At 40.2% G+C, this 105075-nt stretch overlaps 4 protein-coding genes across 4 annotated transcripts; 1 reads left to right on the forward strand and 3 right to left on the reverse strand.

Moving 5' to 3' along the window:
* The first annotated feature begins 3322 nt into the window (after positions 1–3322).
* LOC124273732 (glutathionyl-hydroquinone reductase YqjG-like) lies at positions 3323–7417 on the forward strand. Its single transcript, XM_046709034.1, has 6 exons — positions 3323–3354; positions 3444–3537; positions 5161–5277; positions 5564–5680; positions 6278–6409; positions 6963–7417. Exons 1-5 carry the CDS (start codon positions 3323–3325, stop codon positions 6371–6373), a joined length of 456 nt encoding a protein of 151 aa, XP_046564990.1. The 3' UTR covers positions 6374–6409; positions 6963–7417.
* Positions 7418–9853: 2436 nt separating this feature from the next.
* LOC124273733 (protein DGCR6-like) lies at positions 9854–13151 on the reverse strand. Its single transcript, XM_046709035.1, is given in 6 exon segments — positions 9854–11201; positions 11203–11229; positions 11362–11468; positions 11805–11965; positions 12171–12320; positions 12765–13151. Coding segments are annotated over 5 exon segments (597 nt in total). The 5' UTR covers positions 12284–12320; positions 12765–13151; the 3' UTR covers positions 9854–11012.
* Positions 13152–22048: 8897 nt separating this feature from the next.
* LOC124273736 (glutathionyl-hydroquinone reductase YqjG-like) lies at positions 22049–56102 on the reverse strand. The gene is made up of 8 exons (XM_046709037.1): positions 55925–56102; positions 46363–46541; positions 45414–45486; positions 38316–38514; positions 28170–28263; positions 27077–27193; positions 24716–24832; positions 22049–22207 (listed from the first exon to the last, which is right to left on the reverse strand). The coding sequence occupies exons 1-8, from the start codon at positions 56040–56042 to the stop codon at positions 22049–22051; spliced, it is 1056 nt and encodes a 351-aa protein (XP_046564993.1). The 5' UTR covers positions 56043–56102.
* A 10794-nt stretch (positions 56103–66896) lies between these two features.
* On the reverse strand, positions 66897–98395 carry LOC124273735 (glutathionyl-hydroquinone reductase YqjG-like; the record flags this gene model as incomplete). Its single annotated transcript, XM_046709036.1, is given in 7 exon segments — positions 66897–67374; positions 77868–77984; positions 80308–80382; positions 80384–80425; positions 81403–81496; positions 91108–91306; positions 98350–98395. Coding segments are annotated over 7 exon segments (666 nt in total), but the record flags the coding sequence as incomplete, so codon positions are not given.
* Between the last annotated feature and the right edge of the window lie 6680 nt (positions 98396–105075).

Raw genomic sequence — 105075 nt, forward strand, 5'->3', positions numbered from 1 at the left:
AAGCCACCGATTGCCTTCGACAGCTTTCGTTCATCATTAACGTATATGAGACCCGTCAATAACCGTGACTCCACTTCCGTGATACAGACTGAATGCCCGTACAATTAAACCCGCCGTTATCATGGTGGTATGGGCGTAGCCATCACCGTTTGAGACGAGGTTAGTAACTTCGTTGCCGAAGCGAACATTATTAAAGCCAGTAATTTCAGCCAGCCGAAGCGAAGTCGAATTAGCGATGCATTTGTCATGCCAAAGACAGCATCGGGGATTCGTCATATGTCTCGGCAAAGTATACGACGAACAAAGTACAAAGTCAAGCAATTGCCGAGTTCGGTCCCCGATACATTCGTTGTCCTATATATCCGCCCCGTCAAAATCATTATTCGCTCTTTGGTCTCGATATGTTTATTGATTAATTCTATTATGGTTTTCACGGTCCAACAGTTAAAATTACCCTTTACTACATTGCAGTCCGATATTTTCCTTCTCCTTACGGACAAGTATCGTCTTCGAAGCTCACATCGCTTAAATATTGCGCAAGCGCATGAATCGAAAGGGAGATAAACCGTAAACTGACCGGGTTAATTGAGTTGAAGCTGCGCTCACTTCTGCTTCGTTTATTTAATAAGCGATCGGGTAACGAAGCGAATTAGAAGTACCGTTAATTAAACACCACGATAACGATAAGAGCGTACAGCGGAAATTCGATAAGTAAAATTGACTACTTCATTTTCATTCAAACTTCAGTGAAAACCTGCAATGACAATCATAGCGCACGTATATTTGCGTTAATACGTAACAACGAACAACTTATTGTCAACTGTTTTCGACGCCAGCCGGAAAGCTGTGGGTAGATGTTTGTCGACTGGAGATCGATGACTGCACCATGTCGCATATGCGGTGACCAGCACGTCTGTCTTGTTAAGTATTTCAGACCGGAGAAGATATTAAGCGGTATTGTTTACTATCCGAAGTTTGTTAATCGACAGTGACTACACGAGCTGTGAAGAGAAGCACTGTATAAATCAAGGATCCAGTGACCGTGGGACGATTCCCAGAATCTCCCGGATAATGATACATTCGAGCTCCATTGTCTCGATATTCATGGGACCAAGAAAAAATATCGAATTATTCGAACTTTGAGACATCCGACCAGGGCATATCATCACATATCACTGAAAGAAAACAAAAAGTAGAAAGTAGCTTTCATGTATATTTATTTGTATATACCTTTTTACTCACAGGGATCGCGATCACACACAATACAGGTCATGTTACAGTTGCACAAAACCCTCATTGGATTCTCAGTATGTTTTGATTCAAAACTACAGTGGAAACCGCCTAAGTAAAGACCGCGTAACTAAACAGACCTGGGCCCTTATTCTCGAAACATTCGTAGCCCTAAGAATTCTTAACTTTGATCGTAGCCAATGTGTTAAGAATGGGCTTAAGAAGTTCGTAGGACTTACGAAGTTTCGAGAATAGCTAGCCTGATAAGTAAACACTTTTCTTTAGTCCCGGAAAATTTCTTCATTAATAATCACTATTAGAGTCCGGTTAACTAAACTCGGATAAGTAAACAATACCGCTTAACTAAACGTCTTCTCACGGTCCCTGGAAGTAAATTACTTAACAAAAGAGACTGGATAACTAAATTAGCAATCACCACATAATGCGACATGAGGGGCAGTCATGTCAGTCTCCAGTCAAACAAACATCCTACTTACAGCTCGCTGGCGTCAAGCAGTTGACAATACACTGACAACTGGAGGCCAGCCCTGATAAGTTGTTCATTGTTACATGTGTATAAATATACATGCATATGGTTGTCATTTGCAGGTTTTATAAGTTTGGATAAGTAAAATACCTGATAAGTAAACAATTTTGGCGAGTCCCTTGAAATTTTACTTATCAGGTTTCCACTGTACATGTATTATCCGTTATCAGTAGTGTTTAGTCGTAACAGTGAGTACTTCCTAATTAATTCCTTGTTACTTGATCCTTATTAAATAACAAGCAAGTGACACCTTCAACTCAATTAGCCCTAATTAGTTTACAATTTATCGCATCCCTTTGATTCATGCCGCACCATGTGTAAACGTGTGGAAACAACCTCAATTCAGAGGTACTGATACTTGTCCATGAAAGGAAGGAAAATATCGAGTTTCTTTGCAAATATCAAGTTAAAAGGGTAATTTTGCTTGTTGGGACCATGAAATTATATCGAGATATCCAAAATATCGAGACCTCCGTATCAAGTTAAAAGAGCTTGAATAATGATAAATTATGAAGGATTTTGACAGGACCGAGATGTTATATCGAGACAACCGAGATATCAAGTTATCAGAGTTCGACTCAACAGTGCTTGACTGTACTTTGTTTGTCAGCCATTATCCTTTACCAGAGACCATATGATAATTCACTATTTGGTCTCTGTCTTTACTCATGGGTTTCAACAACATGATAAATACCTGTATCACTTAAGGTATTCCTTCAACAGCAAGTTACCTGGGTTTCAACAACGTGATAAATACCTGTATCACTTAAGGTATTCCTTCAACAGCAAGTTACCTGCCACACTGTCATATAACCGATCCTCTTAAAACAGTATTAAACACACCCACTCTGTACACCATGACTGATACGTAGGTTTAATTACATGTACAGACATTCAGTCTGCCTGTATCACAGGAGAGTTATAAGATGGAAGTCACAGTTGTGTAGGTCTCATATACTTTCCATTGTAGTGAAACCTGCAAGCTAATCTGGAAACTTAATCAGTCAGAAAATACATACTATATTAAAGTTGGTTTTCTTGCTCACAATGTGTCAGGGTTAAACGTTGGCATTTCCACCTGTCGTACTTATAGGATAATCACCAAGTATTGACCTTGGGTCCACTCAGTGAGATAAGCATGATGTCTGACAAGAAAAGCCATGTTCAATGTTTCAAACTGTACAGGCCATGGGCTAAACCCAAGTATATTCCACAATGAATCTTGTATTGACCAGTTAATGGAAGACAGTGTCCAGGCAAACAATACTAGAGCTTGTATAGCAGGCAGGAGGTTTACTAAGTCAGTGGTAGCCTTCCTTCTGAAATTGGGGCAGTGGGGTAGCCTAGTGGTTAAGCATTAAGCTCGTCAAGCTGAAGACCGGGTTCGATTCCACACATGGGTACAATGTGTGAAGCCCATTCTGGTGTTCCCTGCCATGATTTCTGGAATATTGCTTAAAGCGGTAAAACTAAACTTCGCTCACTCACTCCTTTTGAAATTACATTGAAACCAGTCATGTAAATGAAATGTGTGTGAGCTTCGAAATGATTCTTACAGGTGTCAGTATTCGGAAGTGGTGAGTACTAAAGAAACATGGCTGCAAGTTTCTAAGTGGGTCAGATACCAATTTCACTGTTATGACCTCTGACCTATTCTATGTTGCAGCCAGATCAACAATGGCGTCTACCGCTGTGGGTTTGCCCAGAGCCAAGAGGCATACGACAGCGCCATCATAGGACTGTTCCAGGGACTTGACCACGTAAGATAAACCCACAAGTACATAGTGGAAAGAGCCCCAGATTGTCTAACATGGATGATCATAAGACTGATTCTCTAACATGGATGATGTAAGACTGATAAGACTGATTCTCTAACATGGATGATCATAAGACTGATTCTCTAACATGGATGATCGTAAGACTGATTCTCTAACATGGATGATCATAAGACTGATTCTCTAACATGGATGATCATAAGATTGATTCTCTAACATGGATGATCGTAAGACTGATTCTCTAACATGGATGATTGTAAGATTGATTCTCTAACATGGATGATCGTAAGACTGATTCTCAAACATGGATGATCGTAAGACTGATTCTCTAACATGTATGATCGTAAGACTGATTCTCTAACATCGATGATCGTAAGACTGATTCTCTAACATGGATGATCGTAAGACTGATTCTCTAACATGGATGATCGTAAGACTGATTCTCTAACATGGATGATCTTAAGCCTGATTCTCTAACATCGATGATTGTAAGATTGATTCTCTAACATGGATGATCGTAAGACTGATTCTCAAACATGGATGATCGTAAGACTGATTCTCTAACATGGATGATCGTAAGACTGATTCTCTAACATGGATGATTGTAAGATTGATTCTCTAACATGGATGATCGTAAGACTGATTCTCAAACATGGATGATCGTAAGACTGATTCTCTAACATGGATGATCGTAAGACTGATTCTCAAACATGGATGATCGTAAGACTGATTCTCTAACATGGATGATCTTAAGCCTGATTCTCTAACATGGATGATTGTAAGATTGATTCTCTAACATGGATGATCGTAAGACTGATTCTCAAACATGGATGATCGTAAGACTGATTCTCTAACATGGATGATTGTAAGACTGATTCTCTAACATGGATGATCGTAAGACTGATTCTCTAACATGGATGATCTTAAGCCTGATTCTCTAACATGGATGATTTCTAAGATTGATTCTCTAACATGGATGATCGTAAGACTGATTCTCTAACATGGATGATCGTTCGACTGATTCTCTAACATGGATGATCGTTAGACTGATTCTCTAACATGGATGATCTTAAGCCTGATTCTCTAACATGGATGATTGTAAGATTGATTCTCTAACATGGATGATAACATGGATAGACTGATTCTCTAAGACTGATTCTCAAACATGGATGATCGTAAGACTGATTCTCTAACATGGATGGTAAGAAGACTTGATTCGTCTGATTCTCTAACATGGATGATTGTAAGATAAGACTGATTCTCTAACATGGATGATCGTAAGACTGATTCTCTAACATGGATGATCATAAGACTGATTCTCTAACATGGATGATCATAAGACTGATTCTCTAACATGGATGATTGTAAGACTGATTCTCTAACATGGATGATCGTTAGACTGATTCTCTAACATGGATGATCGTTAGACTGATTCTCTAACATGGATGATCTTAAGCCTGATTCTCTAACATCGATGATCGTTAGACTGATTCTCTAACATGGATGATCGTTAGACTGATTCTCTAACATGTATGATCGTAAGACTGATTCTCTAACATGGATGATCGTAAGACTGATTCTCTAACATGGATTTACTTTGTGTGTCAGGCTGAAGAGATTCTCAGCAAACAGCGCTACTTGACAGGGAGTCAGGTCACGGAGGCAGACATCAGACTGTTCACAACCCTTGTCAGGTTTGACAATGTCTACCACACGCATTTCAAGGTAAAGATTTACCTGTCAATATGAATAAGTTCAAAACCAACTTAATGTTTGTTCATTTACTTAAGAGACACGCAATACTGAAACAAATGAAAATTCATCTCATAATACGCATAAAAACTTCTAGTTTCAGGAATGAAAGTGTTTTTTGACAAGTCAAACGATTTTGAATCTGAAACTGAAATTAGTAACCAGTAACTGACATAAAAAGCAAGAATTGGGGGGAAAAAACTCATTTGTGCAGATCTGTACACCTGTAAGTGAAACAAAACTGTTGACTGTGTTTCAGTGTAACCGACGTCAGATTATGAACTACCCCAACCTGTGGGGATACACCCGTGACATGTATCAGCTCCCTGGGGTGGCAGCCACTGTTGACATGGAGCACATCATGAAGCACTACTACGTAAGTACACCTGTATTCCCATAGATTACCTGCACAGTACGCCTTTAAGATATACCCATAAGATGCCTGTAGAATACACCTGTACAGCACATAGGTACAGTTTACTCATAGCAGTACACCTGTATAACCATGGGATACCTCTACCTGTACAGCACACCTGTAAGATATATCCACATGATCTGGAGAAAACAACAGTAAGGTATACCCATAAGATATACCGTGTAACCGGTAGGGTAAAGTTAGAGTCAGGTCGAAAACTGCTTTAGTGAATGGTATGACAAGTGTTCTGTAAACTATAACATCCCTGTGTTGCTACATCATTGGGTGATCTAGGCGACCACTTGACATCAGTGGAAGGACCCTGCATATAGGAAGTTGTAACATGTAAGGGTATGAACAACTTGCTTTAAACTTTTTTTCATTGTCTGATTGAATAGTATGTGATTGTTCTTTATAGTAAAGGTTGAATATGCCATGGAAGTAAATAATTGCACCCACCACAATACAATTTACGAGTTGACATTCTTAACACGGTGTCACTGTAACCATAACAACAACAAGTAGAAAAAACTTCTATCTGATATATTTTGTTTTCAGAAAAGCCACAAGACTATCAATCCCTTTGGCATTGTTCCTGTTGGTCCAAGCCCAGACTTCACAGCGCCCCACGGCAGAGCCAAACTATCAGCGTAGGATGTCAGATGTTCCATAAAGGGAACACAACACAATCCAGGCCCCGATTTCTCGAAACAAACTTAAGTCTGAGTTTTGACTTAAGTTAGAGTTTTTACTCAAATTTGAGAAAATGCATTTCCCAGAATGAGCTGAAATCGATATTTAATTCAAACATAGTAGATAATTTAAGTTTGGTGAATAGAATACTGAAGTTGTTTGGGCTTTTTGCATTTTAAAAATGCAGCTGAGTTAAAATTCAGCTGTTTCAAATAGTCAAACTCAGTTTGAGTAAAAACTTAAGTTTGTTTCGAGAAATCGGGGCCTGGCCCCGATTTCTCGAAACAAACTTAAGGCTGAGTTTTGACTTAAGTCTGAGTTTTTACTCAAATTTGAGAAAACGCAGGAAAATGCATTTCCCAGAATAAACTGAAATCAATATTAAACTCAAACTTAGTAGACAATTTGAGTTTGGTGGATAGATTTCTTAAGTTGTTTGGGCTCTTTTTTATTTAAAAAATGCAGTTGAGTTAAAAATTCAGCCGTTTGAAATTTTTAAACTCAGTTTGAAATTTGAGTAAAAACTTAAGTTTGTTTCTAGAAATCGGGGCCTGATGTTTGACAGACACTACACTCAGACTGATTTGACACAATCAGCCTAGCATTCTCACAAAGGGATAACAGCACTGAATTTGTTCTCATTCACAATACTCCATTCAGTTCATATATACTGATATACTAATATACTCTGTGAAGGAGCAAACTTACTTCACACATAATGGAGATTATATTTTGCATATTAGTTAGTTTTATATATTTTTTACATACAAATCAAGCAATTGTATGGACACATTTATATATTCAACACTCTGATACTAGGATGCTACAAATGAAACACTTTGTTTTTGTAGCTTTTTTCGTTGTTTTAAATTTATATATATTTGTTGTTTGTTTTGTGTTGTTTTAAATTACATATATATGGTTCTTCTTAACAGATTAACTGTAAGAAGCCAAGTGGTTACAAAAAACATCAACTGCCTTTCAAAATAAACACATTTCAACATACTGTGAATCCATGTCTTATTTTACACTAAATATTTTTAGTATCTGTGCATTTGTAAGCTATCTTGATTACATTAAGATAAGGTCGATCAACAAGACAAGCGAACCACAGAAGTCTTCACAGGAATATACTGATCTAATGTTGTTATAGAAAAGCTTCAACCCAATTGTTCAACAGTCAAGAGTTGAATAAAGATGATAGAGTCTGAGAGAAACTTCACTATCATCTGCATCAGGTTCAGCTCAAACAGTTATTCTTATAAAACATGTTTTCTGTGTGGATCTGAATCTCAGTATCAGGATACATATGAGAGCATGGGGTGAAACATTTTCTTCCGTGACCAGGTCCGACTGCCACTCTCCTACCCCGAGTTCCACGCGGCAAGCCAGCATAGTACCTCTGCCACAGGCCAGAAAAATGTGACGATTCGTCACATCTTGCACTGTCCATTCAATATAATGTACAGAATTCTTTTACTCTTTTATTTTTGACGAGTCTACACATCTAACTAAAATTCTTTAATAGAATGAATTAGTTTCACTGAGAAAATATCCAAAAACTTGTAACAATATTTTGATTTGCGTAGCGATCCTTTGTTTACATAAGTTGTCTACATCGAAGCCGACTGAGAGCAAATGATGCAGCCAGTTTGATATCTAAATATGTACTGTCATAGACCTAACTGTCGCAGTTGTGGAAGAATATATATGTAACAATGTAAAACATTATGAAGAGAGCGCCGAAAAGATTTCGGGAATCCAGTCTCTTCTTATTACAAACAAGAGAAAAGTCCGGTCACGTGATATGCAAATTAGCCTGTGGCAGTGATGTTATGTTAAGTCACCGCTGTGCCGGAGTGTGGTCCAACTGCATGACTAGCTGTCCACTTCTCTGATTGACATCATGTTCAAATAAACATTTATACTCAAAGGCCAAAGTTACTGTAACACGCAATCACAAGCAACTAACAGAAATTGTGTAAACTTTCACTGTCGCAAAAACAAATATTTCAAGGGATGGGAATGATCAAAAGTACATAAGAACAGCACAGCTGGCATGAGCAAATGAGCCATCACACAAGAAGGGTTCACAAGTATGTTCACATGGTCGGTACCGAGTGTGTCCACCGTGTGCATTGATGCAGACCTGGCACCTTCACCTCATTGAGTACCGAACATGGAAAAAAGTCCTGGAGAAAATCCTTTCATATGTGAGGAAGGATTTGGCGGAGTTCCTGCAGTGTTGTGGGGTTGTTACCATTGGTTGGCCACCAAGGGAACGGTCAAAGACTGGATTGTTTGTTGAAAGCCATAAACTCTCCATCTGTCATGTTACTCTAATGGGTGGCATGTTTAACTTGTTCCAGACTAATGAATCGAGGTGTTTTCTCTTATTTTTTCAAATTTGTCTTGCTTCTTGCAAATTTGGCCAATTCAAACAGCTGCGTGGCTGCATTTCTTTGACCATTTTACCACACTCTTTTCTCTGGTTATAATCCCAAAATTCATTCACCAATGAAAAAACACAATGTCACAGTAATCTTTGCCTTTAAATTTAGTTTTTCTAATTTTACAAATCAAATTGTGAAAATCCTTTGTGACTTATATACAAAGATGAACCCTTTGACAGCACAATCTGAATGATGGTATGTTGTTAAAAGTTAGTTGGCTTCATTTGTTTACTATCTCAATTCAGAATTGTCAATCTTAACCAAAGGAAACTCAAACACAACAGTTATTTCCTTTGAATTAAACAATGGCAGGATGTATAAAATATGCACAACTGTATAATGGGGCTGCTAAGAAAGGCTCTTTTTTGAGAATGTCGTTTCGTTACCTTTGTTCTGAGAGTTGCCTCCCTTTCATAACTTGTTTTTGATTTCTGTGAAGGTTGTATAAAACTGTTGGTAACTGTTTAAAAAGGAGTTTCCAATTATTTCAGCACAATGGCTTCTGACTGGCACCAATGTTTGTCTTTTAAGACAGATCAACAAGCACATTGACTGAGATGTGTGAAATTGATTGAGATCAATATTTATTGCTTACACATGAACATAGTGGAAGGCAAGGAAATTGTTCAGTAGCTGCCATCATACAGCTGGAACATTCCTGAAGCCCAGACTTAAGCGGTCACTGGGGATCGAAACCCCACTCAGACACATTATTGACTCGAGCCAACCAGTCCTTGTACCCATTAATGCTGAGCCTTAGGGACCACCACACCACGGAGCCGCAGGTCCGGGAACATTGAGGCCTGAACAGAACAGCGAACTTACATGGTGACTAAAAGTAGTCTTGAAACACAAGAAGGCAAAGCATCTTTAGTCACTCTCTTGTGCAGTCGCCTGAATAGTAGTTTCCATCTGGTGTCCAATGTACTTGGGTCTAAATCTCAGAAAAGAACAACCTGCAATATATGCATCAAATTCAACAAATACATCAAGTATGGAAAACTTTTATTCCTTCCACAGAAGTGAGTATAGATACTGGTTTGATCATAATGTTGTGGCATCTATGATGTGTCAGACCCACTCATTCCTCTTAGTAAGTTCTTAAAACACTTAACAGAAGTATATCAAGCAAAGGCCACAGTACTGTAGCTCACTTGTTGCATGTTCACATATTTGAATATTTTCGTCACCTCCACACAGATAGTGTTATGTTTGACAACACTGCCTCTACACCAACACAGCACTGAACTATTTTCATCACATGGCAAGTACCGGTAGTACAGGCCCTGATATACATTATAAGTGTGATCATTGCCAGAACAGAATTCCCATCATAGTCTCACTCAACTCAACACAAATCCAGACATATTCATTCATTCAATCAGGCAGTCAGTGAGTTGAGTTTTATGCCGCTTTTAGCAATATTCCAATATATAACGGCGGGGCATATTCATTCAGAGCATCAACATCTGATCACAATACACAAGGATATGGCTTACTACAAATGTGCTGTATCATTTTATTACAGACTTCAATAACATCTCTTTACTGGGTTTCTTATAACATCTTTTGATTGTGGTGTTAACAAAAACAAAGAGATACTGTTCATAATACACCAACATCTGTCATCAGTACGTCCCTTTGATTGTCAGTAATTCTTTTCCCCAATACCTATTCATACAGGCTTTGATGAATTATTGGTTTTGAAGAACTGACAGTATGAGTAAGACTCTCATTTATTCTGATATGGCTTTTTCATGGTATTGTCATCTGCAAACTGTCCAGAGACGTAAATGCTTTTGTGGTTAACCTCAGTCAGGCCTCAACACAGGAAATGGCTGTCGAAGCGAGTCAAAGGATGAATACTGCAGAGAGATGTGCATATACATCTTCTTCCATTCAGTTCCAAACACAACCAGTGAATGGATTTCTGTACCATGACAGTCTGCAATATTCCAGCATAATACTGGTTGCCTGTAAATAACAGTCTCTTAGCAAGACAAATCCATGGTTGACACCACAGGCAACAATCCACAGTTTTGCTGCACAGTCTTGCTACACCTTGACACGAGTCAGGTCACTCAATATATCGATCTGATCATTACTGGTCAGATCCAGTTAAATAACAAGAATGGGATATCAGTGTCTCAACACAGAGGAATATTCATCCGACTGAGTCTGAGGATGAACTCAAGCAGGTACATCTGAAGTCGGATCTCCTGACGGTTGTTGGTCACGAAGAATCCTGGGACTCCAGCCTTCTCCAACATAACCTGTTGGTCCATAACCTTCTGGTCAAGGTCAAGGATGACCTTCATGTCCTTCTTCTTCAACTCCTATAAAACCACAGCGTTTGGTCATTGTCTGAATAGAAACAATACAAGGATTGAGAAACTAAAACCTACTATGTATTTTGCCACGGAGAGTAATATTTTGCTAAGTACTGTCCTTCCTTTCTACCTCCAGGCTACCACCGAAAAGTCTAGAAGTACTGACCTCCAGCTCCCTCTGGATCTGCGACTGGACCAGTGGAAGGTTGTGGGGCTTGGTCTGACAAGACTGCAGCATTTCTTTGTGTTTCTTCTGCATCTCGTGACGCTGAGCTTCAAACACCAGTCACAATCAGAATTAACTGGGGTTCTTGAATTTTTCTGGTACACAACAAGTATTACTGTCTTAGGACACCCATAACAATGCCTTTTAATGGGAGGGTAAGCAAAAGGACATGAAATGTGTACATGAATATCAATAAAATCACATAAATATCATGCTCATGGCTCTTGGTGAAGGTCTGAAAAGTAAGGTTCAACACAAATTTTGAAAAAAACAAATCCAGTGAAAAGTCGATTGAACAATGGTTATCAGTCAGTCAAATTGTGGCACACACCTCTCTCCCATTGGTTTTACAAGGTACAATGACGCTATGAACAGTCGCCTACCCTTGTGTTCACTGTTGAGCTTTGACCTCTGGTTGAAGAGACTCTTCTCTTCGAGATGCTGCACTTCCTCCAGACTCCGGACAATCTCAAACACTGTCCCATCCAGCAGGGCATTGGCCAGGCCAGACAGCAGGTCATAGGGCAGACGCTGTTGGAACTTCCTACAACAACTCTCAAACTATAATGTGCTTCTTACAACACAGTTATACGCATGTAGTTTTCTGGCTATCATATCCCATAAATTAAACTAGCTACTACAAGAAAGAAACTAGATAATATCTGGTCTAAATATTGATTAAAGTTAAAATTCAAGAAAAGGTTCATCAATGTTACAATACATATTCCTGTAATTGAAGCATGTCTCACATGGGCAGTTCTCTAGCCATGCTCTGCAGTTCACTGTTGAGGAGGTAGTGATTCTTCTGACGCTGCTCTTTGAGGGACTGATCATCACTGGATTGAGCATCCCCTGCATTCATTGTGCGGCATTCAAGTATATTCACCAGTGTAGAAAAGCTGCAAATGTAACATGGAAGATGGTCTCTTTGAATAGCATTTAGAATGGCTCTCTCCTTAATATGGAAGATGTGATCATACATGTATAAAATGTCAGTAAACATGTTTGCAGATGAAAATACAGTTATAAACATGCATATGCACTTTGAGAGATAATAATATGACATAGGTAAGATTGAAATAATATAAAACATCAAAACAAAAGCACATGTTATACACACTATGCAGTTATTGATGAGGAAAAACAAAATGTCAATTATAGATCAGGTTTGTTTACACATCTCTATTAGACCAAACATCCTACATTCATCACTGCAGGTCGGATGTTCCAAAACTTCACACAACCAAAAACACATATGTTGTGTAAACGTTAAGATATGTAAAATATTGATTTTGAACATAGTTGTGACATCAGTAATTAAAGCTTATAATCAAACATCATACAATCATACAATACTGGCAACACTGTCAACAGGATACATGTCAGCAATTCCAACCGTGTTCTCCAACTCCTGTCCTGTGGGTGAGAGAAGTTATGTTTCAGGCTGATTCTCCGAAATATTCTAGCTTCACATGTACTGAATAACGCTAATGACGTCCTGTCACCAATCACTTATTGGCGAAACCGATGGTCCACAACTGTCGATCGAAAACTGAACAATCGTAACTTTACATCACTTCGCATAAATCCATAGGCATTTTGGCATTGGTATGTGCTCAGGTTAAGAACAGATATACTACAAGTAAGTGAATGTAGCTGGAGCGCCGGTATTAAGTTTGTTTTATATATTATCAATTATGTTTTCCTGTGAGAAAGCGTTCAAAGAAAAGACTCACAAAGGGAAGCAACTCTGCTTTACGCGAAACTCCTGACAGTAACATACTACTCAAACGCAGTTGGAAGCTTTGCAAAACCTAGACTAAAGCTTAGTCTCTGAATATATATAATATTCATAGTAACAAACAAGCCCATTTAAATTGAAAAGGAGCCCCAGGGAGACCAGGAAATCTAGACTTGCTTTATTTAGGGCTTTGGCACTGCAGAGAGGCTTGGCAGTAGGGAAAATAATGTGGTTCAGGGACTGTGAGACAGACTAGTGCACACCCATCTTACTGTCGTGACTACAAGTGGACTTTGGTTATATTATAAATGATACCCCGATTTCATATTCTTGTTTGATACTGCATTGAAAGAATTAAACAATTAAGATAAACAATCACGGTATATAAATACATAAAAGAGGAAATATCCCCTTGCAAAAACAATTCACAGACATTTTTGATAAAATTGCGCCACAGCCGAGTGAAAATGGTCAGGTTTTTTTTAAAATAAATAGTGCACCCGAAGATGGACCAGAAGAAAACTAACCTACACTTGGGAGTATATACTGTCGGTACATTGCGTCAGGCTTGACTAACACAGCTCTTAGACAGAATACCCGTGGAGGTCCGTGTTAGAATATAGTGATCTTCGGCAACCCATGCTTGCCGTAAGATTCGACTAACAGGATCGGGGGTCAGGCTCGCTGACTTGGTTGACACATCGGTTCCCAATTGCGCAGATCGATGTTCATGCTGTTGATCACTGGATTGTCTGGTCCAGACTCGATTATTTACAGACCGCCGCCATATAGCTGGAATATTGTCGAGTGCGGCGTAGAACTCAACTCACTCACTCACTCACTTTGACAGAATCTCACAATAGACCAGTACCGATGACAAGGAAGTTTTTTAAAAGTCGATTCTCTCGACTATTCGCAGCACACATACCCCAATGCAAGAAAGAACTGTCGTCGATACTCGTTACCATACTGACGAAATTCGTGCCTCAAAACGCTTGATGAAAATTGGCGTAAGATAGGTTTCGTGATTGAACACAAAATGTTCAAGAGTGATAATGACTAACTATATGTCACCTTAGTTACCACTCGAAAGAAACATTTTCACTCTAACTCCATCAAGAATGTTTACATAATCTGTTGAGAGAAGAAAATGAAGTTTTTCCGGAGCATGATTATGCTAACACTTTTTGAGCCAGACCTTACGATTAAATAAATAAATTTTTCACTAGAGATAATACAACTTTTACTCTCAAAATGGTATACTTGGAATTACACTTTCGCAGTAGATCTAAAGTACAGTTTCTAGTAATTTCGATGGGTTGAGTCCCATCCAGGATTCGAACCCACACCTTCAGAGTCAAGTCCCATGTATACACCTAACATCAAGTCAAACCTGAGTATTGCAGTCGTAGACGAATATCTATTTAAAAATGTAAAACAATATGATAAGCGCACAGAAAAGCTTGCATTAATATATACCGGTATATGGTCTCTGCATTAGGTGAGTATTTTCTGATTTACAAATATGCGTGTTTGTTTCCAAACAAGTCCGGTCACGTGCTATGCAAATCAGCCTTTGAATTTGTTTATTCTGGTACCACGCGCGTTTTAGAACGGTTGCACGTTAAGCGGCACGTTTCGTAGTTATCTCCCCTTCAATAGATGGCGCAGAAGAAAATGTCGTCTGGAGGACGTCTGGCGTGCACAAGTGAACGTCAGGCCACAAACTACAATATCAGTAGTGTGAAAATATATAAAGGGCCAGCAGGGCTTGTATGATGTTGTGAGTCTTCCGTGAATATATTTTTCTTATATTCATTATTTGCCTTTTTAGTTCACTTCGAAATTTGCCTCTGGTGGTGTCCGATCCCGTACGTCACGCTTTAGATACCAGAAGCAAGAGTTGCAAAGTCTAACCTGGCGTTATGTTTTTGAAGTGAATCTTGCATACTTTGCAGGCAGGTCACATGCTTACTAAAGTGACAGGACTCTCAAAAGTCAACAGTTTAACATGTCTGATTTATTTTAATTCATATGCGAAGTTTCACCCATAAGATTGAACAGGTTAGTGACAAATGGCATGCAGTCTAAAAAGTAAACTTAGTCTCAGTACTATTCGTTACACTCCTCACTCAGTATAGTAGGGTAACGAATAATACTGAGGCTAAGTTTACTTAGACTGAAATGGCATGCATTTATCTTTCATCTTTTGATGAAACACCCGTCCACATCGTTAGCATATCTGAAAAGAAACAAATTTTAAGGCAATCGATGAACTACAAAATGAGCCTGTCTACATTCCTGGCTTATGACTATGCCTCCAGAAATAGACCATATGCCTTCAAATATGTACCAGGTGTTGGCTTGAAAACCCAACGCTAGTAGTTATGTTCTTGTCTCGTATGTACTAAATTTCTTAATGATTATTGAACAGCTGATTTAAGATATGCTTCGTAAATAAACCCAGCCAGCATTTACACATATGTGATTTGTTTTTATTTGATACAAAATTTGAAGACAAAATTGATGCAACTTTATTCACTGTGACTACCACACACAGATTGAACAACAAATATTCCAGCAAAGTCAACAGAACCATAATTGCTTCAATAGTCACAGAAGCATATGTAATTCTTCTTGCAAGAAGTGTCTTTGTTGAAAAATGACTGAGCTTTGTTGCAAAATGTCTTTTTGAAATGTTTGAATTCATTCTTTTACAATTATATTCATAAATACTCAATAGAAAAGGAAAGCATTAAATTATGACACAGTAGCAATCTGTAATCGCCAACGACCACTTCAGTATACATATAGAGAGAGAGTGAGAGAGAAATAGATACATGTAGATATGTTATGTAGCAGATGTCATAGAGACAATGTTACATCACCATATAGCTGGAATATTGCTGTGTGTGGTGTTCAAACAATAAAGAAACAAAATGTTGCATCAATGTCATGTTCGAAATTGCACTCTTTATTCAGTCAATGGATTGGACAACACTCTTCAAACTCAACAACTGTATAAGTGAAATTCAGATTCAGGTTATATATAAGCTTACATGAAACAAACAACTGACATGAAGCGATTTCTAATTCTTTGGTTTACTGATTTGTTAGGAATGTATTGGCTATATGCCTTTGTGCTAAGCTTTCACTAACTTTTAAGTGTACATTTGGCTCTATTGAAAGGTACTTAATTATTGTTGAACTCATTGATATATTGTTCCACTTTTCAGGATGGATTTGAATGCTATCAAATGAGAGATAGAGGACAAAATGCACAAGTCCTAGACTACCCAAGTCCCTGCACCTCACACACTGTGCTGCTCCAGACAGACCGACTTGACAGCTCACAGAAGAATTGGAGTTCTGCCATATACAGAAATATCTGCATCTGGCAGATTTGGCGACACCAGATATTGTCATAGACCATCTCCTGTAAGACGGTTGTTGAGACAAGCTGCTTGTCATCAACAGAAGGTAGCATGATGAAACAGTGTCCCATGATGTTATGAGAACCACTGCACTGGCAACAGTGGCAATGAATGTGGCACTGTATGCCAGAGTGTTTTGATCAGAAATTTAAGTCAACTCACAAATCTACACTGACCTGTAGGAAGTTGTGAGTGGTGATATACTGATAAAACAGTTATGCCTTGAACCCTGTCAGTGACAACTTCCCATCAATGTCAGTGGTGCCTACAAATCCTTGGCATGGCTGTCAACAACAATCCTGCCACCAGCAGGGTTCTGCAGCAAGGTCGAGCTTCTGCCAACAAGGGTAATAATGGCATCCTGGCAGTCCTGGACGTTGAAAACCCTCTCCATGGCATCCCCGAACATTCTGTCATCTAAAAAATAATATCACTGGTACTTAAAAGGACACAATGAAGAGTAAATAGATTTTTCACCTTTAGTATTTAATATTGAAAGCCTGTATTTAATATCATGATATTATCTTTCATATTAGCTTATACTTGTTCTTATAGCCTTAAATACCCTCTTCACGACATCCCACAAATGGAAAGAGAATATGACACGTACTAACAGATATGATAAAGAGATATTTTCTCATCTTCACACGAAAAAACCCTTTATATAATACCATGATGTCATCTTTCATATCTACTTATATTTGTTCTGATAAGGCATATTTTGCCTCTTGGCATAAAAAAGTTAGCAAGGTACGAAAACATTTTCCTGACGATTCTTGCACCTTGCAAATCTTGCCTTCCACGCCTATTGAGGCAAGCTTCTTCCCCTGTTCAGAGGGTGGTGCCTTTGAGACAGTCCTCAATTATATCATAAGGACATCACCAACCGGAACAACTGCACTTGCAACTATGGCGATGAGTGTGGCACTGGGTGCCAGAGTGTTTTGATTGGAAAGCAGTCACAAATCTACTCTCTGGTTAACTGCGGAAACATTTACTTGATTGAGCCACTGGTGACATCGACTTGAACTTCAATCCTGTTGGTGACTACTGGTTAGGTCTAACTGCCATGCCACTGTAATAGGCCAGCATGTGACTTTAGGGAAGAAGACCCAATTTTCCCTCAATGTCAGTGGTGCCTATAACATCCTGGGCATGGCTGTCAACTACTATTCAGTCTCCAGCAGAGTTCTGCAGCAAGGCCAAGCTTCTGCCATCAAGGGTAATAATGGCACCCTGACAGTCCGGGACATTGAAAACCCTCCCCATGGCATCCTCGAACAATCTTTGATCATAAAAGAGAATATAACTAGTACTTACAGACAATAGGAGATACTATACCTTCTCATCTTGCGTGAAAAAAACCCCTTTATATATAATAACATGAATTCATCTTCTATATTGATTCATGTTTGCTCTGATAAGTTTTATATAGCCTATTGGCATAAAAAAAATATTAGCAGGGTACAAAAACATTTTCCCTGACTATGCTTGTACCTTGCAAATCTTGCCTTCCACAGCAATTGAGGCAAACTTCTTCCCCCTAGGGTGATGCCTTTGAGACAGTCCTCCTTTACATCACAAGGACATTACCAACAGGAACAACTGCACTTGCAACTATGGCGATGAATGTGGCACTGGGTGCCAGAGTGTTTTGATAGCAAATCACAAATCTAGTCTCTTGTTAACTTCCAGAAACATTTACTTGATTAAGCCACCGGTGACATTGACTTGAACATGTTAGTGTCTACTGGGTGGATCTAACTGCCATGTCACTGTAATAGGCGAACATGTGACTTAGGGAAGGAAGCCTTAGAAGACTCGACTTCCCATGAATGTCAGTGACACCTAAAACATCCTGGGCATGGCTGTCAACAGTCATCCTGCCACCAGCAGGGTTCTGCAGCAAGGCCAAGCTTCTGCCATCAAGGGTAATAACAGCATCCTGGATGTTGAAAACCCTCTCCATGGCATCCCCGAACATTCTTGTACCTTGCAAATCTTGCCTTCAACAGCTGTTGAGGCAAGCTGCTCCCATCTTCCTCCATTACATCACAATGACATCACCCGCATGGGCGTAATGACTCACAGGAACAACGGCACTGGCAACAATGGTGATAAATGTCAATGTGGTACACTGTGTACCAGAGTCGTTTCATTGGAAAGCAAAGCCACAAATCTACTCAAGGGTATTAATGGCACCCAGGCAGTTGTGAGTGCTGAAAACCCTCCCTACAGCATCCCAAACATTGACTAAAGAAGACAGAATATGTTTCACTTACGATGTTTACACCATGGAAATCTTGCCTTCCACAGCCTTTCCTCTGCTGTCAGTTGTTTGATTCCGTCTTATTTTCATTCTTCATCATTCTGCTTGATAGAAGCAGTAATTCTCAGGTGACGTCAAGTACACAGATGAGCGACTTTGCTAATGTCCTTTTAAATTTAGAATCATGTAAAACTAGATGTAACATAGATATAAGTATATTACCAAGGGCATGTCAAATTATGAGAGTGCGTTGCAGTATACAGATATCTTTAAATCTGTCTCCTTTGACAGCGGCACCAGACTCAACAGGCCGCATCTTTTTTGTACTCTTCAGCAGTAGAACCGTTCACAGAAAAGGCCCAACAGTGATGTAGCATAATGTAATGTCCAGGTTATATATTATCGAAGACATTTACACTATAAAAGTGTCTTTGATTCCAGTAGGAGTAGGTCATTATCACAAATGGTCCCAAAGCACTTCTTGATCTGATAACCGATTTCACAAGCGTGATTTAATGCAGCTCTATGTACACTGATTATACTCTTAATTAAGAACATATTGTGGCAACAGCTCACTATTTTTGCTTTTTGTGATGAGTTTTTGTTTCTTTCATAGATTCTAATTTATGCACTCTGTTAAAATTTAATAAAGGTACATTATCTTATTATCTGCATGATTCTCTTGTTAATGGTGTCCACTATCTTGGTGAAAGGACCATTAACATTATAGTTTGTGAATATGTCCATCATATTGAATGCAGAGAATGTGTATGCATAATATAATGATTAGATGTTTATAGGTGCAGAGGTGTAAAATAGAGGGCAATTATTTTTCATCAACTTCAATTTAGTGTTCTTATTCAGTGAAATTGAAATATAGTTACTCGTCTCTGTTGTAGTAACCAGAATGTTCTGGAACAGATGGCTGGAGAAACGTCCGCTGTTAGCTTTCTTGTCTGACCATTACATTTTTCAACATAACCTCCAATGTTTTGGATGTTTATTGTTTTATATCCATACAAGTTTGTTTGTTGCCACACTTGGCAATTTTCCAGCTATATGATGGCAGTCGGTAAATAATCAAGTCTGGTACAATCCAGTTATCGTTATCATGAGCATTGACCTACACAATTGGGATACCATGACATTTTCTCTAGAAATTATTTTTTATGAAATTACAAGTACTGATATAGTCAATACCAGTTGTTGAGTGTTGTTTTGTATAATTCATGTCACTCTCATAGAAATAAATGTATTAATTGTTATTTATAGTTTGTTCAGTTAATGCTGATAAGTTATACTCAATATGTGTCTTAAAAGAAAAAACAATTTATCAAGTTAATCTGTAGGAAACATGATTTTTACAGATGATTCGGATGAGGGAGGGAATAGGGTTGCTTTAAGAATATTGCAATTAAATACCAACACGTATGATCATTTGTGTGTACTTGTACAGGTCTGAGGTAATATGCTACAGTTTAACATGGATATATTCAAACACTGTATACTGAGGCCTAGCCATCTAGTTCTCGTTTTATACCCCTTATGCCAATTGCTAGCCATCTTTTAACATCATTTGGTATGACCCAACCACGTTTGGTCTGCCCACTAGACCACACAGGCGGTCAACTATGTTAAGTAAGTATACAAACAGTCCAATGGGAAATGTTCTTTAATGGAATGGAGTTATTTGCATATATTATATTTTAGTCAGTCACAAGGGATAGAAATGCAAGCATTCTTAGGTGCAAAATATAGTTTCTATTACTATGACACTTAGAGTGACCACGTAGCTTGTCTGTGTGTATGAAAAAACCCCTGAAATATGCAACAAAACAGTATTTTCTTACAGAGCACAAGGGGAGGCAATCTGTCTGGTGAACTCACTTTGACAGTACTAAAAGTGCATAACAAATTATTATTATTATTATTATTGGCTATTTAATATTTATATAGCGCACATATCCACACACTAGTGCATGCTCAAGGCGCTGGTATTTTTCCCCTCAATAATTAGATGTCAATCGCAACGGAACATCTTATTATTAATCACAGCTCCCTGGGGACCATACAACTCTTGCTGCCACAAGGCACCAAGTTACTGTGGCTTTCCCATCCTTACAAGGTACATTCACAGCTGGGTGAATTGGGACACACAGTCACAGTACTTTGTCCAAGTTTACTGCACGCTTGCTTTACCATATACCAACTAGGTGTTTGCACATTTGTATGTGACCACCCGTTCTGGTCATATACCAACGGATTCAGTGGGTTCTTATAAGTGCACAGGGTTGTGTACTGTACACTAGGGGTTGTGACAACACTGAAAGTTGACACTGACAGGAAATGTCCCAACAGTTAAGATTTTAGAACGTTCTATTTATTGACATTTGATCTGTTGAACAACAACAAAGGTCTGCTTGGTGGAAGTAAGAGAAATCTTTCTAAGAAAGATATGGCATAAAACCTATCTGGAAGCTTTAAATTCAAGGATTTAGAAAAGCATTTTGATATCTGTATCATGAAAACAAACGAACTACAACTTTCAAATCTAACTCTATACAGTCTGTGCCCTTATATTGTGGTTATTCGTACATCCATGATCGTGTCTTCTCTGAGTGTCGTGGCATCTACACCTGAAAGGGAGCACAATCACCCATCCTATATTTAGACTTTCCAGTCATAGTTCAGTCAGGATATACTGGACCAGTGCAAAGGATATACACTCTGAAAGATTTTATATTTTGAAAATCTTTTTATTAAAACTTGAATCAACAAGTCACCATCCCATTTGGTTGATACATATTATTGTCACAGATTGATGGACCAAGTAGTTTGTTAGAAGAATCACAAATAATTTTACAATTGGATTTGTAAAATTCTTTTATTCAGGATACCAATTTCCTTTTTTTAACAAAGCATTTACAATTTCAACAACATGAACAAAATCTCCCTTGAAGGAATTCAATTTACACCTCGTTTCCGTTTGTCCATGGCTATAACCAATCAGTGCCAATTAATTACCAGTTTCCCTTGGGTATATGTATCCATCCAACTTTTGTTGTTCTCACATATAAATATATGCTGCATCCTAGCTTTCATTCAGTATGAATATACTCCAAACATTGTGTTCCTTATCATGAAAAAGAAGTGTCTGTCAGTACTAAATGCCATTCAATGGCTTCAAAATATGTTCCTGGGTTGAGACATAATACAGTGCTGTGCTCTCTTTATGGACCATCTGACATCCCACGCTGATAGTTTGGCTCTGTCGTGGGGCGCTGTGAAGTCTGGACGTGGACAAACAGGAACGATGCCGAAGGGGTTGATAGTCTTCATTTCCTGAAAATACAGATGTCACTGGGGTTTTTGTTTTGTGTCATGTCATAATAACAGGGGTATGTTACCCATGAAAGATTGAGGGAAATAAAATTTGGATATTTGCACATTTTTGCAATTCTCAAATCTGAACGTAATGATGACACTTACAGGTGTGCACTACAGGTATCCTACAGGTGCATCCCATGTTGTAACTTACAGGTGTGCACTACAGGTATCCTACAGGTGCATCCCATGTTGTAACTTACAGGTGTGCACTACAGGTGCATCCCATGTTGTAACTTACAGGTATCCTACAGGTGCATCCCATGTTGTAACTTACAGGTGTGCACTACAGGTATCCTACAGGTGCATCCCATGTTGTATCTTACAGGTGTGCACTACAGGTAACCTACAGGTGCATCCCATGTTGTACTTACAGGTGTGCACTACAGGTGCAGGTGCATCCCATGTTGTAATCCCACAGGTGCATCCCATGTTGTAACTTACAGGTGTGCACTACAGGTAACAGGTGCATCCCATGTTGTAACTTACAGGTGTGCACTACAGGTATCCTACAGGTGCATCCCATGTTGTAACTTACAGGTGTGCACTACAGGTATCCTACAGGTGCATCCCATGTTGTAACTTACAGGTGTGCACTACAGGTGCATCCCATGTTGTAACTTACAGGTGTGCACCACAGGTATCCTACAGGTGCATCCCATGTTGTAACTTACAGGTGTGCACTACAGGTATCCTACAGGTGCATCCCATGTTGTAACTTACAGGTGTGCACCACAGGTATCCCTACAGGTGCATCCCATGTTGTAACAGGTGTGCACTACAGGTATCCTACAGGTGCATCCCATGTTGTAACTTCAGGTGTACAGTAAGGTGCATCCCATGTTGTAACTTACAGGTGTGCACTACAGGTATCCTACAGGTGCATCCCATGTTGTAACTTACACTACAGGTGTGCACCACAGGTATCCTACAGGTGCACCCCATGTTGTAACTTACAGGTGTGCACTACAGGTATCCTACAGGTGCATCCCATGTTGTAACTTACAGGTGTGCACTACAGGTGGTATCCTACAGGTGCATCCCATGTTGTAACTTACAGGTGTGCACTACAGGTATCCTACAGGTGCATCCCATGTTGCAACTTACAGGTGTAACTTACAGGTATGCACTACAGGTATCCCATGGTACATCACTACAGGTGCATCCCATGTTGTAACTTACAGGTGTGCACTACAGGTATCCTGCATCCCATGTTGTAACTTACAGGTGTGCACCACAGGTATCCTACAGGTGCATCCCATGTTGTAACTTACAGGTGTGCACTACAGGTATCCTACAGGTGCATCCCATGTTGTCCCAGGTGTACACTACAGGTGCATCCCATGTTGTAACTTACAGGTGTGCACTACAGGTATCCTATCCATGTTGTATCCAGGTGTGCATACAGGTGCATCCCATGTTGTAACAGGTGTTACAGGTACATCCTACAGGTGCATCCCATGTTGTAACTTACAGGTGTGCACTACCTACAGGTGCATCCCATGTTGTAACTTTGTATCCTACAGGTGCATCCCATGTTGTAACTTACAGGTGTGTACAGGTGCATCCCATGTTGTAAAATTACAGGTGTGCACTACAGGTGCATCCCATGTTGTAACTTACATCCTACAGGTGCATCCCATGTTGTAACTTACAGGTGTGCACAGGTATACAGGTATCCCATGTTGTAACTTACAGTATCCTACAGGTGCATCCCATGTTGTAAACTTACAGGTGTGCACTACAGGTATCCTACAGGTGCATCCCATGTTGTAACAGGTGTTACAGGTGCATCCCATGTGCACTACAGGTGTGCACTACAGGTGCATGCCCATGTTGTAACTTACAGGTGTACACAGGTATCCTACATGTGCACAGGTATAACTTACAGGTGTGCACTACAGGTATCCTACAGGTGCATCCCATGTTGTAACTTACAGGTGTGCACTACAGGTGCATCCCATGTTGTAACTTACACAGGTGCACTACAGGTATCCTACAGGTGCATCCCAGGTGCATCCCATGTTGTAACTTACAGGTGTGCACTACAGGTAACTTAACTTACAGGTGTGCACTACAGGTATCCTGCATCCCATGTTAACTACAGGTCCCATGTTGTAACTTACAGGTGTGCACTACAGGTGCATCCCATGTTGTAACTTACAGGTATCCTACAGGCACATACAGGTATCCTACAGGTGCATCCCATGTAACTTACAGGTGTACACTACAGGTATCCTACAGGTGCATCCCATGTTGTAACTTACAGGTGTGCACTACAGGTGCATCCCATGTTGTAACTTACAGGTGTGCACTACAGGTATCCTACAGGTGCATTCCATGTTGTAACTTACAGGTGTGCACTACAGGTATCCTACGGGTGCATCCCATGTTGTAACTTTACATGTATGCACCACAGGTATCCTATAAGTGTATCTTACTTGTGCACACTACAGGTGTACTTACGTAGTAGTGTTTCAAGATGTGCTCCATGTCAACAGTGGCTGACACCCCAGGGAGCTGATACATGTCACGGGTGTATCCCCACAGATTTGGGTAGTTGATAATCTGACGTCGGTTACACTGAAACAAAGTGTTTGTTTTTTGGGTTTAACTTATTTACAGATCTACACACATGAGGAACGAAACATCTCATCTCAAATTTTCTGGGTTTCAAAATTCCAACAATGCTTGGAAGAGATCAAAATCTGTTTTCTTCTTAAACCTGCCCTCATGCTGGTGCCATGATAAGACAGTGATGTGTATGGCCTGTCACCTTTTGGAAACAGGGATGGCAATTTTCCGCGGATCCATAGAGATCCGCCAATTTTTTCAAATTGATCAATTCTGCGAATCGTCTAAATCTGTTGAATCCCTTTAACCCCCCAATTTGAAGACATAATATTAAGTTTTCAGCTGCAAATTTATTTTCCTGTTGCCATCCCTGTGGACAGCTGAGTTAGTGAAATAGTATTTCTGTCACACATTTACTGATATTTATTGAAATCTTTCTTGACCATGTGAGTGTGCAGTTATGAAATATAATGAAATCTAGGCGAGTGAGTGAAAGGACTGCAATGGCATCTCATCAGGTGGGCCCTATGCTTGTTAACTTAAGTTACAAAGGTCATCAGAACCTTTCCTCCCACTTTTTTTGATGTTATGTGATCTAACTGACCATGTCAATACGAACAGATTTTACATCTTGCAAGAGAAACTTCCAGTGAAGATGATCGTCACGATATGGCTGAAATATTGCCGATGTGACGTTAAATAATAACTCACTCACTCCAGTGAAGATGATGAAGAAGAATCAAGCAAAACGGAAGCACCACTCGATGTCAAAATAATTTTAAAAATAGATGATATAATTTATCAGCAGTTTCATTTGTCAGCAAAAATGTGATGTCAGCACACCCACCCCTTTAATAAACCAGTCACTAAGAATTTTTTTTGTTGAAATGTGATTGCAGTTCCTATTGTGTGGTGACTGTAGGGAGTCCAGGATTTGTTTAAAAATAAAAAAACAACAACCCCAAATTGATTGTCCCAAAAATGTTTTAAAAAATAATTATGCTTCAGATGGGGAAAATATAAATTTTCTGCTACAAAAATTACACTGTAACAAGGAATTGTTTTGTTGAAAAAATTAGGATGCTACTTCTTATTAACAAATTATCTTGTCTCTATACAAGATCCCAGCCTGGTCGAGCAGAGATAATATAAGCAATGCAGACAATTTATGTCCCGAAAAATGGTGAATTACAAAATACTAGTCAGGACAATGTATATTTCCCTAGCTTTAGGTCATGGAAATAGTTATGGTGCTAAGTCATAACCTTAGAATGACATTAGGTCAGCCAATGAAAATACAGAACACCTTTCACGGCACACAATAAAGACAAATAGTGAGTGACACTGACATGTGTAACTCAACAAAATGGAAAACAATGAATGAACTTCATCATTTGCCTTTATATTTATAGATCATATGTTTTTCAGGTAGACTGCGACCCGTGAAGGTCCGGGTTAGAATGAACCTGCAGTAACCCATGCTTGTCAAGAGGCGACTAACAGGATCGGGTGGTCAGGCTCGCTGGTTTGGTTGACACGTCATCGGTTCCCAATTGCGCAGATCGATGCTCATGCATATACTATATGGTACTAATAGTTGATGATGATTTTCATGGAGTAGCATGTACAATGTGAATGCTCATGCTGTCCATCACTGGATTGTCTGGTCCAGACTCGATTATTTACAGACCGCCACCATATTGCTGGAATATTGCTGAGAGCGGCGTAAAACTAAACTCACTCACTCAAGTTGACTGCAGTATTTGGGGTCTCCAAACAGGAACGAATGTTAAAGAGAAACATGATAACATAACTTCGTCACACTCGGACTTGATTTAATCAATGTTTGAAAACACCACTGACAGTACGTTGTAACATATAATGATGTAGCATGAATGTTATATTATGAAATGAAGATGAATAATCAACATTTTATGGTAATGCTCCAGCGATCAAAAACTGCCGCCAAAACTATTTCCCTTTTAAATGGTGCTTATATCCATTGTTCGATGACGCCATGCAACCCCAGCCAACTTACCAATTACATAAACGACAGAAAAAAGCGGTTTACATTACTGTTGCACTTGGTCTTATGCATTATGGCCGAAATAAGTTACATATAACATCACAAGTGTAAAAGGTGAACCTGAGTTCACAGATTTGCTAGTGGAATATGCATAATGGCCAAAGCTATACTCCTTTAAACATATTTAAACACATTTATTTTGACTTCCTGTGCAGGTAAATCTTTACCTTGAAATGTGTGTGGTAGACATTGTCAAACCTGACAAGGCTTGTGAAGAGCCTGATGTCTGCCTCTGTGACCTGACTCCCTGTCAAGTAGCGCTGTTTGCTGAGAATCTCTTCAGCCTGACACACAAAGTATATTACAGAATAAGTCTTACGATCATCCATGTTGAATATGGTCGTAAAATATCACATAACTGAACACTTCCAATATATTGTGCTGATGCCTGGTTTCGAACCCACAACCCTTCGCTCTCCAGCTTGATGGTTTTATCCACTAGGCTAGGAAGGATCGCTGTGAAGAATGTGATGGTTTGTCAGTATGAACCATGTGTTCCTCACAAGACGGGGAGTGCGTGAAGGACACAAGAGCGTGTGCAGAGCACGTGCATTAGCATGCATTGGCTGCCAGTCGCATCCCAGTTCATTTCAATAGTAAGTACCAAATATAAATATTATATCTAAAGCATATCTTCAGTCAGTTCATAAGTTGGGTCAAAACCTCCTCCTCGGTTTTGATCCTTCACTTTCGCACACTTGCCAGGAACATAAACAGATGATTCTACAAGTGTTTAATGTTTGTATTACATTTGTGAAATCTTCACTTGGTAGAATTATTATGATTTCACAAAATATAATAATATCAGGTTTACTGATTTTGTGACCTATAAAACCTAAATTAAGGACAATTTCTTAGAGCGGCATTTAAGAAGTTTGGGAGTACAATACTGACAATTTAATGGATAAGAACTTCTGTTACTTTATACAAATAAAAGCAGTTGCTATCAAACAATTTGTCATTATTCCAAATTAAGGAGGTGTCAAAATAAGTTTAAGATAAAAGAAATTAAACAAAAAAGTTACAAACATATTACTTCAATGTAATATCATATTTCATTAACTAGTACTTGATATTGTGACACACATGGTAAAAACTTAGTTAAATGCAGTTACAGAGCATTACCAACCAACACAATGAATGCTATATGCACAGGTTGCTATGGACCTGTCAAAACTTGGAATCTTTGAAGATGTAGAACAAATAATTAAATTGGAATGGCCTGTGTATTTCTTTATAGCACAACACGTTCATTCTTACACGGTCAAGTCCCTGGAAGACCTCAGTGATGGTGTTGTCGTAAGCCCCCTGGCTCTGGGCAAACCCACAGCGGTAGACTCCATTGTTGATCTGGCTGCAACATAGAGTGAGTGAGTTTAGTTTTACGCCGCGCTCAGCAACATTCCAGCTATATGACGGCGGTCTGTAAATAATCAAGTCTGGACCAGACAATCCAGTGATGGACAGCATGAGCATTCACATTGTACATGCTACTCCATGAAAATCATCATCACCCCACCTAGCCATAAATTATGAATGGTCCCTAAATACAGCAAACAAATAAAGATTTAAAGGCACTATATCACACCACACCTCTCTCAAAATAAATTATTCATTTCACTCAATGCTACTAACTACATAGTACCATATAGTATATTCCCCCCAAAATATGTATTTAGATTACAATATAAAATTAAAAAGTTCAAATGATGCAAAATTGCATTAAATCGACTTTCACGCCCTCTACCAGTTAAACATTATTTCAAGTGAACCCCACAGAGTTACATATACCCTTGGAGCGCTCTTTACGAATATCTTAGTATTACAACTTGAAATGAAATGAAATGAAAGCCTTGCTCTGAAACTGGGTCTTGTAAGATTTGGTTGCCAATGTTTTGCTAAACAATTTTGATGTGGAAACAGAAATCTATTTTTTTGTTGAAAATTACCTTGAGTCATGTCATGATTTGGTGAAAAGGCCACCATCATGGACTGATTTGGATTTTCACTTTTTCACATGAAAAAACCCCAACACATCATGGACATGTACCACATTTTTGCATAGGGCATTGTTGTGTTTGGACATCTGGATGTGCTTTGCATTGATCTAGTTTGAAATTGTGTTCAAACAATTTTGCAATTTCAGTTTTAATGTGGTAAAATTTATTTTGGCCGTCAATTTGTGTGTCAAGTTTGATGCAGAAATACTGCCATTTTCAATCTAATTGTGAATACAAAATGCCCTTTAGAAAGTTGTCAAGTGCACCATATGTTATATTTGGGATTACATTTTCTCTTAAAAAGTATAGATTCTAGTACTTTTGGGGTTGAGCCCCACTGAGGATTCAAACCCACACCCTCAGAGTAAGGCACCTAATCAGCAGCACACAAAGTCAGCCATCTAAAAGACTACGCCATGGCTGATACTATAGTACTGTCGGAAATAGAAAAAAACTGTATTTTCTCATTTATCTCTACAGTTTATGTAGTTGATATGTGCAAGTGTGAAATATCTCTTAAACCAAGTTCGGCCTAACTACAGTCTCAATGGTAGGGACACAAGAAACGTAGAAAAAGGACTTTACTGAGGAGAGATTAGTGCAGAAATGAGCAATGCGATTTTTTTCTAAGTCCAAAACGAATTATTTGGAACAGACCATGGCTGTATGCAAATTAGTGTGCGACGATATTGTATTATAAAGGACACTTTTTAAGTGACCAATTTGAAATTAGACCTAGCTTCATTATAAACGAAAGCTGGCGTAAAAAATAATAACTTTCATGCTGAAACTATTAAGGATGTAGCTACCATGGAGTCTCACTGTCACTATAAAAAGAAACAGATCGGAGGGTTCGTCTCAAAAGCAAAACCTGGACAGGTGTCGCAGACGATCGTTGGGGTCGGGCTTGGGAATAGAGATATCAGCTAAGATACGATAATCCTTTAGGGCAATTATACTGGGGAAGTACACGGCATGTCATAACAATTTACAAATAATATCCAGTCCTGTCGATCTTCGTGATCGGGTGGTCATGCCACCTATATATTTTGAGACATTTAATACGATGCGTTTCTATGGTTATCAGGTATCAAACTCTTTTACATATCTCAACATAAACTGTATGAAAGAAAGACACTTAAGCTGTTAATCAATAGATGAGGCATAGTCAACACACATGAAAAAGCACAAAATATGGGTGCCTGTAGGCAGCACATGCATTTCATGCCAAGTGAGTCGACGGTCTGTCGTCATACCTGGCTGAGCGACCTAATTGCCATCTATAGTCTGATCTATTGTTTTCAGCAGCTATTCATATTTTTTCTAAGTTTTGCCCGATTTTACGAGTAAACATGTTTTTCTGGATATCCTATTACGCATCCCACTGAATGCCAAGTTAGGCCGAAGTGGGTTATTTCGACATATGCTATTTGCAGTTGTGTAAATTTTAGGGATACAGAGTTAGAGCCTAAAAACAGTTTTTTTCTATTTCCGACAGTACTTTAGGTAAGAGTTGTTGCTATGGAAATTCTAAAGATAACTTTTTCAAAATCCCACACTATCAAAATGCAACAGTTCACCACTCAGCCTGTTTTCTCTGAAATCATCGGTTCAATAGTTTGCCCGTAACAAAGTGAGTGAGTGAATGAGTGAGTTTGACTTTAACATCGCTTTTAACAGTATTCCAGTTAAATCACAGTGTCTCAGCTGATGAGTGAAGAATACCTGATGCAGGTCTTAGACAAAAACTGCTTTGAAACACACCATGCTGACTAATCCAGAAACATAATTGGGTGAAATCATGTTTTAGTGTTCCAATTTTGAGGTTTTCCTAAAATAATAATCACAAAATGAAATAAATTTTAATACATTTTTGGTTACTAAAATTAAACTGATTCACCCAAAAGAATAAAAAAATAAAAATAGTTGTAAACACTTCAGGTCATGTTGCCAGAGGGTGTCACACTTTTTACTGTCAACCTTTGGACTCTTCCAAGTATCCTATGAAATCCCTCCATAGACTCTCCCATGCACAACACAATATTATCACAACATGATATACAACAGTGACAAGAACAGTCCACTACAACATAGGGGGAACAGGATGCCTGTACTTGATTTCTCAATCTCCATTGCCTCTTCTGATGACCTCTTTGAACTGAAAAAGTGTCAGCCTGTCCTGTGGCAATTTCACTGAACCCATGGTATGACATTTACACGACCTTGTGGCCATGAATGTCATCAGGCTGTGCTACACACCCCTGAGAACATAACACAGGTCAATGGTCTGTGGAACTGCTGCACTGGTCTGCCATGGTGGCAGAGGGCAGGTGCACTAAACATGAACTTGGACTGTACTGAGCCCATGGTGACCTGGGTCACCGACAGCTAAGAGTACATGTTGCACTGACCATTGGTGTCTGTGTCTGCTGCATCTCTTCAGGGACCTATTTACCTAGTCTGTGAAGGTCACCTGACCTATAGCCGGACTTTGGCACAGAAACAGCACTTGTATAACTTACAGCTGTACTGTTACATAATAATACATGCATGACACATTGTGTGAAGCCCATTTCTGGTGTCTCTGGCCATGACAATTGCTGGAACAATGGTAAAAGCTGCATCATACTCACTCACTCAGTTTGAGTTTAGATGCAGGTGTAAATGATACATACAAAAACTGAATGGTAACTAGAAAGTGTTTTTACTCATAAAAACAGATGTCTCCCCCAATTTCCCCAACCTCAACGCTGAGACCTCAACAGAAGAAAAAAAAAATTGAAACAGAAAAAAAAAAAAGAAAAAAAAAAAGAAGGAAAGTTCAAACCCCAAAAGGCACATCTACATGATATGGAGAGGCAGTATAGCAAATTTGGTGAAGATTGTTTAATTAGTTTTAGAGTTATGTTCCGGGAGAAAGCTTTACCCTTTAAAAAACAAAGTCCAAATTGTTGCCATGAAAACAGAAAAAAATTAATTTGACAAAAAAAAACTCAAACCCCCAAAAGGCACATCTACATGATATGGTGAGGCAGTATACCAAATTTGGTGAAGATTGTTTAATTAGTTTTAGAGTTATGTTCCGGAAACAATTTGAATGCTGACGCCGACACCAACGCCAACGGAAACTTAACCAAAAACAATATGTCTCCTGACCCTTCGAGGGGAGACATAATAGCAAGGTGTTTTAAATAATCAGATGTGTCATGAAAAGGTCACTTGTTTACTGCAGCATGGCAATACATATGTTTAGGGTCAGGGACGGGATCAAGAGACATTTGCAGTAAACATGATTGCAGGTGAGAAGGAGAATAACTGACTCGAAACTTGTCATTCTGGTCTATCTTTTCCCCAGTACCATACCTCAAATGCCTGGCAAAATCTCTGCAGGTTTGGCTTTAAAGTCACCACAGTACACATTACCACCACTGCATTTTGATAATCAGCATCACCATAGTGAAAGCTTCACTCTGATACTGATTCTCAAGGGGCATTCACACGTCACAACTGGTTGGTGTTACATATTGGTATACATTTGCATGCAACTTGGTGCTGACACAGCAGTGAGATGTATTCTGTCTAGAGAATTTCAGGTTTCAGAACAGTAACCAAACCTGCTATCGGAATGTCATTACAATCATAAGCCTGTCATTTCAGTTTCCTCAGTGGAAAGGGCGTGTCGATGTCGATGACAATAATGATGAATTGTTGTCATTGTATGTACTTTTCAAAGTTCCTGCATTGACCTTCCTGTTTACAAATCTACATGTAAATATCACACATATCCAAATTTTGATCTGTGTCTATTCTTATTGTCAACAAACATACAACTTGTCCATGAACACAGTGTGCCTTGAGTGGTACAACTCACATCTATAGTTTGGCATGAAATGCATGCGGACCCGTTTTTTTGTAAATATCTCTTCATCCAATGACCCAATCGATCTCAAACTGTGCAAGTGGATGTTTTGTCAGACAACCTAATCACATTGTAAATCACCGATTTTATGCATTTGTATTGAAGAATCTGTCTATGTAACTGTCAACAAAATAAACAGCAGAACGCAGACGGCTTGCAGAGGGAGGGAGCCAATGACCTGTAACAGCGGCAGTGTTGGGTTCATGATAGTTACTAGACTAAGGCTTAGTCTCTGAATATATATAATTTTGTTAGTAACAAACAAGCCCATTTATATTAAAAGGAGCCCTAGGGAGACCAGAGATTCAGAACCTGAGGAAATCTAGACTTGCTTTATTTAGGGCTTTAGCACTGCAGAGAGGGCTTGGCAGTAGGGAAATTAATGTGGTTCAGGGACTGTGAGACAGACTAGATAGTTACCTGTGCACTGCACAGTGATAGACCGTTTGGATCATTCACATTGACTACTTCTAGCTGTCATCATGAAAGCTTATTCAGATGATGCTAAACGTTTAATTAGAAATGTGTTGAATTTTTTTTAAAAAGAGAGCAAACGTAGCAAACTGATTTATAAGGTGTCGGATTACATGAAACATACAACTTTTGCTCTTGGCATGAAAAAGAACATCGTGCTAAAAATTGTGAAAAATAACCAACAACCAAGAAACAAAACCTTGTACAAAAAGGTAGGCATCCAAAGTTAGATTCTTTTGACATCAGGGTCATCAGAGATGTCATTCGCAGGCTATTTGCTAGAAATGAACACCTGTCCACAAGAAAGTTAAAACACATCCTAGCAGAGGATCACGACATTAATGTTTCCAGGTTTATGCTAAGCAAACTACTGCTCAAATTTGGATACAAGTACAAGAAGGTAGCAAACCAGAAACTTGTAATGTGTGAGAGATCTGATATTGTGAAAATAAGGTGTAACTATCTGAGAGAAATTAAGCAGGCAAGAGAGGATGGGTTCGAACCTATATATCTGGATGAGACCTGGGTCAATGGAAACCATACTGCTGCCAGACAGTGGCTACCCACTGATCCCAGTGATGGTAGGAAAATACCAATCAGGCAAAGGTGAACGTTTAATCGTTCTTCATGCTGGTTCCCACCATGGATTCCTACCTGGGTGTGATCTGGTATTTCGGTCAAAGAGCACAGATGGTAGGGACTATCATACAGAAATGAACTCAACGGTTTTCACACAGTATGTTGAGGAACAATTGTTGCCAGCTCTGCCTTACAAAAGTCTTGTTGTCATGGACAATGCTCCCTATCAGTGTTCGAGATCCAAACAATAGCCCAACTTCCAATACAAAGAAGTCAGATATGCAGCAATGGCTAACAAATAACAATATACAATTTTCAATTAAGGCCACTAAACCACAGTTGTACTTTTAGATTAAACCTAACAAACCTCCACCCACATATAACATTGACAACATGCTACGCCAACACCGCCATAAGGTCTTGAGATTACCACCGTACCACTGTGATCTCAACCCAATCAAACTTATCTGGGGAGACCTTAAAAGTACAGTGGCCCGGAAAAAAATCAATCATTCAAGTTGAATAATGTCAAGCACATTGTCAACACTGCTATATGTGACATTGACATTTTGCGCTGGCATGCATGTGTTGAACATGTCAAGAAGGTGGAGAAAGAGTACTGGCTCAAAGATGGCTTGAAGGAGCAAACAGTTAATCCAGTTGTCATTCGTCTGGACATTGATGACTCCTCTGTGGAAGAATGGAGTGAACTTGATGAAGTTTAATTCTGTTATTATATTTACAGATAATAATAGTATCCAGCCAGATATGCTCAAAGAAATATAACTTCTTTTAACAATGACAGCACTGACTAATTCCAACGACTTATAGTGTAACATGAAACACTCATTTCACATAAAATTATCATGAAAATATAAATATTAACTATCTATATGCTTAAAGCTATTAGAAATGCATTGCTTAATTCGGAATGTGAACGACATCAAAACATAACACTTTTGTCTTCATTCTATCTTTTCTTCAATGAGTGTGCATGACTGTGTGTGCTTGTGTCTGAGGAGCGGGGCTTTAACAGTGGTTGAGTTCTAACCATAGGTGGTCCGATTAATGATTTAGTGTAAATATACTTTCTGTGTTCTTTAAATGCATTTCCACTTAGGTACTGCATAAACAAAATATGACATTAACATTACAAATATAAAGATTTTAACCTACAGAATAATTCTCACTAATGGGTTTTGTGGTTAATGTTGAACGACTCAGAGAAACAAACTCCGTATGATGGTTAACAGTTGGCACCCACCTTACCCTATTCACGACCAGTGACACCTCTTCATACCTGTCACGTGCATAGCTGACCTACATTGACGAACGTTGACCTTTATGACCCAACACTGCCGCTGTTACAGGTCATTGGCTCCCTCCCTCTGCAAGCCGTCTGCGTTCTGCTGTTTATTTTGTTGACAGTTACATAGACAGATTCTTTAATACAAATGCATAAAATCGGTGATTTACAATGTGATTAGGTTGTCTGACAAAACATCCACTTGCACAGTTTGAGATCGATTGGATCATTGGATGAAGAGATATTTCCCAAAAAACGGGTCCACATGCATTTCATGCCAAACTACAGCAAGTTTCATACATCAAAAGTTGGTCCGACTTGCACGTTCACACCATGCAACGTGTTCCATGCAACAAATTGTATACAACTAGTTGTACTATGTTAAGACCCTAAGCATGAAACAACAACACTACTGAATACAAATTAAGCAATTTTTAATCTAATGGCTCTGCATCACGTTGAACATTTGCTTGGATTCGTCCAAATAATAACAGACCATCAGAAAGTTATTTCTCTTAAGGGGATGATAAACATTTCAGAAGAGAAGTAGCCAGTAGGATGTATATAACATGGCATAGTCCACTTTGATGACAGATTCATATCCTGGTTGGATAATGGCCAACTAAGTGGACTGTTCCATCCTGTTTACAGGCCAGACCTTGAGAACTCGGTGACATCTTTCCAACAGGGCACTTAACCTACATCTGCATCCAATGACCCATACCTGCAATACCCTGCGGAATGGTTTCTTCCAAACTTGGACCAATCCTTCAACACTATAAAATCTTCAAACTTCTCTCCCCTATTACACAGTGGACTCTTCCTAGCAGTTAAAGAATAACTTCATTACTATAGTTACGTCAGTGACATACTTGTCATAGCAACTTTTATTTTTAACTTAACCAATTTGAATGTAATTGAGAATAGAATTCCATTTATAGAAATTCAAATTTCAGAATTTAATCACAAATTTAATAGCATATGTTCACAACATAAATGGATCCAAGTTTCTCTGAGTAGATTAACTACAGGGTGAAGATGATTTCCACACAGATGAGCAAATCTACAACAGGGAGATGCAGTAATAGTTTTCATACAGATTTGCTTTGCTGCACACATTAATTGCACTAAATATGCCAGGCAAATATACAGCTTTGGAAAACACTAATGCACACACATTATGTAAACATTTCCTTAATTCAAATCAAGAACCTGTTATCAGAGACCATATAAGACCATATAATACCATTATATGGTCTCTGCTGTTATACACATTGGAGGTGAGGTGAGGTGAAATTGGGTTTAACGTTGTGCTTGAAAATATTTCGCTCATATGACGACGTGCATGCATGTGTATGTGTATGTGCGGCTGCTTGTACTAGCCCAGACTTAAGCTGGTTTTATAGTGCTAGCCCACTGAGATACCATGCCGCAGTGAAGCATGAATACCCCACTCAGACATGTTATACTGACTCAAAGCCGACCAGTCCTTTTGGTATGAGGCGGTCGGGGATCAAATCCGTGACCTTCCGCTCTCCGGGCGGACGCTCTAACCACTACACCACGGAGGCGGTCATAAACACTGGAAGTCAACCAATATACATGTTCTGAAGCAACAGTGTTCACAAGCCCATATCAAAGGGTAGTTTCCATGCTAGACAACCTGCTTGCCTTCAGATGAGATGCCACTACACATATTATCTTTGTGAACATCAAAGTGTTTGCAGCTAAACATTTCATCTCATTCCAGAAATGTTAGACCTAATAAAAAAAATGTTGTTCCGATTACACCTCTATAAAATTTAGGGTAGGTAGGTAGGATTTTTTTAAAATATTTTTTCTTTAGAAGTAAAGAACAAACTAATAACACATTTATCAATGTGTAATTGTTTATTCAATCAAGCTTGAAGCCATCATGTCAACTTTCTCTATCAGAATAACCGATGTCTATCGGTAAGGGAAAAACAGTGGTATCTAAAAGCTTATTTTGTTCATTCTGCTTTATAAAAAAATAGGGTCGGCATCAATATTCAAGGCTCAGTTGGGTAATCTGAACCACAAGATTTTTTTTAGGCCTTATCATTAAATTTGTGGATGAAATAATGTGATAATAGAAACGGACACTTCAATAAACAGGAATTGGTAATTCAAAATAGAACAACTTTAAACATCTAAATTTATCACATTTATACAATAGGCTTCCATGCAAAAAATACTGTTCAAATGTGACTGGAGTTACCAAGCTTTTCTGGGAAAAAATATGTCCACTGTCTGCTTGATTTGTATCACTGACTTGATTCTCCTCGTGGACAATGTGGGTAAATGTTTGGTGTTGTATCACAGACTTGATTCTCCTCAATGTGGGTAAATGTTTGGTGGACAATGTGGGTAAATGTTTGGTGTTGTATCACAGACTTGATTCTCCTCGGTGGACAATGTGGGTACCGGTAAATGTTTGGTGTCACCGTTAGCCATGTACATGTCATCATTCTTAAAGGTGATGCAATCATTCCCACGACCCATCTCTTTTATCTCATTAAGTTTAGTTTCAATAATTATTTATTGTTAACTTTTATCTTTCTGGTTTATTTTACAATGAAACTGTGCTTTTTGCATTGCCTCAATATATAGCTGAAAAGATCGCAGTGGAGTGGTAATAGTTATCTTAATAAAGGGACACAACTCATCACAGCTACTTGCAGTATTTTACACTACTAGTATTTGGACAAAAGTTTGAGTAACCATGGTCAGGGCTCCAGATAATTTTTCGACATCAGGAGTACATACTCCTTATGTTTTCAATATAGAAGTACTGGAAAAAATTAAGAGTACATTTAGAGTACTGAATGGAATTTAATGGCATATCAGTAATCTTGTGTTTCGTTTCATATATGCACCACAACATTGCTACTCTTGTGTAAACAGGTCAATAAACAATAAAACAATACTTTTGTCAGATAAATACGTCTGTAAATGATTTTAAGACCGTACACCATTGTTGTGGTGCGTATCTGCTACGTTTTCTAAATTATTTCCTATCGTATCGTGCATATTTTCTATCTGTACATTCACGATCACGGCCCTTATCTGGAGCCCTGATGGTAATATAAGAAAAACGTTTCACTCACGGGAACACCCATTCATTTACGCCATCAATGGCTGCCTGCAGTTCGGCTGGGTAGAAGTTCAGCTCCCGCTGTTCAGGCGTCTTACAGAATGCATTGAACTCTGTGTTGAACATTCTGATAATCTCACTGGACTCATTGTTGACGATTGTCTTCGACTGCTTGTCCCACAGAACAGGTACTGTGATTCTTCCTTGGTATTCTGAAACCAGGCTGCATTAATCATTCCTGCATTCACATATGGGGCTGGTAAAATCAGAACAGTGGTCTGGCAAGTGAACAAGAATGGAGATCATGTGACAAAGTCAGCATTGTCTGATTGTTACCACACTTAGTGAATTTGGGCCCTAATTTCATTAAAGCAATTATTGAAGATATGAATTGTTTTACAAGTTTGAGATGTATGGACTACAGACTGCCCTTTTAAAGACGCTTTTAATAAAACTATCCAGTGACTCTTCTCTACTTTGATGCAGTCCATATCTTTTCCCTTGTATTGACATGCCATATAACTGTTGTATCACAAACCTACCGCCTCACAAGTTCTCTGATATAATCTGACTACCACATATAACTGTTGTATCACAAACCTACCACCTCACAAGTTCTCTGATATAATCTGACTACCACATATAACTGTTGTATCACAAACCTACACATCACAAGTTCTCTGATATAATCTGACTACCACATATAACTGTTGTATCACAAACCTACCACCTCACAAGTTCTCTGATATAATCTGACTACCACATATAACTGTTGTATCACAAACCTACCGCCTCACAAGTTCTCTGATATAATCTGACTACCACATATAACTGTTGTATCACAAACCTACCGCCTCACAAGTTCTCTGATATAATCTGACTACCACATATAAATGTTGTATCACAAACATACCACCTCACAAGTTCTCTGATATAATCTGACTACCACATATAACTGTTGTATCACAAACCTACCACCTCACAAGTTCTCTGATATAATCTGACTACCACATATAAATGTTGTATCACAAACCTACCGCCTCACACAAGTTCTCTGATATAATCTGACTACCACATATAACTGTTGTATCATAAACCTACGCCTCACAAGTTCTCTGATATAATCTGACTACCACATATAACTGTTGTTCATCACAAACCTACCACCTCACAAGTTCTCTGATATAATCTGACTACCACATATAACTGTTGTATCATAAAACCTACGCCTCACAAGTTCTCTGATATAATCTGACTACCACATATAACTGTTGTTCATCACAAACCTACCACCTCACAAGTTCTCTGATATAATCTGACTACCACATATAACTGTTGTATCACAAACCTACCACATCACAAGTTCTTTGATATAATCTGACTACCACATATAACTGTTGTATCACAAACCTACCACCTCACAAGTTCTCTGATATAATCTGACTACCACATATAACTGTTGTATCACAAACCTACCGCCTCACAAGTTCTCTGATATAATCTGACTACCACATATAACTGTTGTATCACAAACCTACCACATCCACAAGTTCTTTGATATAATCTGACTACCACATATAACTGTTGTATCACAAACCTACCACCTCACAAGTTCTCTGATATAATCTGACTACCACATATAACTGTTGTATCACAAACCTACCACCTCACAAGTTCTCTGATATAATCTGACTACCACATATAACTGTTGTATCACAAACCTACCACATCACAAGTTCTTTGATATAATCTGACTACCACATATAACTGTTGTATCACAAACCTACCACCTCACACAAGTTCTCTGATATAATCTGACTACCACATATAACTGTTGTATCATAAACCTACCGCCTCACAAGTTCTCTGATATAATCTGACTACCACATATAACTGTTGTTCATCACAAACCTACCACCTCACAAGTTCTTTGATATAATCTGACTACCACATATAACTGTTGTATCACAAACCTACCACATCACAAGTTCTTTGATATAATCTGACTACCACATATAACTGTTGTATCACAAACCTACCACCTCACAAGTTCTCTGATATAATCTGACTACCCATATATAACTGTTGTATCACAAACCTACCACATCACAAGTTCTTTGATATAATCTGACTACCACATATAACTGTTGTATCACAAACCTACCACCTCTCACAAGTTCTCTGATATAATCTGACTACCACATATAACTGTTGTATCATAAACCTACCGCCTCACAAGTTCTCTGATATAATCTGACTACCACATATAACTGTTGTTCATCACAAACCTACCACCTCACAAGTTCTCTGATATAATCTGACTACCACATATAACTGTTGTATCACAAACCTACCACATCACAAGTTCTTTGATATAATCTGACTACCACATATAACTGTTGTATCACAAACCTACCACCTCACAAGTTCTCTGATATAATCTGACTACCACATATAACTGTTGTATCACAAACCTACCGCCTCACAAGTTCTCTGATATAATCTGACTACCACATATAACTGTTGTACCACAAACCTACCAGCCTCACAAGTTCTCTGATATAATCTGACTACCACATATAAATGTTGTATCACAAACATACCACCTCACAAGTTCTCTGATATAATCTGACTACCACATATAACTGTTGTATCACAAACCTACCACCTCACAAGTTCTCTGATATAATCTGACTACCACATATAAATGTTGTATCACAAACCTACCGCCTCACAAAGTTCTCTGATATAATCTGACTACCACATATAACTGTTGTATCACAAACCTACCACCTCATAAGTTCTCTGATATAATCTGACTACCACATATAACTGTTGTATCACAAACCTACCACCTCACAAGTTCTCTGATATAATCTGACTACCACATATAACTGTTGTATCACAAACCTACCACCTCACAAGTTCTCTGATATAATCTGAGCTACAACATATAACTGTTGTATCCACAAACCTACCGCCTACCACAAGTTCTCTGATATAATCTGACTACCACATATAACTGTTGTATCACAAACCTACAGCCTCACAAGTTCTCTGATATAAGCTAACTACCACATATAACTGTTGTATCACAAAACCTACCGCCTCACAAAGTTCTCTGATATAAGCTAACTACCACATATAACTGTTGTATCACAAACCTACCACCTCACACAAGTTCTCTGATATAAGCTAACTACCACATATAACTGTTGTATCACAAACCTACCGCCTCACAAGTTCTCTGATATAATCTGACTATGACATATAACTGTTGTATCCACAAACCTACTGTACCTCCACAAGTTCTCTGATATAATCTGACTACCACATATAACTGTTGTATCACAAACCTACCGCCTCACAAGTTCTCTGATATAATCTGACTACGACATATAACTGTTGTATCACAAACCTACCGCCTCACAAGTTCTCTGATATAATCTGACTACGACATATAACTGTTGTATCACACACCTACCGCCTCACAAGTTCTCTGATATAATCTGTCACAGTGCATGTCAGATTATAATTATGAAGCTGAACTGAAGACAGTGCAAGAGAGCATTGTTTAGAGTTCACCTATTTGGTGTGAGTGAAGGTGTAGCCTTGCATTAGTACATAGGTATTTTAGGAATGCTTCTTTCATAAGAGTTGTCTCCACTTTGCCATCACCCTCTTGCCAAGTTCAACCTTATTGAGACCAGATCTTAAAACATCTGATAAATCCAGCAAAAGAAGTCACTTCAGGTGAACTTACCTATCAGTATCATGGCTTTCAGATGGTACTTGTCGGGATTTAAGCCCATTTACAGTGCTAACCTGCTAGCCACAATTCAACAAAGACTCCATTCAGACATAATAAGTATCCCAAGCCTCACAGCAATTGTATCATAACCCCTTTAAGAGAGAGAGAGAGAGAGAGAGAGAGAGAGAGAGAGAGAGAGAGAGAGAGAGAGAGAGAGAGAGAGAGAGAGAGAGAGACAGAGAGAGAGAGAGAGACAATATTCAGAGAGAGATATCAGGGTGGTATGCTTTACACCAGATCATGGGCAGATATGGGCTTCACACAATGTAAACATGTACAAAATCAAACCCGGGTCTTCAGCGTGACAAGCAGATGCTTTAACCATTAGGCTACCCCACCACCACTCCAGGTTGTAAGGTACAAGATACACCGGAGAAAGCTTGATGACGAGGAAGTGCATGATACTGACAAAACATTCCAGCTATACAATTTTATCATTTTTAAATATGTTGCAGACACGAAACAGATTGACATTTGACACTGAAGATACTTTGAGATAGTCATAAAATTTAGACAAAATAGGTTTGCTTCAATCTGTGCTTCTAATTGATCCCTGAGGATTAAGTAAAAGTATGTTTTCATGACAATTTGTAAACCATATCAATATCAACAAAAATTACGTAAATTCTAATTACCTGGATCAGCTTTCAAGTAGATATCTCTAAGGTAGGTGGCCCCATTCAGTGTGTCAAGTGTCAATTCTAATTACCTGGATCAGCTTTCAAGTAGATATCTCTAAGGTAGGTGGCCCCGTTCAGTGTGTCAAGTGTCAATTCTAATTACAGGCATCCCTCGCCATAACGTGGGTCTTGGGGTCCATGGATGACCCCCCGCGTTATTAGACACCCGCGTTATAAGTAACGATTACATAACGCGGAACAAAGGCCAAGTAAAATCGTATTTTCCATGGACATAACAAAACTGCTATTTCGTGTATTGTGCCCAGTCAAAACTATATCGTATTGTTGGAGGTGAAAAAACAACAAAACTTTGTAAATAAAAAATAGATGTATGTACATGAAACTTGCAATCAAACATCACAAGACATGATAATTCAATTGTTGTTCCTGTCACGCTACCTGTTATTCAACTAAGCCGGAAATAGCAATCAGCTGGGCACACATCGATGTTTTGGTCCAATGTACCGGTGATTCATTTAAAAACAATCCGAAAATATAACATCCAAGAATTTCTATTCCATTATCAGAATAATTGATATGTCAAGCAGTTATTCTAACAGAGATCTTATATATTGCTATCGTATAAGTATAATGCATGTTTTCTACGAACATATTTAACATAATAATAAGCATTGCTAAGCACTTTGGGTTACCTGGCTGGATACATTTTACGTAGGAGACAGTTTGACAAGTCACCGCTGACTTCCCGCGGTACGTGCCACTTTGATTGTAAAAACAAAATGTTGGCAATTAATTGTCAAATATGACTTCAACGAGTCAATAACGCGGGTCTTGGGGTCAATGGATGACAAGGCTGTAATCTGTTCGTGATTGCTGAGAAAAATGTGAAATTGGTGCTCTCGCGGTAGGCGCGAAAAACGGACCCTCACGAATGTGGTAAGCGGGTGTTGTATGGAATGAGGTAATGCCATTTTACTCACGGTTTCTCCGTTGTTATTGTAAACAGTTTTAATGAATGAAAATGGGATTGAATTTAATCAAATAAAATGTGTTTTCTGACATCATACATTCTCGGATGGCGGTGTATACCTGCGCAATTACGCGGTGTGTTGCATCATAGCAACCGTTGTAAGTACTCGGCTGATGGCATGTCTTTATGATAAAGTTATTACGATGTTTCGCTGTTCATCAATTATTATTGAAAAAGACCCTGTATGTTTTAAGCATCTTAAAAAACATGGATATATACGATAAACACTGTTAATTGCAATCCGCACTGAATTTCACTAGTTTACTACGTGATTAACCAGAGCTCAACAGCGGATTTGTTGATGTGCTATTTTCGATGACGTGAATATGTGTGATCACTGGGCAACTTGTTTTTATGGGAGCCACGGATTACCCCGCAGTTTAACCGAATCCGCGGTATCGCGAAGAGCGTTATTGCGAGGGATGACTGTAGCTGGATCAGCTTTCAAGTAGATATCTCTAAGGTAGGTGGCCCCATTCAGTGTGTCAAGTGTCAATTCTAATTACCTGGATCAGCTTTCAAGTAGATGTCTCTGAGGTAAGTGGCCCCATTCAGTGTGTCAAGTGTAAATTCTAATTACCTGGATCAGCTTTCAAGTAGATGTCTCTGAGGTAGGTGGCCCCATTCAGTGTGTCAAGTGTAAATTCTAATTACCTGGGTCAGCTTTCAAGTAGATATCTCTAAGGTAGGTGGCCCCATTCAGTGTGTCAAGTGTCAATTCTAATTACCTGGATCAGCTTTCAAGTAGATATCTCTAAGGTAGGTGGCCCCATTCAGTGTGTCAAGTGTCAATTCTAATTACCTGGATCAGCCTTCAAGTAGATATCTCTAAGGTAGGTGGCCCCATTCATTGTGTCAGAGTGTCAAGTGTCAATTCTAATTACCTGGATCAGCTTTCAAGTAGATATCTCTAAGGTAGGTGGCCCCATTCAGTGTGTCAAGTGTAAATTCTAATTACCTGGATCAGCTTTCAAGTAGATATCTCTAAGGTAGGTGGCCCCATTCAGTGTGTCAAGTGTCAATTCTAATTACCTGGATCAGCTTTCAAGTAGATATCTCTAAGGTAGGTGGCCCCATTCAGTGTGTCAAGTGTCAATTCTAATTACCTGGATCAGCCTTCAAGTAGATATCTCTAAGGTAGGTGGCCCCATTCAGTGTGTCAAGTGTCAATTCTAATTACCTGGATCAGCTTTCAAGTAGATATCTCTAAGGTAGGTGGCCCCATTCAGTGTGTCAAGTGTCAATTCTAATTACCTGGATCAGCTTTCAAGTAGATATCTCTAAGGTAGGTGGCCCCATTCAGTGTGTCAAGTGTGTAAATTCTAATTACCTGGATCAGCTTTCAAGTAGATATCTCTAAGGTAGGTGGCCCCATTCAGTGTGTCAAGTGTCAATTCTAATTACCTGGATCAGCTTTCAAGTAGATATCTCTAAGGTAGGTGGCCCCATTCAGTGTGTCAAGTGTAAATTCTAATTACCTGGATCAGCTTTCAAGTAGATATCTCTCTAAGGTAGGTGGCCCCATTCAGTGTGTCAAGTGTCAGATTCTAATTACCTGGATCAGCTTTCAAGTAGATATCTCTAAGGTAGGTGGCCCCATTCAGTGTGTCAAGTGTCAATTCTAATTACCTGGATCAGCTTTCAAGTAGATATCTCTAAGGTAGGTGGCCCCATTCAGTGTGTCAAGTGAACATCCCGGCTTCTGTAAACAAACATGTGATGGAGCTGGAGTCATGTGGCATGGTCATGATAATTATAATAACAATCACAGACACATCAGTGTTGGATGTTTGAGTGTCTACACCATGTGACAAGCAGTTATTTCGAATAGGGTTTTATTTCCAATTGGGTGTTCTGTATAGACAGTTAAGGCACTGGGAGTATATATTAACAATCCTATTGTGATACTAACCAATAAAATTGCTAAGGACAGAGGGTTTGTATGAATACAATATACTGTATCTGCATTGTATTACTGTTTTCTAGTAAATCAATAAACAAGCAAAATGTCTTACAACCTATACTGAGGATACCTCAACCTATATTGAGGAGGTCCCTGCCTGGCGCTCGACATTAATGGGTACAACAAGGACTGGTCAGCTCGGAGTCAGTATAATGTGTCTGAGTGGGGTATCCATGCTTCACTGCGGCATGGTATCTCAGTGGGCTAGCACTATAAAACCAGCTTAAGTCTGGGCTAGTACAAGCAGCCGCACATACACACACACACGCATGCGTCATCATATGAGCGAAATATTCTCAAGCACGATGTTAAATCCAATTTCACCTCACCTCACCTATAGTGAGGATAACCAAAGATACTTGTACTTGTATTTACTGTGATATGTTTTTGTCACTACACTGTAATGGTATTAACCTTACCATCATTCATCAAGTACGCCAAGGGCAATAACCACGGTCAGAAAGCACAATAACAAACATCGGTATGAGTAACAGCTGCTTGTCAGTTTTATGAATTCATGTAAGTTTGGGACAAAATCTTGACAGAACAAACGCAAACAACAAAGTCACACAAATATTTTGCAGATTTTTGAAAATATACAATTTCGTAGCCAACCTCATCAGTGAATTTCCAACCACCATCTCCTAGTAGCCAATCCACGACTGTACAAGAGATGGCATCTTCCAGACCCTTCAGTGTACGAAGTATTAGGGTGCGGTGGGCCCACGGACATGCCAGGGACACGTACAGGTGGTAGCGATTGGACTCTGCCTTAAATCCGCTTGATCCATTAGCTGAAGAAAGTAGTGACCAGATGGAGTCATTGTGACATAAGGGAGATAACTATCATCTACAGCTCCTTCCAGTATTGTTTCAAGTACTACAGATATGTCCTGGTAGGGTGAGGTGGTAAGGTTAGGGTGGTATGGAAAGAGGCTGTATGTGGTGTTGTGTTGTGTTGATGGAAGGATGGGATGATGTGGTGTTGTGTTGTGTTGATGGAAGGATGGGATGATGTGGTGTATGTGGTGTGGTGTTGTGTTGTGTTGATGGAGGGATGGGATGATGTGGTGTTGTGTTGTGTTGATGGAAGGATGGGATGATGTGGTGTTGTGTTGTGTTGTGTTGATGGAAGGATGGGATGATGTGGTGTATGTGTGTGTGGTGTTGTGTTGATGGAAGGATGGGATGATGTGGTGTATGTATGTGGTGTTGTGTTGTGTTGATGGAAGGATGGGATGATGTGTTGTGTGTTGTGTTGATGGAAGGATGGGATGATGTTGTGTATGTGGTGTTGTGTTGTGTTGATGGAAGGATGGGATGATGTGGTGTATGTGGTGTGTTGTGTTGATGGAAGGATGGGATGATGTGGTGTTGTGTTGTGTTGATGGAAGGATGGGATGATGTGGTGTATGTGGTGTTGTGTTGTGTTGATGGAAGGATGGGATGATGTGGTGTATGTTGTGTTGTGTTGATGGAAGGATGGGATGATGTGGTGTATGTGGTGTTGTGTTGTGTTGATGGAAGGATGGGATGATGTGGTGGTGTTGTGTTGTGTTGATGGAAGGATGGGATGATGTGATGTGGTGTTGTGTTGTGTTGATGGAAGGATGGGATGATGTGGTGTATGTGGTGTTGTGTTGATGGAAGGATGGGATGATGTGGTGTATGTGGTGTTGTGTTGATGGAAGGGTGGGATCATGTGGTGTTGTGTTGTGTTGATGGAAGGATGAGATGTGGTGTATGTGGTGTTATGTTGTGTTGTATTGATGGAGGGATGGGATGATGTGGTGTTGTGTTGTGTTGATGGAAGGATGGGATGATATGGTGTATGTGGTGTTGATGGACGGATGGGATGTATGGTTGTATGTGGTGTTGATGGAAGGATGTTGATGGAAGGATGGGATGTTGTGTGTGATATGTGGGATGGTGGTGTTGTGTTGTGTTGATGGATGGAAGGATGGGATGATGTGGTGTATGTGATTGTGTTGATGGAAGGATGGGATGATATGAGTGATATGTATGTGATGATGTGTTGATGGAAGGATGGGATGATATGTGTATGTGGTGTTGTGTTGTGTTGATGGAAGGATGGGATGATGTAGTGTATGTTGTGTTGATGGAAGGATAGGATGATGTGTGTATATGTGTGTGATTGTGTTGTGTTGATGGAAGGATAGGATGATGTGGTGTATGTGGTGTTGTGTTGATGGAAGGATGGGATGATGTGGTGTGGTATGGTGTTGTGTTGATGGAAGGATGGGATGATGTGGTGTATGTGGTGTGGTATTGTGTTGATGGAAGGATGAGATGATGTAGTGTATGTGGTGTGGTGTTGTGTTGTGTTGATGGAAGGATGGGATGATGTGGTGTGTATGTGGTGTTGATGGAAGGATGGGATGATGTGGTGTATGTGTGTTGTGTTGTGTTGATGGAAGGATGGGATGATGTGGTGTTGTGTTGTGTTGATGGAAGGATGGGATGATGTGGTGTTGTGTTGTGTTGATGGAAGGATGGGATGATGTGGTGTTGTGTTGTGTTGATGGAAGGATGGGATGATGTTGTTGTGTTGATATAAGGATGGGATGATGTTGTATTTGTGTTGATGGAAGGATGTGATGATGTGGTGTTGTGTTGTGTTGATGGAAGGATGGGATGATGTGGTGTATTGTGTTGTGTTGTGTTGATGGAAGGATGGGATGATGTGGTGTATGTGGTGTTGTGGTGTTGTGTTGATGGATGAGGATAGGATGATATGATGTATGTGAATGTGTTGATGGAAGGATAGGATGATATGTAGTGCATGTGTGGTGTTGATGGAAGGATGGGATGATGTGGTGTATGTGGTGTTGATGGAAGGATGGGATGATGTGGTGTATGTGGTGTTGATGGAAGGATGGGATGATGTGGTGTATGTGGTGTTGATGGAAGGATGGGATGATATGGTGTATACATATGAGAAATTGTTGATGGAGAGAGATAGGATGATATGAGTGTATGTGTGTTGTATTGTGTTGATGGAAGGATGGGATGATGTGTATGTGTATATGTATGTTGATGGAAGGATAGAGATGATGTGTATATATGTATGTGTAGTGTTGTGTTGTGTTGATGGAAGAGATAGGATGATGTGGTATATATGAGTATGTTGATGTTGATGGAAGAGATAGGATGATGTGTATGTATTTGTGTTGTGTTGTGTTGATGGAAGAGATGAGGATGATGATGTATGTGTATGTTGTATTGATGGAAGAGATAGGATGATATGTATGTATTTGTGTTGTATTGATAGAAGGATAGGATGAGATATGTATGTTGTGTTGATGTGTTGATAGAAGGATAGGATGATATAGTGTATGTGTTGTGTTGTATTGATGGAAGGATGGGATGATGTGGTGTTGTGTTGTGTTGATGGAAGGATGGGATGATGTGGTGTATGTGTAGTGTGGTGTTTGTGTTGATGGAAGGATGGGATGATGTGGTGTATGTGTGTTTGTGTTGTGTTGATGGAAGGATGGGATGATGTGGTGTATGTGGTTATGTGTTGTGTTGATGGAAGGATGGGATGATGTGGTGTATGTGGTGTTGTGTTGTGTTGATGGAAGGATGGGATGATGTGGTATATGTGGTGTTGTGTTGTGTTGATGGAAGGATGGGATGATGTGGTGTTGTGTTGTGTTGATGGAAGGATGGGATGATGTGGTGTATGTGGTGTTGTGTTGATTGATGGGATGATGATGGAAGGATGTGTTGATGATGGAAGGATGGGATGATGTATGTGGTGTTGTATTTGATTGAATGGAAGGATGGGATGATGTGGTGTGTGTTGTGTTGATGGAAGGATGGGATGATGTGGTGTATGTGGTGTTGATGGAAGGATGGGATGATGTGGTGTATGTGGTGTTGATGGAAGGATGGGATGATGTGGTGTGTATGTGGTGTTGTGTTGTGTTGATGGAAGGATGGGATGATGTGGTGATGTGGTGTGGTGTGTGTTGTTGATGGAAGGATGGGATGATGTGTGTGTGTGTGTTGTGTTGATGGAAGGATGGGATGATGTGTGTATGTGTGGTGTTGTGTTGTGTTGATTGATGGAAGGATGGGATGATGTGGTGTATGTGGTGTTGTGTTGGATGGAAGGATGGGATGATGTGGTGTATGTGGTGTTGTGTTGTTGTGTTGATGGAAGGATGGGATGATGTGGTGTATGTGTTGTGTTGATGGAAGGATGGGATGATGTGGTATAGTGTTGTGTTGTGTTGATGGAAGGATGGGATGATGTGTGTGTATGTGTGTTGTGTTGATGGAAGGATAGGATGATATAGTGTATGTGAGTATTGGTGTTGTGTTGATGGAAGGATGGGATGATGTGGTGTTGTGTTGTGTTGATGGAAGGATAGGATGATATGTGTATGTAGTGTAGTGTTGTGTTGATGGAAGGATGGGATGATATAGTAGTATATGGTGTGAGTGTTGTGTTGTATTGATGGAAGGAAGGATAGGATGATGTAGGTGTATGTGTTGTGTTGTTGATGGAGATGATAGGATGATGGATGATATAGATTGATGATGTATTGTATTGTGTTGTGTTGATGGAAGGATAGGATGATGTAGTATATGTGTGGTGTTGTGTTGTGTTGTGTTGAAGAAGGATAGGATGATGTATGTGGTGTATGTTGTGTTGATGGAAGGATAGGATGATGTATATATTGTATGTTGTGTTGATGGAGAAGGATAGGATGATGTAGTGTATATGTAGTGTTGTATTGATTGATGGAAGGATAGGATGATATATGTATATGAAGTGTTGTATTGTGTTGATAGAAGGATAGGATGATGTATAGTGTTGTGTTGTGTTGATGGAAGGATGGGATGATGTAGTGATATGTGTATGTGTTGTGTTGTGTTGATGGAAGGATAGGATGATGTGGTATGTTGTATTGTATTGATGGAAAGGATAGGATGATATAGTATATGTAGTGTAGTATTGTGTTGATAGGAAGGATGATAGATGATATGGTGTATATGTGTAGTGTATTGTATTGTATTGTGTTGTGTTGATAGAAAGGATAGGATGATATGAGTGTGTATGTTGTATTGATGGAAGGATAGGATGATATAGTGTATGTGGTGGTGTTGTGTTGTATTGATGGAAGGATAGGATGATATGTGTATGTTGTATTTGTGTTGATGGAAGGATGGGGGATGATGTGTATGTGTATGTAGTGTATGTTATGTTGATGGAAGGATGGGATGATGTGGTGTGTGTATGTAGTGTTGTATTTGATTGAAGGAGATAGGATGATATGAGTATATATGAGTGTTGTGTTGTATGTTGATTGAAGAGATAGGATGATATGTATGTATGTTGTATTGTATTGAAGGATGGAATGATATGATGATAGTATGTATATGTGTGTTGTGTTGATGGAAGGATAGAATGATGATGTAGTGTAGGATGATGTAGTGTTGTATATTGTTGATGGAAGGATAGGATGATATAGTAGGTATATGGTGTGGTATTGTGTTGATAGGAAGAATGAGAGGATGGTATATGTGGTATGTGTTATTGATTGAAGGAAGGATGATATAATGTGTATATAGTATTGTATGTTGTATGTTGATGGAAGGATAGGATGTATGTATATGTAGTATTGTATTGTGTTGATGGAAGAGATAGAGATGATGTGGTGTATATATGTGTATTGTGTTGTATTGATAGAAGATGATATGATGTGATATATGTGTAGTATTGTATTTGTATTGATAGAAGAGATAGGATGATGTAGTGTATTGTATGTGTTGTGTTGATAGAAGAGATAGGATGATATATGTATATGTATATGTATGTATGTATTGATAGGAAGGATAGGGATGATGTAGTGTATGTAGTATTGATATATTGATAGAAGGATAGAGATGATATATATATATAGTATTATGTTGTGTTGATGGAAGGATAGGATGATATAGTGTATGGTGTTGTGTTGATGATGAAAGGATAGAGATGATATAGTGTATGTATTGTATTGTGTTGATAGAAGGATAGGATGATATATGTATGTGAGTATTTATGTTGATTGAAGAAGATAGGATGATATAGTATATGGTATTTAGTGTTGTGTTGATGGAAGAGATAGAGATGATATAGTGTATGTGGTGTTGTGTTGTATTGATGGAAGAGATGAGAGATGATGTAGTATTGTATGTTGATAGAAGAAGATAGGATGATATATATGTAGTATTTGTATTGTATTGATGGAAGAGATAGAGATGATATATATGTATATATGTTGTATTGATAGAAGGATAGAGATGATAATATAGTGTATGTGTATTGTGTTGATAGAAGAGATAGAGATGATGTAGTGTATGTATTGTATTGTGTTGATATGAGAATGAGATATGATAATTATATGTATGTATGTTGTGTTGATAGAAGAGATAGAGATGATGTAGTATTGTATTGTATTGATAGAATGATTGAGAATGAGGATGATATATGTAGTGTTGTGTTGTGTTGATGGAAGGATAGAGATGATGTAGTATATGTGGTGTTTGTGTTGGAAGATAGGGATGATGTAATATGTATGTAGTATTGTGTTGATGATGAAGGATAGGATGATGATGTGGTATATTGTGTTATGTTGATGGAAGAGATAGGATAATGGTGTATATGTGTTGTGTTGATGGAAGGATAGGATGATGATGTTGTATGTAGTATTGTATTGTTGTGTTGAATGGAAGGATGGATGATATGTGTATATGTGTGTTGTATGTTGATGGAAGGATGGGATGATGTGTGTGTTGTTATGTTGTGTTGATGGAAGGATGAGGATGGGATGATGTGGTGTTGTTGTGTTGATGGAAGGATGGGATGATGTGGTGTATGTGATGTGGTGTGTTGTGTTGTGTTGTGGTTGATGGAAGGATGGGATGATGTAATTGTATGTTGATGGAAGGATGGATGTATGGTGTGTTGTGTTGATGGAAGGATGGGATGATGTGGTGTATGTGTGTTGTGTTGATAGGGAAGGATGGGATGATGATGTAGTGTATGTTGTGTTGTGTTGATGGAAGGATGGGATGATGTGGTGTATGTGTTGTGTTAATGTTGATGGAAGGATGGGATGATGTGGTGCATGTGGTGGGTGTGAAAGCAAAATGTGACAAAGGTTGTGTATGCCAGGATGGTGTATTATGGCTACATATACTGAGAATTAGGATGCTAGTATGTGAGGTATGTGATCAGCTGATACAAGGTGGGTTATTGATGAGATAGGTGTATGTTAGGGTGGAGTGATGTATCCTATAGGAATTAGTAGAAGGATGGGATGAATTGATGTATGTTAGAAATTGGTTAGGGTTGGAAGGTGATGTATGCTAGGGGTGTTTAGGTGGGTGATGTATGCTAGGGGTGGTTAGGGTGGGTGATGTATGCTAGGGGTGGTTAGAGTGTTGGGGTGATGTATGCTAGGGGTGGTTGGATTGTATGTGATGTGTATGCTACAGGTGGTTAATGGTGATGTATGAGAGGTGGTTAGGGTGGGGTGATGTATGTTAATTAGAAACAAAAGGTAGACATGGGGTTGATGTATGCTAGGAGTGGTTAGGGTTGGGGTGATATATGCTAGGTGGTGGCTAGGGTAAGGGTGTATGTATGTTAATGATGAAAGGTTAGGGTGGGTGATGGATGCTAGAGGGTGGTTAGGGTGGGGTGATATATGTATAACTAGGGGTGGTTAGGGTGGGGTGATGTATGTTAGAGGTGGTTAGGGTGGGAGGGTGATGTATGCTAGGGGTGGTTAGGGTAAAAAGGTGATGTATGCTAGGTGGTTAGGGTGGGGTGATGTATGCTAGGGGTGGTTAGGGTGGGGTGATGTATGCTAGGGGTGGTTAGGGTGGGGTGATGTATGCTAGGGGTGGTTAGGGTGGGGTGATGTATGCTAGGGGTGGTTAGGGTGGGGTGATGTATGCTAGGGGTGGTTAGGGTGGGGTGATGTATGATATGCTAGAAATTGGTTAGGGTGGGGGTGATGTATGCTAGGGGTGGTTAGAAGGGTGAAGTGATGTATACTAGGGGTGGTTAGGGTGGGGTGATGTATGCTAGGGTGGTTATTGGGATGATGTATGCTAGGGGGTGTATTTGGGATGATGATGTATGCTAAAAATTGGTTAGGGTGGGGTGATGTATGCTAGGGGTGGTTAGGGTGGGGTGATGTATGCTAGGGTGGTTAGGAGTGGGGTGATGTATGCTAGGGGTGGTTAGAGGTGGGGTGATGTATGCTAAGGGGTGGTTAGGGTGGGGTGATGTATGCTAGGGGTGGTTAGGGTGGGGTGATGTATGCTAGGGGTGGTTAGGGTGGGGTGATGTATGCTAGGGGTGGTTAGGATGAAGTGATGTATGCTACGGGTGGTTAGGGTGGGGTGATGTATGCTGCGGTTGGTTAGGGTGGGGTGATATATGCTGAGGGTGGTTGGGGTGGGGTGATGTATGCTAGGGGTGGTTAGGGAGGGGTGATGTATGTTAGGGGTGGTTATGGTGGTGTGATGTATGCTAGGGGTGGTAGTAAGGGTGGGGGTGATGTATGCTAGGGGTGGTTAGGGTGGGGTGATGCATGCTAAGGGTGGTTACAGTGGGATGATGTATGTTAGGGGTGGTTAGAGTGGGGTGATGTATGGTGGGGTTGGTTAGGGTGATGTGTGTGGTGATGGATGCTAGGGGTTGTTAGGGTGGGGGTGATGTATGCTAGGGTGGTTAAAAGAGGGTGATGATGTATGCTAGGGTTGGTTAGGTGTGTGTGGTGATGGATGCTAGGGTTGTTAGGGTGGAGGTGATGTATGCTAGGGGTGGTTAGGGTTGGGTGATGTATGGTAGAGGGTGGTAAGGGTAGGGGTGATGTATGCTAGGGGTGGTTAGGGGTGGGGTGATGTATGCTAGGGGTGGTAAGGGTGGGGTGATGTATGCTAGGGGTGGTTAGGGTGGGGTGATGTATGTTTAGGGGTTATTAAGTGGGAATATATATGCTAGGGTTGGTTAGGGTGGGGTGATGTATGGTAGGGGTGGTAAGGGTGGGGTGATGTATGCTAGGGGTGGTTAGGGTGGGGTGATGTATGCTAGGGGTGGTAAGGGTGGGGTGATGTATGTTAAGGGTGGTTAGGGTGGGGTGATGTATGGTGGGGTGATGTATTCTACGGGTTGTGAAGGTGTGACAACCATTGCTACAAATCCAATTACTGTCCTAGTCATAACACACAATCACTGCAGTTGGTATCTGTTTTATGCTGACACAAAGCCTCCTAGACGCGCCCTACATATGCTTTACTTGACATGCTCCAGGTACAGCAAGATAAAAATGTGCTGATTCATCCCTTGCTAGACTTGCTTTACAGGACATTACTTACTGTACTGGTCACTGATCAGCCAACTGTAAATACATTCATTAGAAACTGCTATACATAGCAACTTAACACACATAATATATGTTTAATGGTAATTATTAAGAGTTTTGGACTAAGTCCTCTGTAATAATACAATAATATGATGGCCAACATACTGCTATTCTGATCACATTCCATGCGTAGAATTAATTTACATACAGGTATGCTTATGTATACGGCTGCGCAATATAACCGGTTTACCGGTATTAACCGGTTCAGACATGAAAACGATACGTATTGCGATACGCAGATAGAAAACCGGTATTTTGACTTGTATTCGGAAAACTTCGTAACACTCGGAAATCTTGATGATCGTGGCAACTGTGGTAACGGTGGTGGGAATGATCGTGGTGAAAATTACATTTAAATATTATCTATATTCTTATTTTGTCATGATTAAAAGTTTTTATTAAAGCTTAATGAATCATAGTGATTTTGTTGTGTTTTTGCTTTATAAATAAAGCGTTAACTTGATCATTAGTCGTTTATTGTTAAAAAAACCTTCTTGCAATATATTGCAATACATATCGCAACATAAGCTTTCGCATCGCAATATATCGCAATATGAAAATTCTCTGCAATTACCCACCCCTACATATGTATCAGTTAACTCTGGTGAGAGTTACTGTGTGAAATAATGTAACATAGTAGATAAACATCATACGTTGAAGTCAAAATGACTTATACATGAATGACGCCGCCTCAAGTCAGGCCCAACATGCAGTTAGTTACTCACCTGTTACAGTCTTCCTGAAAGCAGACTGTTTCCTGACATACTCTCCCTTCTCGTTTATTGGCAACTTCCACGAGCCAATCACCTTGTTGTCACTTGCGTTACTGTTACCTGAGCTCATCTTTGCAAGTAGTCTGACAGTCGCAACAGGCAAACTTCGGGAAATAGCCGTCAGCGTGATCGTCGATCTCCGCAGTCTTCCGTAAACTTACCGACTGTGAACGAAATGTTTCCGAATGTTTCCGTGTAACCCTAGCAACCCCAAACATACAATACTATCAGTAACAGTTTCACCCCTACAAACGTGTCATACATTACACATCATTTGAATAATAATGTTTTATTAAAAGTAATAAACGTAGCACATGATTCAGGAATATATACGCTTGAACTAATGCGCGTAATGGATATTTTTATATCTCGCATTCCTTGAGGTGCCGTTTTGCTTTTTATTCCGGATTTTATATTGCAAAATAAAGAATTGATATCTGAAATTCGAGTTCATAATATCATGAAACATTTATTGATATCACAAATTCGATTTTAAGATGTCATTATATGCGTTATTGATATTTCGATGTATAAGTTGCAGACCGTGAGGGGTGTGAATAATCAGACACCATATACTGGTATAATTATGGTCTCTGGAATAACTGAACCAGTATCTGCTATCAAGCAATATATGGATTGCTGATATCATGAAACGGGGAATAAATAGTAGAACGGCTCCTCATAGCACTCATCGATTCTTCGGCTGTCACTTGGTGGCGCACAATCCAGAGGTCGATAGCATGAGCAGCCATCCAGAGTTTCGGGCTCTGATGTCACACATTGATGTCACACATATTCCCCCATTCGCTCGCCTCGCGACGGATGATGAGGTACTTGTGGCTATATTCTACTTCTTAATCCCCAAGATGGACATAACTGTGCATATTCCCTTGTCTTTGATATACATGTAGCCTGGTACACACGCTTGTCTGGGAAAGATTTTGTGTGTGGTATGTGTCGGGACATACCTGTTTCCCTTTTCCAAATGTACAATAGCTGACTATGTATTAACAAACATGGCATAGATATCACGGGTGCAGATCCTACAATCGGGCTTGTATTGAACCGTGCATATCGGAGGCTGCCTGTGTGTGTGAGAGAGAGAGAGAGAGAGAGGATGGTGTAGGTGGAGAGGCCGGAATGAATCCCACGAGTATGTTGCTAACAAAGGTAATCAGGGCGAACCTGGAATCCGAACCAACGATCATAGGTATCTGCTACGCCTAAGGGACGCAACCCTGCAAAGTGAATAACGGCATCTGGCGGTCTTGGGCAATTTGGTCTCCCCTGACCCTGCCCGAGCAAACTAGAACAGCACCATGGTGCGAGACCACACAGCGAAAAACTAAGTCACATCCATGTATGTCACATGTACGTATGTATGTATGTATGTATGTATGTATATATGTATGTATGTATGTATGTAATGGATGTAGACATACAAAAATTAGTGTCATGTGTGTCTTGGTCATATTAGGTTATTACAATTCTAAAAATACACAAACTCAGATCTCAGATCTCGATGCATTCCACTGGGGTTTAGTTCAGTCTTCACCTCATCAAGTTCTCCTACCCAGGCATTCATGCGGCCAGCAAAATATGCTAAGTCATGAGTGATTCAGGAGTGTGTCCTCAACTAAGAATCAAATAGAAAGCACACCCAGTTTCGACTCAACGTAATATACCACTGCATTCCAAAATGAAACGTCATCAAGAAGAAACTCTTGGCTTGGCGGGAGCTACCTTTCTGTTCATTACATGGGGTGGGCGAAGGGCCATCACAGCCATGTTGTCGAAACAATGTTAATGGTTTTATATGGGGAGAAGATCTCCAGTATCTCTTTGGATCCAATACCAAACTTAGAAATCTGAGTGAGTGAGTGAGTTTAGTTTTACGCCGCACTCAGCAATATTCCAGCTATATGGCCGCGGTCTGTAAATAGTCGAGTCAGGACCAGGCAATCCAGTGATCAACAGCATGAGCATCGATCTGCGCAATTGGGAACCGATGACATGTGTCAACCAAGTCAACTAGCCTGACCACTCGATCCCGTTAGTCGCCTCTTACGACAAGCATAGTCACCTTTTGTGGCAAGCATGGGTTGCTGAAGACCTATTCTACCCCGGATCTTCACGGAGCTAGAAATCTGAACCCCATAAGCAGATTCTGATTCAGTTTAGAGTTACATACAGGAATAATGTAGCCTGGGTCTATTTCAACATTTTTTATGACCATGAACAACATGTCAATTTTCTGATACTATTGCTTTCACACAAGTATACGCGTATAGACACCTATAAGGTATTAACCCAACTTACCCAGTGTTACGCACTGTATTGTCTCGCTTGCAATGAAACGTCGTCCAATGAAAATAGATCTTTGTTTACCTGACCAATCAGTTTCGGGAATCTATTGGATATTACGGGTAATGAATCCAAAAAGGTAATCAAATATAATGCACAAATCATTGGGTTTCCGCCAAGAGCGGCATTTACCCATCTTCTTCCTCGTTTTACGCACTGACATGTCTCACTGAAACTCTGTGGAGCAGGAGTCTGTCAAACAGTACCTGGATCTCGGCACCGGTAGGAAGACGTCTTCAGTTTTAACCACAGGGGTTCGAATCACTGTTTGGACAATAATTCTTAAAAAATAAAAATCTAGATTTTTGCACCCGTATATTGTTTTTATATGTAATGAGTATGTAATGAGAACATTCTCCCGCTACACTCATTACATAAAATACATTTTCACCATTTCTTCACCGATTTCGTTCAAATTTGAAATATAAGTTACTCATTACATGTAAAAACAATATACGGGTGCAAAAATCTAGATTAATTTTTTTTTTTTGGTCCAAACAGTGATTCGAACCCCTGTGGTTTTAACGGTCTTTCTCGGTGTAAACGGTGACACAAATTCATGATGTTTTCTCCACCTTTTTTCACAACATGTTACGCTAATTCTACAAGCTATCAGAATTCTAGCTATGAAACTGGAATGTGAGATTAAATGAACATAGATTTCATTAACAGCATCAGCTCAATGCAGAAACGCATAGTTTCGGTTTCTTCTCGATCAAAACAATAAGGAGACGAACGGTCATTTAGACACTTTCTATAGGTCGCCGTCATATATGTGACATGTTGCTGTGTGCAATATATAAAACACAAAGCATGCATTGTGTCAACAAAGAAGATGTCAACATGCAGTCTTTGTGATGCGCTTAAAGCGGCCGTAAAATCAACCGCCCGATTTCGTCCTCTCCATGTTTCGTTTTTCACAAGGTACCTCCATGCTTTGCAATATATGTTGATATCGCCTTTGAACTTCGCCCGAAATATCTAAATCATGGAGATAATTCGCAATGCAGGGGAATGATGGTCGGATGCAGGCTGCGAGAAACAACACGCCAGTGGAGCTCTTGCACCAATGTTTGAACCATATAGTGTTACACAGACTTCGTATCTAAATATGAAAGAGAGGAATATGATATGGTTTAATACCGCAATATTTCAGTGGTCTATAACCGAGGGTGCCCATTTTAGTACGCCTGAAGCCATGGTATGTTTATCTGGTACGCGGTGTTTCTTAATTGCAGAGAGTGACAAAATAATTTAATTGTCCACGCCTGATTATATACTGAGGGAGAAAAATAAGGGATCACATGAAAGCACAAGTGTCCTTTTTTTTCCCAGGTTTCTTCACAAGAAAACTTTATGAAGAAACTTATGAAGAAACCTAAGATATAAAGGAAAACTTGTGCTTTCATGTGATCCCTTATTTTTTTTCCCTCAGTATACAATCTATATGAAAAATCCTAGTCTAGGTTATAAGTTGTATACACTGACATGACTCAAGAGTTCTTAAATCGGGTGATGACAGAGGGGGTGGCACTCTCATATCACGAGGGTATTCGGACAGGAAGAACTCTGACCGAGGTTCTCTTATTGTTGACAAATCGACCACATGTTCATTAATTGGGACGAGTAACTATCCCATCCGCCTTCTGTCCACGACCGAAATTCGACAGATTGACGGACGGACTAATCTTTCGCCCATGACGGCAATCAAAGGATTTATCATTCCGTCGGTGTAAGGACTGCTTTTGTAAGTTAATCCTTTGTGTGGGATTGAGAAACTGCAGTGGCAAATACTTGATGTCCCTCGTGCGTTATGAATTTAGTTCCAAACTTTTGTTTGGTATTTATCTGTAAAACGCATCGTTGAGGTCATAAAGATGCACGTTGACACCGTCAGTTTCTCGACAGGGTTTCAATTTTAAAGACACTACTTCAGGACTACATTTATGACCACGAGAATGTTCTGACTGACGAGACCTAAAGAAATTATAATGATAGATTTTTCAACAAAACCCACTTCCATATTGATACACTTTTACCAACGATGCTTGAGGGATATTATTCGTGGAGGTATTTCTCTTTGCTGCCCAAAACGTTCACCACTGCCGATGTCACATCGTCGAAATGGGAACCTACTGAAGCTTTCTTCATGTTCGGAAACAGATGGAGCAAGATTAAGGTCCGACTGCATAAAGCGACCTTAGCGCGAATGTAATATTAACTCCCATAATTTGACAAATAAAAGGCTTATGATTGTCGTAGCGCTAAGATGGTTTTGTGCAAGGAGAATAAGGAGGGCGTTGAAGGGATTATATCGAAGGCACACTCGTGGATTGTAACCAGTGTCATGGCTGATTTGTGTAGCATTGTCAGATGGAGGAGAACACTCTTTCGCTGCTTAGTGTTAATTTCATCCCGTAATTGCCCATAAAGTGTAGCTCTGATAATTGTCTGGCGTTTTGTGAAGGTGTACCACTACGACAACACAGCCCTCTGTATCCTAGGTCACGGAAACTATATATAACCCTTCCAGCGTTCTTTACAGGTAGTGAAAGAACATGTTTGAATCAGCTGCTCGTCATCCCATCACAAGGAACCTATAACCCTTCTAGTCTTCTTAGAGGTGGGATAGCCTAGTAGTTAAAGCGTTGGCTCGTCACGCCGAAGACCCCGGGTTCGAATCCCCACATGGGTACAATGTGTGAAGCCCATTTCTGGTGTCCACCGCCGTGATGTTGCTGGAATATTGCTAAAAGCGGCGTAAAACCAAACTCAGTCAGTCAGTCTTAGAGGTGGTGAAAGAACCTGTCTGAATCAGCTGCAATCAGATCAAGGTTATCTCGAGACGTATCTGGTCCGTATTTGATCTAATGTTGTCGATTGCGAAAGCTACAGCGATAATGGAATGTACTCTCCTTGCAAACACCCACTCAACCGCAACATGACGTTCTGATATTCGCCAGTCGGTCTTCAACATATCATGGAGTCCCCTGACACGTCGTCATACCAAAATCATAAAAATCCCACCTGGTACATTGACTTGGATTTTATCAAGAAAAACGGTCCAAGAAAACGGTTGGGAGAATATGTGTGCCTCTGACTTATAAACAATCTCTGCCATACATAGGTCTTCTTCTTCTTTCACTTCCATTGATCCCCGCGTGATGACATGTATTGTAAGGGCAGTGTCAGCTTCATAGGATCTCACTATGTGATAACAGGAGACCTACACATATAGAGACGGAGAACGAGGGTACTTGATGTGCTAGGGGACGTAACTCTGGTAATACAACGAGAGTTATTGCCCGTAGTTAACTTTTCAAATAGGGATTTTCCTTTTAATATGCATTAAATATATTATTGTTATGAAAAGTGTTGTAATAGTTCCAATCTATATTGCAACGTTTCCTGTTAAAGGCGCAGGTTACGCTTATGAATATAACACATAATTATAAGCATATACATGTTATTACGTTTGAAAGTATCTAGTAAGATTTTATTGACAATTCTATACTATACGTATTATGCAAAGTTGAAACATTTTGTGAAGTCTACAAAGTATCGTGTGACGTTTTAAATGTCATGAGAACTGGAACATTATTTCGACTGCTGTGGAAATATAATGAAACTGATGACAGTGAACATTAGAAGATTGTTTCTTGTGAGTTACGTTGGGAAAAACGTTGTTTTCACCGGAACCACAGGACATTAATGGTGTATGCATAATCTTGTGTAAACACATTCATCGGAGTGCATGGCGGTGGGATAGCCTAATGGTTTAAGCGTCCGCTCGTCAAGCTGTAGACCTGGAATCGATTCCACATGGGTACAATATGTTGAGCCCAATGCTGGTGTCCCCAACCGGCAGCGAAGGTTTTCCGTCTTGAAATGTCGAACGCCTCGCTGGTTGACACTATAGCTGAGTAGATCTAGATCCTTAACAAGGTTCATTTTCAGCGTAGCCCAGCACAGCTGTTGAAACCACTTTTCACCCCAGCTGGGGTGAATTTCGTGAATCGTTTGAACTCCGATTTCGCGGGGTTTTTTCATCACGTTACTTTTCAACTTTATAAGTTGAATTTGAATTTTTATAATTTGTTACTGTAAGTCCATGCCGAAAGGTATCAGAATCTGTGTGTTACGTTGCATGTGACCTTTAAATAAATATGATTTCAGCTATGTTTGTCACAATCAAGATGTATGTTGTATAAATAGGCTTCTGTTTGATTTTAAAGATTAATGATAGAGGAAGGTAGAAAACTTCATATTGCTAAAGATCAACGATTTTGTCCTCTATGCATTGTTCCCTGTATTGAAACAGAGTATCATTTAATATGCCTTTTTTGGTCAGATTTGAGAAAATTGCCAGACCTGCATATTAAATTGAAAATCCAACATATCCTAAATTTTATTAGCTATTATCACCCAGAAACCCGGATGTTATTAATTGTTTAGCGAAGTATGTATTACTTGCCATGAAAAAAAGAAATAATCAGTTGTAATTGTAAAGAATATGCATGGCACTCTATATATGTGTTACATACATGTTGTGCTACTTGTATAATGGGCCGGTAGCCCCCTTAGTGTAATAAACTCAATTTCTCTAATCCTTTGGTGTTCCAGCAGGAATACAACCAGTTACGTTCCAAGTATGACACCCATAGATCCATTTTCACACACGGATCCAAGGATGAGGGCCAAGTTGCCAGTGCTACAGTCATTGGATCCAAGACTGTCTCCTCTAGGATTCCCGACAACAGTTCTGTTCTCCCTGGAGAGAAAGCTATCTTTTCAGCTATGACCTATATTAAACAGCGGAAGCATTCCAAAACTTCATCGTTTTCACAGATTCATTATCTTGCCTTCAAGCACTTCAAAATGTCACTTCAAGTCACCCAATCATTCTGGACATTTTAGAACTTTACAACGACCTCTCTACTGGCCAATGTGACATCGTCCTCTGCTGGTTGCCGGGTCACGTCGGCATAGCAGGTAACACAAAGCCGATGCTGCAGCAAAGCATCTCTTGACAAGCCCTTATCTCCACTGCTGATCCCGTACAGTGATTTCAAACCCACTATCAAAAGCTATACTCGGGACCTCATGCAAAAAGCCGGGACACTCAAGTAGGAAGAAATAAACTGTATGAATTGAAGCCAACAATTGGTTATACCTACTTGGGTTGTCAATCAAGACGATGTCGTATTGGCCACAGTCGGTTTACTCATGACTATCTGCTGAAAACGGATGGGGATGGACCCCCCATGTGTGTCTCTTGCGATGAGGTTTTCACCATCAAGCATATTCTGCTTGACTGTGTGGACTTATCGTCTGCAAGGGACTCACATTATGAAGCAACAAATCTGAAAGATCTGTTCTCCCGCGTGAGCGCTCATCTGATAGTGAACTACCTGAAGGAAGTTGATCTGTATCATAAATTGTAACTGTGTAATGTGACTAACAAATTGCCTGCCTTTAAATTTAGTGCTATGACTTTTTCTGTTTTTAAATGACAATGTAATGAATATATGTTTTTGAAATAAAACTCATTTTGACTTTGTACTGACAATGTTTACTAATGCAGACTTGTTCTCGTCACTATATGGCTGGAATAGTGCCGATGTGACGTAAAGCCCACTTCAACTCAACTCAACTCTCTCTCACTCTGCTACCACTACTGAAAAATATTTAAACATAATATGAAGAAGACGATCCCACTTGATCTGGGTATATTGAATATAGCGGTCGACCTATGCATGAAATACCGTCATGTAATAAAAACATCATAGGTAATATGAATACACAATGCCATTTAGAAAGTGGTCAAATGTTAAATTTGGGATATCATTTTCTAAGATACAATCCTTTGAGAACGGGAATTGTCTTGACAAACGTACAACAGCTGATAAACAGTCGAACATAAACTCGAAACAGAGCGGTCAATCATCTGAGTCGCATTTTGCCTCAACATGAGTCTGATACACCTAAGATCGGTAAATTTATGAATATAACAAATGATAAGGGCAATAGGTGGATGACATAAAGTCGTCATTGTGTCGCCTATAGCCGGCAGCGATGTTGTAGTCGATGCCTTGCGTAACGTTGGTAGTTACAGGTATACGTTCCTTATGTAATTGTAGCCGTGAGATCGTCCGAGGAGCTGGACAGGGGTCATCGATATTCTCACACGGCGACTCGGCCCGTCTATCGCTGGGATCACACAACAGGTTTATCTTTAAGTATTTTCACCTGCCATAAACATCGGCACCAGATCGACAGTATTGAGAGACTATAGTCTGTTTCAATCTGCATATTTTACCTGATCCTTGTGATATACGATGTATGTGCATGCGTGCGTGTAACACCGATAAATATATTGTGTTTATTTCAATTCTTCGATCAATAATACTCTGGTGATAATGTACTACTCACTATAAGGCCAACCTCCAACCGCAAGACAGCGGGCATGTGAACAATACACAAATGTTGATAAAGAAAACGCAGATTTGTCACTGCTAATTTTAGCAATTTGCTAACATTTAGGCCCTTTGTAACATGTTTTTATATTGTGTGGATGGAGTCTCTTTGCTCCGGATACATGTACATCAAGATGACCTTTTCTGAGTTTTCAAGGATAGAATTTATTTTATCACATCGCGGCATACATTTCAGCAATGGCGGTGACAATTCATGTAAGATAAACGTTGTATTATTTCACGTTGGAATGAAAATTCATGACGGGTGGAAGATGGGAAATACAGTCAGAATGATGAAGTATGTTCAGTGTTACTACAGTTACTATGCACAATGTCTTCTTCTTCTACGACATATATGTCTCATGTCAATAGTTAATTTCGTTTGAGGAGTATATCTCCAAGACTGTCAGTGCCCAACCAACACACTTTATTTACTTCTCTCTTCGGGCGGTGGGGTAGCCTAGTGGTTAAAGCTTTCGCTCGTCACACCGAAGGCCCGGGTTCGATTCCCCACATGGGTACAATGTGAAACCCATTTCTGGTGCCCCTCGCCGTGATATTGCTGGAATATTGCGAAAAGTGACGTAAAACCCAACTCACACTCACTCACTCACTTCTCTCTTCTCTAACATCACTGTCCTGTATTTTGAGTTTAGTTTCAGGTCATCGGGAAGATACGGTGTCATTGCTTAAGGTATTCATCTCATTTGTATGTATAAAGAGTACATCTATTCACCAAACCATCTTCCAAATCGACCGGAAGATAAACACGGACATATTTTCAAAAAGCAAAACAGAAAATACCCAGGTACACTATCATCTCTATCAAACAAACACGCTAGGGTCACTGTATCGTAAACAGTATTCTCTGCCATTCAACTGGCACTCGAGAAGTTCTAACCTAAATTTCTACAGAAACACGACAATCAATATCACTAGCAAGGCCTTCAGAATGGCCCCGTACCACGAGGGGAGGTGCAAAATATAGTTTCTATTACTATGACACTTAGAGTGACCACGTAGCTTGTCTGTGTGTATGAAAAACCCTGAAATATGCAACAAAACAGTATTTTCTTACAGAGCACAAGGGGAGGCAATCTGTCTGGTGAACTCACTTTGACAGTACTAAAAGTGCATAACAAATTATTATTATTATTATTATTGGCTATTTAATATTTATATAGCGCACATATCCACACACTAGTGCATGCTCAAGGCGCTGGTATTTTTCCCCTCAATAATTAGATGTCAATCGCAACGGAACATCTTATTATTAATCACAGCTCCCTGGGGACCATACAACTCTTGCTGCCACAAGGCGCACAAGTTACTGTGGCTTTCCCATCCTTACAAGGTACATTCACAGCTGGGTGAATTGGGACACACAGTCACAGTACTTTGTCCAAGTTTACTGCACGTTGCTTTACCCGCAACTAGGTGTTTGCACATTTGTATGTGACCACCGTCTGGTCATATACCAACGGATTCGTGGGTTCTTATAAGTGCACAGGGTTGTGTACTGTACACTAGGGGTTGTGACAACACTGAAAGTTGACACTGACAGGAAATGTCCCAACAGTTAAGATTTTAGAACGTTTATTGACATTTGATCTGTTGAACAACAACAAAGGTCTGCTTGGTGGAAGTATGAGAAATCTTTCTAAGAAAGATATGGCATAAAACCTATCTGGAAGCTTTAAATTCAAGGATTTAGAAAAGCATTTTGATATCTGTATCATGAAAACAAACGAACTACAACTTTCAAATCTAACTCTATACAGTCTGTGCCCTTATATTGTGGTTATTCGTACATCCATGATCGTGTCTTCTCTGAGTGTCGTGGCATCTACACCTGAAAGGGAGCACAATCACCCATCCTATATTTAGACTTTCCAGTCATAGTTCAGTCAGGATATACTGGACCAGTGCAAAGGATATACACTCTGAAAGATTTTTATATTTTGAAAATCTTTTTTATTAAAACTTGAATCAACAAGTCACCATCCCATTTGGTTGATACATATTATTGTCACAGATTGATGGACCAAGTAGTTTGTTAGAAGAATCACAAATAATTTTTACAATTGGATTTGTAAAATTCTTTTATTCAGGATACCAATTTCCTTTTTTTAACAAAGCATTTACAATTTCAACAACATGAACAAAATCTCCCTTGAAGGAATTCAATTTACACCTCGTTTCCGTTTGTCCATGGCTATAACCAATCAGTGCCAATTAATTACCAGTTTCCCTTGGGTATATGTATCCATCCAACTTTTGTTGTTCTCACATATAAATATATGCTGCATCCTAGCTTTCATTCAGTATGAATATACTCCGAAACATTGTGTTCCTTATCATGAAAAAGAAGTGTCTGTCAGTACTAAATGCCATTCAATGGCTTCAAAATATGTTCCTGGGTTGAGACATAATACAGTGCTGTGCTCTCTTTATGGACCATCTGACATCCTACGCTGATAGTTTGGCTCTGTCGTGGGGCGCTGTGAAGTCTGGACGTGGACAAACAGGAACGATGCCGAAGGGGTTGATAGTCTTCATTTCCTGAAAATACAGATGTCACTGGGGTTTTTGTTTTGTGTCATGTCATAATAACAGGGGTATGTTACCCATGAAAGATTGAGGGAAATAAAATTTGGATATTTGCACATTTTTGCAATTCTCAAATCTGAACGTAATGATGACACTTACAGGTGTGCACTACAGGTATCCTACAGGTGCATCCCATGTTGTAACTTACAGGTGTGCACTACAGGTATCCTACAGGTGCATCCCATGTTGTAACTTACAGGTGTGCACTACAGGTATCCTACAGGTGCATCCCATGTTGTATCTTACAGGTGTGCACTACAGGTAACCTACAGGTGCATCCCATGTTGTAACTTACAGGTGTGCACTACAGGTAACCTACAGGTGCATCCCATGTTGTAACTTTACAGGTGTGCACTACAGGTGCATCCGATGTTGTAACTTATAGGTATCCTACAGGTGCATACCATGTTGTAACTTAACATGTATGCACCACAGGTATCCTACAGGCGCATCCTGTGTTGTAACTTACAGGTGTGCACTACAGGTATCCTACAGGTGCATCCCATGTTGTAACTTACAGGTGTGCACTACAGGTAACCTACAGGTGCATCCCATGTTGTAACTTACAGGTGTGCACTACAGGTGCATCCCATGTTGTAACTTACAGGTATCCTACAGGTGCATCCCATGTTGTAACTTAACATGTATGCACCACAGGTATCCTACAGGCGCATCCTGTGTTGTAACTTACAGGTGTGCACTACAGGTATCCTACAGGTGCATCCCATGTTGTAACTTACAGGTGTGCACTACAGGTAACCTACAGGTGCATCCCATGTTGTAACTTACAGGTGTGCACTACAGGTGCATCCGATGTTGTAACTTATAGGTATCCTACAGGTGCATACCATGTTGTAACTTAACATGTATGCACCACAGGTATCCTACAGGCGCATCCTGTGTTGTAACTTACAGGTGTGCACTACAGGTATCCTACAGGTGCATCCCATGTTGTAACTTACAGGTGTGCACTACAGGTATCCTTCAGGTGCACCCCATGTCGTAACTTACAGGTGTACACTACAGGTGCATCCCATGTTGTAACTTACAGGTGTACACTACAGGTGCATCCCATGTTGTAACTTACAGGTGTACACTACGGGTGCATCCCATGTTGTAACTTACAGGTGTGCACTACAGGTATCCTATAGGTGCATCCCATGTTGTAACTTACAGGTGTGCACTACAGGTATCCTACAGGTGCATCCCATGTTGTAACTTACAGGTGTGCACTACAGGTATCCTACAGGTGCATCCCATGTTGTAACTTACAGGTGTGCACTACAGGTGCATCCGATGTTGTAACTATATAGGTATCCTACAGGTGCATACCATGTTGTAACTTAACATGTATGCACCACAGGTATCCTACAGGCGCATCCTGTGTTGTAACTTACAGGTGTGCACTACAGGTATCCTACAGGTGCATCCCATGTTGTAACTTACAGGTGTGCACTACAGGTGCATCCGATGTTGTAACATATAGGTATCCTACAGGTGCATACCATGTTGTAACTTAACATGTATGCACCACAGGTATCCTACAGGCGCATCCCGTGTTGTAACTTACAGGTGTGCACTACAGGTATCCTACAGGTGCATCCCATGTTGTAACTTACAGGTGTGCACTACAGGTAACCTACAGGTGCATCCCATGTTGTAACTTACAGGTGTGCACTACAGGTGCATCCGATGTTGTAACTTATAGGTATCCTACAGGTGCATACCATGTTGTAACTTAACATGTATGCACCACAGGTATCCCTACAGGCGCATCCTGTGTTGTAACTTACAGGTGTGCACTACAGGTAACCTTCAGGTGCACCCCATGTCGTAACTTACAGGTGTACACTACAGGTGCATCCCATGTTGTAACTTACAGGTGTATTGCACTACAGGTATCCTATAGGTGCATCCCATGTTGTAAACTTACAGGTGTGCACTACAGGTATCCTACAGGTGCATCCCATGTTGTAACTTACAGGTGTGCACTACAGGTAACCTACAGGTGCATCCCATGTTGTAACTTACAGGTGTGCACTACAGGTGCATCCGATGTTGTAACTTACAGGTGTGCACTACAGGTGCATCCCATGTTGTAACTTACAGGTGTGCACTACAGGTGCATCCGATGTTGTAACTTACAGGTATCCTACAGGTGCATCCCATGTTGTAACTTAACATGTATGCACCACAGGTATCCTACAGGCGCATCCTGTGTTGTAACTTACAGGTGTGCACTACAGGTATCCTACAGGTGCATCCCATGTTGTAACTTACAGGTGTGCACTACAGGTAACCTACAGGTGCATCCCATGTTGTAACTTACAGGTGTGCACTACAGGTGCATCCGATGTTGTAACTTTATAGGTATCCTACAGGTGCATACCATGTTGTAACTTTAACATGTATGCACCACAGGTATCCTACAGGCGCATCCTGTTTTGTAACTTAAAGGTGTGCACTACAGGTATCCTACAGGTGCATCCCATGTTGTAACTTACAGGTGTGCACTACAGGTAACCTTCAGGTGCACCCCCATGTCGTAACTTACAGGTGTACACTACAGGTGCATCCCATGTTGTAACTTACAGGTGTGCACTACAGGTATCCTATAGGTGCATCCCATGTTGTAACTTACAGGTGTGCAACTACAGGTATCCTACAGGTGCATCCCATGTTGTAACTTACAGGTGTGCACTACAGGTAACCTACAGGTGCATCCCATGTTGTAACTTTAAAGGTGTGCACTACAGGTGCATCCGATGTTGTAACTTTACAGGTGTGCAACTACAGGTGCATCCCATGTTGTAACTTACAGGTGTGCACTACAGGTGCATCCGATGTTGTAACTTATAGGTATCCTACAGGTGCATCCCATGTTGTAACTTAACATGTATGCACCACAGGGTATCCTACAGGCGCATCCTGTGTTGTAACTTACAGGTGTGCACTACAGGTATCCTACAGGTGCATCCCATGTTGTAACTTACAGGTGTGCACTACAGGTAACCTACAGGTGCATCCCATGTTGTAACTTACAGGTGTGCACTACAGGTGCATCCGATGTTGTAACTTATAGGTATCCTACAGGTGCATACCATGTTGTAACTTAACATGTATGCATTCACAGGTATCCTACAGGCGCATCCTGTGTTGTAACTTACAGGTGTGCACCACAGGTATCCTACAGGTGCATCCCATGTTGTAACTTACAGGTGTGCACTACAGGTATCCTTCAGGTGCACCCCATGTCGTAACTTACAGGTGTACACTACAGGTGCATCCCATGTTGTAACTTACAGGTGTGCACTACAGGTGCATCCGATGTTGTAACTTTACAGGTGTACACTACAGGTGCATCTGATGTTGTAAACTTATAGGTGTGCACTACAGGTATCCTATAGGTGCATCCCATGTTGTAACTTACAGGTGTGCACTACAGGTATCCTACAGGTGCATCCCATGTTGTAACTTTACAGGTGTGCACTACAGGTAACCTACAGGTGCATCCCATGTTGTAACTTACAGGTGTGCACTACAGGTGCATCCGATGTTGTAACTTATAGGTATCCTACAGGTGCATACCATGTTGTAACTTAACATGTATGCACCACAGGTATCCTACAGGCGCATCCTGTGTTGTAACTTACAGGTGTGCACTACAGGTATCCTACAGGTGCATCCCATGTTGTAACTTACAGGTGTGCACTACAGGTGCATCCGATGTTGTAACTTATAGGTATCCTACAGGTGCATACCATGTTGTAACTTAACATGTATGCACCACAGGTATCCTACAGGCGCATCCTGTGTTGTAACTTTACAGGTGTGCAACTACAGGTATCCTACAGGTGCATCCCATGTTGTAACTTACAGGTGTGCACTACAGGTAACCTACAGGTGCATCCCATGTTGTAACTTACAGGTGTGCACTACAGGTGCATCCGATGTTGTAACTTATAGGTATCCTACAGGTGCATACCATGTTGTAACTTAACATGTATGCACCACAGGGTATCCTACAGGCGCATCCTGTGTTGTAACTTACAGGTGTGCACTACAGGTATCCTACAGGTGCATCCCATGTTGTAACTTACAGGTGTGCACTACAGGTAACCTACAGGTGCATCCCATGTTGTAACTTTACAGGTGTGCACTACAGGTGCATCCGATGTTGTAACTTATAGGTATCCTACAGGTGCATACCATGTTGTAACTTAAACCTGTATGCACCACAGGTATCCTACAGGCGCATCCTGTTTTGTAACTTAAAGGTGTGCACTACAGGTATCCTACAGGTGCATCCCATGTTGTAACTTACAGGTGTGCACTACAGGTATCCTTCAGGTGCACCCCATGTCGTAACTTACAGGTGTACACTACAGGTGCATCCCATGTTGTAACTTACAGGTGTGCACTACAGGTATCCTATAGGTGCATCCCATGTTGTAACTTACAGGTGTGCACTACAGGTATCCTACAGGTGCATCCCATGTTGTAACTTACAGGTGTGCACTACAGGTAACCTACAGGTGCATCCCATGTTGTAACTTACAGGTGTGCACTACAGGTGCATCCGATGTTGTAACTTACAGGTGTGCACTACAGGTGCATCCGATGTTGTAACTTACAGGTGTGCACTACAGGTATCCTACAGGTGCATACCATGTTGTAACTTAACATGTATGCACCACAGGTATCCTACAGGCGCATCCCCATGTTGTAACTTACAGGTGTGCACTACAGGTATCCTACAGGTGCATCCCATGTTGTAACTTACAGGTGTGCACTACAGGTATTCCTCAGGTGCACCCCATGTTGTAACTTACAGGTGTACACTACGGGTGCATCCCATGTTGTAACTTACAGCTGTGCACTACAGGTATCCTACAGGTGCATCCCATGTTGTAACTTACAGGTGTGCACTACAGGTATCCTACAGGTGCATCCCATGTTGTAACTTACAGGTGTGCACTACAGGTATCCTACAGGTGCATCCCATGTTGTAACTTACAGGTGTGCACTACAGGTAACCTACAGGTGCATCCCATGTTGTAACTTTACAGGTGTGCACTACAGGTGCATCCGATGTTGTAACTTTACAGGTGTGCACTACAGGTGCATCCCATGTTGTAACTTACAGGTGTGCACTACAGGTGCATCCCATGTTGTAACTTACAGGTATCCTACAGGTGCATCCCATGTTGTAACTTAACATGTATGCACCACAGGTATCCTACAGGCGCATCCTGTGTTGTAACTTACAGGTGTGCACTACAGGTATCCTACAGGTGCATCCCATGTTGTAACTTACAGGTGTGCACTACAGGTAACCTACAGGTGCATCCCATGTTGTAACTTACAGGTGTGCACTACAGGTGCATCCGATGTTGTAACTTATAGGTATCCTACAGGTGCATACCATGTTGTAACTTAACATGTATGCACCACAGGTATCCTACAGGCGCATCCTGTTTTGTAACTTAAAGGTGTGCACTACAGGTATCCTACAGGTGCATCCCATGTTGTAACTTACAGGTGTGCACTACAGGTAACCTTCAGGTGCACCCCATGTCGTAACTTACAGGTGTACACTACAGGTGCATCCCATGTTGTAACTTACAGGTGTGCAATTTACAGGTATCCTATAGGTGCATCCCATGTTGTAACTTACAGGTGTGCACTACAGGTATCCTACAGGTGCATCCCATGTTGTAACTTACAGGTGTGCACTACAGGTAACCTACAGGTGCATCCCATGTTGTAACTTAAAGGTGTGCACTACAGGTGCATCCGATGTTGTAACTTACAGGTGTGCACTACAGGTGCATCCCATGTTGTAACTTACAGGTGTGCACTACAGGTGCATCCGATGTTGTAACTTATAGGTATCCTACAGGTGCATCCCATGTTGTAACTTAACATGTATGCACCACAGGTATCCTACAGGCGCATCCTGTGTTGTAACTTACAGGTGTGCACTACAGGTATCCTACAGGTGCATCCCATATTTGTAACTTACAGGTGTGCACTACAGGTAACCTACAGGTGCATCCCATGTTGTAACTTACAGGTGTGCACTACAGGTGCATCCGATGTTGTAACTTATAGGTATCCTACAGGTGCATACCATGTTGTAACTTAACATGTATGCACCACAGGTATCCTACAGGCGCATCCTGTGTTGTAACTTACAGGTGTGCACTACAGGTATCCTACAGGTGCATCCCATGTTGTAACTTACAGGTGTGCACTACAGGTATCCTTCAGGTGCACCCCATGTCGTAACTTACAGGTGTACACTACAGGTGCATCCCATGTTGTAACTTACAGGTGTACACTACAGGTGCATCCCATGTTGTAACTTACAGGTGTACACTACGGGTGCATCCCATGTTGTAACTTACAGATGTGCACTACAGGTATCCTATAGGTGCATCCCATGTTGTAACTTACAGGTGTGCACTACAGGTATCCTACAGGTGCATCCCATGTTGTAACTTACAGGTGTGCACTACAGGTAACCTACAGGTGCATCCCATGTTGTAACTTACAGGTGTGCACTACAGGTGCATCCGATGTTGTAACTTACAGGTATCCTACAGGTGCATACCATGTTGTAACTTAACATGTATGCACCACAGGTATCCTACAGGCGCATCCCGTGTTGTAACTTACAGGTGTGCACTACAGGTATCCTACAGGTGCATCCCATGTTGTAACTTACAGGTGTGCACTACAGGTGCATCCCATGTTGTAACTTACAGGTATCCTACAGGTGCATACCATGTTGTAACTTAACATGTATGCACCACAGGTATCCTACAGGCGCATCCTGTGTTGTAACTTACAGGTGTGCACTACAGGTATCCTACAGGTGCATCCCATGTTGTAACTTACAGGTGTGCACTACAGGTATCCTACAGGTGCATCCCATGTTGTAACTTACAGGTGTGCACTACAGGTGCATCCGATGTTGTAACTTATAGGTATCCTACAGGTGCATACCATGTTGTAACTTTAACATGTATGCACCACAGGTATCCTACAGGCGCATCCTGTGTTGTAACTTACAGTGTGCACTACAGGTATCCTACAGGTGCATCCCATGTTGTAACTTACAGGTGTGCACTACAGGTAACCTACAGGTGCATCCCATGTTGTAACTTACAGGTGTGCACTACAGGTGCATCCGATGTTGTAACTTATAGGTATCCTACAGGTGCATACCATGTTGTAACTTAACTTGTATGCACCACAGGTATCCTACAGGCGCATCCTGTTTTGTAACTTAAAGGTGTGCACTACAGGTATCCTACAGGTGCATCCCATGTTGTAACTTACAGGTGTGCACTACAGGTAACCTTCAGGTGCACCCCATGTCGTAACTTACAGGTGTACACTACAGGTGCATCCCATGTTGTAACTTTACACAGGTGTGCACTACTGGGTATCCTATAGGTGCATCCCATGTTGTAACTTACAGGTGTGCACTACAGGTATCCTACAGGTGCATCCCATGTTGTAACTTACAGGTGTGCACTACAGGTAACCTACAGGTGCATCCCATGTTGTAACTTACAGGTGTGCACTACAGGTGCATCCGATGTTGTAACTTACAGGTGTGCACTACAGGTGCATCCGATGTTGTAACTTACAGGTGTGCACTACAGGTATCCTACAGGTGCATACCATGTTGTAACTTAACATGTATGCACCACAGGTATCCTACAGGCGCATCCCGTGTTGTAACTTACAGGTGTGCACTACAGGTATCCTACAGGTGCATCCCATGTTGTAACTTACAGGTGTGCACTACAGGTATCCTTCAGGTGCATCCCATGTTGTAACTTACAGGTGTACACTACAGGTGCATCCCATGTTGTAACTTACAGGTGTGCACTACAGGTATCCTACAGGTGCATCCCATGTTGTAACTTACAGGTGTGCACTACAGGTATCCTACAGGTGCATCCCATGTTGTAACTTACAGGTGTGCACTACAGGTATCCTACAGGTGCATCCCATGTTGTAACTTACAGGTGTGCACCACAGGTATCCTACAGGCGCATCCCATGTTGTAACTTACAGGTGTGCACTACAGGTATCCTACAGGTGCACCCCATGTTGTAACTTACAGGTGTACACTACAGGTGCATCCCATGTTGTAACTTACAGGTGTACACTACAGGTGCATCCCATGTTGTAACTTACAGGTGTGCACTACAGGTATCCTACAGGTGCATCCCATGTTGTAACTTACAGGTGTACACTACAGGTGCATCCCATGTTGTAACTTACAGGTGTACACTACAGGTGCATCCCATGTTGTAACTTACAGGTGTGCACTACAGGTATCCTACAGGTGCATCCCATGTTGTAACTTACAGGTGTGCACTACAGGTATCCTACAGGTGCACCCCATGTTGTAACTTACAGGTGTACACTACAGGTGCATCCCATGTTGTAACTTACAGGTGTACACTACAGGTGCATCCCATGTTGTAACTTACAGGTGTGCACTACAGGTATCCTACAGGTGCATCCCATGTTGTAACTTACAGGTGTGCACTACAGGTATCCTACAGGTGCATACCATGTTGTAACTTAACATGTATGCACCACAGGTATCCTACAGGCGCATCCCGTGTTGTAACTTACAGGTGTGCACTACAGGTATCCTACAGGTGCATCCCATGTTGTAACTTACAGGTGTGCACTACAGGTGCATCCCATGTTGTAACTTACAGGTATCCTACAGGTGCATACCATGTTGTAACTTAACATGTATGCACCACAGGTATCCTACAGGCGCATCCTGTGTTGTAACTTACAGGTGTGCACTACAGGTATCCTACAGGTGCATCCCATGTTGTAACTTACAGGTGTGCACTACAGGTATCCTTCAGGTGCACCCCATGTCGTAACTTACAGGTGTACACTACAGGTGCATCCCATGTTGTAACTTACAGGTGTGCACTACAGGTATCCTACAGGTGCATCCCATGTTGTAACTTACAGGTGTGCACTACAGGTATCCTACAGGTGCATCCCATGTTGTAACTTACAGGTGTGCACTACAGGTATCCTACAGGTGCATCCCATGTTGTAACTTACAGGTGTGCACTACAGGTGCATCCCATGTTGTAACTTACAGGTGTGCACTACAGGTGCATCCCATGTTGTAACTTACAGGTGTGCACTACAGGTATCCTACAGGTGCACCCCATGTTGTAACTTAACATGTATGCACCACAGGTATCCTACAGGCGCATCCCGTGTTGTAACTTACAGGTGTGCACTACAGGTATCCTACAGGTGCATCCCATGTTGTAACTTACAGGTGTGCACTACAGGTGCATCCCATGTTGTAACTTACAGGTGTGCACTACAGGTATCCTACAGGTGCATCCCATGTTGTAACTTACAGGTGTGCACTACAGGTATCCTACAGGTGCATCCCATGTTGTAACTTACAGGTGTGCACTACAGGTAACCTACAGGTGCATCCCATGTTGTAACTTACAGGTGTGCACCACAGGTATCCTACAGGCGCATCCCATGTTGTAACTTACAGGTGTGCACTACAGGTATCCTACAGGTGCACCCCATGTTGTAACTTACAGGTGTACACTACAGGTGCATCCCATGTTGTAACTTACAGGTGTACACTACAGGTGCATCCCATGTTGTAACTTACAGGTGTGCACTACAGGTATCCTACAGGTGCATCCCATGTTGTAACTTACAGGTGTACACTTACAGGTGCATCCCATGTTGTAACTTACAGGTGTACACTACAGGTGCATCCCATGTTGTAACTTACAGGTGTGCACTACAGGTATCCTACAGGTGCATCCCATGTTGTAACTTACAGGTGTGCACTACAGGTATCCTACAGGTGCACCCCATGTTGTAACTTACAGGTGTGCACTACAGGTGCATCCCATGTTGTAACTTACAGGTGTACACTACAGGTGCATCCCATGTTGTAACTTACAGGTGTGCACTACAGGTATCCTACAGGTGCATCCCATGTTGTAACTTACAGGTGTGCACTACAGGTATCCTACAGGTGCATACCATGTTGTAACTTAACATGTATGCACCACAGGTATCCTACAGGCGCATCCCGTGTTGTAACTTACAGGTGTGCACTACAGGTATCCTACAGGTGCATCCCATGTTGTAACTTACAGGTGTGCACTACAGGTATCCTACAGGTGCATCCCATGTAACTTACAGGTGTACACTACAGGTGCATCCCATGTTGTAACTTACAGGTGTGCACTACAGGTATCCTACAGGTGCATTCCATGTTGTAACTTACAGGTGTGCACTACAGGTATCCTACGGGTGCATCCCATGTTGTAACTTTACATGTATGCACCACAGGTATCCTATAAGTGTATCTTACTTGTGCACACTACAGGTGTACTTACGTAGTAGTGTTTCAAGATGTGCTCCATGTCAACAGTGGCTGACACCCCAGGGAGCTGATACATGTCACGGGTGTATCCCCACAGATTTGGGTAGTTCATAATCTGACGTCGGTTACACTGAAACAAAGTGTTTGTTTTTTGGGTTTAACTTATTTACAGATCTACACACATGAGGAACGAAACATATCAAAAATACATCATTCTGTCATCTCAAATTTTCTGGGTTTCAAAGTTCCAACAATGCTTGGAAGACATCAAAATCTGTTTTCTTCTTAAACCTGCCCTCATGCTGGTGCCATGATAAGACCGCGATGTGTATGGCCTGTCACCTTTTGGAAACAGGGATGGCAATTTTCCGCGGATCCATAGAGATCCGCCAATATTTTTCAAATTGATCAATTCTGCGAATCGTCTAAATCTGTTGAATCCCTTTAACCCCCCAATTTGAAGACATAATATTAAGTTTTCAGCTGCAAATTTATTTTCCTGTTGCCATCCCTGTGGACAGCTGAGTTAGTGAAATAGTATTTCTGTCACACATTTACTGATATTTATTGAAATCTTTCTTGACCATGTGAGTGTGCAGTTATGAAATATAATGAAATCTAGGCGAGTGAGTGAAAGGACTGCAATGGCATCTCATCAGGTGGGCCCTATGCTTGTTAACTTAAGTTACAAAAGTCATCAGAACCTTTCCTCCCACTTTTTTGGATGTTATGTGATCTAACTGACCATGTCAATACGAACAGATTTTACAGCTTGCAAGAGAAACTTCCAGTGAAGATGATCGTCACGATATGGCTGAAATATTGCCGATGTGACGTTAAATAATAACTCACTCACTCCAGTGAAGATGATGAAGAAGAATCAAGCAAAACGGAAGCACCATTCGATGTCAAAATAATTTTAAAAATAGATGATATAATTTATCAGCAGTTTCATTTGTCAGCAAAAATGTGATGTCAGCACACCCACCCCTTTAATAAACCAGTCACTAAGAATTATTTTTGTTGAAATGTGATTGCAGTTCCTATTGTGTGGTGACTGTAGGGAGTCCAGGATTTGTTTAAAAATAAAAAAAAAAAAAACCCCAAATTGATTGTCCCAAAAAATGTTTTAAAAAATAATTATGCTTCAGATGGGGAAAATATAAATTTTCTGCTACAAAAATTACACTGTAACAAGGAATTGTTTTGTTGAAAAAATTAGGATGCTACTTCTTATTAACAAATTATCTTGTCTCTATACAAGATCCCAGCCTGGTCGAGCAGAGATAATATAAGCAATGCAGACAATTTATGTCCCGAAAAATGGTGAATTACAAAATACTAGTCAGGACAATGTATATTTCCCTAGCTTTAGGTCATGGAAATAGTTATGGTGCTAAGTCATAACCTTAGAATGACATTAGGTCAGCCAATGAAAATACAGAACACCTTCACGGCACACAATAAAGACAAATAGTGAGTGACACTGACATGTGTAACTCAACAAAATGGAAAACAATGAATGCACTTCATCATTTGCCTTTATATTTATAGATCATATGTTTTTCAGGTAGACTGCGACCCGTGAAGGTCCGGGTTAGAATGAACCTGCAGTAACCCATGCTTGTCAAGAGGCGACTAACGGGATCGGGTGGTCAGGCTCGCTGGGATATGTCCTCGGCAATTGCGCAGATCGATGCTCATGCATATACTATATGGTACTATTAGTTGATGCAAATTTAGAACTAGTTTTAGTCACGATATGGTTGAAATATTGCCGATGTGACTTTAAATCTTAACTCACTCACTCACTAATAGTTGATGATGATTTTCATGGAGTAGCATGTACAATGTGAATGCTCATGCTGTCCATCACTGGATTGTCTGGTCCAGACTCGATTATTTACAGACCGCCGCCATATTGCTGGAATATTGCTGAGAGCGGCGTAAAACTAAACTCACTCACTCAAGTTGACTGCAGTATTTGGGGTCTCCAAACAGGAACGAATGTTAAAGTGAAACATAATAACATAACTTCGTCACACTCGGACTTGATTTAATCAATGTTTAAAAACACCACTGACAGTACGTTGTAACATATAATGATGTAGCATAATGAATAATCAACATTTTATGGTAATGCTCCAGCGATCAAAAAACTGCCGCCAAAACTATTTCCCTTTTAAATGGTGCTTATATCCATTGTTCGATGACGCCATGCAACCCCAGGCAACTTACCAATTACATAAACGACAGAAAAAAGCGGTTTACATTACTGTTGCACTTGGTCTTATGCATTATGGCCGAAATAAGTTACATATAACATCACAAGTGTAAAAGGTGAACCTGAGTTCACAGATTTGCTAGTGGAATATGCATAATGGCCAAAGCTATACTCCTTTAAACATATTTAAACACATTTATTTTGACTTCCTGTGCAGGTAAATCTTTACCTTGAAATGTGTGTGGTAGACATTGTCAAACCTGACAAGGCTTGTGAAGAGCCTGATGTCTGCCTCTGTGACCTGACTCCCCTGTCAAGTAGCGCTGTTTGCTGAGAATCTCTTCAGCCTGACACACAAAGTATATTACAGAATAAGTCTTACGATCATCCATGTTGAATATGGTCGTAAAATATCACATAACTGAACACTTCCAATATATTGTGCTGATGCCTGGTTTCGAACCCACAACCCTTCGCTCTCCAGCTTGATGGTTTTATCCACTAGGCTAGGAAGGATCACTGTGAAGAATGTGATGGTTTGTCAGTATGAACCATGTGTTCCTCACAAGACGGGGGAGTGCGTGAAGGACACAAGAGCGTGTGCAGAGCACGTGCATTAGCATGCATTGGCTGCCAGTCGCATCCCAGTTCATTTCAATAGTAAGTACCAAATATAAATATTATATCTAAAGCATATCTTCAGTCAGTTCATAAGTTGGGTCAAAACCTCCTCCTCGGTTTTGATCCTTCACTTTCGCACACTTGCCAGGAACATAAACAGATGATTCTACAAGTGTTTAATGTTTGTATTACATTTGTGAAATCTTCACTTGGTAGAATTATTATGATTTCACAAAATATAATAATATCAGGTTTACTGATTTTGTGACCTATAAAACCTAAATTAAGGACAATTTCTTAGAGCGGCATTTAAGAAGTTTGGGAGTACAATACTGACAATTTAATGGATAAGAACTTCTGTTACTTTATACAAATAAAAGCAGTTGCTATCAAACAATTTGTCATTATTCCAAATTAAGGAGGTGTCAAAATAAGTTTAAGATAAAAGAAATTAAACAAAAAAGTTACAAACATATTACTTCAATGTAATATCATATTTCATTAACTAGTACTTGATATTGTGACACACATGGTAAAAACTTAGTTAAATGCAGTTACAGAGCATTACCAACCAACACAATGAATGCTATATGCACAGGTTGCTATGGACCTGTCAAAACTTTGAATCTTTGAAGATGTAGAACAAATAATGAAATTGGAATGGCCTGTGTATTTCTTTATAGCACAACACGTTCATTCTTACACGGTCAAGTCCCTGGAAGACCTCAGTGATGGTGTTGTCGTAAGCCCCCTGGCTCTGGGCAAACCCACAGCGGTAGACTCCATTGTTGATCTGGCTGCAACATAGAGTGAGTGAGTTTAGTTTTACGCCGCGCTCAGCAACATTCCAGCTATATGGCGGCGGTCTGTAAATAATCAAGTCTGGACCAGACAATCCAGTGATGGACAGCATGAGCATTCACATTGTACATGCTACTCCATGAAAATCATCATCACCCCACCTAGCCATAAATTATGAATGGTCCCTAAATACAGCAAACAAATAAAGATTTAAAGGCACTATATCACACCACACCTCTCTCAAAATAAATTATTCATTTCACTCAATGCTACTAACTACATAGTACCATATAGTATATTCCCCCCAAAATATGTATTTAGATTACAATATAAAATTAAAAAGTTCAAATGATGCAAAATTGCATTAAATCGACTTTCACGCCCTCTACCAGCTAAACATTATTTCAAGTGAACCCCACAGAGTTACGTCCCTTGGAGCGCTCTTTACGAATATCTTACGTACAACTTGAAATGAAATGAAATGAAAGCCTTGCTCTGAAACTGGGTCTTGTAAGATTTGGTTGCCAATGTTTTGCTAAACAATTTTGATGTGGAAACAGAAATCTATTTTTTTGTTGAAAATTACCTTGAGTCATGTCATGATTTGGTGGAAAGGCCACCATCATGGACTGATTTGGATTTTCACTTTTTCACATGAAAAAACCCCAACACATCATGGACATGTACCACATTTTTGCATAGGGCATTGTTGTGTTTGGACATCTGGATGTGCTTTGCATTGATCTAGTTTGAAATTGTGTTCAAACAATTTTGCAATTTCAGTTTTAATGTGGTAAAATTTATTTTGGCCGTCAATTTGTGTGTCAAGTTTGATGCAGAAATACTGCCATTTTCAATCTAATTGTGAATACAAAATGCCCTTTAGAAAGTTGTCAAGTGCACCATATGTTATATTTGGGATTACATTTTCTATAAAAAAAAGTATAGATTCTAGTACTTTTGGGGTTGTGCCCCACTGAGGATTCAAACCCACACCCTCGGAGTAAGGCACCTATTTAGCAGCACACAAAGTCAGCCATCTAAAAGACTACACCATCTTGGCTGATACTATATATATAGTACTGTCGGAAATAGAAAAAAACTGTATTTTCTCATTTATCTCTACAATTTATGTAGTTGATATGTGCAAGTGTGAAATATCTCTTAAACTAAGTTCGGCCTAACTACAGTCTCAATGGTAGGGACACAAGAAACGTAGAAAAAGGACTTTACTGAGGAGAGATTAGTGCAGAAATGAGCAATGCGATTTTTTTCTAAGTCCAAAACGAATTATTTGGAACAGACCATGGCTGTATGCAAATTAGTGTGCGACGATATTGTATTATAAAGGACACTTTTTAAGTGACCAATTTGAAATTAGACCTAGCTTCATTATAAACGAAAGCTGGCGTAAAAAATAATAACTTTCATGCTGAAACTATTAAGGATGTAGCTACCATGGAGTCTCACTGTCACTATAAAAAGAAACAGATCGGAGGGTTCGTCTCAAAAGCAAAACCTGGACAGGTGTCGCAGACGATCGTTGGGGTCGGGCTTGGGAATAGAGATATCAGCTAAGATACGATAATCCTTTAGGGCAATTATACTGGGGAAGTACACGGCATGTCATAACAATTTACAAATAATATCCAGTCCTGTCGATCTTCGTGATCGGGTGGTCATGCCACCTATATATTTTGAGACATTTAATACGATGCGTTTCTATGGTTATCAGGTATCAAACTCTTTTACATATCTCAACATAAACTGTATGAAAGAAAGACACTTAAGCTGTTAATCAATAGATGAGGCATAGTCAACACACATGAAAAGCACAAAATATGGGTGCCTGTAGGCAGCACATGCATTTCATGCCAAGTGAGTCGACGGTCTGTCGTCATACCTGGCTGAGCGACCTAATTGCCATCTATAGTCTGATCTATTGTTTTCAGCAGCTATTCATATTTTTTCTAAGTTTTGCCCGATTTTACGAGTAAACATGTTTTTCTGGATATCCTATTACGCATCCCACTGAATGCCAAGTTAGGCCGAAGTGGGTTATTTCGACATATGCTATTTGCAGTTGTGTAAATTTTAGGGATACAGAGTTAGAGCCTAAAAACAGTTTTTTTCTATTTCCGACAGTACTTTAGGTAAGAGTTGTTGCTATGGAAATTCTAAAGATAACTTTTTCAAAATCCCACACTATCAAAATGCAACAGTTCACCACTCAGCCTGTTTTCTCTGAAATCATCGGTTCAATAGTTTGCCCGTAACAAAGTGAGTGAGTGAATGAGTGAGTTTGACTTTAACATCGCTTTTAACAGTATTCCAGTTAAATCACAGTGTCTCAGCTGATGAGGGAAGAATACCTGATGCAGGTCTTAGACAAAACTGCTTTGAAACACACCATGCTGACTAATCCAGAAACATAATTGGGTGAAATCATGTTTTAGTGTTCCAATTTTGAGGTTTTCCTAAAATAATAATCACAAAATGAAATAAATTTTAATACATTTTTGGTTACTAAAATTAAACTGATTCACCCAAAAGAATAAAAAAATAAAAATAGTTGTATACACTTCAGGTCATGTTGCCAGAGGGTGTCACACTTTTACTGTCAACCTTTGGACTCTTCCAAGTATCCTATGAAATCCCTCCATAGACTCTCCCATGCACAACACAATATTATCACAACATGATATACAACAGTGACAAGAACAGTCCACTACAACATAGGGGGAACAGGATGCCTGTACTTGATTTCTCAATCTCCATTGCCTCTTCTGATGACCTCTTTGAACTGAAAAAGTGTCAGCCTGTCCTGTGGCAATTTCACTGAACCCATGGTATGACATTTACACGACCTTGTGGCCATGAATGTCATCAGGCTGTGCTACACACCCCTGAGAACATAACACAGGTCAATGGTCTGTGGAACTGCTGCACTGGTTTGCCATGGTGGCAGAGGGCAGGTGCACTAAACATGAACTTGGACTGTACTGAGCCCATGGTGACCTGGGTCACCGACAGCTAAGAGTACATGTTGCACTGACCATTGGTGTCTGTGTCTGCTGCATCTCTTCAGGGACCTATTTACCTACTCTGTGAAGGTCACCTGACCTATAGCCGGACTTTGGCACAGAAACAGCACTTGTATAACTACAGCTGTACTGTTACATAATAATACATGCATGACACATTGTGTGAAGCCCATTTCTGGTTTCTCTGGCCATGACAATTGCTGGAACAATGGTAAAAGCTGCATCATACTCACTCACTCAGTTTGAGTTTAGATGCAGGTGTAAATGATACATACAAAAACTGAATGGTAACTAGAAAGTGTTTTTACTCATAAAAACAGATGTCTGCCCCTTCCCCCAATTCAACGCTGAGACCTCAACAGAAAAAAAAATTGAAACAGAAAAAAATAAAAAAGAAAGAAAAGTTCAAACCCCAAAAAGGCACATCTACATGAAATGGAGAGGCAGTATAGCAATTTGGTGAAGATGGGTCAATTAGTTTCAGAATTATGCTCCGGGAACAAGCTTTACCCTTTAAATAGACAAAGTCCAAATTGTTGCCATGAAAACAGAAAACAATATAATTGACAAAAAAATCTTGTCATTCTGGTCTATCTTTTCCCCAGTACCATAGATCTCAAATGCCTGGCAAAATCTCTGCAGGTTTGGCTTTAAAGTCACCACAGTAAACATTACCACCACTGCATTTTGATAATCAGCATCACAATAGTGAAAGCTTCACTCTGATACTGATTCTCAAGGGGCATTCACACGTCACAACTGTTTGGTGTTACATATTGGTATACATTTGCATGCAACATGGTGTTGACACAGCAGTGAGCTGTATTCTGTCTTGAGAATTTCAGGTTTCAGAACAGTAACCAAACCTGCTATCGGAATGTCATTACAATCATAAGCCTGTCATTTCAGTTTCCTCAGTGGAAAGGGCGTGTCGATGTCGATGACAATAATGATGAATTGTTGTCATTGTATGTACTTTTCAAAGTTCCTGCATTGACCTTCCTGTTTACAAATCTACATGTAAATATCACACATATCCAAATTTTGATCTGTGTCTATTCTTATTGTCAACAAACATACAACTTGTCCATGAACACAGTGTGCCTTGAGTGGTACAACTCACATCTATAGTTTGGCATGAAATGCATGCGGACCCGTTTTTTTGTAAATATCTCTTCATCCAATGATCCAATTGATCTCAAACTGTGCAAGTGGATGTTTTGTCAGACAACCTAATCACATTGTAAATCACCGATTTTATGCATTTGTATTAAAGAATCTGTCTATGTAACTGTCAACAAAATAAACAGCACAACGCAGACGGCTTGCGGAGGGAGGGAGCCAATGACCTGTAACAGCGGCAGTGTTGGGTTCATGATAGTTACTAGACTAAGGCTTAGTCTCTGAATATATATAATTTTGTTAGAAACAAACAAGCCCATTTATATTGAAAAGGAGCCCTAGGGAGACCAGAGATTCAGAACCTGAGGAAATCTAGACTTGCTTTATTTAGGGCTTTAGCACTGCAGAGAAGGCTTGGCAGTAGGGAAATTAATGTGGTTCAGGGACTGTGAGACAGACTAGATAGTTACCTGTGCACTGCACAGTGATAGACCGTTTGGATCATTCACATTGACTACTTCTAGCTGTCATCATGAAAGCTTATTCAGATGATGCTAAACGTTTAATTAGAAATGTGTTGAATTTTTTTTAAAAAGAGAGCAAACGTAGCAAACCGATTTATAAGGTGTCGGATTACATGAAACAAGAAAGTTAAAACACATCCTAGCAGAGGATCACGACATTAATGTTTCCAGGTTTATGCTAAGCAAACTACTGCTCAAATTTGGATACAAGTACAAGAAGGTAGCAAACCAGAAACTTGTAATGTGTGAGAGATCTGATATTGTGAAAATAAGGTGTAACTATCTGAGAGAAATTAAGCAGGCAAGAGAGGATGGGTTCGAACCTATATATCTGGATGAGACCTGGGTCAATGCAAACCATACTGCTGCCAGACAGTGGCTACCCACTGATCCCAGTGATGGTAGGAAAATACCAACAGGCAAAGGTGAACGTTTAATCGTTCTTCATGCTGGTTCCCACCGTGGATTCCTACCTGGGTGTGATCTGGTATTTCGGTCAAAGAGCACAGATGGTAGGGACTATCATACAGAAATGAACTCAACGGTTTTCACACAGTATGTTGAGGAACAATTGTTGCCAGCTCTGCCTTACAAAAGTCTTGTTGTCATGGACAATGCTCCCTATCAGTGTTCGAGATCCAAACAATAGGTGCCCAACTTCCAATACAAAGAAGTCAGATATGCAGCAATGGCTAACAAATAACAATATACAATTTTCAATTAAGGCCACTAAACCACAGTTGTACTTTTAGATTAAACCTAACAAACCTCCACCCACATATAACATTGACAACATGCTACGCCAACACCGCCATAAGGTCTTGAGATTACCACCGTACCACTGTGATCTCAACCCAATCAAACTTATCTGGGGAGACCTTAAAAGTACAGTGGCCCGGAAAAAAATCAATCATTCAAGTTGAATAATGTCAAGCACATTGTCAACACTGCTATATGTGACATTGACATTGCACGCTGGCATGCATGTGTTGAACATGTCAAGAAGGTGGAGAAAGAGTACTGGCTCAAAGATGGCTTGAAGGAGCAAACAGTTAATCCAGTTGTCATTCGTCTGGACATTGATGACTCCTCTGTGGAAGAATGGAGTGAACTTGATGAAGTTTAATTCTGTAATTATATTTACAGATAATAATAGTATCCAGCCAGATATGCTCAAAGAAATATGACTTCTTTTAACAATGACAGCACTGACTAATTCCAACGACTTATAGTGTAACATGAAACACTCATTTCACATAAAATTATCATGAAAATATAAATATTAACTATCTATATGCTTAAAGCTATTAGAAATGCATTGCTTAATTCGGAATGTGAACGACATCAAAACATAACACTTTTGTCTTCATTCTATCTTTTCTTCAATGAGTGTGCATGACTGTGTGTGCTTGTGTCCGAGGGAACGGGGCTTTAACAGTGGTTGAGTTCTAACCATTGGTGGTCCGATTAATGATTTAGTGTAAATATACTTTCTGTGTTCTTTAAATGCATTTCCATTTTAGGTACTGCATAAACAAAAATATGACATTAACATTACAAATATAAAGATTTTAACCTACAGAATAATTCTCACTAATGGGTTTTGTGGTTAATGTTGAACGACTCAGAGAAACAAACTCCGTATGATGGTTAACAGTTGGCACCCACCTTACCCTATTCACGACCAGTGACACCTCTTCATACCTGTCACGTGCATAGCTGACCTACATTGACGAACGTTGACCTTTATGACCCAACACTGCCGCTGTTACAGGTCATTGGCTCCCTCCCTCTGCAAGCCGTCTGCGTTCTGCTGTTTATTTTGTTGACAGTTACATAGACAGATTCTTTAATACAAATGCATAAAATCGGTGATTTACAATGTGATTAGGTTGTCTGACAAAACATCCACTTGCACAGTTTGAGATCGATTGGATCATTATTGGATGAAGAACACTGTATTTCCAAAAAACGGGTCCACATGCATTTCATGCCAAACTACAGCAAGTTTCATACATCAAAAGTTGGTCCGACTTGCACGTTCACACCATGCAACGTGTTCCATGCAACAAATTGTATACAACTAGTTGTACTATGTTAAGACCCTAAGCATGAAACAACAGCACTACTGAATACAAATTAAGCAATTCATAATCGAATGGCTCTGCATCACGTTAAACATTTGCTTGGATTCGTCCAAATAATAACAGACCATCAGAAAGTTATTTCTCTTAAGGAGATGATAAACATTTCAGAAGAGAAGTAGCCAGTAGGATGTATATAACATGGCATAGTCCACTTTGATGACAGATTCATATCCTGGTTGGATAATGGCCAACTAAGTGGACTGTTCCATCCTGTTTACAGGCCAGAGCTTGAGAACTCGGTGACATCTTTCCAACAGGGCACTTAACCTACATCTGCATCCAATGATACATAGCCGCAAATACCTGGCAGAATGGTTTCTTCCAAACTTGGACCAATCCTTCAACACTATAAAATCTTCAAACTTCTCGCCCCTATTACACAGTGGACTCTTCCTAGCAGTTTAAGAATAACTTCATTACTATAGTTACGTCAGTGACATACTTGTCACAGCAACTTTTATTTTTAACTTAACCAATTTGAATGTAATTGAGAATAGAATTCCATTTATAGAAATTCAAATTTCAGAATTTAATCACAAATTTAATAGCATATGTTCACAACATAAATGGATCCAAGTTTCTCTGAGTAGATTAACTACAGGGTGAAGATGATTTCCACACAGATGAGCAAATCTACAACAGGGAGATGCAGTAATAGTTTTCATACAGATTTGCTTTGCTGCACACATTAATTGCACTAAATATGCCAGGCAAATATACAGCTTTGGAAAACACTAATGCACACACATTATGTAAACATTTCCTTAATTCAAATCAAGAACCTGTTATCAGAGACCATATAAGACCATATAATACCATTATATGGTCTCTGCTGTTATACACATTGGAGGTGAGGTGAAATTGGGTTTAACGTTGTGCTTGAAAATATTTCGCTCATATGACGACGTGCATGCATGTGTATGTGTATGTGCGGCTGCTTGTACTAGCCCAGACTTAAGCTGGTTTTATAGTGCTAGCCCACTGAGATACCATGCCGCAGTGAAGCATGAATACCCCACTCAGACATGTTATACTGACTCAAAGCCGACCAGTCCTTTTGGTATGACGCGGTCGGGGATCGAATCCGTGACCTTCCGCTCTCCGGGCGGACGCTCTAACCACTACACCACGGAGGCGGTCATAAACACTGGAAGTCAACCAATATACATGTTCTGAAGCAACAGTGTTCACAAGCCCATATCAAAGGGTAGTTTCCATGCTAGACAACCTGCTTGCCTTCAGATGAGATGCCACTACACATATTATCTTTGTGAACATCAAAGTGTTTGCAGCTAAACATTTCATCTCATTCCAGAAATGTTAGACCTAATAAAAAAAATGTTGTTCCGATTACACCTCTATAAAATTTAGGGTAGGTAGGTAGGATTTTTTTAAAATATTTTTTTTCTTTAGAAGTAAAGTACAAACTAATAACACATTTATCAATGTGTAATTGTTTATTCAATCAAGCTTGAAGCCATCATGTCAACTTTCTCTATCAGAATGACCGATGTCTGTCGGTGCCGGGAAAAAACAGTGGTATCTAAAAGCTTATTTTGTTCATTCTGCTTTTAAAAATATTCAAGGCTCAGTTGGGTAATCGGAACCACAAGATTTCTTTTTTTAGGCCTTATCATTAAATTTGTTGATGAAATAATGTGATAATAGAAACGGACACTTCAATAAACAGGAATTGGTAATTCAAAATAGAACAACTTTAAACATCTAAATTTATCACATTTATACAATAGGCTTCCATGCAAAAAATACTGTTCAAATGTGACTGGAGTTACCAAGCTTTTCTGGTAAAAATATGTCCACTGTCTGCTTGATTTGTATCACAGACTTGATTCTCCTCGGTGGACAATGTGGGTAAATGTTTGGTGTTGTATCACAGACTTGATTCTCCTCGGTGGACAATGTGGGTAAATGTTTGGTGTTGTATCACAGACTTGATTCTCCTCGGTGGACAATGTGGGTAAATGTTTGGTGTTGTATCACAGACTTGATTCTCCTCGGTGGACAATGTGGGTAAATGTTTGGTGTTGTATCACAGACTTGATTCTCCTCGGTGGACAATGTGGGTACCGGTAAATGTTTGGTGTCACCGTTAGCCATGTACATGTCATCATTCTTAAAGGTGATGCAATCATTCCCACGACCCATCTCTTTTATCTCATTAAGTTTAGTTTCAATAATTATTTATTGTTAACTTTTATCTTTCTAGTTTATTTTACAATGAAACTGTGCTTTTTGCATTGCCTCAATATATAGCTGAAAAGATCGCAGTGGAGTGGTAATAGTTAGCTCAATAAAGGGACACAACTCATCACAGCTACTTGCAGTATTTTACACTACTAGTATTTGGACAAAAGTTTGAGTAACCATGGTCAGGGCTCCAGATAATTTTTCGACATCAGGAGTACATACTCCTTATGTTTTCAATATAGAAGTACTGGAAAAAGTTAAGAGTACATTTAGAGTACTGAATGGAATTTAATGGCATATCAGTAATCTTGTGTTTCGTTTCATATATGCACCACAACATTGCTACTCTTGTGTAAACAGGTCAATAAACAATAAAACAATACTTTTTTCAGATAAATACGTCTGTAAATGATTTTAAGACCGTACACCATTGTTGTGGTGCGTATCTGCTACGTTTTCTAAATTATTTCCTATCGTATCGTGCATATTTTCTATCTGTACATTCGCCGATACGGCCCTTATCTGGAGCCCTGATGGTAATATAAGAAAAAGTTTCACTCACGGGAACACCCATTCATTTACGCCATCAATGGCTGCCTGCAGTTCGGCTGGGTAGAAGTTCAGCTCCCGCTGTTCAGGCGTCTTACAGAATGCATTGAACTCTGTGTTGAACATTCTGATAATCTCACTGGACTCATTGTTGACGATTGTCTTCGACTGCTTGTCCCACAGAACAGGTACTGTGATTCTTCCTTGGTATTCTGAAACCAGGCTGCATTAATCATTCCTGCATTCACATATGGGGCTGGTAAAATCAGAACAGTGGTCTGGCAAGTGAACAAGAATGGAGATCATGTGACAAAAGTCAGCATTGTCTGATTGTTACCACACTTAGTGAATTTGGGCCCTAATTTCATTAAAGCAATTATTGAAGATATGAATTGTTTTACAAGTTTGAGATGTATGGACTACAGACTGCCCTTTTAAAGACGCTTTTAATAAAACTATCCAGTGACTCTTCTCTACTTTGATGCAGTCCATATCTTTTCCCTTGTATTGTATATGCCATATAACTGTTGTATCACAAACCTACCGCCTCACAAGTTCTCTGATATAATCTGACTACCACATATAACTGTTGTATCACAAACCTACCGCCTCACAAGTTCTCTGATATAATCTGACTACCACATATAACTGTTGTATCACAAACCTACCGCGCCTAACAAGTTCTCTCTGATATAATCTGACTACCACATATAACTGTTGTATCACAAACCTACCACCTCACAAGTTCTCTGATATAATCTGACTACCACATATAACTGTTGTATCACAAACCTACCGCCTCACAAGTTCTCTGATATAATCTGACTACGACATATAACTGTTGTATCACAAACCTACCGCCTCACAAGTTCTCTGATATAATCTGACTACGACATATAACTGTTGTATCACACACCTACCACCTCACAAGTTCTCTGATATAATCTGACTATGACATATAACTGTTGTATCCACAAACCTACCGCCTCACAAGTTCTCTGATATAATCTGACTACCACATATAACTGTTGTATCACAAACCTACCGCCTCACAAGTTCTCTGATATAATCTGACTACCACATATAACTGTTGTATCACAAACCTACCGCCTCACAAGTTCTCTGATATAATCTGACTACCACATATAACTGTTGTATCACAAACCTACCGCCTCACAAGTTCTCTGATATAATCTGACTACCACATATAACTGTTGTATCACAAACCTACCGCCTCACAAGTTCTCTGATATAATCTGACTACCACATATAACTGTTGTATCACAAACCTACCGCCTCACAAGTTCTCTGATATAATCTGACTACCACATATAACTGTTGTATCACAAACCTACCGCCTCCACAAGTTCTCTGATATAATCTGACTACCACATATAACTGTTGTATCACAAACCTACCACCTCACAAGTTCTCTGATATAATCTGACTACCACATATAACTGTTGTATCACAAACCTACCACCTCACAAGTTCTCTGATATAATCTGACTATGACATATAACTGTTGTATCACAAACCTACCACCTCACAAGTTCTCTGATATAATCTGACTACCACATATAACTGTTGTATCACACACCTACCACCTCACAAGTTCTCTGATATAATCTGACTATGACATATAACTGTTGTATCACAAACCTACCACCTCACAAGTTCTCTGATATAATCTGACTACCACATATAACTGTTGTATCACAAACCTACCGCCTCCACAAGTTCTCTGATATAATCTGACTACCACATATAACTGTTGTATCACAAACCTACCGCCTCACAAGTTCTCTGATATAATCTGACTACCACATATAACTGTTGTATCACAAACCTACCGCCTCCCAAGTTCTCTGATATAATCTGACTACCCACCACATATAACTGTTGTATCACAAACATACCACCTCACAAGTTCTCTGATATAATCTAACTACGACATATAACTGTTGTATCACAAACCTACCACCTCACAAGTTCTCTGATATAATCTGACTACCACATATAACTGTTGTATCACAAACCTACCGCCTAACAAGTTCTCTGATATAATCTGACTACCACATATAACTGTTGTATCACAAACCTACCGCCTCACAAGTTCTCTGATATAATCTGACTACGACATATAACTGTTGTATCACACACCTACCGCCTCACAAGTTCTCTGATATAATCTGACTACGACATATAACTGTTGTATCACAAACATACCGCCTCACAAGTTCTCTGATATAAGCTAACTACCACATATAACTGTTGTATCACAAACCTACCGGCTCACAAGTTCTCAGATATAATCTGACTACCACATATAACTGTTGTATCCACAAACCTACCGCCTCACAAGTTCTCTGATATAATCTGACTACCACATATAACTGTTGTATCACAAACCTACCACCTCACAAGTTCTCTGATATAATCTGACTACCACATATAACTGTTGTATCACAAACCTACCGCCTCACAAGTTCTCTGATATAATCTGACTATGACACATAACTGTTGTATCACAAACCTACCACCTCACAAGTTCTCTGATATAATCTGACTACCACATATAACTGTTGTATCACAAACCTACCGCCTCACAAGTTCTCTGATATAAGCTAACTACGACATATAACTGTCGTATCACACACCTACCACCTCACAAGTTCTCTGATATAATCTGACTATGACATATAACTGTTGTATCACAAACCTACCACCTCACAAGTTCTCTGATATAATCTGACTACCACATATAACTGTTGTATCACAAACCTACCGCCTCACAAGTTCTCTGATATAAGCTAACTACCACATATAACTGTTGTATCACAAACCTACCGCCCTCACAAGTTCTCTGATATAATCCGACTATGACATATAACTGTTGTATCACACACCTACCGCCTCACAAGTTCTCTGATATAATCTGATTACCACATATAACTGTTGTATCACAAACATACCGCCTCACAAGTTCTCTGATATAAGCTAACTCACCACATATAACTGTTGTATCACAAACCTACCGCCTCACAAGTTCTCCGATATAATCTGACTACCACATATAACTGTTGTATCACAAACCTACCGCCTCACAAGTTCTCTGATATAATCTGACTACCACATATAACTGTTGTATCACAAACCTACCACCTCACAAGTTCTCTGATATAATCTGACTATGACATATAACTGTCGTATCACACACCTACCGCCTCACAAGTTCTCTGATATAATCTGACTACCACATATAACTGTTGTATCACAAACCTACCACCTCACACAAAGTTCTCTGATATAATCTGACTATGACATATAACTGTTGTATCACAAACCTACCGCCTCACAAGTTCTCTGATATAATCTGACTACCACATATAACTGTTGTATCACAAACCTAACCACCTCGCAAGTTCTCTGATATAATCTGACTACAACATATAACTGTTGTATCACAAACCTACCGCCTCACAAGTTCTCTGATATAATCTGACTACCACATATAACTGTTGTATCACAAACCTACCGCCTCACAAGTTCTCTGATATAATCTGACTACCACATATAACTGTTGTATCACAAACCTACCACCTCACAAGTTCTCTGATATAATCTGACTACCACATATAACTGTTGTATCACAAACCTACCGCCTCACAAGTTCTCTGATATAATCTGACTACGACATATAACTGTTGTATCACACACCTACCGCCTCACAAGTTCTCTGATATAATCTGACTACGACATATAACTGTTGTATCACACACCTACCACCTCACAAGTTCTCTGATATAATCTGACTACGACATATAACTGTTGTATCACACACCTACCGCCTCACAAGTTCTCTGATATAATCTGTCACAGTGCATGTCAGATTATAATTATGAAACTGAACTGAAGACAGTGCAAGAGAGCATTGTTTAGAGTTCACCTATTTGGTGTGAGTGAAGGTGTAGCCTTGCATTAGTACATAGGTATGTTAGGAATGCTTCTTTCATAAGAGTTGTCTCCACTTTGCCATCACCCTCTTGCCAAGTTCAACCTTATTGAGACCAGATCTTAAAACATCTGATAAATCCTGCAAAAGAAGTCACTTAAGGTGAGCTTACCTATCAGTATCATGGCTTTCAGATGGTACTTGTCGGGATTTAAGCCCATTTACAGTGCTAACCTGCTAGCCACAATTCAACAAAGACACTCCATTCAGACATAATAAGTATCCCAAGCCTCACAGCAATTGTATCATAACCCCTTTAAGAGAGAGAGAGAGAAAGAGAGAGAGAGAGAGAGAGAGAGAGAGAGAGAGACAGAGAGAGAGAGAGAGAGACAGAGAGAGAGAGAGAGAGAGAGAGAGAGAGAGAGAGAGAGAGAGAGGAGGGAGGTTTTACGCTGCTTTTACAATATTCCAGCAATATCACCGTGGGATACACCAGATATGGGCTTCACACAATGTAAACATGTACAAAATCAAACCCGGGTCTTCAGCGTGACAAGCAGATGCTTTAACCATTAGGCTACCCCACCACCACTCCAGGTTGTAAGGTACAAGATACACCAGAGAAAGCTTGATGACGAGGAAGTGCATGATACTGACAAAACATTCCAGCTATACAATTTTATCATTTTTAAATATGTTGCAGACATTTGACACTGAAGATACTTTGAGATTATAAAATAAAATTTAGACAAAATAGGTTTGTTTCAATCTGTGTGTGTGCTTCTAATTGATCCCTGAGGATTTAGTAAAAGTAAGTTTTCATGACAATTTGTAAACCATATCAATATCAACAAAAATTACGTAAATTCTAATTACCTGGATCGGCTTTCAAGTAGATATCTCTAAGGTAGGTGGCCCCCATTCAGTGTGTCAAGTGTCAATTCTAATTACCTGGATCAGCTTTCAAGTAGATATCTCTAAGGTAGGTGGGCCCCATTCAGTGTGTCAAGTGTCAATTCTAATTACCTGGATCAGCTTTCTAAGTAGATATTCTAAGGTGGCCCCATTCAGTGTGTCAAGTGTCAATTCTAATTACCTGGATCAGCTTTCAAGTAGATATCTCTAAGGTAGGTGGCCCCATTCAGTGTGTCAAGTGTCAATTCTAATTACCTGGATCAGCTTCTTCAAGTAGATATCTCTAAGGTAGGTGGCCCCATTCAGTGTGTCAAGTGTCAATTCTAATTACCTGGATCGGCTTTCTTCAGGCAGATATCTCTAAGGTAGGTGTAATCTCCATTCAGTGTGTCAAGGTCAATTCCACGTACCTGGATCGGCTTTCAAGTAGATATCTCTAAGGTAGGTGGCCCCATTCAGTGTGTCAAGTGTCAATTCTAATTACCTGGATCAGCTTTCAAGTGGAGATATCTCTAAGGTAGGTGGCCCCATTCAGTGTGTCAAGTGTCAATTCTAATTACCTGGATCAGCTTTCAAGTAGATATCTCTAAGGTAGGTGGCCCCATTCAGTGTGTCAAGTGTCAATTCTAATTACCTGGATCAGCTTTCATCAAGTAGTATATCTCTAAGGTAGGTGGCCCCATTCAGTTATTGTCAGAGGCCGCGTCAATTTCTAATTACCTGGATCAGCTTTCAAGTAGATATCTCTAAGGTAGGTGGCCCCATTCAGTGTGTCAAGTGTCAATTCTAATTACCTGGATCAGCTTTCAAGTAGATATCTCTAAGGTAGGTGGCCCCATTCAGTGTGTCAAGTGTCAATTTAATTACCTGGATCGGCTTTCAAGTAGATATCTCTAAGGTAGGTGGCCCCATTCAGTGTGTCAAGTGTCAATTCTAATTACCTGGATCAGCTTTCAAGTAGATATCTCTAAGGTAGGTGGCCCCATTCAGTGTGTCAAGTGTCAATTCTAATTACCTGGATGGCATCATTCCTCGCCATAATCGCGGGTCTTGGGGTCCATGGATGACCCCCCGCGTTATTAGACACCCGCTATAAGTAACGATTACATAACGCGGAACAAAGGCCAAGTAAAATCGTATTTTCCATGGACATAACAAAACTGCTATTTCGTGTATTGTGCCCAGTCAAAACTATATCGTATTGTTGGAGGTGAAAAAAAACAAAACTTTGTAAATAAAAAATAGATGTATGTACATGAAACTTGCAATCAAACATCACAAGACATGATAATTCAATTGTTGTTCCTGTCACGCTACCTGTTATTCAACTAAGCCGGAAATAGCAATCAGCTGGGCACACATCGATGTTTTGGTCCAATGTACCGGTGATTCATTTAAAAACAATCCGAAAATATAACATCCAAGAATTTCTATTCCATTATCAGAATAATTGATATGTCAAGCAGTTATTCTAACAGAGATCTTATATATTGCTATCGTATAAGTATAATGCATGTTTTCTACGAACATATTTAACATAATAATAAGCATTGCTAAGCACTTTGGGTTACCTGGCTGGATACATTTTACGTAGGAGACAGTTTGACAAGTCACCGCTGACTTCCCGCGGTACGTGCCACTTTGATTGTAAAAACAAAATGTTGGCAATTAATTGTCAAATATGACTTCAACGAGTCAATAACGCGGGTCTTGGGGTCAATGGATGACAAGGCTGTAATCTGTTCGTGATTGCTGAGAAAACTGTGAAATTGGTGCTCTCGCGGTAGGCGCGAAAAACGGACCCTCACGAATGTGGTAAGCGGGTGTTGTATGGAATGAGGTAATGCCATTTTACTCACGGTTTCTCCGTTGTTATTGTAAACAGTTTTAATGAATGAAAATGGGATTGAATTTAATCAAATAAAATGTGTTTTCTGACATCATACATTCTCGGATGGCGGTGTATACCTGCGCAATTACGCGGTGTGTTGCATCATAGCAACCGTTGTAAGTACTCGGCTGATGGCATGTCTTTATGATAAAGTTATTACGATGTTTCGCTGTTCATCAATTATTATTGAAAAAGACCCTGTATGTTTTAAGCATCTTAAAAAACATGGATATATACGATAAACACTGTTAATTGCAATCCGCACTGAATTTCACTAGTTTACTACGTGATTAACCAGAGCTCAACAGCGGATTTGTTGATGTGCTATTTTCGATGACGTGAATATGTGTGATCACTGGGCAACTTGTTTTTATGGGAGCCACGGATTACCCCGCGGTTTAACCGAATCCGCGGTATCGCTAAGAGCGCTATTACCTGATCAGGGATGACTGTAGGTGGTCCCATTCAGTGTGTCAAGTGTCAATTCTAATTACCTGGATCAGCTTTCAAGTAGATATCTCTAAGGTAGGTGGCCCCATTCAGTGTGTCAAGTGTCAATTCTAATTACCTGGATCAGCTTTCAAGTAGATATATCTCTAAGGTAGGTGGCCCCATTCAGTGTGTCAAGTGTCAATTCTAATTACCTGGATCAGCTTTCAAGTAGATATCTCTAAGGTAGGTGGCCCCATTCAGTGTGTCAAGTGTCAATTCTAATTACCTGGATCGGCTTTCAAGTAGATATCTCTAAGGTAGGTGGCCCCATTCAGTGTGTCAAGTGTCAATTCTAATTACCTGGATCAGCCTTCAAGTAGATATCTCTAAGGTAGGTGGCCCCATTCAGTGTGTCAAGTGTCAATTCTAATTACCTGGATCAGCTTTTCAAGTAGATATCTCTAAGGTAGGTGGCCCCATTCAGTGTGTCAAGTGTCAATTCTAATTACCTGGATCAGCTTTCAAGTAGATATCTCTAAGGTAGGTGGCCCCATTCAGTGTGTCAAGTGTCAATTCTAATTACCTGGATCAGCTTTCAAGTAGATATCTCTAAGGTAGGTGGCCCCATTCAGTGTGTCAAGTGTCAATTCTAATTACCTGGATCAGCTTTCAAGTAGATATCTCTAAGGTAGGTGGCCCCATTCAGTGTGTCAAGTGTCAATTCTAATTACCTGGATCAGCTTTCAAGTAGATATCTCTAAGGTAGGTGGCCCCATTCAGTGTGTCAAGTGTCAATTCTAATTACCTGGATCAGCTTTCAAGTAGATATCTCTAAGGTAGGTGGCCCCATTCAGTGTGTCAAGTGTCAATTCTAATTACCTGGATCAGCTTTCAAGTAGATATCTCTAAGGGTGGGTGGCCCCATTCAGTGTGTCAAGTGTCAATTCTAATTACCTGGATCAGCTTTCAAGTAGATATCTCTAAGGTAGGTGGCCCCATTCAGTGTGTCAAGTGTCAATTCTAATTACCTGGATCAGCTTTTCAAGTAGAGATATCTCTAAGGTAGGTGGCCCCATTCAGTGTGTCAAGTGTCAATTCTAATTACCTGGATCAGCTTTCAAGTAGATATCTCTAAGGTAGGTGGCCCCATTCAGTGTGTCAAGTGTCAATTCTAATTACCTGGATCAGCTTTCAAGTAGATATCTCTAAGGTAGGTGGCCCCATTCAGTGTGTCAAGTGTCAATTCTAATTACCTGGATCAGCTTTCAAGTAGATTTCTCTAAGGTAGGTGGCCCCATTCAGTGTGTCAAGTGTCAATTCTAATTACCTGGATCAGCTTTCAAGTAGATATCTCTAAGGTAGGTGGCCCCATTCAGTGTGTCAAGTGTCAATTCTAATTACCTGGATCAGCTTTCAAGTAGATATCTCTAAGGTAGGTGGCCCCATTCAGTGTGTCAAGTGTCAATTCTAATTACCTGGATCAGCTTTCAAGTAGATATCTCTAAGGTAGGTGGCCCCATTCAGTGTGTCAAGTGTCAATTCTAATTACCTGGATCAGCTTTCAAGTAGATATCTCTAAGGTAGGTGGCCCCATTCAGTGTGTCAAGTGTCAATTCTAATTACCTGGATCAGCTTTCAAGTAGATATCTCTAAGGTAGGTGGCCCCATTCAGTGTGTCAAGTGTCAATTCTAATTACCTGGATCAGCTTTCAAGTAGATATCTCTAAGGTAGGTGGCCCCATTCAGTGTGTCAAGTGTCAATTCTAATTACCTGGATCAGCTTTCAAGTAGATATCTCTAAGGTAGGTGGCCCCATTCAGTGTGTCAAGTGTCAATTCTAATTACCTGGATCAGCTTTCAAGTAGATATCTCTAAGGTAGGTGGCCCCATTCAGTGTGTCAAGTGTCAATTCTAATTACCTGGATCAGCTTTCAAGTAGATATCTCTAAGGTAGGTGGCCCCATTCAGTGTGTCAAGTGTAAATTCTAATTACCTGGATCAGCTTTCAAGTAGATTTCTCTAAGGTAGGTGGGCCCCATTCAGTGTGTCAAGTGTCAATTCTAATTACCTGGATCAGCTTTCAAGTAGATATCTCTAAGGTAGGTGGCCCCATTCAGTGTGTCAAGTGTCAATTCTAATTACCTGGATCAGCTTTCAAGTAGATTTCTCTAAGGTAGGTGGCCCCATTCAGTGTGTCAAGTGTCAATTCTAATTACCTGGATCAGCTTTCAAGTAGATATCTCTAAGGTAGGTGGCCCCATTCAGTGTGTCAAGTGTCAATTCTAATTACCTGGATCAGCCTTCAAGTAGATATCTCTAAGGTAGGTGGCCCCATTCAGTGTGTCAAGTGTCAATTCTAATTACCTGGATCAGCTTTCAAGTAGATATCTCTAAGGTAGGTGGCCCCATTCAGTGTGTCAAGTGTCAATTCTAATTACCTGGATCAGCTTTCAAGTAGATATCTCTAAGGTAGGTGGCCCCATTCAGTGTGTCAAGTGTAAATTCTAATTACCTGGATCAGCTTTCAAGTAGATATCTCTAAGGTAGGTGGCCCCATTCAGTGTGTCAAGTGTCAATTCTAATTACCTGGATCAGCTTTCAAGTAGATTCTCTAAGGTAGGTGGGCCCCATTCAGTGTGTCAAGTGTCAATTCTAATTACCTGGAGATATCTCAGCATTCAAGTAGATAATTCTCAGCTTTAAGGTAGGTGGCCCCATTCAGTGTGTCAAGTGTCAATTCTAATTACCTGGATCAGCTTTCAAGTAGATTTCTCTAAGGTAGGTGGCCCCATTCAGTGTGTCAAGTGTCAATTCTAATTACCTGGATCAGCTTTCAAGTAGATATCTCTAAGGTAGGTGGCCCCATTCAGTGTGTCAAGTGTCAATTCTAATTACCTGGATCAGCTTTCAAGTAGATATCTCTAAGGTAGGTGGCCCCATTCAGTGTGTCAAGTGTCAATTCTAATTACCTGGATCAGCTTTCAAGTAGATATCTCTAAGGTAGGTGGCCCCATTCAGTGTGTCAAGTGTCAATTCTAATTACCTGGACCAGCTTTCAAGTAGATATCTCTAAGGTAGGTGGCCCCATTCAGTGTGTCAAGTGTCAATTCTAATTACCTGGATCAGCTTTCAAGTAGATGTCTCTAAGGTAGGTAGCCCCATTCAGTGTGTCAAAGTGTCAATTCTAATTACCTGGATCAGCTTTCAAGTAGATATCTCTAAGGTGGCCCCATTCAGTGTGTCAAGTGTCAATTCTAATTACCTGGATCAGCTTTCAAGTAGATGTCTCTAAGGTAGGTAGCCCCATTCCAGTGTGTCAAGTGTCAATTCTAATTACCTGGATCAGCTTTCAAGTAGATGTCTCTAAGGTAGGTGGCCCCATTCAGTGTGTCAAGTGTCAATTCTAATTACCTGGATCAGCTTTCAAGTAGATATCTCTAAGGTAGGTGGCCCCATTCAGTGTGTCAAGTGTCAATTCTAATTACCTGGATCAGCTTTCAAGTAGATATCTCTAAGGTAGGTGGCCCCATTCAGTGTGTCAAGTGTCAATTCTAATTACCTGGATCAGCTTTCAAGTAGATATCTCTAAGGTAGGTGGCCCCATTCAGTGTGTCAAGTGTCAATTCTAATTACCTGGATCAGCTTTCAAGTAGATGTCTCTAAGGTAGGTGGCCCCATTCAGTGTGTCAAGTGTCAATTCTAATTACCTGGATCAGCTTTCAAGTAGATATCTCTAAGGTAGGTGGCCCCCATTCAGTGTGTCAAGTGTCAATTCTAATTACCTGGATCAGCTTTCAAGTAGATATCTCTAAGGTAGGTGGCCCCATTCAGTGTGTCAAGTGTCAATTCTAATTACCTGGATCAGCTTTCAAGTAGATGTCTCTAAGGTAGGTAGTCCCATCCAGTGTGTCAAGTGTCAATTCTAATTACCTGGATCAGCTTTCAAGTAGATATCTCTAAGGTAGGTGGTCAGTGTGTCAAGTGTCAATTCTAATTACCTGGATCAGCTTTCAAGTAGATATCTCTAAGGTGTGGCCCCATTCAGTGTGTCAAGTGTCAATTCTAATTACCTGGATCGGCTTTCAAGTAGATATCTCTAAGGTAGGTGGCCCCATTCAGTGTGTCAAGTGTAAATTCTAATTACCTGGATCAGCTTTCAAGTAGATATCTCTAAGGTAGGTGGCCCCATTCAGTGTGTCAAGTGTCAATTCTAATTACCTGGATCAGCTTTCAAGTAGATATCTCTAAGGTAGGTGGCCCCATTCAGTGTGTGTCAAGTGAACATCCCGGCTTCTGTAAACAAACATGTGATGGAGCTGGAGTCATGTGGCATGGTCATGATAATTATAATAACAATCACAGACACATCAGTGTTGGATGTTTGAGTGTCTACACCATGTGACAAGCAGTTATTTCGAATAGGTTTTATTTCCAATTGGGTGTTCTGTATAGACAGTTAAGGCACTGGGAGTATATATTAACAATCCTATTGTGATACTAACCAATAAAATTGCTAAGGACAGAGGGTTTGTATGAATACAATATACTGTATCTGCATTGTATTACTGTTTTCTAGTAAATCAATAAACAAGCAAAATGTCTTACAACCTATACTGAGGATACCTCAACCTATATTGAGGAGGTCCCTGCCTGGCGCTCGACATTAATGGGTACAACAAGGACTGGTCAGCTCGGAGTCAGTATAATGTGTCTGAGTGGGGTATCCATGCTTCACTGCGGCATGGTATCTCAGTGGGCTAGCACTATAAAACCAGCTTAAGTCTGGGCTAGTACAAGCAGCCGCACATACACACACACACGCATGCACGTCGTCATATGAGCTGAAATATTCTCGCTAACGATGTTAAACCATTTCACCTCACTCACCTATAGTGAGGATAACCAAAGATACTTGTACTTTTGTATTTACTGTGATATGTTTTGTCACTACACTGTAATGGTATTAACCTTACCATCATTCATCAAGTACGCCAAGGGCAATAACCACAGTCAAGAAGCACAATAACAAACATCGGTATGAGTAACAGCTGCTTGTCAGTTTTATGAATTCATGTAAGTTTGGGACAAAATCTTGACAGAACAAACGCAAACAACAAAGTCACACAAATATTTGCAGATTTTGAAAATATATACTTTGAGCCAACCCTCATCAGTGAACTTCAACCACCATCTCCCTAGTAGCCAATCCACGACTGTACAAGAGATGGCATCTTCCAGACCCTTCAGTGTAATGGCATTAGGGTGTGGTGGGCCCACGGACATGCCAGGGACACGTTACAGGTGGTAGCGATTGACTCTGCCTTAAATCCGGGCTTGATCCATTAGCTGAAGAAAGTAGTGACCAGATGGAGTCATTGTGACATAAGGGAGATAACTATCATCTACAGCTCCTTCCAGTATTGTTTCAAGTACACAGATATGTCCCTGGTAGGGTGAGGTGGTATATTAGGACGGGTATGGAAAGAGGCTGTATGTGGAGGCGTGTCTGTATTAGACGGAAGGACGGGACGATGTGAGGCCGACGTTGATGGACGGGACGACGGAAGTTGTGGCACACAACTGACGGAGGATGGACGATGGTGTCAGGTCAGGAACGATGGAAGGACGGGATGAAGCCAGGGCCAGGCTGATGGACACGAAGGACGTGGATGACAAGGAAGAAGCACGAAGGAATGGACAAAGAAGGATGGAAGGATGGATGACAGGAAGAAGGATGGATGGAATGGATGGACACATGGACGGAAGGACACGACACACAGAAGGATGGACCACACACGGAAGGACGGATGGACATGGAAGGACAAGGACGGATGGAACGGATGGACACGGACATGGAACGGACACACAGACGGACTGACCAGCCACACGACGGACATGGACGGACACACATGGATGGACAGAAGGACGGACGACGTGGCATGGACGGACACGGACACAATGAAGACGACTGACACGGACGAGACAAGGAAATGGACGGAATGACGGACACGGACGCCGACCGAGACGGCCAGGCCACGACGGAAGGACGGACGGAAGGACGGACGGAAGGACGGATGGACGGACACATGACGTGGACGACAAAGAAGAAAGGATGGAAGGATGGATAACACGGGACCAGTGGCCACAGAATGGACGGAATGGATGGGATGGATGGTGCATGGAATGGATGGACGGACGGATGGCTGGATGGACGGAGGAAGGACGGATGGACAGGAAGGCCGGAAGGATGGATCACTGCCGGAAGGACGAGACGGATGGACGTGGCTGGACGGACAACCATGGACGGATGGATGGACGGGACAGATGATGGCCAGGCCGGACGGAACCACAGGCCGACGGACAACGTGGCACACACGAGACGAATGGAACAAGCACATGGAAGGCATGGAATGATGCATGATGGAAGAAGAAGATGGAAGGATGGACACGATGTGGAAAAGAAGAAGGATGGAAGGATGTGACAGTGGAGCACAAAGATGGAAGGATGAGATGGATGTGGTGAAGAAAGGATGGAATGGATGGATGGACAAAGATGGACAGGATGGATGATGTGGAATGGGAAATGGATGGACGGATGGGGTGGATGTGGTGTATGGCAGGAAAAGAAGAAGATGTAAGGATGGATGATGAAACCATGGATGATGGTATATGGTGGAAAGAAGGAAGGAATGGAAGGATGGATGTGGTATGGGAGAAGGATGGAAGGATGGAGTGGTATGGAAAGGATGGAATGGAAAGCATGTAACTGGAATCCAGTAATAACGGTA

The sequence above is a fragment of the Haliotis rubra genome, unplaced genomic scaffold (genome assembly GCF_003918875.1).
Source record: "Haliotis rubra isolate DU_JTF1 unplaced genomic scaffold, ASM391887v1 Scf1833, whole genome shotgun sequence".
Classification (NCBI taxonomy): domain Eukaryota; kingdom Metazoa; phylum Mollusca; class Gastropoda; order Lepetellida; family Haliotidae; genus Haliotis; species Haliotis rubra.

Coding starts and splice junctions, on each gene's coding strand:
- LOC124273732 (XM_046709034.1), top strand. CDS start 3,323: ATGATTCTTACAGGTGTCAGTATTCGGAAGTG. Junction 3,538..5,160: donor TGTTCCAGGGACTTGACCAC/GTAAGATAAACC, acceptor TTTGTGTGTCAG/GCTGAAGAGATTCTCAGCAA. Junction 5,681..6,277: donor ACATCATGAAGCACTACTAC/GTAAGTACACCT, acceptor TTTTGTTTTCAG/AAAAGCCACAAGACTATCAA.
- LOC124273736 (XM_046709037.1), bottom strand. CDS start 56,042: ATGAGCTCAGGTAACAGTAACGCAAGTGACAACAAGGTGATTGGCTCG. Junction 45,487..46,362: donor GTTGGAAATTCACTGATGAG/GTTGGCTACGAA, acceptor GTTTGTTTACAG/AAGCCGGGATGTTCACTTGA. Junction 22,208..24,715: donor ACATCTTGAAACACTACTAC/GTAAGTACACCT, acceptor CTGTATTTTCAG/GAAATGAAGACTATCAACCC.